This window comes from Ornithodoros turicata, chromosome 2 (genome assembly GCF_037126465.1).
Source record: "Ornithodoros turicata isolate Travis chromosome 2, ASM3712646v1, whole genome shotgun sequence".
Taxonomy (NCBI): Eukaryota; Metazoa; Arthropoda; class Arachnida; order Ixodida; family Argasidae; genus Ornithodoros; species Ornithodoros turicata.
The window spans coordinates 102,636,850-102,766,294 of record NC_088202.1 but is presented as its reverse complement, the minus strand read 5'-3'; the positions used below and the strand labels follow the sequence as shown (position 1 = coordinate 102,766,294).

The 129,445-nt window shown below is 47.3% G+C and overlaps 2 protein-coding genes and 2 long non-coding RNA genes across 8 annotated transcripts in view; 2 read left to right on the top strand and 2 right to left on the bottom strand.

Annotated features, from left to right (window-relative positions):
- Positions 1-7,254: 7,254 nt before the first annotated feature.
- LOC135385867 (uncharacterized) lies at positions 7,255-10,172 on the top strand. The gene is made up of 2 exons (XR_010420526.1): positions 7,255-8,992; positions 9,887-10,172. It is a non-coding gene; the product is annotated as an uncharacterized LOC135385867 (long non-coding RNA).
- Positions 10,173-15,513: 5,341 nt separating this feature from the next.
- On the bottom strand, positions 15,514-107,818 carry LOC135385866 (beta-mannosidase-like). Of its 5 annotated transcripts, XM_064615437.1 has the most exons (19): positions 107,775-107,818; positions 107,490-107,617; positions 97,826-97,972; positions 92,135-92,283; positions 85,015-85,220; positions 66,602-66,672; positions 64,739-64,929; positions 63,684-63,831; positions 63,395-63,537; positions 63,140-63,316; positions 62,982-63,064; positions 61,164-61,286; positions 47,067-47,245; positions 46,768-46,950; positions 44,657-44,754; positions 23,024-23,168; positions 19,569-19,783; positions 17,694-17,885; positions 15,514-15,907 (listed from the first exon to the last, which is right to left on the bottom strand). In XM_064615437.1, the coding sequence occupies exons 1-19, from the start codon at positions 107,780-107,782 to the stop codon at positions 15,626-15,628; spliced, it is 2,868 nt and encodes a 955-aa protein (XP_064471507.1). In that variant the 5' UTR covers positions 107,783-107,818; the 3' UTR covers positions 15,514-15,625. The 5 variants fall into 5 exon arrangements, with proteins under 5 accessions (XP_064471507.1, XP_064471505.1, XP_064471506.1 ...); XM_064615435.1 differs by having other exon boundaries at positions 107,490-107,806; XM_064615436.1 differs by having other exon boundaries at positions 64,739-64,926; positions 107,490-107,806.
- A 2,843-nt stretch (positions 107,819-110,661) lies between these two features.
- On the bottom strand, positions 110,662-116,259 carry LOC135385865 (proteoglycan 4-like). Its single transcript, XM_064615434.1, has 4 exons — positions 116,061-116,259; positions 114,528-114,634; positions 114,340-114,429; positions 110,662-112,213 (listed from the first exon to the last, which is right to left on the bottom strand). The coding sequence occupies exons 1-4, from the start codon at positions 116,125-116,127 to the stop codon at positions 110,918-110,920; spliced, it is 1,560 nt and encodes a 519-aa protein (XP_064471504.1). The 5' UTR covers positions 116,128-116,259; the 3' UTR covers positions 110,662-110,917.
- Positions 116,260-129,050: 12,791 nt separating this feature from the next.
- The window catches only part of LOC135383910 (uncharacterized), a 3,532-nt gene continuing 3,137 nt past the window's right edge, over positions 129,051-129,445 (top strand). The window contains exon 1 of the long non-coding RNA XR_010420144.1: positions 129,051-129,205. This is a non-coding gene — a long non-coding RNA (uncharacterized LOC135383910). The remainder of the gene's footprint in view (positions 129,206-129,445) is intronic.

The window sequence follows — 129,445 nt, the reverse complement described above, 5'->3', positions numbered from 1 at the left end:
TGCGTTGTAATGTTTTAGCAGCTCTGCGTTTAACCTTGTGGTTCAACGGTACCGCTACATTATTCCTACCATAGGTGGGCATTTTGGTGAAACCTCACTCGCCCTCACCCTCACGGCCCTCACGGGCTCATGCCCTCACTCGCCCTCACCCTCACGGCCCTCATGGGCACATGCCCTTACTCGCCCTCACCCTCACGGCTCTCACGGGCACATGCCCTCACTCGCCCTCACCCTTACGGCCCTCACAGACACATGCCCTCAATCGCCCTCACCCTCACCGCCCTCACGAGCACAGGCCCTCACTCGCCCTCACCCTCACGGCACTCACAAACGCAAGCCCTGAGGGTCTTACCCTCATAAGGTCTCCTGTGAGTGCACTCATGAGGTTGTGCCCCTCATGAGACCTCCTGTGAGTGCACTCATGAGGTCTGAGGGGCGCCAAGTCTCTGTGAGTGAAGTCACTGGTGAGGCCTGAGGTGTGTGAGGTCAGTATGAGGGCATTCAGAAATGAGGTCAAATGACGCATACTAGACGTGCGCAAATTAAATTATGAAGGCATTGATCATATGGTTCCAGCGACACAACCATCGGCTGTGTACTTTAAAGGGCTGGTGTGCACGTATTTAGCAATTTCGTCTACGTCGCGCTGGGAACACAGCAAAGCGTCCTGAGCTGACTGATTACTTCATGATATGGTTCCAGCGACCCAACTACTGGCAGGGTGCACTTTGAAGGGCTGGTCTGCACGTTTTTATAAATTTAGTCTATGTCGCGCTGGGAACACAGCAAAGCGTCCTGAGCTGACTAATTACTTGGTGATATGGTTCCAGTGACCGAACTACCGGCAGGGTGCACTTTGAAGGGCTGGTGTGCCTGTTTTTAGCAATTTCGTCTACGTCGTACTGGGAACACAGCAAAGCGTCCTGAGCTGACTGATTACTTGGCGATATGGTTCCAGCGACCCATCTACAGGCAGGGTGCACTTTAAAGGGCTGGTGTGCACGTTTTTACAAATTTAGTCTGTGTCGCACTGGGAACACAGCAAAGCGTCCTGAGCTGACTGATCACTTGGTGATATGGTTCCAGTGACCGAACTACCGGCAGGGTGCACTTTGAAGGCGCTGGCGTGCCCGTTTTTAGCAATTTCGCGTACATCGCGCTGGGAACAGAACAAAGTCTACAGAGCTGATTGATTACTTCGTCATACGGTCCCAGCGACCCATATACAGGTAGGGTGCAGTTTAAAAAGCTGGTGTGCCCGTTTTTAGCAATTTCGTCTACTTCGCGCTGAGAACACAGCAAAGCCTGCTGAGCTGACTGATTACTTCGTGATATGGTTTTAGCGACCCAACTACTGAGAGCGTGCACTTTAAAGGACTGGTGTGCCGGTTTTTAGCAATTTCGTCTATGTCGCGCTGGGAACACAACAAAGCCCAGGACAATTGGCTGTGTTCCCAGCGCGACGTAGACGAAATTGCTAAAAACGTGCACATCAGCCCTTTAAAGTGCACCCTGCCGGTAGTTCGGCCGCTGGGACCATATCACGAAGTACTCAGTCACCTCAGGAGGCTTTGCTGTGTTCCCATCGCGACATAGACGAAATTGGTAAAAACATGCACACCAACCCTTTAAAGTGCACCCTGCCTGTAGTTGGGACACTGGACCCATATCACCAAGTCACCGGTCAAATCAGGACGCTTTGCTGTGTTCCCAGCGCGATATAGACGAAATTGCTAAAAACGTGCACACGAGCCCTTTAAAGTGCGCCCTGCCTGAAGTTGGGTCGCTGGAACCATATCACCAAGTAATTAGTCAGCTCAGGACGCGTGGCTGTGTTCCCAGTGCGACGTAGACGAAATTGCTAAAAACGGGCACACCAGCCCTTTAAAGTGCACCCTGCCAGTAGCTGGGTCTCTGGAACCATATCATGAAGTAATCAGTCAGCTCAGGAGGCTTTGTTGTGTTCTCTGCGCGACGTAGATGAAATTGCTAAAAACGTGCACACAAGCTCTTTAAAGTGCAACATGCCTGGAGTTGGGTCGCTGGAACCATATCGCCAAGTCGTCAGTCAACTCAGGACACGTGGCTGTGTTCCCAGCTCGACGTGAACGAAATTGCTAAAAACGTGCACACCAGCCCTTTAAAGTGCACCCTGCCGGTATAATTGGGTGGCTGGAACCACGTCACCAAGTAATCAGTCAGCCAAGACGCTTTGCTGCGTTCCCAGCGCGACATATACGAAACTGCTAAAAACGGGCAGACCAGCCCTTTAAAGTGCACACTGCGTGTAGGTGGGTCGATGGAACCATATCACCAAGTAATCAGTCAGCTCAGGACGCTTTGCACTGTTCCCAGCGCGGCATAGACGAAATCGCTAAAAACGGGCACACAAGCCCTTTAAAGTGCACACTGCGTGTAGTGGTCGCTGGAACCACGTCACCAAGTAATGAGTCAGCCAAGACGCTTTGCACGGTTTCCAGCGCGACATATACGAAACTGCTAAAAACGGGCAGAGCAGCCCTTTAAAGTGCACACTGCGTGTACATGGGTCGATGGAACCATATCACCAACTAATCCGTCAGCTCAGGACGCTTGGCTGTGTTTCCAGCGCGATGTAGACGAAATTCCTAAAAGCGGGCACATCAGCCCTTTAAAGTGCACACTGCGTGTAGTTGGGTCGCTGGAACCATATCACCAACTAATCCATCAGTTCAGGACGCTTGGCTGTGTTCCCAGCGCGACGTAGACGAAATTGCTTAAAACGGGAACACCAGCCCTTTAAAGTGCACCCTGCCGGTAGCTGGATCGCTGGAACCATATCACTAGTGCCTTCATAATTTGCCCACGTCTCGTAAGCGTCATTTGACCTCATTTCTGAATGCACTCACACTGACCTCACACCCCTCGGGCCTCACCAGTGACTTCACTCACACAGACCTGGCGCCCCTCAGACCTCATGAGTGCACTCACAGGAGGTCTCATGAGGGGCAAAACCTCATGAGTGCACTCACAGAAGACTTCGTGAGGGTAAGACCTCATGAGTGCACTCACAGGAGACCTCATGAGGGTAAGAACCTCATGAGTGCACTCACGGATGGCCTGATCGCGGGCTTGCCCTCATTCACCCTCACCTCAAAGGCGTGAGGTGAGGGTGAGGGGCACTCATGAGGGCCCCCATGAGTGAGTTCGCCCAGCTATGATTCCTACACACAAGCCACATACGGAGGCACAGCAGCTAGGGTTCGGAGTCCCGAGCTGTTTTTGCAATCCCGGGATTTTGAAATATGGATCCCGGGACGGGATCGGGATTTTTTTCGCAAGTATCCGCAGGATGTCGTATAGGCCTGCATTCGCCTGCACAACTATTCATCACCACTGATCTCGATTGTAAAAGGCTGGATCACGGATAGGGAGCGCGAGCGTGCGGCAACCGGCCGCCATCTTACTGTACCCAAAACACTCGCCGCAGCCATCATGGCAAGTTCTTGCAATTACGGTCGTACCAACCGTAACGGCAAGGATACAGGGCCTAAATTTCTACAGGTGAGTCATTGTTTATCAAGGAATAAATAGGCGTCCATTCTGTACATTCATTTTACAATTATGAAGTGTTTTTTTGCCTAAAATCAGCACTGGATGCATGTCGTTTGACCGTTCTTGCGAGGTTCAATCGAACACACTTGCATTTTACCCGGCGGCAAATACAGTTCGAGTGCATAATATGCTAGAGAGAACATGTTACACTACACTGGAAGTGTTGTCATCAGTATATGTGCGAGCACTCGAGCACTTTTCTGCATGCATTGCTAGCACGATACACGGTGTTCTCTACCGAAGAAAGTGCACAGTAATTTCTTTGAATCACCTTCGCGCACAAGTTCAGTATTACGTCGTAATGAGACCAACAGAGTCACCCATTTCATGTATTGGTATTGCTTTGTGCCTTGGTTTGATTTGTGACAAAGAATCCTACGTAACGGTGGTGTGGTGTGACTATGATACCGCCTTTGTGTCTGAGCTATGTTGTCAGCTTGTTGTCATATAATTTGTAGCCTGTCGTGTTATTTGTAGCAGTGTTTAAGGCAAAAGTGGTCTCAATACAGGTTTCCTCATGGGGGCTACCCTGAGAATCGTCTGTGCAGTGTGATACGATTCAGTTTACAGATAAGTATCCTGTTCCTCATCCACGCGTTCCTACTTCACGGGGAGGAACCACCTCAGTGCACGCACTGTGGTGAGCCTCTCTCAATTTTGCACATTCTCTTTACATGTTTGTAAGGGGAAAAATTCTCTTTAGATGTTCACATCACTTCAGAGAGTTTTATATACACATTAGGCCCCTTCACCCAGCATTATTGCTTGGTGATGAAGCTAGAATTCTTTTTAGAAGAGTTTTTAAACTTTTAAAATTTTAAAAGACATCGGGATTGTAAATCCTGTTTTAAACTGATCTTTGAAACATTTATGCAATGCTTTTATTAAACAACATATTTATTTTTAACTAGTTTCATCCTAACCAACGTTCTGACGTATTATGACCTTTGTTGTCAATGCACTATAAAACTGGAATCATCATCATCAATACAGGTTCCTTCGCAGCTGCCTCGACATACTCAAGAAATGAGTGCAGAACCTGCGCAGTGCCCATGTGGGCATATGCTTTTACTTTTTCGAGGTGCTGTGGTAATCGATGTTTGTGCAAACATCGATTACCACAGCACCTCCAAAAAGTAAAAGCATATGTGTAACATGAGATTTTTTACGTTCACATAATCCCCTCCACACTCTAACAAAGCAGCCATTCACTCCGGCCGTAGAAGCCCGTACGGACCCTTTCTTCCCTCCGGGCTGTTGACCCACAATTCGCATGAACCTTTAAACACGTCACACCTAACCCTTTAAATACCATGCCAATGATGAGGACGGTGCCCAGAAGAAGAACAGTCTCTGTTCGAAATATCGGCGGCTTCTGTCCTGAGGCAACTCCCTTCCTACATCTCTACCGGTTCGCTGGATTTCTACCTATCTATGAGATTTTTAAAGGTATTCATAGTATGTAATACCTTGTATTAATTGTTGTAGATCTAACCCACCTCTACAGTATACACTCTCAGTAATTAAAACTTGTCGGGGAACTGTGATTATTGTTTCAGTTAATAGGCATGTACATATACATTATATAGGCATAGCATATATGCTATAAGAAGAAAATTATTTCTTGAGAATGCACTTCTCTGGCTACTGATGTTGTTTACATCTACTGTTGATCGCATTCATGCCGCTCTAGGTTTATCTTCGGCCCCTTGGAACTCTCTGTAGTTGCCTTAGCTGCAGGAGGAGTGCCCTCCAGCGTGAACCGTTGTTGTTTGACACAGTCTGAGGGATTTCAATTCAGGAAATTTGCAGTGGTAGGGCCTGCCAGAGTGAAACCTACTGAATATTTTATGGTGTCAAAGTGGCGGTTCCTTCAGGATAGGAATATCTTAGATGGGAGCAAAAAGCTTGAAATTAACAAAGAGTTGTTTGCATTAAGCACTTTGTAATACACCGAACACATAGGCAGCAAAACAAACATTTAAAATTCAGCATGTATGAGAAAATAAAAGGAGGACCGTTGCCATTCATTGCTCATTCCAACCTAAAATTGGGTGCAACAAATTTAAATAATGTACCTGTACATTGTCATTTCTGAAATATATATTGTCATTGCAAGAAGGTCAAAACGTATTGTTTTGTGACCACCCAGCACATTCACTGTATCTTGAAACGCATATGTGCAAGAAATAAATGTTGAACGTGAAAAATGTATATTCTCTTTATTCATTGAGCGTAACATCACTTATCTTATTTGCAAAAGCATATCGTGTTGCATCTTTGTCACGCAGAATGAACAACCAAGAAAGCCACCTTCCACTAAACATCACGTTTGATATGATTCAGTTGGTATCATTTCACAGACAGTGTATAGCATGGCCATAATCGCAACTGTTTCAAGCTCCAAATCACCCTGTTGCACTTCGCAGACTGTACATGTGTAGTGCACGAGAGCCTTCGCACATTAAAATGTAAGATGGGTGTCACAGTTGATGCAAAGTGCCTCCTATGAGAGAGTTTGACGCTGAAGGAAAGTGTCATAGAAGATCTTCAGAAATCGTGTCTGGTTTCACGACAGTGCTACGACGCTCCCTTTTAGATGACGATGATAATGATCGGGGTTTCAGATGTCGAGCTGCATTTCTTGCAACGTGCTCCACATAACAAACATGACAAAGTCAGCAGTGGATGGCAGGCCCCTGTCCCTACGCAGCGTTGCTCACTCTGCAGTTCTCATAATCAGAACAAATGAAGGAAGAAAGAAACAAAAAAGTGCTGTACTTCAAGAGGAGATAAATCTTGTTCTCAAGGAGGTGTTACCACTTTCTAAGTAACCTGATTAAGCTTACATCAATACCTAGATTAACTGGGCAAACGAGCGTGATCCAATTGCGTGAAGTAATTATTTGGGCTACTTCGGTGTGTCCATATTTGCGAGGGATTACGTCGAGGACACCACTGTCGTTCACTAAAAGACTCTTTCTGCAGCGATGCTTGATATAGATTACATTAAACGCATACGCCTATCTAAAACAACGGCCGTGATTCTACGGGACGATTTCTTTCTACAGTGCGAGTATATCTTTTCCGGGATCGTTCTTTCGGGAACAATGTTTGTCCAGAACGCAGCATGGGAGATTATACATGGTTGTTGTTAAACTCACATCGCTTCTTATTGAAATATTGGCTGTGAAACGTGCTGTAGCATAAGCCTCAGCTCTTCACTGCAGTGACGGTCTAAGTTTCGGAATACAAAACACAACGTAATTAATAAAGGGACGGTCTCGTACCCCCTGCCCCTTTAATAAAGTGTACCATTCGATTGCCCTTTGTTGAAAACGGAATACTGCTAATTTACCCGACAAAACACGCCACAGTTATTAAATAACCGAATTAAATTGATAAAGATTGCAGAGCACGTCGCGATCTGTGTTGGCAACAATAAGAACGGCCACGTCGCCCTGCGGGTAAGTCCGTGATAGGATACAGAAATCGTCTGCTTTTGCACGTGCTAGTGCATTGGCGTGAGCAGACGACTTCCAGAAGTTACTGGGCACCGCGGCAACTCTCGTACATTTTCTTTCAGTTCTCAGGTGAAAAACGCGCATTCTAAGTAGTGGCAAGCATGGTGGTTCAGAACAACTATGTTAATCCTGTTAATCCCCAGAAACAAGTTAAAAGTCGCAATGCAACCCCATCCACAATCACAAATCTGAAGTCGCTGGCCATCGGCGCGCGTGGTCGCAGTACAGCTCCCACCAAAAATATATTACGCGCGCTTCCATTACACTCCCCGTTGTACACTGATCATGCTTCGAAATGAAGTGTCGCTGACGACGTACATGGAGGAGAACGTGTTTATTTAAAAACCGCATTAAATACTCGCGGAAAGAAAACACGTGACTTAGCTTCCACGTATCCGATTGTGCGCCACATTGTGGGAGACCCCACAGTCAATGCTCGGGCTACATTCTCCGCTCGCGGAGGTATATGCCTGAGTGTCCCCATTTCGAGAGCAAAGGGGATTACTCAAACCAAGGTGCTTCTGCAAGCTACAATTACCATGACAACGACGACGCACCCGCAGGCCGACGTCATACGTGACGTATGCATGAGAGAGGCGCAGCTTTCGTCGTCTGCTCTTACGGCACGTTTCGACAAATTCCTCGAAAACGGCTTGGTTATTCCGAATGAAACTTTGACGGTTGTATGTGTACAGTACTCGTGAAACTAGTTTTGGCTAAGTTTCGGAATCGCCCCGGCTGTATGAGACCGTCCCTCTAAGAATCGAACCGCAGGACACCCGTGAAGCACTGTTACGATACATCAGTGTACTGGCCCCTTACAAAATTGTGTGATGACAAACAACGATCAACGCTTGGAGCGCAATAAATACTCACAATCTCTGTGGCCTCCCATTGTTTTCTATGGGCACACATAGCGCTATAGGGCCCACCAACATGGCGGCCCGAATGCGTGCGTCTCCCCCACGAGCCCCTCTCCTGTGCACGATCCAGCCTTTATACGCTCTGCAAGTAACCGAGCGTTCTGCGCATATCTCCTCTCCCGGTTACTCCACTCGGGAAGCCCCACTGGCTACGGCGGCGACCTCCTCTTCCCTCTCACTGCCTCCTCTCATGCGCAGAGACTCACTTGCACAGCGTATACGAGGGGTAACCGGGACTTTCTGTCTCCTGAGTGTATAAATGGCTCACGTTACTTCTTTTTCGTCATTTTCACACGCGACAGGCCTCCGCGTTAACCACGTGGTGGTCCAAAGTTTGTGCAAAACAGAAGACACGCGCTGGACAAGATGGCCGACAACGAGGTGAGCGTGCACATCGAACAGCGAATTGTCATGAAGATTCTTGTGAATGAAGGCGTAAAGTCATCTGAAATTCACAGAAGACTTCAGGCTCAGTATGGCCACGATACACTTAGCCGCAGCAAAGCGTTTGAGTAGTGTAAACGGTTCCGAGACGGCCGTACATCAGTGCAGGGCGATCCCGTCCGGGGCGGCTCAGAGCCCAGTGTCAGAGTTCCTGAGAACATCTAACCTGTGGAGCGCCTGATCCTCAAGGACCGACGGATAACATGTCTCGAACTGGTTCGAAAGACGGACCTTCTGTGGGAACGTTGAACACTATCATTCATGAACATCTCCAGCTTCGGAAAGCCGGGCCTCATCACCAAAGGAGTCCTCCTCCTACAGGACAATGCACGACACGCACCTTACAAGAACTTGGCTGGGAGTTGCTGCCACATCCCCCTTACAGTCTAGACCTAGCCCCAAGTCATTTCCATCTCTTCGGTCCACTGAAGGCTTTCCTTGGGGGCCGCCACTTCAGCTGCGACGACGAGGTCAAGAATGCGGTCCGATCATGGCTGCTACGCGCCGGTAAGGATTTCTACGCTGCTGGCATCCAAGCCCTCGTGAAACGCTGAGACAAGTGCATTAGTGCAGCTGAAGATTCCGTTGAAAAATAAACTAATTTCTCACCTGTAAGTTCATTTTACTATTGCGAAAAATGAAAAGTCCCAGTTTGACTTGAAGGCCCCTTGTACATAGAGATCAGTGTTCATCACAAACTGCGATACTGTGCGCGTTTCCTGTCATGCCCACGGAACATTGTAGTGGAAGAAAATACAAAAAAAAAGGAACAAAAAAAATGTTCACTGGGCAGAAACTGCGTATTATATTGGGCATTCGCACCGTGCTGGAATTGAAATGCGTCTCTTCTTGTCGTCCTGCTACTGATTACCTTGTGGCTGCGTCCCAGGATATTTTCCGCGGTTACCGGTGCACTTGAAGATATGACGCTGAGCAATTGTAATTACGCGGCCGCTAAAATCAATGCCGTTTTTCGCATCTCCCGCAGGTGAGTTTTGGGGAATGTCGCTTATGTGAATACATGGCATGGTGCATTTTGCTATTGTCCCCTTTTATTCATCCACAGTAACCGTTGTGTTCTGGTCTGGGACAGCCGAGTCTAATTTTCCCAGAAAGGCTGTCTCCATTTTCTCTTTTCACTTTCAAATATACGTCTTCGTGAGGATCAAAACAACACAAAGAGAGATTCTGGAATGTTTTGTGTAGCCTTGTGGATTGGAAGACTCCTACTGATTTCGTAGGAGATTTAATGCTACCTAAGGGCTGTTGAGGACTTGCGTGGTTCACATGAGTCAGCAGGTAACGTTTTTGTCATGTATCATGGACGAGAAGGTTGGTTCGATTTCGGATTGCAAATGATATTTTTCGGGGAAGGGACTTCTAAGAAGGCGGCCGTTGCAGGGCACACTGTCGCATTGCAATGGATCCCGGGACATGTCGGCATCACCGGCAATGAAGAAGCAGACAGAGCCGCCTTGAGCACCTATCAGCACCCAACTTTTCCCCCGATAATGATGTCTTCGGGCAACCGAAGACACCTCCTTTCGTCACTCACTGGCCCCAAGATGGCAACACGGCTGAGTGGCAACACGACATGGCATACTCCCTTCTCTCGGATGTAGACCCCACGCTTTCCCCTCTTCCTTCGTTTCTTTTTTGCAATAAACCTATATCCCCCCCCCCCCCGCTTTCTCTTGTACTTTCTCTGCGATTACCGCGCCCCTTTGCTGCGCTGTTTCACCACATGAGGCTCAACGTTGCCTTTACACCTGCCTTTCAACACAATCTCGGCTACACCTCGTCTTCTCTCTACCCCACTTGTGCAGATATGGCTCTGCACTTGTGGAGTGCACAGCGACCTCTGCCACGTCGTCCTGGCTTGTTTCTGGGCAACGTATTAACAAGCGGCCGTTCATCCCCGAAGATCCTGCGCTGCCCACCACATGCAAGGCCTTCGTCTTCTTGCGGAGTACTTGTGCTCCACCGGTCTGGTGACGGCTCTCTGAAAGCCCCTATCACCATACCCTCATCCTTTCCCAACGTGCAGGGCAGTGTACTGCCTCAGCGGCGGTGAATCGCCCACCCCATCATCATCATCCAATGTATATGTGTGTGTGTGTTAACAGTTACACAGGAAACACTTAACAGTAAACGAGGAACACAAAGCTCGTTCACAAGTACCGGCGATCACTCTAGTGCGCAGCAAGCCATTAAATATATCAATCAGGACCAGCAACGGCAGCACAGCACAAACTATTGTTAGTGATGTATAACGGAGGCACTAGGGGCTGTATTAAAAGTACTGCGCATAATCAGCGTAGTTTTTGTTGCTGGAGGTAACAGCTGCTTGTGCACGGCCTCCTGTCAGCTTTGGATCGGAAAGTGACTTGTGTCCAGCTGCCAATGTTGACATCACTAACTTTGACGATAGTAGCGGATTTCAAAATTCCACTCCATACCGATCATTAACGTTTTATCGGCGGCGGGTTTATTACTTTAATTACTTCGCTCACAGGTTGCTCCGAACGTTCTTTTCGCTTAATTTGTGCGATTTCGACTTGAAAACTAGGCAACAGCATCTAGCAAAAACAATTTTTGGGTTGTTTCTCGAAAGGCTCATTCACAGCTGCTCCGCACTAGACCGGCTTTAAACTACTCTCACTCCTAGTTTAAATCAGTCCTATGCAAATACATGGGAGTAGGACCATCGCTAGACCGCCGGATTTACGTCGTGTGAACGGTGAACGAAATGAGACATTGAGGGCAAATATTGATTGAAGTGCGACAATATCCGCCTTACGAACGCTTCTAGTAGCTTTACAAGACAAAACTTACCTGTATTTCACCGAAAAGTTACCGCGAAGCGTAGATTAGGCCTATGCACTGTGCACACAAACTCCATGGAGGCCGCCATGGGCTTCACGGCAGCCGGGTTAGAACAGCAGGGTGGTTGTTCGTGATTGGTGGACGAAGGTCTCACATGATCAACTTAAACCAGACGTCACTAAACCAGTGGTTAACTGGGACAGGTGAATACGGGCACTGTGGTTCAACGGCACCTGTTCCGCTCCCTGTCCTTAGCTACCTCGCGTTCTGAACTGCGCATTTCAGGGGACTATTGCGTACGCCTCAGAGCGCAGCCTCCAGTCGTGACCCGGATAAGTCCAGACCCGGCCCTGGATTTGCCCCTTACCCTTTTCGAGCTCGACTCTGCACTACGGGACTCTCCTCAGCATACCTTCCCTGGAGCAGAACATATCACGTATAAGGTCGTTTGGAATCTTCCCCTGTGGGGGCGATCATCTCTCTAACGGATTTTCAACGAGAGCTGGAGCTAAGGGGAAGTTCATAAGAAGTGGAAGACAGCGATGGTGGTCCCTTTAATGAGTTCATCCGCCGCATCACATCGATTCTTTCCGCCAAATAGATCTTATAATCTGTGCGGAGAAGACCTTGGAACGCATAGTATTCAATCGCCTGAGCTGGTACCTTGAGAGCACGGTTTTTTTTCCCCGAGGTGATGGCGGGATTTCGCCCAGGCCGGTAGGCGATGGACATCGTCATAGCCCTAATCAGTAAGACGCAACAGGCAAGGGCCAAAGATTTTTTTACTGACAGCCGCTGTCTTCCTCGACCTCATCAAGAAAGTGTACGACAGTTTCTTCTCCATAGCGCAATCATGTCGGCGCTTTCAGAAGCTGAAGTCGGGGGCTGCCCCTTTTTGGCTGACCGCTCCTTGTTTGTGCGCACCGCTGACGGCGATACTGCGACGTTCAGCGTGCATCGTGGTGTTCCACAAGGGAGCGTCTTCAATCCCCTCACATTCAATATCGTTGTGGCTTCTCTTCCTGCGCAGCTTCCTAATCGCACTCACATTACAATACAGGGTGTCCACGCTAAGTGTGAACAGATTTTTTAAAAATATATATAACACTTTTTCCAAGATGAAATCAATTGCAATATAGCATATGCTAAAGGGCACTCCCTAGAAGGGCATTAGCAAAGTCCAAAGGCAATGTCTTAATTAATTTTCATTAATTAACTTTTTAATTATAAAAGCTACAAAGTTGTCCCAATGAGAACATCTGTTCCTTTCGGTCACCTGATATCGTAGCCGTTTTCAGAACAAAAATCCGTTCGATAGATCGCCCGCAAAAAATTCGTGAAGGAACGCCATTTTTTTCTTTATTTTGTTCATTGCGCTTCTTAGAAGACGCGTCTTTCTTTCACCCCCAATGTGAGAGGGAGAAAGAGCACACTATCGCCTCTCGCGTCCTGGAAAAAGATTAAAAGGAAACAGAAAATGCAACCCAAGATAAGGCCAGTTCCGGTAGAGTCACCCGATACATTTGTTTTTGTTTTGTTTCCGCAAGTTAAAGCTCATCTTCGACGCATGAGGCGGCACTGTGCTCCTTCCCCCTCTCCCGTTGGGTATGAAGGAAATACCGTAACCTGGGCACCGCGGCAACTCTCGTACATTTTCTTTCAGTTCTCAGGTGAAAAACGCGCATTCTAAGTAGTGGCAAGCATGGTGGTTCAGAACAACTATGTTAATCCTGTTAATCCCCAGAAACAAGTTAACCTTAAACAAGTTAAGGCGGAGACAGGCGATGTCTCCGCCTGCCATTGCGGCATTCTCAGTGAGATAATTCCATAAGTACCCGTTTTCATTGATGGCTCAACCCTGACCTTTGCCACGACCTGTCGATACCTGGGTATTACAATTGACCGTGGCCTGAAGTGGTCCTATCATGTGAAGCTGCTTGTTACCAAGGCGTAAATGTACTCAGGCGTATTGCTGGTGCATCCTTGCCCATCATGCTCTGACCTCTATCGTGTCCATCAAGTCCTGGTGTTTGGTACATTGCGGTATAGCTTACGCATTCTACATGCTCTCAGTCGAACCCAAGAACAGGATCCACAATACCAGGCCCGTAGTCCGTTGGGAGTCGCCAGGACAACGGAGACGTACTCTGTCTTGGCAGAGGCGCAAAAGCAGTCTGTTCACATTATGCGGGACGGGGATACCCTCGCGCTTGTACACGCTACGTTACACGGCACCCGCTCCACTATGTCGCATTGATAAGGACTGCACGGCGTCTGCTTTTGGCAGTGCCATTGCCCGTCTGAAAGCGAGCATTCCTTCTCCCGCGTCTACGCCATCCTATGCACCGGCGACGTGGACTCTTCAAAGACCCTGTATTTATTCTATCATCCCTGGTCTTCAATGAAAGAAAGACGTCCCCACAGTCGCGGCCCACCAGCTCACACTGGAGCATTTCGCCTCATGACACCAACTAAGTCGCCATGTATACACTGATGGAGTGGCACATGATCGTTCGAGCGCGGCTTTCTACATCAAGGATGAAGACCTGGGGCATGCTTTCAAATTCCCATATACAATGTCCTCGACAGAAGCCTAACTGCTCGGTATCCAGGTAGCATTGGAGCATATTGTCGGATCAGGGCACGAAACGTGGGTCATTCTTACCGACAGCATGGCATCATTAGATATATTGTCGTCATCTCGAAATTCAATCAGAAATTCATCGAGAGAAATTCAAACAAATCTTAGCCACCGGTCACTACATCATGTTCCAGTGGGTCCCTGGCCACATAGGCCTGTATGGAAACACCCGAGCAGACGCAGTAGCAAGACGCGCTGGGTCTGATGACACTTCGGCCCTGGCGCGTCTGCCGCTTACAGCCTCTACATGCCGTCTACATATTTGCCGTCGCTGTGCCACATGTGCCCCGCAGTTCCGTGCAGAAACTACGGCTTATAACGCATTCCTACCGTCTATCGACCCATTGATGGAGTTTGTCGTCGCTTGCCACGGCAGTCAAAGAAGAATCCCTTCTCCACCGGCTACGGCTCAATTTTGCCCGTACACCCTCGCCTCTCTTGAAAATGGGTCGGTTAAATTCCCTAAACTGCACTGTCTATGGCGTGGAAGCTGACATCCTGTAGTAATACATGTCGGCCTAGATGCGAGTCAAGACTTGTTCTTTTGGGTCTAGAATTAGTACATTAGTACTCTATCGGTTTCAATTGAATGCCATCTGTGCAGGGATTTTCACAGTCACCGAGACCTGTAATAGTACCCGAAATACGTGCCAGAAGAATAAAAGAGAGCCTAAAAAGTCTGCGGATATGGGTGTCTCGCGCCGCAGTCGATTGCGTCACCGTAATGTACCTGGATCCGGTGCCGGTAGTACGCGCAGAGCGGAAGCAGTTATCATTGCTGATCTCTGAAATAAGCTTCCAAATTTGGATTCGCAAGTGTCGGCTGTCCTTCGGTGTCCCAGATGTCTATTTTCCAGGCAGTGAGAGCCCGGCTGCGTGCACATATTGTCCGTGAGCAGTCATTGTTCGGGTCTGTGGAGTGGTGTCGCCGCTGGCTTACCTCAACTCGACTCTTTGATCATGATCAAGGTGAGTGGCATATAAAGTTCTAGTAAGATTAGGTAAGACTGTATACTGCCCCCGTAGCGACCCCGTAGCAGAGTTTCAGGATTGTTCGCATGGTATGGACACGTACAAAAAGCAATCTCCCCCTGGGAGCGTTGTTATCTGATATGTAAGATAGAGTCGATGCAAAAGGGCTACTTCCATAGGTAGTTCTCGTACTTGATCACAATACACACAGAGGGACACCTAACGGAAAGGCGTTGCGTGACGTGACACATGGCAAAGGAGAATCTCCTTTTACGAAGCGGTCCTTTTGGAAAGCTGAGATGGGCGACCTCCCTTTCCTCTGCAAAGGCGTATGGTGTAGCCTCGGACGAAGGGCGATAGGACGACAACACTCTCGATTGCGTGTTTTCATTTTCCAAGTAAGCAGTTACAGTACGTATTTTGAATTCAGGGACCATATTGTTACGTTTACGTACGTGTAGGCTGGTTCTCATGGAGATATCTAGCGCGACATCCTTCGGTTCAGTTTTCAAACGGAACACCAAAGGAATTCGCTCTTGCACCGGCAAGAGCGAATATTTTAACACATTGGAATCTTCTGATATCCTCATTTGTTACACCATGAATATATTTATAGACACATGGGTGAAAAAATTATATCTGTTCAATTTCAGTCTGATGATGCCAACACAACAGCATTTCCACAGAGCACTATAACAATATCATTGCTTCCCGCGCTCTCCGTGTGATGCGCTGGCTGTGGCAGTGTCAGGAAGGGAGACTGCCGTTATCACAGCCCTGAGGTAGTCCGACGTGATACGTTCTTGTGTAAAGAAGTGCAGGCCCATTGTTGGTTCCAACATCACGAATCCGTTGTCCGAGAAGTAGCCAGTGACGCTGTGCGCATCCAGCCAGACAAACAAGGCAATATAATTTGTGGCTAGGGTTAAACTGAAGCTGTTCAAGCCGTTACTCCAGGCGAACGGGCCGCTTACGTTGGTTATCTGAAGAGGAGAAAAGGAATTATCTCTGCACGAGCCGACATTTATGGCGTATTCCAAATACCAAAAAAGCAATCTAACTGTAGAACTAGACGGAAAGATAATGTAAAAGGCGCATATGGCTAATTGCCTTTAAAAATGACAGAACAAAAAGTATATTACTAGTGGTAGATTATTCTGGACGACAGAAAAACAAACATATCTATATCCCCTAACAATAATCGTTCCATGTTTTCTTCCATAACACGGCACCGCTGCACCTCTGCTCATGCAGCGAGTTCTGTGGGCCGTTGTCTCCAGTGGGTCACATCACGGGTCCTCAGATGAGCCTTCGCGCATACAGATCATGCTTGTGTGGAGGACTGTGCATTTTATACTTCCATAACATTTCCAGGTGTCCGCTACTAGGACCCTGGATATGTTCCCGTCAGCGCCCGTTCTGTTCCGCGTGGTATGTAGTCAGAGAGGTCGGGCCCCTACAGCGTCCAGGAAAACGTCTCCACAGCATAAAAACAACGGGTTGTTAACAGTTGCGACATCCCCTTCCCAATAGGCCTTCGTCGGGACTCTATACCTCCCATTATGGGTGGGTGGGTGGATGGGGTGATGTAGGGGGAAGGTGCTGTCAACCTGCTCTGTAGTGGCGGCTCGGTGCACCCAGGGGAGGGAGAAGAGGGGAGAGTGAAAGAGGGAGGTGAGAGATGATTGTCGCACAGGAGAGGGAGGGGTGTGCTAACCCTCTTGCTGTGGGATTGTGTGGTCCAAGAAAACTACCCCCCACAGAAAACATCCGAGCATTCCTCAGTAGTTGGTCATTGGGATGCTCCTCTCTGTACCGCGGTAACCACCAGGATTATTGGAAAAGTTACCCCATCCAGCGTCCCATTATGCCACAGAGGTCGACACTTTATTGGCGGCATGGTGCTGGTGAAAGGGCTCGATAACTATAGTTATAACTATAGGCATGGATAACTATAGTTATGCTTTGACCATACACGAATCGCAGAGCGCAGTCTCTGAAGCATATTTCCGGTGAGAGGTGTGTGTTTAACATAAATGTCAGGGACACATTTATTCTCTCAGTACAGCAGTGCTGCCAGCTAGACGTTTTACCTAGATATTGTGTCAGTGAGAGCTGCTGAACATAGTCTACAACGTTTGGTGAAAATCGGAAGTGTGCGTGTGGGGGATGACGTTCAATAACTAAAAAAAAAAAGAGAAAAAAAGAGTGAAGTTAAGACAGTCTTTACGGACGAAACGAAGGCCAGCAACGCATCCCGTGCTCTCCGACGAATGTGTGTGTAGGACTTTGCGGGTACAGGATGTCTTCCAATGTGATACAGGGGATTGGGAGAGCGCAAGTGTGGAACCCAGTAAAATGTCTTGCCTAGACTGTTCGACGCGTTTCTACTTCTTTTTTGGTGCACTTCGGACATGCGAGAGTGTCCATGGACATGTCCTTGAGACATGTAAATGCTAGATCTACACTCACTATAACACGTGTTCCCAGAAGTGGTGTGCTTTGAAGAAGCCTGTCTCTTTTCGTAGATACTTTTCTTTGTAAGTAGGTGATTATTATTATGACTATTATTACTTATTAGCTATTTCTTTTGAATATGATGAATCGCGGCTCTTACATTGTCCCACACCAAATGACTAACCACACGACATTGCCTGGGCTGTGGTATTTCTCTTTGATAAAGGTCAGTATACTAATGCCTGGTATACGGGTAACCTGATTACCTACCTGATTTAGACAGTATAGCATAAACGTACGCTGTACACTTACTGTAAGTGTGGCATTCCTGAATCCTTGGATATCCTTGGGATCCTCGGGAAGAAGATAATTTGCAGGTCCGAGAGGTCGTTCCATTTTGTCTGTGAGTGTAAACCAGACGAAGCACGTCGCAGAGGTACAGGACGTCATGTTCATAAAGTCAGGTAACCCTGATTCGTACGCTCGGACTGAGCTTTCCCGAGGCTGCAGAAAAGTGAGCAAATTATAATGACCTTTTTTTTTAATTAGCATATAAGTCCTTCAATGCAGACCAACTCCGTTGTGTTTGCGATATGTGGCGTCAGCGCGGGACCTAATTTGTACGTTCAATGACTCTCTAGATAGCACGTCTCCATATATGGATGTATTGACTGCACACATTATTAGGAGAGTTCCACCGATTGGTAAGGCGGTACGCATCAAAGCCTAGGAGAGGTCGACACGCCTGAGAAGCAGTGATTTATCCAGAATCCCAAGCATGTAGGGGTGTTGGAAAAAATTGGGTGGGGGGAGTCATTATTATAGTTACATCATTACAGCTTAATATATCATTACCGACATGTGTCTAAAGCTGAAATTGCAAGGCACCCCCTGTAGGGGGTACACAGGTGAAAAAATTAGAGGGGTGTTAGGGGGGTGTAGGGGGGACTGGATAAATCACTGCTGAAAAGCTTGCTCCCTCAATTTCATCTTTGTGCTGTCAATATTATGTAATAATATCGATAAATACTGGTCCCTACCGTGCTCACGACTCTTATCTTTCCATGAACTGGAGGCGTTTATGAAAACCCAGAAATTCGCACTTTTTCGGGACTTAATTTTAACAATAAAAATAACTGACAATCTTCGTGCGATTGACAGATATGACGTTGAAGTTGCACGCGGAGATTTCCAAATGTCACCCCTGCAACGTTTCACATTGCAATGCACGTCAATTATATGGATCGTCGGCGTGATTAAAAAAAATATCAGGTCATAATGTACGTGTTTAATAGTCGTGGTGATGTCTGTCGCCGAGTGCGACGGCTGATCTCTCTAGCGACCGATTCCCCGTACGTAATCACACGCCGGGGACAGTCTGGTATACGGCTGATGCTGCAAACACAGAATACAGCTTTTTTTTTCTCTCGCTCCGGTGACTACGACAAAGTTACAGTAGCCGACACGTGGTACAATCTGCCGCTTTCTCCGCATCGACCTGCATTGAGAATGAGGATCTCTCCAGCACCCTTGTGCACAGACAGTCACCCGTATAAGGACTCGCGTAGGAGAATACCACCATACCCAAAGGTTGAAGCATGAGGGACCGTGGTTGAAGTGACTGATCACTTGCCTCCCGGGAGCGACGACGACTGTAAGGGGACAGTGCGAAGGTTTTGACCCATTCTGAGATAAGGGTTGTTGTCGACTCTACGGTACGTGTACATGCCAAATGAAAAATTCTGTCCGGTAGATAAACGACTAAATCGAACGGCATGTTCGGATGCAGTTTCGGTTTCACGGTGACGTATGGTGACGTCACAGCACCTTGGTGGACGTCACGAAGGTGTAATACCGAGATAAAGGTGGTAGCGGAATGTTTTGCGATGTGGTAAAACGTAATTCGTAAGTTCCATCTCGAATCGCTTGGCAGGTCAGAAACCGTAAGTTAGTAGTATCGAAAGTGCTTGCTCTAGAATTCAATTCTAAATATCTGGCTATGATTTCAAATGTCTTTTTCATGTTTTTTTTTGTTTTGCACAGTGACTCTGAGTATTATAAGAAAGCATATTTCAAAAACTCCCATATTCGCTTGTAGGGATATACTTGCATAGGACACATTCGTCGGATGTAGAACGCAAAATAAAACAAAAAAGTAATGACAATAAAAAAGAGCCACGTACGTACCACATCCAAAACAACGTTGAACCTGTGGACGGGAGTAAAGTTCCCCCAGGAGTATGAATCAATGTGAAGCACAGCATTTGGAAAATCTTCGCGAAGATCATTAACGACGTAAGCCTGCAGTTCCTTAGTCGAGGAGGTGATAAATGGTACCACAATCAGCGGACTGAAGAACAGGCGAGCGAAATAATGGAGCATCTTCCATTTGCCTCCGTATTCTGCGTAAAACCAAGACAAAAACCTTTTAAATTTCTAGGGCTGAGGTCTAGATCCGTGAAGTCATTCTCAAGCAGCTCTGTTTCCGCGGTTGATATTTGAATGGTATACGTATAAGAACAGTACTATAGATAATGAACACTTCGTGTGTGCATGGGAAATGAACACAAAGTTCTATAACGGTAGATGTAGAACGACGTGTTTCAAGTTTCAATCCACGAAATGGTGCATGCAATGCGTAAAATCTCAGGCGCGGGACTGGGTTACTGTGTTTTCGGGCGTTGGACAACGCGTCAAAAGGACCCAAAAGGTACAAGCCGCAGATGCGCAGTAGTCCAGAGAAATGAAGACCGACATACAGACGTGAAGTTTCCTGCCAGCATCGACGTTGCGTCAACAGTCATTTGCTCAACATGGCTCGGGGATAATGGTACGCCTGATAGGCGAACACACATAATACTTGCAGTCATTAGGCTTTAAAGGGGCTGTGAACTCTACCAAGCTAGCTCGCCGACTGTGTCGGCTCCAAACGGCGATTTTAACTTCTTGGCTGTGACACCTTTTGTATAAATGAATCCGATAGGTCCGTATCTTCACCACATATTATAGCACGCTCCTAGCCAACCATTATCCCGAATGACAATGATGTCATCCCGGATGACATCCCGGATTGTCATTCGAGATGATGGTTGGCTAGAAGCCTGCTATGTGATTAAGTTCATTGTTATCGTTCATCCTGCCTATGCCTCACTTTGAACTCGTCAACTCTCTCCCCCCCCCTTTTTTGGCTATAGTCATGACGATGCCCACTTGAGTGCGGCCAACAATGGCAAGCTACTTCGACCCCCCCCCCCCCTCATTGTTATGAGACGGAGCCCTTTCACCAGCACCACCATCATTGTTAAGAGTATAGAACAGAACGCTATGTGTATCTCCGCGTTGGCGTCTGATTGGGTGCTACAGTTCTTCAAATGACGTAACAATGGATAGAGGTATCAGGATGGCGGATGGCATGAGAACGATTATCTGGATTACCAGATTATCTGGATGACATATACTCGCCTGTATCCGAAAAAATGTGCATTTTTCTATTAACGCTGCACACGTTATGAAGGAGAAGTATTGAACAATAAATAGAATTACGAAACGTAGAAGAACAATATTACACATATTACACCCCTAACTAAGTACCTGCAGATAGGAGTTCTTACCTCCTTTAAGCCAGCAAGCCATCAGTGACAAGCTCAATAAGAGGGCACACATTTTGCTTGCACTGATTAGGCTTCGGCTTGTTTTATCAGTAGCACGTAAAAACATGCGCAGAGATGGATGAACAGATGTTCTGGAAGCGATACACGTTAAAAACAAATGAGCCCAAGACAGAAATAGTTGGGAAAGTAGGAAGTATTTATAGTATTCACAGACGAATAAAATGCATACCAAATGTATACCATATCAAAATATTTTAATTGCGAACTATTCAATTCACGCTATCGCAGGCAATTTAGCTTCAACCTTTTGCATATGCATGCAGGATGTTAAAGTGTCACAGGCATCAACAAAAATGTATACCTCCTCCCCCCCTGAGTTTAACCCAACCATACAGATTCGTATCAAACATGTTCACTTTCAAATCAGACGCGCAATTGCTGAGCTGCACTCAGTTCTCCGACAAGAAGCGAAGCGAGAAGAGCATGGCCCTTGTCCCTCCAGTTTCTCTTTCGATGCGAAGCTCCTTCTAAAACTAGAAGGAAACAGGAAGAGGCGGGCCACCTTCCTTCCGTCGCTTCTTGACGGATAACTGAGCGCGGCAAAGGAATCACGCTTTCCAAGCGACCAATATCGAACTAAGAGTCAAAACGCAGGCTAACTGGTGATACATGATGAAAATGATTAAACCCCGAGAAAAGAAATACACAGACGATTGAGAATGTGTTTCTTGGAGTTGGAGTTGGAATTAGAAAAGAAAAATAGAAATATGTTTGTGTGTGTCTGTGTGTATTCCTTGTCTCAGGGTTTAATCATTTTCATCGATTTCGGACATTTTTTCCAGCTGTTACAATTGTGCTAGGCAGCTTATTTTTGGGCAAATCAGCGATGCGTTTCCTTATTATGACGACAAAAAGTTACTTCTCTTCACTAATTTATTTCAATAAAAATTGGTAAAATTACTTACGCCGCAAATGTAGCACTAGGTAAACACCGTTGGTCACACAATTTTCGAGTGTATTTATAGTATATTTTTGATGGACTTTTTTGACAACAGATAACACACATACATTGGATGATGATGAGGTGGGCGATTCACCGCCGTTGAAGCGGTACACAGCCCTACTGCGCATTGGGAAGGGATGAGGGATGATGATGGGGGAGCATTTTCAGAGAGCCGTCACCAGACCGGTGGAGTGGAAGTGCTCTGCAAGAAGACGAAGGCCTTGCACCTGGTGGGCAGCCTTTGACCACGTTCCGAGGATCTTCGCGAGGTTGAACGGCCGCTTGTCAATACGTTGCATAGAAACTTCCATCAGCGCATGCTCGTGGTGATATTATCCACAAGCCAGGATGACATGGCAGAGGTCGCCGTGCACTCCACAAGTGGGGTAGAGGGAAGACGAGGTGTAGCCGAGACGGTGTTGAAAGGCAGGTGTAAAGGCAACGTTGAGCCTCATGCGGTGAAAGAGCGCAGTAAAGGGGCGCGGTAATCGCGGAGAAAGTACAAGAGAAAGCGTGGGGTCTCCATCCGAGAGAAGAGAGTGAGCTATGTCGTGTTCCACTGAGCCCGCACCTTGGGCGAAAGAGTGTCGAAAGGAGGTGTCTTCGGTCGCCCGAAGACATTATTATCGAGGAAAAAGCAGAAACAACAGATAAATTAGTGATGATGAATGGAAAAATTCGCTACATCAGGTGCGGCCCACTACCCCAAGGCATAATGGACGGAATAAGATGTGTCCTGACGACGAGACGATGAACGACGATGAATCGGGGTTGACAGTCGGTGGACTTTTGTGACACATTAGGTGAACCACCATGGGGGGGGATTGTTCATTTAGCAAAGGTCTAGGCGCTGCAAAGAAGTCACAAACTGGACGAACGTGAACGACACAGCTCACAAAGAAGGACCTTGCATGCCTGTAATAGGGTGACATGACCCTTAGGCTGTACCACACTGCTTAGTGGGTAGAGGTAGGAGTTTTCGAAAATTTCAATTACAGATTTTGAACAATCACACATGAGCGACTTACCAATAGAAGCCCATGACGGTGCTTGCCAGATTGAGTTGAGTTGCCAGAACAGCGCACCCATGTTGTAACCTTGATCACCATATAAGATACTACGTAGATGTCGGAAATACTCCACTCCGGTTTTGATGCCTTGTGCTTGCATGACCTGTGGGGGAAATCGTTTTCGACTGATGTGGAGAAAAACAAAAACGCTGCAACATTAAGGCAGTAAAATTGTCGCCGGTTTACCCTGGTGCACTCTCGCCCATTTTGCGCACACATTTGGACGCGATGTTAGTAGTACGGAATAAAGACTAATAAGAACCACCTCTTTCTAATCCAATTCCAATCCTATTCTAATCCAATTCTAAGGCAAAATCCAGTTCTAATCCAACACAATCTAATTCTAATCCAACACAAGCCAATTCCAAAGCCATCTGATTGGTCGCCTTTAGCTCCGCCCACTTCATGTTGATTGGCCCAGGCTAAGCCTACTGATCGCTGATTGGTCGACTGTAGCTCTGCCCCTTCACGCTGATTGGTCTATGCCAAGCCTACTTATCGCTGATTGGTTGATTGTAGCTCCACCCCTTTATGCTAATGAGGTGGCTTGGCTCCGCCCCTTCACGCTGATCGCTGATTGGCCGCCTTTAGCTCTGCCTCTTTATGCTAATGAGCTGGCTTGGCTCCGCTCCTTAACAGTGATTGGCCCACGCCAAGCCCACTGATCGATGGTTGACCGTAGCTCCGCCCCTTTATGCTAATCAGCTGGCTTGGCTCAATGGGTCGCGCCTTTGTATGCTAATCAGCGGCCCCCTTCACGCGGATTGGTGCATTCGAAACCCACTAATCGATGATTGGCTGGCCTAGCTCTGCGTCTTTATGCTAATGAGCTGGCACTGCTTCACCTGCCTCATGATGATTGGTGCATGCTAAGCCTTTGGCTCTGAATGGCCAATTCTAAGCCTACAGATCGCAGATTGGCTCTGCAGACTTTCTACACTTATAAGCCATCTGACTGGTTGATCCTCATTGGCCCACCGACGGCGGCGCACTCGGCAGCGATCCCGCTGCGGATCTATCTCAGATGTCCAAACTTACTTCGTTAGAGCACCACCAGATGGCGCGACTCAGGTGCATCAATTCCACGTGGTTCCACTTCGAGGCGCCACACGAGCGAGAGAACGTCGTCGAGATGTGTTGCCACATATCGCACTGCTATTTCACCACAAACAAGTTGCGGGACATCATACGCGAAATCTTGGACGAGTACCTGTCGGCTTACGGGGAGCAATCACTGCGCGAGCTTCAGGAACTATGTCAGGAAGAAATAAGATTCCTGGAGACGATCATCAATCGCGCTAGGAGCTATGGTGAAAATAAAGACGCATCACACCTCGCTACACAGTCTGCTCAAGTTATTCCACGATGCGCATGCAGTTCCAGCACCCCGCTCGAATTCTCATCTCCTGCGCGTCCATGTGTGGCAAGACAGCGCTCACGCAGAATATAATGAGACACCTCGAGTTATTTAGTATTGCACGGCAGAAGGTACTCTACATACGAAAGTATGCAGCTGGATGGAAAAATGATTTCGACGACGTGGAGTTTATGGACAGAATACCCACAGATTGGGATGAACAATATCCCACTCTCATAGTTATTGACGATCAAATTACAGAAAAGAGGGTTCTATCCGAGGTAGAGTCGCTGTTTGTGCATGGTGGTCGCCATACGAAGGTGTCTGTGATCCTGATCACACAAGCCTTGTTCTATCACAATGCCGCTTTTCAAACGATATCCCTGAACTCCAGTTATATCGTATTGTTCCGGAACGCTCGGTCCGTGCAACAGATCAAAACCTTCGGACGTCAAGTATTCGGGAAACAGGGGCTCTCCTATTTCGTCGACGCATATAACCAGGCGACGGAGAAGGCGCAGGGTTATTTAGTTGTGGATCTTCACTCACAAACACCTCCGTCCCGTAGCCTGCGATCGGATATTTTACCTCACGAGCGGCAGTTCCTGTTTGCGCCCGCGAAATGACCGACCTTAGAAAACATCTCACGCTCCTCAAAGTGTTGGCTACCAGCAAACCGGCACACAGTGCAGAGTTACTTAAAGAGCTCAGCTGCGACAACATTCGAATCCCTTCGAAAATCTGTCTGAACATTCTACGCGGAAATGTCCCACTTTCGACGGAATTTCATAAAAACTTGAAGAAATACAAAAAAACATCCGCTTCCTCGCTTACAAGTCACTTCATAAGCGCCCCCAGCAGTTGAAGAAATATATTAGGGGACAACGAGGTGGTCCCATTCCCATACCTCCACTGCTCCTCTCAGGGCTCTCAAGTCTCGTGGCGGGAGTCGCCGGGCGAGCGATATTCAAAGCCATCGGTCATGGCTCACAGAATAGAAACAGGTGAAGTCCTGAAATCCAACTATTCGGACGACGTAAAAGTGGGCAAAATACTGGAAGCTCTCTATTACTTGCTCAAGCACGCTCACTATCATCGTCCTCCTCCTCTGGAACCCGTCCATTCGGCACCCAAACCGGAACCCGATCAATTCGATTTTAATCTTCTACCCTCCAGCATTGATAAAGCACGCGCGAAATCTGTGCTAAAAGAATTGAAGAAAGGTTTCACCTGGCAGGCGGATAATGTGCTAGTATATAGGGAATCAACCACTCAAACATTTTGGCCCTTGTGAGCTACTTAGCAGGGGCGTATCTAGGATTTTCCCGAGGGAGGGGGGTCCGCTATGGACAAGTGCCAAGTGCTGGGATTGGTCCATTGAACCCTATGTTCAAATCTGGAATTGAGGGGGAGTCCGGACCCCTGGACCCCCTAGATCCGCGCCTGCTACTTAGCACGTCGTAGAGTGCTCATCAAGAAACCCAGTTGGTACAAAAAAGTATCGAAAATTATAAGCGCTCTGAAAATGCACCAAATTGCTCGCTGGAGCAAATATGGGGCCCTATAGAGAGATCACGGAGAAAGGGTTAGGTGGAGTGGATCGGTACCGGCTTTATCACAAGCTCACAAGCAGAGAAGCCATGGAACAGCTGAAAAAAGAAGATGCTTACACCCTTCACAAGCCAGTGAAGAAAAAATTTAAGTGGCGCTCCATCATCACAACTTACGTGAGGGATTTATATCAGACGGACCTTCTGGATATGGGTAAATATCAGAAATTTAACAAGGGCGACAAGTACATGTTAATGGTCATGGATATGCTATCGAGGTACCTGTACATGGTCCCCATTCGCACAAAGCCCGCAAGACGTAAAGAAAGCTTTCTAACGAGTTTTCCATCATGGAATTTCGAAGAATCTCCTCACCGATCGTGGAAGCAAATTTTGGGGTCCCCCATTCGTCAGTACTTTCAGTCGCTACTGATCACTATACAACACAAAGTGGAACGAAGGCAGGCTCCTGTGAACGCGTACAGAGAACCATTAGAGAAAGAATAGCCAGACATTTCACTAGTACGGGGGAAGTTTAATTATATCAACGCGCTGCCGAAGATAGTGGCTGACTATAACGACTTGGTACATTCCGTCACGGGCAAAAAGCCGAAAAACGTGAATGACGGGAATGAAGTAGCTATGTTCACAAATTGAATCGTAAGACGACCCCGCGCGAGAGCAAGTATAAAGTAGGGGACCAGGCGAGGCTCGCGTTAGATCGCGGCGTGTTCGCCAAAGGCTACGATCAAAGGTGGACGGCCGAAGTGTTCGAGGTGTCGCGAACGAGAAACACCGATCACCCGCAGCGTACATGAAAGATTCGACGGGAAAAGAAATACTGGGATCATTCTACGAGCAGGAATTGCAGCCCGTTCACCATCTTTCCTCGTACGATAAGCGACTCATATTCGGTGATTAGAAAGGAGAAAATTAACGGGGTATTGCACTACTTGGTTCGTTGGCTCGGGTACGCCAATGATCACGATTCTTGGGTGCCCGCCAGCGATGTCAGAAAATGAATTTTCCGTGTATCTGCTCTCGAACGCCAGCATGGACCTGCACCCATCCAACACGCTGAACGACTTCACGATCGCGTTAGATAAGGCGCTACACCTGGATGTACGTTGTTGGTCTAGAGGGATTTTCCTTTCCCAACAGCTTCCTGAACGTGAACCAAGCGCTGGATAACCTGATAACGCTATCAATGGAGAACAGGCAAACAAAACAGCTCACGTTCGAAGATACGGACACACTATTGAATAAAATATTCCCCGAATATGGGATAGAGTGAACGTACGTGGAAGATGACTACGTATTTAAGCTACCATCGCGCGTGCGCTCGGTGAAATTAATCGACAGACCGCTGCATCTTGCTTTTGGAATCGCCGACATCGAAGGAGGTCATTTGGAGGGCGGCAGAGTACACACGGTCCCAAACGTACTACCGCTTGCGGAGGAAGGAGCCGTTATTATGCGAGTTCGTCGCGTGATACTGATCAATAACGAACTGATCGCTAATTACCGACACATTCAACGAATTCTTCAGAGTGACGAACGATAGAGAATCAAGGGTGGAATACAAAGACAACACTTACTCGCTCTCTCTCCCGGTGATTTTCAACTTGTCTACCGGGTTTCTGGACCTCATTCAGGTGAGCACATCCACGTTGAAGGATCCCAAAAGCGCATCACGTGTAATCCCATAGTGAAGACGCACTGCATTCACGTAAACACTCGAGAGACAGAAACGGCGCATTTCACTTCCACCAAATTACTACGAAACACCCGAAGCTCTCGTGAGCGCCGTCAACGAGCGTCTGCAACCCGAGGCTTCCCCCGTGTGCGATGCATGGGCGAGGATGTGTTCCTTGCGAGCTTGTGAGCTTGCGAGCTTGTGAGCTTGCGAGAAAACGTGTCGCTTACATTATCCAATTACTTTGCGTACCTACTGGGTTTCGGCGTGAAAACCGTATTTACCGAAAATGATACGGGTGTCGACGAAGTAAGCATAGATCTTCCCATTAACTGTATTATGATATACATGGATCTCGTCACGCCCTCCGTAGTGGGAAACGGACGTCATCCGATGCTGAAATTAATTCCATTCATTTACGATAGAACGAAAGAGCAACTGAGTTTCAGCTTTCTTCCCGTTCAGTACTTTAAGTTAGTGCAGCACGAAATTTCCTAAATCACCGTCTCTATACGCGACGACACGGGTCGCAAGCTACCGCTACAAAATCGTGGTAGATCGATGCTGACGCTGCACTTTAAGCATGTACACTAAAGTGGTACCAATCTACGGATTCGGCGTTCCGACGGTATACATGTCGCACGTGTACCGGAGGGGAGGCAATTTCTGTTCTCATCTAGGGCGTTTCGCTATGCCACTCTTCAAACGCGTGTCGCCTTCTATAAAAAAGACGGCTGTCGCCGTAGCTAAACGCGTGGCCAAAAATCTGTCGGAGGGAGACTCTTTCCGAAGAGCGCTTAAAAGATCGGCGAAAGATATAGGTCAAGAAATTCTCCGAGATCTCGGAGGGGCCGGACGAAGAAAGAGGAGAAAACCGGACGTCTTCGACAGCATAAATCACGCCGGTTGCTCGGCAACAATTTAGTTGCGAGATGGACACGATAAACGTCGTACATCCCGACACTCCTCTGTTGGATAAATCGGAAACACAATTATTTTCCGTGCCGGGAACGCAATGGCATATACTGAAGGGGGAATACGAGGTATCCTACCTGGTCACTGACATATCGGAAAACAATATTCGCGCTTGTGGACCGGCCGAACAATACAACCTCACACGGGGCGGCAAGACCATCGACCTTGTGTCCAAGATCAACTCGGACATTTTCCTGCAACCTAAGCTACTCATATCGGGAGTGGAAATTAGGCTTGTTTTTTATCAACGCTCCGACGAATTCCGAACTATGAAGACCGATCAGGAGCAGCACACGCATAAAGTGGAAATCATGAGTGCCGCCTTGTACATAAAGAAAATCACTGTGTCTCCCAGCCTATTCGTCGGGCACGAAACGGAATTGCTGCAGCGCAAGGCTCTCTACACACTGGCCGGAAGAGAATTGCGTATTCGTTCGCTACCAGTCTGCAACCTTGATGCATGCCTGGAAGATTTATTTTCAGAGAAGATACCATCTAAGGTGGTGGTTGCATTCCTGCCCACCCTAGCCTATCAGGGAGCATTCAATCGCGACCCGTATCGATTAGTGAACTGCGACATTGAGTCCGCGACACTAACTGTGAACTGGACGCAGCGAATAGACACGTTCGACTTCAACAATAACCTGAATCACCGAAGTTACTTCAACCTCTTGGAGCAACTGTTCGAGAAGCACGTCTCCTACGAACATTGATACGGGCAGCACAGCGTGGTGATGGCAATGATTTAATGGACAGAATGAGAATGGCCGTGCGTGACACGCGCCCGTCCCTGCCGACACCGTCGTAACATTGCCCGCCTCCCCGAGGCGTGACCTCTAGGACACGACAGATAAAGAATGCCATGCTGCCGCGGGCACAATAGGTGATGTAGTCGACAAAGAGCGAGGTGACGGTGTGGTCGATGATGGGAATGGCTCGATTCGGTGACGTTCGAAAGATGGACGGGTGGGCGACGATGGGACGATGGTGGAATGACGCTGTGCTGCCTCAACAGGGTCGGGGCCGAGGGTATCCTCTACTGAGCGCTGTCGTCGCGTCGTCGTTGGGCGTCTTCGGGGTTGGGGGCATCTTCAGGGCTTATTCATTGTCGTCACCGGTCGTCGTCCTCTCTTGTGGTCCTGGGGTCGGGGCTGGGGCGTTGTTGGCCAGAACAACAGAGCTTCGAAGAAGGATAGCCCGCACGTCCACCAAATGATACGAACAGCACAGCGTGGTGATGGCAATGGTTTAATGGACAGAATGAGAATGGCCGTGCATGACACGCGCCCGTTTCTGCCGACACCGTCGTCATAACAATATGACCACTACGTTGGAAACAAGTTCCTTCTGTACAACGACCTGAATCCGTTGACGAATATAATGATGTCTGTTTTCAAAGCCTGTATTCTCCAATGTGTGGTGTGTATTGTTGTATCGTGGCGATATTGTTGGCCAAAGGGAAATCACTGAAGAGCATTGTATCCCTGGTTTCCAATAATCTCACCGCTAATGACCTAAAATCAATAAAGATGCTAGAAAAGTTGTTTGTTGCTTAAAAAAGCGTAGTGTCCTTTATTCTGTATAGCTCCCCACAAAGTATACTCGCTTAGTCAATGAATACGTGTTATAAGCTCCCTATCATTATGATATATATCTCACTTATGATTATGATATAGCTCCCTATCATATCATTCTATCAATATAGCTTCCTATCATACCAGCCTATCTATATAGCTTCCTAATCCATCACAACAACACAACATTTTTTGTCTTAAAATCATAAATACATATATTTTTATTTTACTGATGATTACATATGGGATGCGGGCTTTCGCTAGCCTCGGTGGGATGCGTCACTTTTTTTTCGCGTGAGTAAAGATGATGTCGGGCGACGCGACTCTTTTACCATCCCTGAATCTCTCATTCTTCTCTAGTTTCAGACCTGGTAATTCATGCATTTCTTGCAAATCTTCATCTGTGAGTCGCTTAAAACGACTGGGTAGGTACACCTTTACGCGTTTAGCGTTTTCCATCCGGAGTTCCACGTACACGGCCTCCCTGTACATAGTGTCCGCCTTGCGTAAGTCCAACACGTCGAGCTTTTCGTTCTTCGGAACAATACTCATTTTGTGAATGTCCCCATCACCAGATTTCTTTAGTTTATCCAGCTTCTCGAAAACTGATGTCATATCTCGCTTACTTCTCAGTGCAAACTTCTACAAACACCGAATGAACTGAAAATGAGAACAACTGTTACCTAACTTGCCTCATCTTGAAGACAATAGTAAGACAGACCTTTCTCGTTGTGGGCTTCACCCGGAGTCGACCGACGGATGAACAAGTAGCTTCACGGAACTCAAATGAGTTGTATATATCGCAACTTTTATATAAAGCACCCCTGGAGGGGGCTATTTCTAGGCGCAAGAGTGGTGCGATTTTGCTTACACAGTTACATAGGAACAGCTCGTGATATATGGCGAGCGCGCATGTTAGCTGCGAAGGATTTGGATAACCCCATTTGGAACTTGTTGGAAACCAAGGTGCATAAGTGAACCCTTTGTTTTTGGTTACAGAAAGCTTGTTTCGGCATGCGGAAATGAGAGGGCTATGATGTAATACAGGTGGTCCGCTTTGACGTGGGCTCATAGAGATTTTATTTTCTCGAATTAGACTTGTCTCATCCGGCAGAACAGTTTACGTTTTCAATACGCGAGGCCTCGGTACATGCAGCGTGGCTGCTGAAGCTCCATGACCTCATTTCTTGACAAACATGATTTACAACCTCCAAACCATAGGAGTACGCCGAAGCATGTGAGCTCTGATATAAAACAGATGGTCGCAACGTGTTGGGACATGCACCCTGGCCGCTGAAGCTCCATGACCTCATTTCTCGGAACACATGATTTACGACCTCCAAACCATGGGAGTACACGAGTTTTGATATAAAACAGATGGCCCCAACACGTTGGGACATGCACCCTGGCTGCTGAAGCTCCATGACCTCATTTCTCGGAACACATGATTTACGACCTTCAAACCATGGGAGTACGTGAGTTTTGATATAAAACAGATGGCCCCAACGTGTTGGGACGTGCAGCGTGGTTGCTGAAGCTCCATGACCTAATTTCTCGGAAAACATGATTTACGACCTCCAAACAATGGGTATGCAGAAGCAAGCGAGTTTTGATGTAAAACAGATGGCCCCAACGTGTTGGGACATGCAGCGTGGCTGCTGGTTTATAAGCCGTGGGTGCGCCTCAGGGGGAACAGTCTGCTTCAACTTGCTTGAAAAGTAAGTTATTCTTCTCACTTGTTGCACGTTTCTTACGGTTCCTTTTATTTTCAGCGTCCAGGTGTATATTCTGCTTTTTTGGCCCTCACGATATCGAGGATGAATTGGAAGACGATTCTCGGGACGGCGCACCTGCTACACTATGATGCGATCGCACCCCGACGTGGATATATCCTTCCTGCCCTTCTTCCAGACCGACAGTGCATTTAGAGGTATCGTCAAAAAATTTGTTCTATTGGCATCTGTTCACGATCAGGGAGTAGAGGATTTGCGACAGTATTTAATGACTCATTTTCACGATATGGCTGCTGTATTGAGACCGCAGAGAATATCCTTTAGGTTTTGCATTTGTTCCGATGTTTTAATGATAAAGGAAACTCTGGGGGAGATAATCGCGCACATCGACCACTTTACGGCGTTTGCTCGTGAAGTTCACAGCGACGAACCCATCGCAAATACTTTGATGGACATGATTCAAGAGTCCAACGGGCGCGTCAAAAATTATCTGTGGGAAGGAAGCACCTTCGTGTCTACTGACGTCCAAAACGTTCGAATGTGTATTTCCGCTGTGAAAACAAAAAGAATTGGATGCAATGGGGTACTTCACGCTCATTTGGCTAATCGCCAGAACGTCCTAACGAATGTCCCTTTACCACCGCGTAAGGATGGCGAGTGTTTTAAATACAATACGCTCGCCCTCCTGCACCCGCAGGAAGGAAATAGATGGAGAAAATATGAAAACTACGCAGTGGAGTACTGTTGGTCTAGCCGCTTTTCCGTTTCCTACTCTGATCTGGATGAATTTGAAGACAAATACAAGATATCTGTGTACGTGTACGAGTACAGATCCCGACAAAAGTTTACGGAACACCAGAGCGACGTATTTCTTGATCTCAGCGACACCCTAGCGGCGAACGGGAGTGGACACACTTACTGAGAGGTGCGTCGCATACCCGGTCACCTGTTTGTAAGTCTACCTGCTCGTGTTTGCAGCAACCGTGTCGCTCAGATGACTATACACCACTCCAGTGTTCCGTAAACTTTTGTTGGGACCTGTACGTTGATCGGGGGTGCACGTGTCGCGACCCCCAAAACTGGACTGCGAAAAGAAAGTTCACTTATTAGCTATAGACCAGCATTTTTTTGGAATCAAGTCTCTCGAGCGGCTGTTGCCAAAAAGAAATTACCGTTTCATATGCGAGCATTTCACGCGCTCTTTTAAGGAGGAAAAGAGCGTGACGAAACGTCGCCGCCTGTGCGCGGACGTGAACGAAATCATATTGGAATTTTGCGAACCGGGCAAAAACTTCGTAGAATTTACTAAAATACAGTACAAGCAGCAGTACAACTACGTCGTCGCGTTGGACACGGAGAGCGTACTCGCGCCTAGTGGTGTTGGCATGCAGCGTCACGTCACCTCTGGCTTCTGTGCTGTGCTCGTGGGCACCCACGACTCGAAGGTGATGTGCATCAGGACGCACCACGGTGAGACGCACCAAGAATCCGCGAGGCAGTGCGTGAAAGCTTTGATGGAGATGCAGGACGAGATTATCGTCCTGAACGCCTGCCCCGCCGCTATCGTGCTGAATGATGAGCAACAGGCCCAGCACAGAGCTGCCACCCACTGCGCCACTGTAAACGGGAGTTCGCACAAGATCTACCCCGCGTCCGACATCACGACCATTGCAAGTGATGTACTGCCGGCGAGACAAATTACATCGCGACGCTGTGCAACCCCTGTAACGTGGCGTGCATGACGAGAGGGAAACTGCCCATCATGGTGCACAATCTGGCCTACGATTTGGCCGGAGCGCTGCGGGAATTTCACTTTCTCGGGTAGAAGCGAACTCCCTTCATCGTGGCCAGTTCTATGGAAAAAATTCGATCGTTCGAAATTGGCACCTTCCTATTCAGAGATACCACGCAGTACCTAAATTCGTCACTGGGAGAGCTCGTGGAAACCGTCAAATCCATGCGGGGCACAGAGGCGTTCCAATGCCTGAAGCAGGTATTTGGAGACGACTACGAAATTTTGCTTTGTAAAGGTGTATTCCCGTACAGCCGCGTTAGCTCTTTCGCGGTGCACGACGTATTGGCTCTGCCGGCAAAATCCGCCTTCCGAAACGATCTCACGGGGGAGGATATAAGCGACGAAGACTACCAGTACGTGCTGCACGTATTTGAACGCTTTGAATGCTCGAATCTGAGGGATTATAACGCATTGTACCTGAAAACGGATGCCCTATTACATGCTGACGTAATGCAGCACTTCCGACGCCTGTGCTACGACGCACACGGATTGGAATTGCTTTATTGCATTTCTCTGGCATCCTATTCGTGGCAATGCGCTCTAAATTACACGCAGGCAAGATTGGAACTGATCATGGACGAGAACATCTACAGAACCATCGAATCGGGTGTTAGAGGCGGGCTGTGTCAGGCAAGCAGGCGTCATTTGCGAGCTAATAACCCTCTGTGAAGTGGCTATGATCCTGATAAAAGAGGAGGTGTACCATATCATACATAGATTGCAACAATCTTTACAGATTCAATATGATAAAGAACCTCCCCGTCGGCGATTCCGAATGGGTCGAGGATTTTAGCTCCGTGGATTTTATGCATCACCCCACGAATTCGGACGTGGGGTACGTGTACGTGTGCGACTTAGAGTATCAAAAATCTATCCACGCGCTGATGCGGTACTTCCCCCTAGCTCCCGAGGAGGCGGTCGTCCCGAAAGAATGGCTTTCGCCATTCCAGCGAGGGCTCCTCGAAGAGTTGATGTATCAGCCGGCCAACAGCAAAAAGCTGCTGCTCACGTGCCAGGACAAGGTCGAGTACGTCGTTCATTACGCGCTGCTCGCGCTCTATTGTAGATTGGGCATGAGGGTGACGAAAATTCATCGAATTCTAAAATTTCGTCATGTACCATTCTTATGTCTCTACATCGAAGACAATGTTACCAGACGCTTTTCCTCGGGCACGACATTCGAAAAAAATTTCTATAAAATTTCAAATAGTGCGGTCTTTGGGAGAACGCTGCTAAATCAATTTAATATGCGGGACATTTGAGTAGCCTTCGATGAGGAGATGGCGAGTCGCCTCGGGAGTCGGGCAGAATGCGTGAGAATGGAAATTTTGTCCCCCCGATTGCGTCATGTACGAAATGTGAAAAGAAAATTGCGATGTGATTTCCCCCTGGAGATTGGCTTTACCATTTTAGACTGAGTAAATTAACCATGTACTCGTTCTACTATGAAACCCTGCTGAGTAAGCTCACTTGTCCGGTGATTACCTGCTACTTTGACACCGAATCTCTGATCCTCGGCCTATTCTGCAAGGACTACGAAGATCAGTTACGTGCGATCGCTGACGACCATTTAGACTTGTCTTCCTTCGATCGGGATCATCCGCTGTACAGCGAGAGAAATCGCGGTAGGCTTGGCGCGTTCAAAAGTGAAACTGGTAGCATACCCATAGAGGAAGTAATATGCTTGAAAGCCAAAATGTATTCCATCAAATTAGCCATGGGAAAACAGATAGCAAGAGCTAAAGGGGTCAAAAAGAACATTGTGCGCAAACAGCTCCTCCATGATACTGTCACGAAGCGAAATGGGTCGTCGAGTCGTCGAATAAACAGCGAACGGTTTATTAGACTACTTGGTAGCAAAACACAAGAGTGATAGCTCTCTGAACACAAGCTTGGAGCGCACAAGCATTTAAGCGTCGCGCCGAAAAGTCTAGAAACAGCACGTGCGTTTGCCAGAGAGCAGGCGATGTGCCTGGAAGCTTCTTGCTTCTTCTTCAACATGCGCTGGGATGAGATGTACCGTTTCATGCCTGCCCTGGAAGTTTCGCCATGATGATTCGTGGCATTGCCCCCTCCGTAGACGGGGCATCGTCTCCATGCCGTTTCTTCTCCTTTTTTTCTTGTTGTTTCCTTCCAGCCAGTCTTCCGCACTACCTGCTGTAGTACGGCTTGAGTCGAACGACGTGAACTATTTCAGTCCTCGGGGGTCGTCGAGAGGGAACGCTGCCCTCAGGTACCACTTCATAATCCAGGTCTCCAATGCGTCGAAGAACTTTGTAGGGACCGAAGTACCGCTTCAGTAGCTTCTCGCTCAGGGCTCGTCGTCGAATCGGCGTCCAAACCCATACCAAGTCGCCTGGACTGAAGCGTACGTCTCGTCGGCGCAAATTGTATCTTCTTTCATCGACGCGTTGTTGTTGACCAATCCGTAGTCTGGCCAGCTGGCGGGCTTCTTCTGCTCGCTGTGTGAAGTCCAGAGCGTCGTTTTCCACATCACTGGGTTCGTGGGGCAGCATCGCGTCTAGCATAGTCGATGCGTCATGGCCGTGTGCAAGTCGGAACGGTGTGAATCCCGTTGTTTCCTGGACAGCCGTGTTATTGGCGAACGTGACGTAAGGCAGTATTTCGTCCCATGTCTTGTGCTCGACGTCGACGTACATCGAAATCATGTCGGCAAGGGTTTTGTTTAGGCGTTCGGTGAGCCCGTTCGTCTGCGGATGGTACGCCGTTGTCCTCCGGTGAGCGGTGTGGCTGAGTCGAAGGATTTCTTGTGTTAGCCTGCTTGTGAATGCCGTTCCCCTATCAGTGATTAAGGCGGTCGGAGCTCCGTGCCCTAGTACGATGTTCTCGATGAAGACCTTCGCCACTTCTGTTGCTGTTCCCTGTGGAAGTGCCTTAGTCTCAGCATAGCGTGTCAGGTAGTCGGTGGCGACGATTATCCAACGATTTCCGGAAGACGGACGTGGGAAGGGCCTGAGTAGATCCATCCCAATCTGCTCGAACGGCGCCGACGACGGTGCGATTGGCTGAAGGTACCCAGAAGGTCGTACCGGCGGCGTTTTTCGTCGTTGGCATTCCCGGCACGTCCTTACGTAGTGGTGTACGGTCTTGGCCAGTTTTGGCCAGTAGTACTTTTCCCTTATACGGGCCAGTGTCCGGCTGTATCCCAAATGACCTGATGACGGTTCGTCGTGGCAGGATTCAAGAATCTCGGTGCGCATGTCCCCAGGCACAACGAGAAGCCATGTAGCGCCTTGTGGTGCGTGGTTTTCTTTGTAGAGAACACCATTACGTAGGGAAAAACTTGGGAGTGATCTTCTGAACATAGGAGGAACATTGTCGGCGCGGCCCTGCAGATAGTCGACGAGTGTCTTCAATTCAGGGTCGTTATACTGCTTGGTAGACATGGTAGTCGCGCTCATTAGACCGAGGAAGGCGTCGTCGTCCTCGAGGCTGTTGTCCTGTCGCTGGAGTGGTGCTCGGGACAGGCAGTCGGCGTCGTTGTGTTTTCTTCCTGACTTGTAAGTGACGGTTACGTCATACTCCTGTAATCGGAGGCTCCATCTCGCTAGGCGTCCTGAGGGGTCCCTTAAAGGGACTATAAAATTTCCCGAACCCCCATACTTTTTTTCGATGGAAACTGTTCTTCCCGCAGAGAAACTAATATGCCACAAATTTTTCCGGAGGAAATCGCTCCACTCTGCGAGGAGCGCGCGCTGGAAATGTCTCTTCCGCGTTCCTCCTCTCCCGCGCATATTTCCCTGCCGATGGTGTAACTGTACGGACCGCTCTTCGGTTTCCTGTTACGTCACTGGTGTTGCACAATGGCAAGTAATGCCGCGAGCTCGCGCTGTGGCTGCCGATGAACGCATACGCGGGATACTACGGCGCATGCTCCTGGCGGGATTCCTCGGCTCGGCAACACGTCACGATGACGTGTTGCTGAGCCGGCCGTGGTCGCATCAAGTTACCCGTTGTGTCTCCGCTCGGCAGCTCGTCACGGCGCGGCGCCAGCTGTCCTCCCTTCGCCGCTCCGTTTAAATTCGCTCCCGAGAAATCCGCTCGCGCGACGAAAGTAAAATTTCGGTTCTAGACTCAGAAAAATGTCTTCTTTCGAACGCAACGAAGAAAAAAATCGTTTCATAGTCCCTTTAAACCAGCCAGCCAGCACAAAGAATGGTGGTCTGTTACCACCTTGAACGGCCGTCCGTACACCCAGCAAACCAGATACATCCAGCAAATATCCGTAAGATATCTCGCCCGGGACGTTTGGATATCCAGTGGAGTTTGCCACAGATCCGTTTTACATCCATGCGATATCCCAGCGACTAGCATTTCTGCCATGTTTGTAGATCCACTGAAAGTCCCTGCGACGTCTGTGACGGATATTTGGATATATACGGGAGATTACGAATATCGTACATATTTTGCTTTTAACAATTTTGTGCATCAGATATTTAGTGTTTGTAGAGTGCGTAGAGACCACTGCAACTGTGTTCCAGCAAGTAATATTTATTGTGTGTTTTAACCCATTTGATACTATTGGGAACGAAAACATTACCTAAGCCTAACATCACAGTACAGCAACACCGTGGGACACGCCAGCATAAGTGCCGAACCCTGCCCACCTCACATGGACCACTTGGGAAAACCCGCAGAAACCTCTATGTGCGAGCTGGTTGGAACATATACTGAAATACAAATCGTTACACACACGTTCGTTAGGGGTAGCCTGGCGTAAAGCATTTGTAACGGTGACGAGGATGTATCTTCGCAATTCCTGTGTTCCTGCATCAACCCACAGTATACCCAACAACATTTCTGACATCCCTTCCTATCAACTACTGTGTTTTTAATTCAAGTTACCATCTCTATAAGGACAAACAAATATTTCCTGGATCTCCCATAGACATCCCTAGGATCTGCAGGCTGCTTGTCATGGGGCATTCAAACATCCAGAGCGCGATATCCTTCCAACATACCAGGGACATCTGTTGTTTACTGGAGTAAGCCCAAAACGCAATGAAATTGTGCGATATCCCATAGATATCCTATGGATGTTGAGATATGCAGGACGTTCGCGACCTTGTAGGGATGTCCCATGGATATTAATGGTTTGCTGGGCAGGTAGGGGCGCAACTTTGTGATGGCCCATATGAGTGCAAGGCACTCTTTTTCGGTCGTCGAATAGTTCTTCTCTGCCTTGGTTAGCGTTCTGCTTGCGTAAGCGATGACACGTTCGACGCCGTCGTGAAGCTGAACGAGCACGGCTCCTAGACCATCGTTGCTTGCGTCGGTGTGTATTTCTGTTTCGGCGTTTGGATCGAAGTGGGCAAGCACGGGTGCGGACTGTAGACGCGTCTTCAATTCATCAAACGCCTGTTGCTGGGCTTCACTCCAGATAAACATGGATCCGTCCTTCGTGAGGGCATTTAGGGGTGACGCAATTCTTGAAAAGTTTGGAATGAACCGTCGGTAGTAGGCGCAAAGGCCATGAAAGCTTCGAACGTCTTTCACGTTAGAAGGAACACGGTAATTTGCGATGGCCGCCGTCGTCTCGGGGTCGGGGCGTACGCCGTCGCTGCTCACGAGATGGCCGAGAAATCTGAGTTCCTCGTAGCCGAATCGACACTTCTGAGGCTTCAACGTCAGCCCTGCAGTTCTGACAGCCTCGAGGACTTGCTTTAGCCATTCAACATGTTCTTCGAATGTTCTTGCGAAGACGACAACATCGTTGAGGTACACCAGGCAGGTTTGCCACTTCAACCCGGCGAGAACTGTATCCATAACACGCTGGAACGTCGCTGGTGCTGTGCAAAGGCCGAAAGGCATAACCTTGAATTCGTAAAGTCCATCCGGAGTGACGAAGGCAGTCTTCTCACGGTCCCGTTCGTCGACTTCAATTTGCCAGTACCCCGTCTTGAGATCCATGGAAGAGAAAAATTTTGCGTTTTGAAGGCGATCGAGCGTGTCGTCGATGCGCGGTAACGGGTAGACGTCCTTCTTCGTTATCTCATTGAGTTTCCGGTAGTCGACGCAGAACCTGAGTGTTCCGTCCTTCTTCTTCACTAGTACCACCGGCGATGCCTACGGACTGGTCGACGGCTGGATAATGTCATCTATTAGCATCTCTTCTACTTGCGTTCGGATCGTTTCTCGCTCTTTGCAGGAGACCCGGTACGGCATGCGGTGAATTGGACGGGCCTTTTCGTCGACGATGATGCGGTGCTTCGCAATGGGCGTTTGTCTTACTTTCGACGATGCAGCGAAGCAATCACTGAAATCGTTGAGCATCTGGAGAAGGGTTTGCTTTTGAGTTGTATTGAGTTGAGGGTTTACGTCGAAATCTTCGGCCTCGTGCTCCGTGGTGACCGCGATGCGAGCAGTGTCCATCAGGCAAACATCCGTGGTGGAGTATTGGTCTACGATGACGGCTATCTTCGTGCCGTTCGCCAGGTGTTGTGGCTCCGGGCGAAAATTTGTGACCAGGGGTTCGAATATTCCGTTTCTTACGGGCACAATTCCTCTTGCTATCCCAATTCCTCGTTCGAGGAGAAGTTGCGTGTTGCCTTCAGCCAACAAACAGCAAGTCGGTGCTCTCTTGCACGTAGCGGTCACAAGGACTGACGACAAGGGAGGCAGGTTGACGTGCTGAGTCGTCACGGTGGTTACGTCCGTGTTTGCGCGTTTCTCCGGGGTTATTCGTGCCCACCACTTGTCTTCTGCTGTTTCCGGCGCTTTAAAAGAGATAACTCCATTTGTGAAGTCAATTATCGCTTTGTTTTGGACTAGAAAGTCCATTCCGAGTATTACATCCCGTGGGCAGTTCGGCAAGACGGCAAAGCTGACGACGTACTGGATGTCACGCACTTGTATGACTGCCGTGCACCGGCCGGTCGGTGTTACGACGTGTCCACCAGGAGTGCCGATGTTAGTCTCATCCCACTTCGTTTGCACCTTTTGAAGCTTCTTAGCCAACCTACTACTTATAACAGAGTCGTCGGCTCCGGTATCGATTAACGCAATCATCTCATGGCCGTCGATGAGTATTTTCAGGTTATTGGTAATTTTTCGAGTTTTTGGTGCTGCGTTGCGGTTCGTCGAGTTGGAGGAATTGTAACTTGTCGTCGGTCCGCAGCTTCACCTCCCGGAGCTGCAGTCTTCAGTTTTCCCGGTAAGGGCTGCGCCACACAGGTCGTCTTGCCGGTGACGGTGAACGTGCTCTTCCGGGCGACCTGCTGCGGAGGGGGACGCTCGGGGACAGGTCGCGTCGCGAGCCAGCAGAAGCATTCTGCTGCCGTAGATAGTCTTCAATTGCGGCGGTGCGACTACCGCGCTGAGGGCGGGGGTCGTCGGGTGAAAAACCAGGAAGGCCAAGTCGTCGGTAGGATAGACGTGGCTGGCCTCTCTGCAGTGGTAGCAGAGCGGTCTGAAGTCGGAAGTCCGCCAAACGTCCGTTTTGCGAAACGGCTGAGAGTGTGGCGGGACGCTCGGAGTAGGTTGGACAGGCCGAGGAGGCGTCCAACGGTTTCTGTAGTACGACGGACGAGTAGGTGGCACCTGTCTCACAGCGGCGGCGTAGGTTGGTCTCGGTACTTCGGCGTCGGGGTTGGCGGTTGACGATGTCTGGATTGCCTGTTGAACCTCGTCCTTGATGATCGCACCGATCGAAGACAAAAGGGTCTTGAGCCTTCTCAGGACAGAGGAGAGCTCGTACTTCTTCGCGTACCACCTCTCCAATCAGCTGTCTCAGCAATCCGACGTCGAGGCCAGCCGTCGTGGAGAAAGCTTCGTAGCCCTGGTGTCGTTCGTTGACGGAAGTGTGAGAGAGCAGGGTCCTCTCAATGCGGACGGCTTCGTCCAGAAAAGCGTCGGTCGTGGCAGGTGGATCCCGGGACAGGGCGCGAAAAATTTCTTCTTTTACGCCCCTCATGAGTCGCTGAACCTTCTTCTCCTCGGATGCTTTGGGGTCAGCTCGCCGGAAGAGCCGCAACACATCTTCGACGAAGCCTATAACGCTTTCGTTTGGCAGCTAGATCCGTCTCTGGAGCAGATGTTCAGCGCGTTCAGCTCGTTGTTGAAAAGCGAACGCCTCGCGGAGTTTGCTTTTGAAGACGTCCCAGGACGTGAGCGCAGTCTCCCGGTTCTCGAACCATGTCTTCGCGGTGCCTTCCAGGGAGAAATAGACGTTGACGAGCTTCTGGTCGTCACTCCAGTTGTTGAACTTGGCGATCCGCTCATAGTGGTCGACCCAATCGTCCACGTCGTCGTAATACTCCTCGCTGAATGTCTTTGGCGACCGTGCAGGGGCTATGCGCGTGGCAACAGGTTGCGCCACTTGGGGTCTCCGCAGTCATCTTCTTCTTGCATTTAGGGGGTTCTAATGGACCGAATTCTGCAGGCAGACCAAGCTGTCTTCTGCTTTGTCGCAGTTGGTCTTCCAGGCCGTTGGACAAGGAATGTCCCGCACCTCCACCAGAAATGTCACGAAGCGAAATGGGTCATCGAGTCGTCGAATAAACAGCGAACGGTTTATTAGACTACCTGGTAGCAAAACACAAGAGTGATAGCTCTCTGAACACAACTGAGTCCAAAGAATGAATGCTCCAGCTTGGAGCGCACAAGCATTTAAGCGTCGGGCCGAAAAGTCTAGAAACAGCACGTGCGTTTGCCAGAGAGCAGGCGATGTGCCTGGAAGCTTCTTGCTTCTTCTTCAGCATGCGCCGGGATGAGATGTACCGTTTCATGCCTGCCCTGGAAGTTTCGCGATGATGATTCGTGGCAATACGTACCACGATACCCTATTCAAGCACACTAGCGTATTGCACGAACAGGTGTAAATAGTAGGAAAGAAACAGTGCATGTACACCATCAGAAATGTGAAAAGAAGTCTGATGGCGTACGACGACAAACGATAACTCTGCAATGACGTGGACTCCTACCCATACGGAAGCTGCGAATATGGTAAGCTTGAGTGGATGACGTAGATGGCTGGATTTCACCTGGTGTTCTTTCCACCCTCAGATAATGCAGAGGATGAGAAGGAGTAGTGTCATTTGTACTGTGTCACTGGAAGGATGTGGTACCCCGTTCTCTTCTCGCTCGTCTCGTGCGCGCTGGCGCTGGACGCAGGCAACTGTACGGCCAGCATCAAGCTGGAGAAGGATAAGCACACCTATGCGCTCGAATGCCCGGGCGACATCTTGGCCATCAGAGAGTGGCACGTGGTACCTATGCGGTCCGGCAATAACCTGGACAGGAACGCTACTGGATCACTGCGCACGTGCCTTAAATCGCTGGATGTGAGCAACAGCTACGAAGATATCCAGTGCACGTGGAAGTGTCAACTCATGGAGAACGAAATTTTTCTTAGCCACTGTCCCGGAGACGTCTACATGATCCGTCACTTCCGAGGAACCACGCCCAGCATCAAAGAAATCAATCTCTCCAGGACTGCCATGCTTTTTCTCAAACATGTACCCAATAAACGTTGAAATGCATTTTTTCCTGTCTGTCTGAGATAGAGCCACAGTGGGGTCGCTGCCGAGCGCGCCGCCGTCGGTGGGCCAATGAGGATTGACCAATCAATCAGATGGCTTATAAGTGTAGAAAGTGTGCAGAGCCAATCTGCGATCTGTAGGCTAAGCATTGACCAATCAGAGCCACGGGCTTAGCATGCACCAATCATCGTCAGGCGGGTGGAGCAGTGCCAGCTCATTAATATAAGGGCGCAGAGCTAAGACAGACATTCATCGATCAGTGGGTTTGGAATGGACCAATCAGCGCAAAGGGGACCACTCATTAGCATACAAAGACACGGTCTGTTGAGCCAAGCCAGCTCATTAACATAAAGGGGCGAAACTACAGTCACCATCGATCAGTGAGCTTGGCGTAGACCAATCAGCATGAAGGGGCGGAGCCAAGCCAGCTCATTAGCATAAAGGGGTGGAGCTACAGTCAACCAATCGGCGATCAGTAGGCTTGGCATAGACCAATCAGCGTGAAAGGGCGGAGCTACAGTCGACCAATCAGCGATCAGTATGCTTAGCATGGGCCAATCAACATGAAGTGGGCGGAGCTAAAGGCGACCAATCAGATGGCTTTGGAATTGGCTTGTGTTGGATTACAACTGGATTTTGGCTTAGAATAGGATTGAAATTGGATTTGAAAGAGGTGGTTCTTATTAGCCTTTATTCCGTACTACTGATGTTATATATTCTTGCTTTTGTTATCCTGTAAAAACTGCATACATCCTGAATACACTCAATTTCCTACCAGCATAGGCTTCAAAACGAATATGGCAACACTTTCTCGTAAAAGAATTTTTCGTGTTGAACGATTTTCCTTTGCTGAGCAAAATCCGCTGCTGATTTGAAAATTCTGCAAGAAGCACGTTTGTAGAAATATAAAACGTTCTCATAATAATTTGGGCAAGAGCTGACGTCCCTTGGCGAAAACAACAACAGCAACTTTATTCGATCATGATGATAGGGAGTTTCATCGCAAGGGGCAACACCCTACCTCCTGGCATTACATCCCTGGTAGCAATCATATTTGCAAATCGAATATCTAGGTTTTTAATATTTTTTAAAAATTTGTGGTATTCAAAATACAATTAGTCTAATATTCTTGGATATGGAAAACATTCTGCGAATGTTCTGCAGAGATAAGTTGGGTAGATACGGTGATAGGATTTGACACATTGGAATGGCTACTTCGCATGTTTGCGGGTTTTCTCAGTTACCCATCTATTGTAGCTGTAGTGAAGTGCGGTACCGCTGCGCTGTAGGCACAAGCATAATCGAAGTTAACTGTTTTGAAAATGGCATATTATTTCAATCTAAACATAAGCATTTCAGCGTTAACTAACTGCATGAAGCAGAAAACGAAACAAAGAGGAGACGCACCTACCTGGGACAAATACACTACGGTGTCGAAGTCTTTTGCTTTGTCCCCTGTCAGTGGCAGGTTAAATAGCTTCGTGACGAAATTCATAATGTTCCCATTACCTAAGACCAAGAGTTCAATTTATAATGATTGTATATTGCATTCGGAATAGGTTGAAAATGCTGGACAAGGACGGTTACCGAACACCATTCACACATTTAGGAGGGCTATGCGGCTTTTGCACCACTTTCCTCAATGGAGGTTTGCTGCAAGTGCCATTAGAGAGTTTTAGTACATCGTACGCCGTCGCCTTTGCGTACGTAGGGGATAGCTTGATGGTTCGGCGCACGCCCATCACAGAAAGAGCTTCGCGCAGTGCGCAGAACCACGAACGCTGTCAGTTACGTACGCTATCGCCTTTGCGTACGATGTACTAAAACTCTTAATTACCTTTTTTGAGTCACAAAACTGGGGACATGCAGTTGGAACGTGCGCATTTTCCGCAACTGTAGCAGGTCCATTCATTAGCAAGCTTTAGTACATCGCAAAAAATCTACGAAAACGATACGATATAGGAAGTTATGAAATCCAAGCTTAGAAATGTGACATCACTCGCTCGAAAGAAACAGGGCGATTGGCTTATCATGTTTTCGAAGCTGTCATTGTGGACACCTTTCGATGTACTAAAACTCGCTACTAGAGAGCTTTAGTGCACCATACGCGATCGCTTTTGCGTGCGCAAGGGATAGCGCGGTGGTTCTGCGCAGTCTCTCTATGTTTTGCGCGGGCGCAGAACCACCAGCGCTATCTCTTACGTACGCAAAAGCGATCGCGTACGATGCACCATCTTTAGGTATCTTCGATTTGGCTGCACTCGCTGAACTAGTTCAGGCGATGGAGCACTTCTGTATTCGTTTTTTTCAGTGTCGCTTGCGCCCTGTGCTCTCTCGTATTTGTTTTGTAACGGTCCAGCACTAGTTCTGCACGAGTTCACGGTCGACCTGCACTGGCTGGATAGGAGGCAAAGTAGGAGTGCACACGGAGCCGACGACGTCGGTGCGTCGGTGCCATGGATGTCTGTAACGCGCTGACGGTTCCTTCCTGCAGCAAGACGGTGTTCATGTGTGCGAGGCACCCGTCAATGATGTAGCGCGGTCCCCACGCTTAGGTAGCGATATTGCGGTCATATTTTGAGACCTAACGGAACGGATGATTCGAATTTTCGCCTGCATCGGAAGCGTATACACTTGTCTTTACGTGCGGCTTTGCGACTTTGTAGCGGCCAATAGTGTGTTTTTTCCCATAAAAATATACAGAGATGAAGGACCGAGTTTGAAAAACAAGAACACATGTTCGTAGTAGCTGTCCACAATGTTCTCGTAGCCAGGAACAGAACAGCGATCTTCCTTCCCTTTCGCGCAAGGAAGTAGAATGCATACGTCGTCCAACCCGTCGTTGCTGTCCGAACCCAGCAGCTCCAAAGCCGCTTAAAATTACAGAGCCATAACAGACAATTTCAATAACGAGTAAAGCGAACAATGCGTAAGACACACATACATTAAAGGAAGGCAAGCCTAAAGAACATGACTGTGGCCGCGGTGCGGATAGCAGACAACCGTCCGTGTTCGTGCAATGAGCGACGTTACGATGTAGCGATTTTCAGGCGATGCCAGCAACGCGATCCAGTCTGCACCTGCACTCGCGACTTCGTTTTGGAGGCGACCGCGCAGCGCTAGTGATGAACCTAGACTTCCACTGGCTCAGTCGGCTGACAGCGCTCTTGCACCACATCGGCACTCCCCTGAACTGGTGCCGTAGGTGCAGCTCAAATGGAAGAGACCTTTTGCTTTCACCGAATAGTTTGTTTGTTAACCTCGTGATGTACGAAATATCTGCTCCCTTTACGCTCACAAAGTGAAACGCGAAGAACTTTACACACTTCCATTTCTCAATTACAAGCTTTTTATACAAACAGCCCTCTAGACATTCCTATTTCGAGACAAACAAGACTCAAAGGACGAGTTAGTGAACAGGTTGAATTAAAGCAAATCTCGTTCAAGAGCAACTCATATCTGTCTGTCGGAACGCTGCGACTAGTAGAATTCATTTAACCCTTAAGACACGCCTCTACATACCTAGAATTATATGCTGGCGGAAGCCAATAAACTTTGTGAACGGGAACTCCAGGAAGGATTCTGCTGCAGCCGTGAGAAAGGTATCCCGCGATGGGAAAGACTGGATTCCAAATTCAGAGACTAAGCGGGCCTTGGGATATGTGTTTGAATCCCACGGGTTGTCGTCGTAGTTGTAGTAGTGAACTAGAACATAGAAGTAAATTCAAAATTTTCAAATTTAAAGGTAAATTTAGAAAACTGTCAATTGAAAACCTTGATTCACGTTGCCTGAGTTGTTGATAGTACAGTACGATACATGCCATCTCCGTATTTGTAGTCATTAGGATCTTTCGCAATCCAATTATCTTCCTCGGTTTGTTTTCCATTTGATGGGCTCGAAGGGAGGTAAGGACGTGTTCGATCTTCCTCCAGGACAATAGGCATAATTGTCTCGATGTACAAACGAACGTAGTCTCTTCTGTACGTGGCCGATCCGGACCTGAATCCAACGAAGAGCAAAACTGAATTAAAAATTCAAGGACGGTTACGAGTCCTGTAACACGAATTCCAGCGTCAGCTCAGGGGCGGATTTAAGGGTCTGTCATGGGGGTAGCGGTCTTAAGGAGATTTCGTGCTTTGCGGCACAGCATCATCCAGGAGATAGGGTTTTTACATAGGGAACACAGCCGTATGGGGGGGGGGGGGGGCGGTCGCCCACCCGAGCCCTCCCTAAATCCGCCCCTGCGTCAGCTGTGTAATTGCTCGCAGTGCTTTTGATGGAGTTAGCGTGTTGAACGTGCTTGCATGTTTTGCAGCGCGGGATGTTGCAGGGGCGAGTTCCAGTGTACCGGGTGTTCGTTTTGCTGATTTTGGCATTGACCAGGGAGTCTGCTAGGTTTTTTACGCGTCGGTATGTCACCTGTCTTAGATGGGTGAATATATTGCTAAGTCGGTTACTGCTTTGGAGGAGGGGCTAGTGTTTCCGTAGAATGGCTATGATGTTTGGAAGTGCGTTGGAATATCTTGTGATGAAGCTTATCTGGCACGCGTCAAGATCTTTTCGGTGTTCCAGAACCTCGTTTCGATCTAGTGTGAGTGCCTTGCGACGGAATTCGGTTAGGAGGGAGTCTGGGTAGTCCCTTTGGGCAAGTGTGTCGCAGAGAAACTGGTATGTTCGGTACAACAGACGTCTAATAAAAATAATAAGTCGTGGCTTTACATCGCAAGGCATCTGTATCAACATACGTCTGCGAGCAGGTGTTTTCTGCGATGAACAGGAATAAGTCAAACGTAAGCTCAGAACTCGCAAACGAACACCTCAACGAAGGCCTTAAGATTGCAATTGCGCAATCACTTTCACCCGACGTTACCGCAATAGTTAAGAACAAGAGGTGTCAAGTTTCCTCAGCACACAGCAAAAAAAAAAAAAAAAAAAAAGAAAAAGAAAAAAAGCGACCCTGTGACTCAGCAACGGGAATATATGCGTCTTATGTCCTCGTAAGTTCTGTGTTGCGTCATCTATTCAGGAACAGGCTACCCCTGTTGTGCGTTGTTTTGAACTGCGACCATCGACAGTGTGGTAGAGTGTGTACCTCCCGAACGGTGCAGTTTAGTGACTGATTTTTTTAATTTCGTGTTAGCGCCGCGAAGCAAGCAACTGTGGCTATGAGCGGCGTACAGGCGTGGACAGATGGAGAGAGAACAGCAGGAAGGAGTGGGGGACAGGGGGTTAGTGTGCGTCCTGTGCCGACTTCAGGCGGAACTGTGCCGACATTCGTCTGGAACGTATTCGGAAAACCCAGGGAAAACCTCAGACAGCACAGCCGGTGACAGGATTCGCACCCGTGTCAGTTTAGTGACTGATGCTGTATTTTTACTAGTTATTGTGTCTCAAGGCAAAGTGCATTCCGCGCTTTCTGCATGAAACTGATCATGATGCACTTACGGAATTGCCGCTTGCGATGATTTTCCGTTGTGAAGAACATGGTGTGACCGCAGTTCCCTTTTCGCTTTTGCACAGACGGACCGCTGTGGCGTCGCTCATGATCTCAGTTGTCTCGCGACGTAAACCCCCGATTATTATTTTTTCGCTTTTGCACAAGTTACTATAAATGCGACGTTAGCAATTTGTAGTTTGTCAGAATAGTAGCTATAGTTAAGTTGTTAACCGTAGGACTGCTTGCAGCCATAATGATAACAAAAACATGGATAACCCTATCGTAGATCTTGTAGCCCTCTGGCCTCATCACCATCATCATCCTTCGCTCTCGCGCTACCCGGCTCCAATAAACATTCATTTTCGTCCCGTCTCTGTGTTGGTGGTCCCTTGTTCAGCCGCTACAATCGGCCCCACAACTGGTGACCCGCATGTGGCGCCGGACATTCGTCATCGTCATCGCGGTGCGCTGCACGAGCGTGTCTGTTTGGTGCGAAGTCAGTTTTGCTAGGCACATCATTTGGCTCATCGGCTCTGGCCAAGTAAAAAAGTTTCCTTGGAGCTCTCGTTTCCTTTCTAAGTCTCATTTTTCGCGACACGGACGTCGTGGCGTACCATGCAGCAGTCCCGCCCTCTCCTGCTCCACCAGGCAATCCGGCGCCCCCGTACCTGATTCCCCAAGGTGCAGAGGATTCTCCTGCCTCCGCCTCTGTGCAGCACTACGCTGTCCGGCTTCCATCTTTCTGGACCCACAACCTCGCTGTCTGGTTCCTTTAAGTGGAATGCCAGTGAGGCGTGACAAGGCAAGGGTGGTCGGCAACATTGTTATTGTTGTTATTGTCCGCACCTCGAAGAACTGGGGCTCCGTCCATGGCGCGATGTTCTTTTTGAAGCATCTGGATCGCCCTATGTAACGTAGCTGGCGGAGCTGTTCATCGTCGTCATTGCGTGGGTATCGAGCCGGCTGCTACATGCCCTCCCTTCCCCACCCCACTAGAAACAGCGAGGAGGTGGGAGCCCAGGTGACGCGGCGGGTGTAGTTCCGTATCGGGACCACTCGTTTTTAAAAATTAGTGAAAGCGTCAGGCACGCACTAGGCGGTGCGGGCGTCGAGACTGTGCCTCGGGTTAGATCAGAAGGTCCTCAGTAAAGATGGCGGATCGTCTTCCAGAGACGGGCGATAAAATTCAATTTTTATACGTTTCACGCAATATGCGAGTGTCATTCCTGTTTAATTCCGTTACTACGAGGGGTATTCAAGTCAAACCGGGACTTTCCGAGCGCACAAATGGCTCGCACTACTTCTTTTTCGTCATTTTCACACGAGACAGGCCTCCACGTTCACCACGTGGTGGTCCAAAGTTTGTTCAAAACAGAAGACACGTGCTGGACAAGATGGCCGACAACGAGGTGAGCGCGCACATCGGACAGCGAATTGTCATGAAGTTTCTCTGAATGAAGGCGTAAAGTTATCTGAAATTCACAGAAGACTTCAGGCTCAGTATCGCCACGATACACTTAGCCGCAGCAAAGCGTTTGGATGGTGCAAACGGTTTCGAGACTGCCGTACATCAGTGCAGGACGATCCCGGCCGGGGCGGCTCAGAGCCCAGTGTCAGAGTTCCTGAGAACATCAAACTTGTGGAGCGCCTAATCCTCGAGGACCGACGGATAACATGTCTCAAACTGGGTCGAAAGACGGACCTTTCTGTGGGAACTTTGAATACTATCATTCATGAACACCTCCAGTTTCGGAATGTTAGTGCCCGTTGGGTCCAGAGGCAGCTCTCTGTGTTTGGCTGGCAGAGAAGACTGGAAATCTCCCAAGAGCTAAGGCACCGTTTCGACACTGAAGGACAGCCGTTCCTTGATGGGATCATCACGTGCGATGAAACGTGGGTGCACCATTTCACTCCTGAGTCTAAACGCGCATCAAAATTGTGGGAGCATCCGGGCTCGCCAGCTCCCAACAAGTTCCGAAGCACCCTGTCTGCGGGTAAGGTCATGGCCACGGTTTTCTGGGACAAGGCTGGTGTTGTTCATGTTGATTTTCTGCCCAGTGGTCCCACCATCAATAGTGCATATTACTGCCAGGTTCTCAGGGATGTGCATAAGGGGCTGAAGCAAAAGCGTCCGGGCCTCATCACCAAATGAGTGCTCCTCCTACAGGACAATGCACGGCCGCATACCGCGCATCTCACTACACACACCTTACAGGAACTTGGCTGGGAGTTGCTGCCACGTCCCCCTTACAGTCCAGACCTCGCCCCCAGCGATTTCCATCTCTCCGGGCCACTGAAGGCGTTCCTTGGGGGCCGCCACTTCAGCAGCGACGACAACAGCAACTTGGGAATGCAAGCCTCCCCCAGGATGGCTAACATTCCCTACACTTGACAAACAAACAAACAAACAACAGGTCAAGAATGCTGTCCGATCATGGCTGCTACGCGCCGGTAAGGACTTCTACGCCGCTGGCATCCAAGCCCTCGTGAAACGCTGGGAGAAGTGTATTAGTGCAGCTGGAGATTCCGTTGAAAAATAAAATAAATTTATCGCCTGTAAGTTCATTTTACTTTCGCGAAAAATGAAAAGTTACGGTTCGACTTGAACACCCCTCGTAATTAGCTCCTCTTTCACGTAAAAGTGTTTGTTTTTGTTTTTATTAGTTTTCTTTAAGAAAGCCAGTGGTCCCGATACGGAACTACATCCGACGCGCCTACTGGGAGTTGAGGGAGCGGTGAATGGCATGGGTGGAGCCCGGGCAGGGCGGCGTCGACAGCAGAGACAGAGGACTCCATGAAAGCCGGCTTGAGCCTGTCCGCGCTCACCGTGTCCACGCGGTCGTCAATAGAAATGCGGAACGTCTTCTCGGACCGGTCGAGGACAGGGTGTGGACAGGGGGTCGAGGACAGGGACAGAACAAGAAGGGGAGAGTGGCTTCTTGACGACGTCCGTGAGGAGGAAGACGTGGGTGGCGGCACTGAGGTGCTGGGGGACATGCGGATGCCGGCCTCAAGTGGAACGGGTGGGCACCGGGCGGGGGGCAGCAAAAGCACGGTGGAGGCGGTCAAGGAGCATTGACGGGGTCATGGTCTGCGTCTCGGGAAGACAAACAGCGCAGCCGTACACTAATTCAGAGGACATACAGCCGAGATTGGGCTTGAGGGCGGCCCGAATTCCCAATAGCACGAGGGGCAGCTTGTTCACCCAGTCTTCATGCGCAGCCAGGGCAGCTTCGAGGTCGCAGTGCAGCCTCTCGACCAGGCCATAGGACGCGGGGTGCTAGGAGGTCGTCCGATGCCGAGAGGTACCGAACAGTGCCGTAAAAGAAGCGAAGAGGCGACTCTCGAATTGCTGGCCTCGGTCGCTGGTGATCCGACACAGCACGTCGAAGCGGGACACCCACATGGTCAGGAAAGTGGAAGCTATTCTTTCGGCAGACATGTCTGCCATGGGCGCGGCTTCGTGCCATCTGGTGTACCGGACGACGGCAGTCATGAGGTAGCGGTACCCGGAAGGTAAGGGAGCGGGCCGACGATGTCCAGGTTGACTGCGTCAGAAGGCTGGAACGTGCCGATACATCTTCGAACGCTGGCAGGGGAGTAAACTTCAAACCTAGACGTAGACGTCGCGGTTCATGAACGGCAAGACGTAGCACTCTGCATAAGCCTCTAGGTAGCCTTGACGCCAAGATGCTCCAGATTGTGGAGCGAAGACAAGACGGCACGACGGGACACCAACGGGACGAAAGGCTGTTGACGAGCAATGGATGCGTCGCAACAGAGCGTCTGGGTGGAGCCAGGATTGGAAAATCTTCAAAACAGAGCGAGGTGGTCTGACGTGTGCGAAATTCTTTGAGGTTCTCGTCAAGGGCATGGGCCGAGGAAAGAGCCTCAGGGGTCACGGGGTCAGGGGTCAGACGCGGCTTAAGGCGTCGGCAGGGCAGTTCTGCGAGCCCTTGACATGTTGTATGTCCGCGCAGAATTCGGCCAGGAAGGCAAGGGGCCTAATCTCTCGGGCGGGGGGGGGGGGGATACAGGCTGCTCGGAAGGCGTAAGTCCGTCAAGATGGTGAATTTGCGACCTTCAAGAAAATGTTCTTCTGTGTAAAATTCCTCTGTGTAGGGTGGACAAGACTCGTTGCAACCATTTCAATGCTATTCTCTTGCGACAGAAGCATAGGCTCATGAGATAAGATTGCTTCATACGGCTTCATGCCATCTCCGAAATAGGCTGTTACGATTGGGACTGTTTCCTCGCAATGCCACCCAGACACGGTCAACGTAACCTGATCGGCTCGTGGGGAATCCTGCGACTTGAGTGCCCCGGGAGTGATGAACAGGATGAGGCCGGAGTTCACGGGAGAATCGCTCGAACGTGCTCAAGCGACGGGACATAAACTATGAATTGTATATTTGTTTTTTTCTTGTTCTTCTGTATATAAGCGAGATGCTGTAGGACCTCGCGCCTTTTGTTCGTCCACGCTATGTAGAATAAACGTTCTTCTACAATTGGACCGGGCCCTGCCTTCTCCTTTTCCTTGAGAGCTGACTCGCACGAGAATCGCAACAACTGAATGGCAGCGCTGGGATCTTCGTGCCTAGGCCTTCGTCACATGATGGTGAGTGCTTGATTTTGCCTTTGAAGTACACAGGACAGGTGTATAAGACTGGATACTTGATACATTTGCCGCCTCAGTGTTACGTGGCAGATTAGAAGGGCAATCACGACTCAGAGAGATGTTGGCGGACCTAAAGAGAGCCGAACTGCTTTCGCTAGCTACGGAATTAGGGCTTAATGTTGACCGGAAGTTACGGAAAGCTCAGGTGAAGGAGCTGATAGAGGCAGCTGCATTCGATGATGAAGAGATCGCCGAAGCATTGGAGGAAGTCAGAAATAGAAAAGCTGAGACTGCAAAAGAAAGACAGCTTGAGTTAAAGCGGCTAGAGGTCGAGGAACTGAGATTGCGTTCAAATGTCTCACAGGAACCCAGACCGAACGCAACGCTCGGGACCGACTTGAAAATGACAAAGCTCCTGCAGCCGTTTAAGATAGGCGACGACATAGGACTTTATCTGGTGAACTTCGAGCGAGTTTGCGAAAAACAGAAGTTCAATAAAGAGGTGTGGCCGCAGAAACTACTCACCCTCCTCCCAGGTGAAGCAGCTCAGGTAGTTGCCCGTTTAAGTGCTGGTGATGCGGATGACTACGAGATAGTCAAGACGAGTTTGCTTCGCAAGTACAGACTTTCTGTCGAGGAGTTCCGAAAAAGGTTTAAACAGGAACGAAAGGTACAAGGGCAGAGTTACGTCGACTTCGCGTACGTACTGAGAGCTAACATTTATGAGTGGATAAAGGGCTCAAAAATAAAGGAAGAGTACGACCGCTTATTTGAGTTTATCTGTCTCGATCAATTCTACCAGACACTTCCCGCAGATATTCGCGTTTGGGTGGAAGATAGGCCGGACGTAGATAGCGCGCGGAAAGCCGCAGAGCTTGCAGACGACTATGTGGCGCGTAGGGGAGAAAAGGTAGAAAGGGATAATTCCCAGTTTCCGAGAAGGCCGCTACCGAAATATCAGCTTCGTAGCACAAAGGGAAACGACCAGACGAGCAGTAAGCAACAGGTAGGACCTGCAAGTAATGCAGAAGGTAGCGAGAAACCGAAAGCGCCTAGGGAGAATGACCAAGAGGCGTCACGCGAGAAAGAGCGGAAAAAGAAGTTTGAGTCCAAAGGACCGATTATTTGCCATAAGTGCAAAGAAGAGGGGCATTACGCGAGAGGTTGTGGGACACGCGTTCCCATTTTCCGCTGCGTAGCAGATGATATTCGCAATGATGCGCTTCTGAAGCCGTACACAAAAACTTTGTTAGTGAACGGGGTAGAGTGCACTGTCCTAAGAGACTCCGCTGCCACTATGGATGTGGTGCACCCGAAGTACGTGAAAGACTCAGATTATCTTTCGGAATGCGCTTGGGTCAGGCAAGTAGCCGAAGAAAACAGCGTTTGTCTGCCCATGGCTCGGGTGATCGTTGAGGGACCGTTCGGAATCGTAGAAACAGAGGCTGCCGTTTCCAAAAATTTGCCGGAAACGTACCCGTATTTGTTTTCGAATAGATCCGAGGCATTGTTGCTGAAAAGGGGATGTAGGTTTGCCGATGCAGACGTTATAGCGCTCACTAGAGCGAAAGCGCGACTTCTTGCGGACGAGCTAACGTACGTCACAACACCGGAGAACAGCGGAAATGATCCGACTGATTCCACATGCGAACATGACAAAGACGTTGGTGAGGCAGCCGCCGAAAAGAATGACCCGCTCTTAGTTCAACCAGACGCAACTACTTTTGGCAAGTTGCTAGAAGTTGATCGAACGACGTTGGTAAGAGAACAAGAAAAAGATGCGAGCCTCAAAAATATAAATATTGAGCGACGTGAGGGAATCGCTGACAAAAACATTACTTTCTATAAGAAAGATGGCGTTCTCTACCGTAAATATCAGGACAAAAAAGGGAAGCAGTATGACCAGATCGTAGTTCCGTCGCCCTATCGGGGTGACATTCTGAAACTGTGTCACGACAATACCTTGGCAGGACACCTCGGTATCAATAGGACCAAGCAAAGGCTGTTGCAAGAATTTTACTGGCCTCGATGTTTCAAAGAGGTGGAATGCTTCGTAAAATCATGTAACACATGCCAGAGGACGGGAAAACCGAACGAAAAATGGAAAGCACCACTCGTGAAAGTTCCAATTATAACGGAACCCTTTCGCCGTGTTGTCATCGACCTTGTGGGACCACTTCCTACGACTAAGGCAGGTCACAAACATATTTTGACGATGCTGTGTCCGGCAAGTAAGTTTCCGGAGGCAGTGCCGCTAAAAGAGGCAACCTCAAGCGAAGTGGTGGACGCGCTCCTCTCCGTATTTTCGCGGATAGGATTTCCAGCGGAGATCCAGAGTGACCAAGGGAGCGTTTTCACAAGCACGTTAACCACGACCTTTCTCAGCAAATGTGGCATTAAGTTATGCCACAGCTCGGTGTACCATCCGCAGAGCAATAGCGTATAAAAATGGCATTCTGTTCTGAAACGAGTGCTCCGCGCTCTTTGCTTTGAACATAAAACGGAATGGGATCTATGCCTTCCCGCCGCGCTGTTCGCCTTGCGTACTGCTCCTCATGAGGCGACTGGTTTCGCCCCAGCAGAGTTGGTTTATGGGAGGAATTTGCGATCACCACTTCGTATGGTGCGCGAACTCTGGGAAGATCAAGGGGTGGACAAGACAGTCGTCGAATACGTGTTGAATCTGCTGAACCGTATGGGAGCTACTCAGGACATTGTGGAGCACCAGTTGAAAGAAGCACAAACGCGCGCAAAGAAGTACTATGATAGGAATGCCAGGCTTAGACGCTTTCGTGTGGGCGATCGGGTCATGATTTTGAGACCGTGCAGGCAAAACCGCTTACAGGTACAGTGGGAGGGCCCCGTTGAAGTCGTGACCGTACTTTCGGACACAAATTACGCTGTGAGAATGAACGGAAGGAGGAAAGAGCTAAGAGTGTACCACTGTAACTTAATGAAGCCCTATCGTGAGCGCCAAGCGATAGTGAGCATGGCATTAGGCAGCTCCGACGAAATTTGTGCTGAAATGCCACTTTCGATCGGTGAGATAAGTTCGACCACAGTGGACAGAGTAGTGAACGTAGCAGCTGACTCATCTCAGGTTAATGAGAAACAACTAAACGAGCTACGCGATTTGCTAAGTCGGTTTCAAGACGTCTTTTCAGACAAACCGGGAAGAACTTCTCTCGTTTCACACGATATTGAAGTAGAGTCTCAAGACGCTGTCAAATGTAAACCGTACCGTCTGTCTATGAATGAGAAAGATATACTGAAGAAGGAAATCGATAAGATGATCGAACTTGGTGTTATAGAGGAGGGTACCAGTGATTACACCTCTCCTATTATCCTAGTGAGAGCACCAGGCAAAGATCCTCGCCCATGCGTGGATTATCGGAAACTGAATGCGGTCACCAAAGATCTTATATATCCCATTCAGAATATTGAGGAGAGGATAGAAACAGTAAGTCGAGCGAAGTACATTTCGGCATTCGACTTGATCCGCGGGTACTGGCAGGTCCCCCTGACGGAAACGGCGAGCCGATACGCGGCGTTTGTGACACCCTTCGGCACGTATCTCCCTAAGGTTATGTCCTTCGGATTGAAAAACGCACCATTCTGCTTTTCTCGGCTAATGGATCATGTACTTCAGGGCTTGGACACTTTTGCACTGCCGTACCTGGATGACGTAGCTGTTTTTTCGAATAGTTGGGAAGACCATTTGGAACACCTAAAGACTGTACTTCAGAGATTTCGCGATGCCGGCCTCACCGTCAAGGCAGAAAAATGTCAACTTGCCCGTGGCAGTATAAGTTACTTAGGACATGTTGTGGGGCAGGGAGCGAGGCGTCCGGCCGACGCCAAAATAGCGGCAGTACGCGACTTTCCTCAGCCTCGCACAAAGAAAGACATAAGATCTTTCCTGGGCCTAACAGGTTATTACCAGAGATACATTAACAGATATTCCGAAATCGCGGCCCCGCTGACGGGTGCTCTCCGAAAGAGAGCCCCTGAGCGTGTAGAGTGGGACAAAGCCAAGGAAGACTCTTTTCGTGGCTTGAAAAATGCGCTCACTACTGAGCCTGTATTGCGTGCTCCGGATTATCATCGCGAGTTTCTAATCCAGTGCGATGCCAGTAACATGGGTTTAGGCGTTGTACTTTCCCAGGTAAATGATGAAGGGGAAGAACACCCAGTTCTCTTCCTGAGCAGGAAGCTGCACGTTAGGGAGGAGGCGTATAGCGCAACTGAAAAAGAATGCCTGTGTATGGTATGGGCCATACAGAAATTGTCTTGCTATATCAATGGGTCAAAATTCATAATTGAGACGGACCATTGCCCATTGACTTGGTTGAAGCAAATGTCCCCTAAAAACGGTAGGCTACTTCGCTGGAGCTTGTCATTGCAAGAACACCAATTCGAAGTACGCTACAAAAAGGGAAAAGATAACGGCAATGCCGATGGCCTCAGTAGAGCAGCTTAATGCCGTAAAGCTTGCTGTAACCTGAGCAAATGCAATGATGCAAAATGCAAAGTTTTCCGATAAGTGGGAACTATTTTAGGTAATCTAAATACACGCATATGAACGAAATTTAGTGAGTGTGGTTGGGTTTTCTTATGTCTGTTATTCCGTCATATGGGAAATGATTGCCTCACTACTTATTTCGCGAAGTTTAAATATGTACTTTTGACATGAAAGTAATAATGTCCTGTGTATGAATAAGGCTGGTCGGGCACTGACTAGAGTGTTGTCGTGAGGCTTGCTCAAGAAATCCGTAGTGCTGTATGCCATGTAAACACATCAGTTTGTCTCATCGTCTAAGGATCTTGAAAGGGAGCCTGCGTCTCTGAGCGAAACGACAAGACAGAAAGGAATGTTCTACCTCCATCTGAGCCATGAGCCTGGCCTGCTGCATACATCACGCCGTCGTCTTACTTCATCGGTGCAACGTGAGTTGCCACCTCATCGCAAGACTTCTGGGCGGGGGAGGAGCTGTTACGATTGGGACTGATTCCTAGCAATGCCACCCAGACACGGTCAACGTAACCTGATCGGCTCGTGGGGAATCCTGCGACTTGAGTGCCCCGGGAGTGATGAACAGGATGAGGCCGGAGTTCACGGGAGAATCGCTCGAACGTGCTCAAGCGACGGGACATAAACTATGAATTGTATATTTGTGTTTTTCTTGTTCTTCTGTATATAAGCGAGATGCTGTAGGACCTCGCGCCTTTTGTTCGTCCACGCTATGTAGAATAAACGTTCTTCTACAATTGGACCGGGCCCTGCCTTCTCCTTTTCCTTGAGAGCTGACTCGCACGAGAATCGCAACAAGGCCATGAAGCTCTTTTTTGTTTCAGGGAGGCATCTCAACTGTCGCATTGTATCAGCCCACCAGTTACATCGCTGTGCTCTGCAATTTTGATTACTGTAGGAAGTGATGTTCCTCCACGCAAGAAAGGATCATTGTGTTGTGTGTCTGCGTTGATTTTCTTGCTTTTGATGTGCACCTTTCCTGTGCAGCATGTACTTCGCTTGGGTCCAGGCTTTTAATTCAAGCTAGAGAACTCCATATCTTGTGGTACACAATTCTGGATTGAAAATAAATAAGATATACATTTGTTTATGCTGCTTACTTGATGTAGTAACAGTAGTAACCAAATCCACAAAGTGTTGTTCTTGTCTCCATACTACTGTTTCCACACACCGCTCTGTTCTTTACTGTAGAGATTTGCTCGAAGAACGTCCCACTGGTGTAGATGATGAATCATCTCATACTTATAGGAAAGTGCTAATTGCATCTGACATACTGTCTTCAGTTTAATTCAATGGAATTTCGCATAGTAAACTTTTCAAAGCTTATACGCAGCAGAGCCGCGCGCGATTTCTGCAAACGCGTTTGAAAGGCGCGCAAAGCACTCAGTGAATAAACAAACATGAAATTACAATTGACATTTACTTTTTATTTGCGTGGAAAAGTTCCCAAGTGACTTTTACTCCTGGACTGCACAGTATTGAGCAAGGCGACGTGTAGTGTGTTTCAGTGCGCTGCAGTTAAGCATCACACAACAGCATCAGAAGTGCTGTGTGTTGTGTCTGCTCTCCACGTCGAAGCGCTAATGTGCTCAGCTTTCCTCCTGAACCGCTCATTTTATCTCTTCAGTTTGGTTCAGAAAGAAAATGGTATGCAGTTGTAGAGTGAAGGAACCAGTGCTAAGTTGTGTCCCCACAATCGGGCACAGACGGGCCAAGAAAGAACAGACTCAAAAGATCGCTGATCTGACTGAAGATATCTGCGTTCCTTCCTCCACAGATATATGAAACCGGCGAGAGCGAGTAGTGTCACATCGCAACCATGGTAATGGAGGTTCCCTGACCATCAGCTCAGATCCGCTAAGGCTAGACACAGCGGCCCGTGCAGAGCTCTAATCACGAGTCCACTGGGCCTCTACACTGCGTAGGATCTGTCCGCTGTCACCTTCACAGACAGGCACTTCGAGTGGTGTAGCTTTGTAGCGTTACACTGGGGCGCATGTAAATGGCGACTCCGGTAGTGTGGTTCCTGTCGTTGAGGCGTACGCTGGTGAAAGGGCTCGCCGTTGTCGGCCTCACAGAGGTGGGCAACGTCACGACTGAAAACCCCCTGGGGAAATGTGCGTCCTGGGCCGACTTCTAAGGGAACTGTGCTGACATATGTCTGAAGGCGTCTGAGGAAACCCAGGGGTTCGAACCCGGGTACCTCCCAGTCTCGACGTGACATGGCCAGCACGCTAACCACTGAGCCACGGGAGGTGGTACTCAGGCGCGCGTCCGCGCAATGCGCGTCGGCGTGCTGCCCTCCTCTCCACACGCTCTCACACAATCCGGTATTTTCCACTTTGCTTTTGCTTTTGCGTCGCAGCTTTCGCTTTGTTTGCAGCGTTGCTTGCAACTTAGCTTTGTGCGGACCACGCTGGTCACGAACTTGCAGTAGGTCTGCACATAACAGCTGCCACTGTAAAATGTTTGAAAATACGAGACACGACTTGAGCCAACGCCACCCAGGCGCAGAAGACTCACTCCTTCGCCATATGGGCATATCAAAGCAGGGATGTCGTCTGCTTCCGCCAGTCGCTGCAGACACAGGCTTCCTCTGGCTGCCAGTGAAGCTGATTGCGGCTCGTCTCCATCGCTACGGCCGCTGAAAGCACCGTCGTGGTCGGCGGACTCTTAATGACTACGTCACGATTTTTAGCCTTGTTTATCTATGTAATGCTGCTGGGGCATGCAAGTCATTCCATCATCTCTCTGTTATTTCGCGTCACTTTCGTCATGCAGCGAAAAACCCCGTCCTCGCCCAACACATGAAGGCTTGAGGACAGCTCATTGGTTTAGGCTGATCTTACTCTCTCTCTACATTCTGCGTACTTTGTATGTCCCCTCGTCCCGAGTCACGTGCGTTACTTAGGCTTGATAAGCTGCCTTAGGCGAAATCCCTTAGGCGAGCTGGGCTGCCTACGTTCACTGTAGCACGATCGACAAAGAAGCTGCAAATTATCGGGTGCCTACTCGTAATTTTTCTGTAATTTCGCACCTCGAACGGTATCTCTACATAACGATTACATTAACCATGGCTACTGTCTAAACTGTGTTGATGACAATGCCATTAGGTTTTCTCAAAACAAGATATGATTGTTTCGGACCGTGATAAAGAAAAAGGAGGTGGACGTCGATGTGATATTTTTCCCCTGGTGCTGTACTCCGTGCTGCGTTAAAATTTGTATGTAAGCAAACGATACAAAACTCAACAAGTAAAGCGCATCATGTTAGAAGCTGCCCAGAATGCCATTGTTATTGAAGCCTGAAGCTATGTCGCCCATACAATTACCTTCTGGAATAGCTCAGTGAACGATGGCGCTTCATTAGCGTTACATTGGTTTCCCATCGATTCAGTGTGCCAATGTAGTCAGCTTTCAACCGACGCATCTTCTCTTGGTCTTCACCGATATTCCTGGGTGGAGCATGGCTCTACTTTAATATTTCCAAAATGCGTTATGCGATGAATGAAAAAACTGAATATTATTGATAAAGTTTAGCTTTTGGTCACGCGAAATATTCTGACAACAAATATTTCTTACATGTAGGGTTCATATATCCTACTAACTTTGAAATTATTTGAGTAATACATTTCAAGCCACACACACAAATAGCGGTTTTATGAGCGACGAAGCAGATAACGACAATGGAAGCGGTAGTTCAAATAAAAACCCAATACTTAATATGGATCAATACTGCTGTACTTTAGGCGCATTGAAGGAATTACAGATGCATCGTAAGCAGTGACAGGAAGTACTTGGAGCCCCAAGTACTCAAACAGTACTTTAAGTGCATTTCTGAGTGCTTGTACTTCACTTTAGGTACATTTCAAATTGTGTACTTTGTACTGCATTTAAGTTTATGTGAAACGAACGGAATGCAAAGACATGCACACATTATGACACTGTAAGTGGCGGCACGATGACTTTGCCTTGTCATTTCAGTTCTCCCAATGCATGGTTTGAGTGGGTTTTTAAATATTGTTCCATTGGCAATTAATAATCATTCGATATTACAATGTGCACGTATGATTGGATTACATAAGCTAACAGGTCGAAAGACACACATGCTTCGTATGATTCCTGATCTTGGGTCAGTCAGGGTATAATACCATTCTGCACAATCACAGCACGACTGTTTGCCCCCGTACATGTAACTGCAAATTATGCCATCTGATTCAATTCATATTCACGGGTAAGGGCTCACTTCACAACACTTGCCAAGAATGCTGGTAAAGTTTTGCTGAAAAAGCAAGTTACAGCTACCAAACAGTGAATACAAAGTGATACAACTTAAATTGGCAGTGTACTTGAAGTACTTCGCAAGTACTTTGTACTTTACTTGAAGTACTAATGAAACCAGGTACTTGGTACGTTACTTTAAGTACAATTTTGAGGTACTTTGCCAAGCACTGACCGTAAGTTACTGAGACGTATGCCCCTCTCCGTAACAGGGGTGTTACGGTCCCGTTTACTCCAGGTGCGGGTTGTGTGTATAATTTGCGAACTCTGCCAATGATTCTGGCTGTTACCGCGATGCATCCCACTGAAGGCTGCTGAGGGGCGCTCGCATATGTTTTGTGTGATGCGTCCGGATCACAGAACAAGCGCTATCTTACAATCTCACTCCCACTTGCCACCGTTGGCAAAGTTTGAGTATCCACACAAAAATTATAACTAAAGAAACGAAAGAAAAAACATTGCATCGCAATGTGATGCGTTCCTGTTGTCATGCTGAATATTAAAACTAGAATGAACTTTACTCATATTTTTCATTGGCTCTCCACGGGCTTGCAACATTGGGCCGACATTAGCAGTTCTATTGACGTATATCGCGCCGAGTTGCACGACCAATATTGGACCAATGTAACTTATATTAGTTCCCAATGTTGGACCGATATTGGTCCAATGATGGTGTGCTGTCTGGGGAGGGATACGTGCCACAGGTGACAAATGTGTAAGCTGTGACAGGTGAGAGGCTGTATATGCATGCAATACAAATATACAGTTCACGTATTTCTCAACGAATATCCTACAAGTTTGCATTTTCTCTACGTCCCCTTCGAAATGTAAAGAGAGATGAAGGCAGTGGAAAGGAATCTGATACGCACCACCAAGAACCCGCAACGGCTACTTCATTTTCATTGTTTCCAGCCCAGAGGAACACTGATGGGTGGTGCTGCAGCCTCCGCACCTATTAAAATGTGCTGTGTATAAAGTGATGTATTCGGAAGCATTGGAATAGTTTGCTAGAAGAGACATCTACTACCTGTTGACGAACTTCCGTTTTGACAGTCTCCAGAAAGCCGGGTTTGGTTGGATATAGAGCCACAGCAAACATGAAGTCTTGCCATATCAGAATCCCAAGTTCGTCCGCAGTTTGGTAGAAGAAGTCCGACTCATAAATTCCTCCTCCCCAAACACGCAGCATGTTCATGTTAGCCAACTGAGAAGAAATAAATGCAGAGATGATTGTGCGGGTATATGTTCGGCTGGCACATGTGTGTGCACCCAAATGGCTTACCTGAACAGACTGCAATAGGTTCGTCACATATTCTTCAGTTACACGTTCAGGGAATACGTCAGCCGGAATCCAGTTACTACCTTTCGCGTAGATGGGAACATCATTTATTTTGAAATAGAACTGAAGGCCACCGGTGCCATTCTCTGAAAGGTGGTTTTATAAGTACGGTGAGTTTTTGGTAAATTTCAAAACAATCGACGACGTTCAGCACAAAAACAAATAAATAAAAGAAAAATGAAAAAGAACCAACACCAACAGAAGTCGGACTTCTGTTGCTCAACAGACTTACTGACTGGAGTCTGCATGAGCTCTACCGTTCGGAAGCCTATTTTGAGCGCCTTTGTGAATTCTTCTCCTCTCGTTGCTACGATGACCTTTAGCGTATACAGGTTCTGTTCTCCATATCCGTTCGGCCACCATCTTTTTATATCCATACTCTGCACAAACACCAGCAATGTAGCTTGCGTCACAAAAAGAACTTTATTTTGGTGAATGTGATTGGGGTGTTCTTCACCCCATTGCTGGCGGTAATTTGTTTGATGAGCCCCACAGTGAGGATCAAAGTCCTACGTTGTTCAAAAAGGTTAGTAGCGCTTAGCTAGCGCAAGAGCGATGCGAAACAGTAAAGAACCGAGATTGTTACAAAGCCAAGATTGGTCGGCAGTATAGTTTCAATGGCTCAAATATTGAGACAAGGCTCACATAAAACCGAGGCACACCAAGGTGATTTATAACTCAAAAGTGAGATCGGGGTGGAATTTTACTTACTGTAGCCAGCAGTGAATTCAATGTGAAAATGTATTGCGTATCGTTGTTTTGCTCTGATCAAAGTCCCGACGTGCAAGATAAATGAGCATTGCACCATCTTTAAGGGTTCGAAGAAACTTGGCTTGCGGCGCCCCTTATGCTTTTTTGCCTAGAAACAAACCGAAATAACTGCCGGATACGCAACAGAGACTGAACAAGGTTTTCCGCTTTCTAATTAGTGCATTACTTCCCAACCATAGTAGTAGCTTCACGCAGGACTAAGTGGATCAAGCAGAAACAGCCACTCCTGTTAACGTGCACAAAAAGGAGTGTCGCTCTGTGATGTCACAGAATCACTGCTTATTACTGCGACTCACACACTATTAATCCGGAGTTTTTCGGAGGACAAGAGGTCCCTGTTTTCGTGAGAGAGAGAGAACCCTTTATCGTCTGTTCCCAGCACAGAGCAAAGGGTGAGAACGAGCGCACTGTTTCCCTTGTTGTTGTGGCAGCCGTGCTGAACTACGAAATATTTCCTTGCTCCGATTATTAAATGCGCATAAGCAGAAACCCGAACACGTTAGATCAGAATCTCACTTGAGGCACTGTGTAAGAAACGTTTATGGATGCTGCTCCGAGTTCATCTGGTTGAATGGTCACGGCGCTGCTTCCCAAGGGTGTGTCGTCCAATAGTAATCGAACATGACCCAAAAACGGTGAGGCTCGCTCGGTGGTCGCTGTCTCCACAAAAGCTGTCACATTAAGAGTCCACTGTGACGTGTCTTCTGCTGTGAAGTGAAGCGGAATGCTTGTTAAAGATAAGATGCAACCATGAATGTCAGACTTGTGCAGTTGCCTGTTTACGTGACTCATTTTTTTCACAGACTGAGAGAAGCAGAATATCAACGGTTGCCTTCGTGTCGCGTTCTCAAGACAGTAGGTCGTTAAATTCGAAGGTAGATATGAAGGACGATTCTTTATTCCACATGTATGGAGAAAAAGTCGACGAACTTCTGCACGGGATGGACGTCACACTTTTGTGAATCTATAGCTTTTCAAATGCTTGCAAAGCGCACACATTTGCCATAGCCTGTAAAGCCACTTGGAGTGGAGGGCGAGGAAATATTAAAGACAAATAGCATGAACAGCTGCGAAGACTTCCTGAAGCTGTCACACGTTGTCATTAGTAGAATTATTTCCCAGCTATAAAAACATTCGAAAAATATACACACTTATTTAAAATACTAATAATTTGTCCGCGTAAAAGCTCTGATACTATTTTAGCAATTTCGCCAGCGATTTTATAATTCATTTGTTGCATAAACGTCGTATGGTAGAAGATGAAGGAAATATTATACTTCTATGCACCGCGTACTAACGTTGTAGACAAATGTGCCCATCTGATCCAATAGGCTTTCACGAAGGAAAACATCAATTTGACTATTTCTGTTTGATGCAAAATGAACACTCACGCAAAATCTTCTGGGACTTTGCTCGGTAGTTCAGCGCTACATGCTCATCAACGTATTCAGGCAGGTTTTGCCACTTTTCTTTCTCCTGCGCTTTTATCGTGGCCCACTTTTTCTCTCTCATGTTTTATCAGCTCTGAATGGTACCGCACCGGACCACACTTTACTACTCGTACACATTACCCCCTCACCTTTCTTTTTCCTATCTTATTTGTCCTTAATCTATCTCATTCTTCTTTCACCTTTTGTTAGTTTATCATTTATTTCCTAATTCTTCTCTTTTTTCCTTTTTGCGGAATAGCAAGACTACTACCGTTTGGCTGACCTTTCCTCCTTTTTTCTTTGTTCTAATAAATATATCCCCCTCTCATACTCATGTCCTTCCTCCTGTTACAGCCTACTACTTACTCCTCCTCTCCTTGGTAGATGGACCGCGAGCATGGCCTTCTCTCGTGAACACGTTATACATTACACGAGACGAGTTTGGGAAGCGTATTTGATCTGCAGTGCATGTTATTTGTTTTAGAAGCGTCAATTAGCAGAGCGTACTTTGGACACACGAACCTCTGTCTTGTGGCCCCCGAAGGCATTCACTGCTCTACTCTGCTGATCGACGATGTTTTGGTAAACCTGAGAAGTACTTCATACAGAGAACCCTCACGTACAAAGCAGCTCACTTAGGGTTGACAACAACACTCAAAACAGTACACGCACGGCCAACAAAAATGTATTCTACGCATGAATCGACATTGACATGAGGCGTGGATGCCAAACCTGTAGTGTTTCCCCCATTATGTCCATTTTAACCAGAAGTCACTGTAGTACTAATTATGGTCAGCAAAACGGGTCTTTGTCTTAGAACACTACGTGCATTCGTGGAGGCCTTTACGTTGATCTTCAGGATTACGAGGTCGCAGTACTGATAAGTTGAAAATAAATTTAAAAGAAAGATGGAGGAATTGATGAGAAACGGACGAGTAAAAAAACTTACGTTGCGGTATCGTTACGACGGAGACGTCACGAATGATGGCACCACTGTAGGCTTCAATTGCAATGTGTTTCCTTAAAATGAGGGATACAGCGAATCATGAAAGACAGAATAAATGCGATGCATAACGAGGCACTAAAGGTTCGAATAAATAAAGAACTACCGCTCAGACAACTAAAAATACTGATACAGGAATGTGAAGGATCCTTGAAACTTATAGTCGTATTCAACTTAAGAAGGAACAGAAAACTAGTCCGTCAATTACATACACCGTTGGAGATAAAGACAAGCCAGGAGAAATACTACAGCGCCATCATGAGCCATCAGTAGGGGAGCGCACTCTTTGCAGCAGCATAGTGTCATGCGGCCACTACAGCCAATACGGAAGCAGAATGAGTATGATACATTACATTATCTGGTGCAAGGAGGGAAGGTGGCCTCTCTGTGTCCAGCCATCCTATGCGCGGAGCAGTAATATATTGAGAGCTGACGGACTAGGGTTGTTTTCAGTTGAACACGACTATAGTTAAGTGACGCCCAAGTACGAGGGCGTTCTGAAAAGTTCCCGGCACGACACGCTTCCTGAAAAACGAACGCGATCTCGTCATCGTGGACACAACTAAAGAGGTGACGACAAAGAAAAAGAACATTAAACTGATTGACTGGTAAAAGAAAAAAAGGAAGGTAAACTGTAGGTTTGCAACCGTGTTCACTTTTGCTTGTGCTATCAGAAGAACCATGCCTACCACAAGCGTGAAATTATCAAAAGTTCATGTTCGTGCAGAAGAAAGCTCCAATGGAAATTCATGACGATGATGATGATTCAAGCTTTTATGGCGCATCGACAACTAAGGTCATAATAAGCCAGAGTAATAATGAGGATGCGACAACTTAAAAGTGAACGCGATGTATAATAAAAAGAGGGTATGAATGTGTAAAACATCAGCCTAGAACTACAGATTATGAGGCCCATCGTACTCAACCGCGAGGAAGCAGGGGTCGAAACCGTAACTAAATCGTAACCGAAAACCGCAAAGAAAGTTATTTTTTTGCGGAACCGAACCCCAACCGAACCGTAAATATTTTTCCTCTCCCCTTGCACGAACCGGAACTGAATCGAAAAAATATAATGCGGTAACCCGATCGCCAAACGGCCAGAGGCCTATACCTTCCCACTCGACTGCCGCGCACCAGCTCCCTGCATCGCTCGGAATCTTGCCGAATTCATAGAGCGGACAAATTGATAAACAAAGAAGTGGTGAGTCAATGCATCTCTTACAGCCTCGCCTCCAAAATGTTCACGACGTCCATGTACATTTTTGTGACTGGAGGTGTAAGAAAAGATGTGCTACACGAAGCTACACTTTGCATTGTTGCCTCGATTGCTTCCTTTCATTCAGCGTCGCTGTGTAAAGGCAACGTAACTTTTAATTGGAGATGGGACGAATCCAGAATTTTCCGAATCCGAATTCAAGGAAAGTTCTACGAATCCACGAATCTTACGAATCTCGAATCTTTCGAATCCTTTCTTCAAAAAAGAGTTTAAAAGCCATGGAAAAACTCTTCCACTAAAAAGGGCTTTGAAGCAGAATTTGATATCTTTGTTTAATGAAAAACAAATTGACTAATAGCTCTCTTTCAGGAGAAAACATACCCATATACTTCTTCCTAAGTGTAACTTACTTAACATGTTGTTCATCGACTACAGGAAATACATAAACTCTCGACTCTGAATTCCTTCCATAAAACGAAGAAGGAATCAAAGCAAAACCGTGTTACCTTTAAACTGGTAATATCGGACCTTTATGTTGAGGTTTTATGTTGAGGTATGTAGGTTTATGTTGAGGCGCGCCCCGGGCGCCGCCGGTCACGCAGGCTTTCGGCGTGCTCCGGAACCACCAATTTTACAAAGAAACAAACGAACGTCATTGGTGGATCCGAAAGATTCAATTCGCCGTCGTGGGCACTGAGATTCGGATTCGCGAATCTCGAATCTGTGCCCAGGATTCGAGGATTCACGGATTCGATTGGCACATCTCTACTTTTAGTAGTTGACAGTGACATCCACAAGCAAAGCAAACCTCTAGCGACCACAGGAAATAGGTTGGCGTGTGGTCCAGAGCATGGAGGAAGGAAACACATGAGCGGCCTCTCGCCCTCTTTTCAATGAGGAGCAGCGTGCCGGCCTGCGCACGATCTACCACGTGACCACTTTCTTCTCTTTTTTTTCTTTAGAATTTGGCGATAGCTGTTTGCAATGGAGTCCAATGGTATGATGTACGCCACTTCCCAGCACTTTTCGGTACAGTAAAGGATGATCTGCTGTGACCTGCGTGGTTCTTTGTACCTATGAAGTGTAGAGGCGAAGGAGTAAAAGGAAGGAAGGAGGAGCAAGCCATCGCCGGCATCTGATATTACCTCTCACATGTGGTACACTGATTAGCACAGCACACGTAAATCGGTTCGAACCGATTAATATCGGTACTGATAACCTTGAACCAGAACTTGAACCGAACCCCCCAAAATAACGGTTCCGGGCACTGCGAATAAGTGGTCTGCCAACGTTAAGCACGGGGATTTTGACACCAAAGCCGTCGGAAAGTCAAAGAGACCGTGTCAACACTCGCAATTGTTGATTGCGTCCATGGCCCCATTTTTGCAGATCGGCTGTAACTACCGTAGGCATGTCAACAGAATGCATTGGGTTTGTAATTCGTGAAGAGTTGGGCAAGCGGAAGCAGTCAGCCAAGTGGGTGCGGAAATGTTTGCATGAGAAACAACGCCGAATGAATGCCTCAAAGCTGATGTTGCAGCATTTTGAGCATTCTAGTAACATTTTACAGTAGCAGCAGTTAACGGGAAGGTTCCAGGAGATCGCCGTGTCCTTGTGCCAACATCATACTCGCCTCTCCGCTCAAGAGTGGAGGAAAACAGAGCAGACAGGTGCGCGCGCAGGTGTGGAAAGGGCAAGCGGCGCTAGAGAGCGTTATCTGCTTGCAGGGCAGAGAAATCAAAAGGAAGCACATATTAGGTAGTTTTAACGCATCAAAAGCGTTCCACAGAAAAAAAAAAGACCAGCAATGTGATATCAGCCACTGCAAAGGAATCAGGTGCTTGGCGTACCTTGTTTAGGAAACTGTCGCCGTAAAGATGTTCCTTTCTGCTAAATCTGCCTAGTGAACAGGCGCCGTGATAATAGTGAGTTTTAGTACATCGTACGTTGTTGCCTTTGCGTATGTAAGAGATACGGGTTTAGGGATAGGGGTTTGATGGTTCAGTGCAATGCTCAAATCTCTGTTGATGTATTACGCGTGCGCAGGTTCAAGGCAACGCAAGTTCTGAAGGACCACTGATTTGAATGCATGGAACATCCGCTGTACATAGACCACTTTACTGTTGACAAACAGCAGGCGCAATCATACACTGCTTCTTTCCAACGATTGACACTTGTTCGTTCGATACGCTCGTGTGATTGAACAAGGTATCGCAGTATGTCTCATGGAGGAGGTGCTTGCGTACGATATTTTTTTCCCACTTTATCTCTTGCAATTAGCTTTTCTCCCGCTAGTTTGATGGAGTACATTTTAGCTTTCAAGCATATCACCTCTTCGAGAGGTACACTACCAGTTTCGCTTTTCAAAGCCCCAAGTCTTCCACGATTCTTTTCACTGTACAATGGATGATCCCGGTCAAAGGAAGACAAATCTAAGTGGTCGTCGGCGATCGCTCAGAAGTCATCTTCGTAGTTCTTGCAGAACAGGACGAGGATCAGAGAATCTGTGTCAAAGTAACAGGTAATCACTGGACATGTGAGCTTACTCAACAGGGTTTCGTAGTGGAATGAGCACATGGTTAATGTACTCGGTTCCAAAATCGTAAAGAAAATGTGGAGTGGGAAATCACATCGCACGTTTTGTACATGACGCAATCGGGGGACAAAATTTCCATCCTCACGCACTCCACCCGAATCCCGGGACGACTCGCCGTCTCCTCGTCGAAAACTACTCGAATATCCCGCGCGTTAAAGTTATTTAAAAGCGTGGTTCCGGAGACCACATTATTTGAGAGTGTATAGAATTTTTTTTCAAATGTCCTGCCCGAGGCACGGTGTCTGGCAACATTGTTCTCGATGTATGGACGTAGGAATGGTGCCTGGCGAAATTTTAGAATTCGGTGAATTTTCGTCACCTTCATACCCAATCTACAATAGAGTGCGAGCAGCGCGTAATGAAAGACGTATTCGACTTTATCCTTGCACATGAGCAGCAGCTTTTTCGCTGTTAGCTGGCTGGTACATTAATTCTTCGAGGAGCCCCCACTGAAATGACGAGAGCGAGCCCTTCGGGACGACCGTCTTCTAAGGAGCCAGGGAAAGCACCGCGTCAGCGCGTGGATATATTTTGGATACTCAAGTCATATACATACACGTACCCCACGTCTGAATCGGTGGGGTGACGATAAAATCCACCCCATGCTGAAATCCTGGACCCATTCGACGCCAACTGGGAGGTGTTTTATCATACTGAATCCATAAACACTGTTGCAATCTATATACAATATGTACACTTCCTCTCTATTGGGACCATAGCCCCTGCACAAAGGGTTGTTGCCCCGTAAATGACGTGCTTGCTGAAAGAGTGGCCGTAAATGACGTGTCTGCTCACCTGTCAGAGCGCGCCTCTAACACCCAATTCAATGGTTCTCTACATGTCCCCTTCGGTGATCAATTGCAATTTTGCCTACGTGTAATTTAGGGTGCCTTGCCACGAATAGTGCCAGAAAATAGTGCCACGAAAATCTATGACAAGTGTTGCATTGAGTCAGATTATGCACTATTTTAAAATGAACAATTTTAAAGTAATTTAAAAAGTAATAAGTGCAATATGTGTCATGGATTTTTGTATAAAACTCGGGTTGTAGAAAAAAATAACTAAGTAGAAAGAGAGCAGACAGAGAGAAATAATTTATTTGAAAATCAACGACGCCATCTTGAAGAAATCACTCCGGTACGGGCGACTGGATATTGTTGGGCACGACAGTTGCAGAGACAGGTGGAAAGCTAGTTGCAAGGCATGAGACCAGGTGGCGCCACCATCATGTCGATATGCGTGTAAGAGAGATAGAACCACAAAAGACTAGCGGCAGGTAAAAATGGCAACAAGAAAGGCACTGCTAAACAAGTCTAAACATGCGTGATCACATACAAAACACTGCTCATAGGGAGGGAAAAGGCTTAAGAGATCGCGGAGATAGGCATAGGGGCGCTTAGGCATAGCCGGAGTGTTTGGACAGATGCCGGTTTGCGTGGAACACTAAAAAGTACTAGCTGCAGGTAAAAATGCAGCAAGACACTGCTAATCTATCAACTGCACATCCTCACCCTACGTGAGCCAGCGCTCGACTGACAAAAGCGCCTCTCCGCGGCCGCTACATGTGCGCGCACGCTCCTAGCGCCCTCTGCGCCGACGCGCGCTCCTAGAGCCACTTGCGGCGACCACCAGTGAGGAGTGACACGTCTGTACCTGCAGAGGCTGAGAGAGAAGTGAATCCTTGCGATTTCTGCAGGCCTTGCTCATTGGACGTCATCCCATTGTCCCAAGGCTACAGTGCTTTTTTTTTTCACTAACGGCCAATGCAACTCCTATGCACAAAGTCCACCTGCAATTGTGCCACGGCATGATGTCGTCACTTCCTGTCCCAGGCATGCAGCTGCATGGTTCAAGAAGACGTACGGCTGCGCTCTGGACAGGAGACCTATTATTTATTGAATCATTATCCCAAGATTCTTTCCTTTATCCTACTTCAATGATTGCATAAAACACAGAAAAAGTATTGCACAAAACACTATGCACAAAAGCTGATCATAGCAAGTAACCATTTTTTATCCGAAAGCCTTACTAAATGAGACTTACCAAAATCAAGAAAGAATTGCGGCCAGCTCAATGGAAAAATTCATTCATTCGATATTGGCACCTTCCTCTTCAGAGATACCATGAAGTACCTAAATTCGTCGATGGGGGAGCTCGTGAAAACCGTCAAATGCATGGGGGGCGCAGAGGCGTTCTAATGCCTTAAGCAGATATTTGGAGACGACTATGAATTTTGCTTTGTAAAGGTGTATTCCGGTACAGCTACATTAGTTCTTTCGCAGTGTACGATGAATTGGCCCTACCAGAAAAAGCTGCCATTCGAAACGATCTAACAGAGGAATATATTGGTGATGAGGACTACCAGTACTCTCTGCATGTATTCGAACATTTTGGGTGCTCGAGTTTACAGGATTATAACGCACAGTACCTGAAAACGGATGCCCTATTACATGCAGACATAATGCAACACTTCCGACGCCTGTGCTACTGTGCAGTCGGATTGGAACTGCTTCATTGCGTTTCTCCGGCATCCTATTCGTGGCAATGTGTCCTAAATTACATGTGGGCAAAATCGCAATTGATCACCGAAGAGGACGTGTACAGAACCATTGAATTGGGTGTTAGAGGCAGGCTCTGTTAGGCGAGCAGACACATCATTTTTGGGCATTCTGTCAGCAGGCATGTCATTTACATAAGCCAGCATATCTTGTGCTCCAACCCAGGCTCGGCCCGGAACGGAGCACACAGCCAATAACAAGCCCGACCCGTCCCGCGTGCCGGGTCCGGACGGGGTCGGGTCGGGTGCCCGTGCAGGGCTCTAGTGCAGTGTCCTTTGCTTGTCTTTGCAAAATATGCACAGGAAGGACGCAAGCGCATGATGATATGAAGTAATAGACCTCCATTGTGTGGAATTAGCTGTGTGGCCCGGCCGAGCCTGACTCTCGGAAACATGTTTGTTGGCCCGGGCCGGGCCATGCCCGCAGAGGTGGCGTATTCTGACGGCCCGGGCCTGCCCTGTAGTGCCGGCGTATTTTGTCACGCACCCGCGGAGCACGCAGCCAATAACAAGGCCGGCCCGGTCCGCGGGCTGGGTCAGCATGTGCAAGGATAAAGTTCAGTACGTCTTTCATTACGTGTTGCTCGCACTCTATTATAGAATGGGTATGAAGGTGACGAAAATTTACCAAATTCTAAAATTATGCCAGGCACCATTCCTGCATCCATACATCGAGGACAATGTTGCCAGATGCGTTGCCTTAGGCACGACAGTTGAAAAAAGTTTCTATAAACTCTCAGGTAATGTGGTCTTTGGAAGAACGCTTTTGAAATAAGTTTAATACGCGGGATATTCGAGTACTTTCGACGAGGAGACGGCAAGTCGTCTCGGGGGTTGAGCGCAATGCGTGAGGATGGAAATTTTGTCCTCCGATTGTGTCATGTTCGAAATGCGCAAACAAAAAGTGCGATGTGATTTCCCACTCCAGATTGGCTTTACGATTTTGGAACTGAGTAAATAAACCATGTACTCATTCCACTACAAAACCCTGTTGACTACCCAGTAAACCAGATTTGTCTCAGAAACATCCACACGATATCCCACTTGGGATTTGGGGATATCCCAGGACTAGGCTGAGGACCCGCATTTCTTCCGCATTTGCTGATCCAGGGAAGGTTCCAGGAATGTCTCTCAGAGATATTTGGACATATAGAGGACATATACAGGACGTTATTATTATTTTGCTGCATTTTTATTCTTATTTAGTTTTTATTTATATTATTATTATTTTGCTTATTTTGCGATTCGCTACGACGACACGCCTTGCCTGTTAGATGAAACGGCGGTTGGAGAATGTCAATGGAAAATTCCTGTGGAAGAGGTAAAATATGTTTTTTTTTTGTTTATTGACTGTGGTGCGATACGTGATAAGTCATTACAGATATGATTAAAAAGGGTATGGCTAAGAGGGTATAAAATAAATATTATTAATGGAGGAATGCGTGAGATAAATATCACAACAAACAGGCTTTACTTTTCATGCGAATGGCACATCAGAATGTAAAAATTAGGCACAGTGAGAACAAATTGGGTGTGCATTATGTTGACTAAAGACGCAACGACTTTTGCATTCGTGATAAAGGTTGACAATATGTTGAAGGTACAATGCCACAAATCCATGCAAATATTTGCTGTGTAAATTCTCATTTGCTGTGGCTCGTGGAAAATCGACGTTGTTCTTCATGCTCACAATCCACCATTGACCAGGTCCACTTCAGACAGCGTTGATTCAGCGCTATCTGTTTACATACAACATTAGTCAACATTAGACAATGTAGATTCTACATTACACCAACAGTCGGTGTTGACTGGCAGCTTATTTTGCGAAAGCTTTTTATTTGTTACTGTTGGACATGTCTGAAGTGATAAGTTATTTATTTAAAGAAAGTTTATAACATTTTGATTAAAAAAATGTAATTGTCACACATTCTGAGAATGCTGGAAATGGCTGCTATTGCCACAATAAATCTTTATTCTAACGTAAATAAACGTCATTGTAGTAGTATTCATAGTATATCCACAGAATATTCACTCGGGGATATTTGTGACGTCTCATGGTGGATATACAGCGGACGTAGTGAGGATACAGGTGACATCTGTGACATATGAGACCAATTCGGGAGGTCTGTGGGATATTGATGGTTTGCTGGGTAAGCTCACATGTGCAGTGATTACCTGCTACTTTGACACGGATTCTCTGATCCTCGGCCTGTTCTGCAAGAACTACGAAGATCAGTTATGAGCGATCGCCAATGACGACTTAGATCTGTCTTCCTTCGAGCAGGATCATCCACTGTACAGTTAAAAGAATCGTGGAAGACATGGGGCTTTCAAAAGCGAAACTGGTAGTGTACTTATCGAAGAAGTACCATATTTTCTGGTGTATCACGCGCACTTTATACAGTAAAAAAGTGTTCTGAAGAGGTCCTGCGCGTTATCTAACGGTGCGTGTGATACACGGAAATATTTTCCTGCAGAGTTCCTTTTCAGGTCGGTGACGTACAAATTGTATCCTCTTCCAGAGTGTGCTGTGGCTTTTCCCCATATCTCTCAGGGTCAGTTGACAAAACCGGCAAAAGCGCACAGAGCTTCATAAAAGGTTAATGATGCTGCTTAAGGATGCTATTCAGCAGTCAATAAGCTTGAATTCATTTCAGAAGAATGGCGTGATTGAGAAGGGACGCGAAACGGAAAGCAGAGAGGAGACTGAAGTGTACTATGGCAGCGACGCTGTTGCATCGGAGTTTAACGGATTTTACTAAATGTGTTTCAAATAGAGCGTATTCATATATGACACACCGCTTTGGTTTATTGTGTATACTGGTGGCAGTACAGAAGCTTGTAGAACCATTGCGGTGCGCGTTATACATCGAACGTTTTTCAAATTCGTCCCGTTTTTAGGGGTGCGCGTTATCCTCTGGAAAATACGGTAATATGCTTGAAAGCTAAAATGTACTCCATCAAACTAGCTGGAGAAAAGAAAATTGCAAGAGCTAAAGGGGTAAAAAAATATTGTATGCAAGCACCTTCTTCATGAGACACACTGCGATACCTTGTTCAATCACACAACCGTATCGAATGAACAAGTGTCAATCATTGAAAAGAAGCAGTGTATGTCCATCATCAGAAATGTGAAGTCTGATGGCATTTGACGACAAGAGATACTTCTGCAATGACATCGGCTCCTATCCTTATGAAAGCTGAGAATATGGTGAGTTTAAAAGGGTGATATAAATAGTGAAGCTCATAATGTTCTTTCATCACTTCAGAAGATGTGCACAAAGAGAATTAATGCCGCTGGGCCATGGATGGAGAAGGACGAATGCCTGGGTGATCCACATAGTACCTATGTGAAGAACGCTATGGATGTTAGCAGAGATGTACAGTGTGCCTGGAAGTGCCCCTGAGAGAACTACAATATCTCAGAGACTGCCATGCTTTAGTCAATAAACATTTAAAACTATTTCCCGTGTTTGTGTGTCAACCATTGCGGAGAGCCACCCAGGTCTAATAAGAAGGCATCCCAGACCAATAAGCAATTTGGGGGAACTGTGAGCTGGCCCAGAAATGAGTGAGACTAATCAATGAGTGGTTGCCTATGATGCAGCTGGAATTATGAACCAATAAGCAGTTGAAAGCATGTGAGCGAGTAACCAGAGAGTGGAAATGACAAATGAGTCTATCGAGCATTTATGAGCGGCAGCCAATAGGCCAATCACTAGGTTTTAGAAGGTGGTGGTGGTGGTGCTCGTGAAAGGGCTTGCCGTTGTCGGCCTCACAAAGGTGGGCAACGTCATGACTGACGGCCTTGGGGAATGTGCATCCTGAGCTGATTTCTAAGGGAACTGTGCAGACATATATCTGAAAGTGTCTGAGGAAAACCCAGGAAAAACCCCAGACAGCACAGCCCGCATCGGGATTCGAAATCGGGTACCTCCGGGTACTAGGTTTTAGAAATGAATGGAAGTGACCACCCTGGACCAATAGACAGGTGAGTAATTTGGAAGCCTATGAGCAGACTTAGAATTGAATAGGATTTGGCCAGCGACAACACAAGTTATACACTTGACTCCGCCCCCACAGAAGAATCGCTCCGCGCGCGCTCGAATTTAGTGCCGCACGGCCAGGTGAAGACTGGGGGGAGAGAGAGCCTGCACTACATCGCGCAGCGGAGGCGTCGTGCAAAGGCTGGTAGCCAATCGCTTGAGCCTTCCACGGACGAGTTGTAGGGCTTAGAACAATTGTAGGACTTAAGTTGTCACTCACTATCATTTTGGTGTCTATGAGCCAGTCAGCTGATGTGGTGGCAATGAAGGGTAGCCAATCACATAGAAATTGGATGGATCACCATGAAGAGTGGAGCCTGGATCGATCAATGAGCGTGAAGTGGTGGAGTTGTGACCAACCAACCAGAAGACTTAGAAGTGGCTTGACCTGGATTAGATTAGGCTGGTGGTGGATTAGAAATTCCTTAAACTGGATTAGAAAAAGGATGTCGTTGTGCGTAATGAGACTATACTACTGGCTGTGTGCACGGAGGCTTTACGGCATGCCCACTTTGCATGAAGACGATCACTCCAGTCACTCCAATTGATTGCTGTTTTGCCCACACCAAGTAAACAATCTGCTGACTGCAGCGGCACCGCTACAGTGTGGCGTCAGGCGCGCAAACTGGTAGTGCCCGAATTAACGGACTATATTTTGTTTCCAAACCTGAAAAAAAAAAGTTAGAAAAGAAAGAGGTTCGCTGGAGGTGATAGGAGCAGCCGTAGCATATTTCGGAGAGCAGACGTTGGATTTCTTTTTTCATGGGTTAAAGAAGATTCAGTTGAATCGTAATATAAGGTTTATGAGTTTCAAGCCACGTTTTTCCTTGTCGGGCCGAGATTTTCTCTGTACCTTCTTATACACTCCACGCCCCTCGGTTCCAGAAAAACAATAACAACAATAAATGATGGACAAGTGGTGATATTACAAGTTTCCCCGTAGTAGCCACAGGACCACACCCCACTTCACAGACGTTAACAACAACAACTTTATTGAGAGATGATGAATGGGGAGTTTCATCGCCACGGGCGATCGTCTACCCCATTGCTGGTGGTGATGCCGCTGCACAGAGGTTAATATGAGAGGCAAAGGCTAAAAAAAAGGGAAAAGTCATCTTCGAGAATCAGGGATGAGACATCATACAATCATTGTGGGGTTCGTTTCAAAATCGCACACCGTTATCCAAAAAGGTACACATTAACTCCAGAAGAGGAGTAAACGGCTTGTGCCATAGCGAACACCTCCAGAGGAGTTTCTTTACCACTTTTTGAAGGAGTAAGTATGTACTCCTTCTCTGCTGTAGTAGATATACTCCTTCGATGGAGTTCTGTAGCCCACATGATATACCAAATGAGAAGTGAAATACGATCCCGAACGAGAGGCTTTCAGTTTGGCACCGCAGAAGAACGAATGTAAACTGTTACACATATTTATTAGCCACAGAGGCACGAAACAGGTACAAAGAGTGAAATGCTACATGCATCCAAATTCGAATCCAAACCAGCTTGGCCATTAGTATCGAAGTGTCCAGTATCGACCACCACACACTGCAAAAAGAAATGCAAATTGGAAAAGTCACGGTACCTACAGAAACACTGCAAGTTCTGACACATTAATACCATGACCCCTCTGTGGACAATTTTGTTGAAATCGTGTCTTTTCCAGCGTTCGAACGTTCAGCGGCAAATTTGCACGATAAGACTGCAAAAAAAAAAAAGGAACGAAAAAGAAGAAGAAGATAAAATAAAATAATGACGTACGTCGTAAGCGACTCACCACAATGTAAGGACCTGTAAAGCAACATGACCTCACCTGTGTTTCAATCACAGTGACAAACCTCATTACCAGTCAACCTGGTATGCAACCTGAAAATGATAAAGAATTCGCTGAATTGATTCCATCGAACAAAGGTTATGAGTATGAAACGGTTTTGTTAAGCCTTACCGTATTCAAGAACATCTATCACGGTCGTGGGTGGACCTACTGCCAAATGCATTCAATCTGAAGAACCCTTCCGCAAAGTATCAATTCCTTGATAACTAATAAAATAAAGTTCAAAATAAGTGTTGTAATCTTGTTGTTGTTCCATGATAACTGTGAGTTTCACACATAACGATCTTAACGTCTCAGCACCAGTGAAAACTTGAGAACGACCGAACACAAACCTTCGTCCGCCACATTCCAGACCAGGCGCCAACAGCTCCCCATAGAGCCCATAGTTTGAGATAATTCAGGCAACACTGGGCATGCGACCAATAAAAATGCGTCATGATGCCTAGCAGCCAGCCAATCAGGAGCCTCTCCGTTTGGCTCGCCTTTCGGCCGGTCCTGGCTACCATCGACTTCTATTGGTTTTCATGCCTCGCGCACGTTATTCCAAAATAACAAAGACACATTTTTGACAGGCGAAATAGACATTTATTTGATGCAATGTATTGACTCAAAAGTTTGAGTCATATATTCACCGTGCGTACAGGACGTTTCGTTCGTTGAATAGACTGCAACCAAACCAAGTTCGAACTTGAAAAACACATATACACAGTCTACTTGTGGAAGCGAGCGAGACCCACGAGTGCGTGGGATTCCACAATAGTTCACCATACTCAGGCGTCAGCCCACCATAGCATTTCAGTTCCGAACCGGCTAGACTGTTCGTGGGATGATACATGTATCGGGAAACAGTACATGGACAGAGTCACTATAACTCACAAAACAAACCTGCGAATACGCTTGCTCTTTGCGCGTTGTGGTCAACCGACATGGGCGAGACGCCGAGACGCTGCGACCCTCCTTGTAGGTGCCCGCCTGCCCGCGAAAAGAGTGAGCTGTCAGCTATTTCCAAACTTTGTCAACCAATCCCGGAACGCGCAACCACCCTCGGCCAATGGGCATCCGTCATGCATGACGCAGTAATACCACGTGACTATGACGTGAAATATTTTTCTACTGCTGCGAATGCGGGGAGCTATTGAGACCTGCTCCAGACCAGTGCACTCCTCTATTACTCAATGCCTGTCCATTTGCAGATGCGCAGAGTCGCTTCCCTTTCCCGCGGAGGGCACGTAGAGGGCGCCACTTCCCTATACCCCTTGTCGTCTGCTATGCGCTCTTGTCTGATTTCGAGAAGCGCGGTTTCGAACGTTTCGAAAAATGCGGTACTGCGTACTGCCTTCTGCCATTTTTTTACTTCTGGGACCAAGAAAAAGGAGCAAGGGGTATCGTTTCATGAGGTGCCTGCGGATCTCGCGTTACGAAAGAAGTGGTAGAAAGTGATAGCGAGGAAAGATTGGGAGCCGAACACTACTTCCAACTGTTTCGTCGTGTGCAGCAAGCACTTCCTTGCGAGTGATTACAAAGAAAACATCAAAACATGAACATGTGCGGCAGGTGACGTCAGCGCGCGTCAGACCTGGGTGTAGGGTAGTGGCGCCGTCAAACGAGAGAACGTGAACTAATACACGTGCGCAGTACGGCACCTCTGACCAAATCACTGATCCCGATTGTAAAAGGCTGGATCGCGGATAGGGAGCGCGAGCGTGAGGAAACCGGCCGCCATCTTACTGTACCCACAACAGTCGCCGCAGCGATCGTGGCAACTTCTTGCAATTACGGTCGTACCAACCGTACTGGCAAAGTTACAGGGCCTAAATTTATACAGGTGAGTAATTCTTTATCAAGGAATAAATAGGCGTCCATTCTGTATATTTAGTTGACCATTATGAAGTGTTTTTTTGCACAAAACGAGCACTGGATGCAGGTTGCTTGATCGCTCTTCCGAGGTTCAATCGAGCACACTTGCATGTTACCTTGTGGCAAATACAGTTTGAGTGCATAATGTGCTTGAAAGAACATGTTATAGTACACTGGTAGTGTTGTCATCAATATATGTGCGAGCACTCGAGCGCTTTTTTTGCATGCATTGCTAGCATGGTACACGGTGTTCTCTGCGGAAGCAAGTGCCACATTCACTTCTTTGAGTTACCTTCGCGCACAAGTTCGGTATTACGTCATTTTATTTTTGATTCTGCATCGCCGGAAACTTGCACATTGTTTTTCTTCACGTTCTACGATATTACGTCATAATTAGACCAAGATTGTCACCTTTTTTCATGTATTGGTATTGTTTTGTGCCTTGGTTTGATTTGTGACACAGAATGCTACGTGACGGTGGTGTGGCGCGACTTGGATAACGCCTTGTGTCTCAGCTGTATCGTCAGCTTGTTAGATAATAATAATTTGTGCGTGCCGTGCTATTTGTAGCAGTTTTTAAGGCAAAAGTGGTCTCTCGTCAATACAGGTTTCGTCATGTGGACTACCCAGTGAATAATCTGTGCAGTGTGATATGACTGGGAGTACAGATAAGTATCAAGTTCCTCATCCACTGGTTTCTACTTTACAGGAAGGAACCACCTCAGTGCACGCACTGTGGTCAGCCTCTCTCAAATTTGCACATTTTCTTACATGTTCACATCAGAAACACACCTTAGGCTCCTTCACCCAGCAATATAATAATTATAATTCTTTTTAGAAGAGTTCCCCATATTCTTATTAGAATAGTTTTTAATCTTCTCAATTTTTAGAAGATACAGGGATTGTAAGCCATGTTTTAAACTGATGTTTTAACATTTGTCCAATGCATTTATTAAACAACATTCATTTTTAACTGGTTGCACCCAAACCAATGTTCTGATGTATTATTGCCTTTGTTGTCGATGCACCATAAAAATTGGAATAATCATCAATACAGGTTACTTCACAGCTGCTTCGACATACTCAAGAAATGGGTGCAGAACCTGCGTAATGCCCACAAACTTTGACTACCACAGCACCTCCAGAAAGTAAAGGCATATGTGTCACATGTGATTTTGAAAGACATTCACAGTATATAATACCTTGTATGAACTGTTGTAGATCTAAGCAGCCTCTACAGTACACTCTCAGAAATTAAAACATGTCAGGAAACTGTGATAATTGTTTCAGTTGATAGGCATGCACATATATGCTATAAGAAGAAATTTATTTATTGAGGATGCATTTCTCTGGTACTGATGTTGTTTACATCTACTGTTGATCACATTAAATTTAAAATTCAGCATATATGAGAAAATATCAGGAGGGAAGTTGCTATCCTTTGCTCATTCCAACCTAAAATTGAGTGCTACAAATTTAGAGAGTGTACCTGTCCATTGTCATCCCTAAAATATATACTGTCATTGTAGGAAGGTCAGAAAACAATAAATGTAGTCTTTTGCGACCTCCCTGCACGTTCATTGTATCCTGAAACGCATAAGTGCAAGAAATAAATGTTGATCTTGAAATATGTATACTCTCTTTACTCATCATCAGTGATCTTCTTTACAAAAGCATATCGTGTTAGACTTTTTTGTTTACGCTTCACAGACAGGATACACGAGGTCCAAAATGACAAAAGCACAACTGTCTCAAGCTCCAAATCGTTCTGTTGCAATTTGCAGACCATACGTGTGTAGTGCAAGAGGGCCCTTGCACATCAAAGGGTAAGATGGGAGTCACAGTTAATGAAAGTGGTTCCTATGAGAGACTTCGATGCTGAAGAAAATTGTGCAAACTGCGGAAAGTGCCATAGAAGATCTCCAGAAAGCGTGTCTGGTCTCACAACGGTGCCCCTTTTAGATGACGATGATACTGATTGGTGTTTCAGATGTGGAGCTGCATTTTCTGTAACGTGCTCCACATAACAAGCATGACAAAGCCAGTGCTGGATAGCAGGCCCCCGTCCCTAAGCAGCTTTGCTCACGCTGCAATTGTATTCAGCAAAAGCATGTGAGTACTCGAGATGGACATTCAGTTTGGCACAACCGCGCCTGCAAATACGCAGAACAAATGAAGGAAGCAACAAACAAACATAGAAGGGCTGTACTTCAAAGAGAGATAAGTCCTGTGTCTCAAGGAGGTGTTACCACTTTCTAAGTAACTTAATTGATTAAGCTTACATCACTACCTGATTAACTGTCCTAACGAGTGTGATCTAATTGCGTGAAGTAATTATTTGCGCTGCTTCGGTGTGTCCATATTTGCGAGGCAAAGCACCGCTGTCGTTTACTAAAAGGCTCTTTCTAAGGCGATGCTTGATATAAATCATACTAAACGCATACACGGCTAAAACAACGGCTGTGATTCTACAGAACGATCTCTTTCTGCCATGCGAGTATATCTTTTCCCGGACCGTTCTTTATTGAACAATTTTTGTTCAGAACGCGGTACGGGATATTATATACATGGTTGTTGTTAACCTCAAGCCGTTTCTTATTGAAATATTGGCTGGGAAACGTACTGTAGTACAATCCCCAGCGCTGCACTGCTGTGACGGTCTAGTTTCGGAATGCAAAACATAACGTAATTAAGAATCGAACGGCAGGACACCTTTGAAACACTGTTAGGATACATCATTATACTGGCACCTTACAAAATTGTGTGATGACAAGCAACGATCAACGCCTGCAGCGCTATAAATACTCACAATCTCCGTTGCCTCCCATTGTTTTCTATGGGCGCACACTGCGCTTTAGGGCCTCCCAACATGGCGGCCCGAATGCACGCCTCTCCCCCGCGAGCCCCTCTCCCATGCGCCATCCAGCCTTTATAGATAGAGATCAGTGGACCAAATGGAGAGGCACTGAGTAATAGAGGAGGCGCTGTCCAGACCGACGTGAAAGGTCGCGTAAGGGTGCAAGAGTGCGGCAGAATCAAACATGTTCACAAATAATTTGCTGGCGTTGGTGACGACTGGCGACCAACGAGAGACAGATTTCACCTGTTTTATATCATTAGGGAAATGTATATTTGAGATTTAATGTGTTTAAATGTTGAAAAATATTGGGAACTATGTGTCCTACATGCGCGGATGAAAGTGCACGGCGGCGGAGCGGTCGAGGAGATAAGGTGTAAGAAGGAGTAAGATGTACGCGTTACCGCTTCCTCGCGAAGTTCGTACACCTCTTATACGCCTTCCTCTCAAACGAAGAGGTAGATGACCATCCTTTCTCCTTTTGTGAGGTGTAAATCTGACGTGAAAAGAGTAGAAATGAGAAATCTACCTTTTCCACTCCATTAGAACACATTTTCGAATTACAGTGTAGTAGCAAACTTTTGCACCTGTGTCTGTACTTTTTCGCAACTTTCTGTGACGTAATGATGATGATGATGATAATGATGACGACGACAGGAGAAATCAAGTGGAGATGTGAGCCCGCTCACTGCGGGACAATCGAGATCTGGTAGAGAAAAATGTGTGTGTGGACAGTGTGTGTGAGTGTCTGTCACTCATTGTTCTTATTGTAGTTAGTCGTTTTTGTTTTTCTAAGTGATCTGGAAAGGCCGGCTCTCGTAATGAGTGATTCTCACTCCATTTTTTTCTTCTCAATTCAACTCAACTCAGAGAAGAAAGAAAGAGAGAGAGAGAGAAAAAAATCTAAAAATACGGGAGCTCTGCTATGCTCATAACGAAGGTGATGAGTGAGAGCTGTGCACCCCGGTCATGAACCATTGGCAATTCGCTCAGCATTTTCACGACGTCAGAAGGTCGGCTATCAAGATGGTCCCGGTATCTCTGAAGTTGTAAACGGGCATAGTGAAACCGCGCACATTCCAGAAGAATATGTTCCGAATCTTCACACACATAACATGTTGAACACAACGACGAAGGTTGAGCAATATATTGAGCAGAAATGCGTTGGACTGTGAGAGCCGTAGCTTTGCCTCAACGGCGGTGAATCGCCCATCTCATCATCATCTAATGTATATGTGTGCGTGTGTGTGTGTACCTTTGCGGCATTATTCTTGCGTTCCGATTGTGGTGCTACTCTAGCCCTCATTGTACTTCATGAGTGAGTGTAGTGAGTTAGTTACCCCAAAACAATTTATCTCCTATTGCTAGATGTGTAATAAGAATAGCACACACTCACCAAATTCCTTGGGAGGGAAACGATGGTCCCCAATCCCAACTGAAAGAACACTGCATTTTCCTAATGTGGTTGATGTGGCAATTTCCTTTCTGACTGCTGGGTGGACATGTTGGGTAGACCGGATATTCCTTCGCCTGTATCTCGTACTGGCGCAAGGCGTAAGCAACGGGTGACTCACATGCTACTTGTATCCGATTCCCCGTTTCCTGCATGTTGTGAATCGAATGTCAAAAATGCGTGTTTACTCCATTTAATCGGACAACGCCGTAGTAGCCAAAGCACGAAACAAATCCAATGCAGTAGCCGAAAAGCAAAACTGTCTGCTGGAGCCTTTTTATGAACTATCATTCTTTAACCGAAGTATTTAATCGGAGATCTCTCTAAGAAAAATCGCTGACACGAGAAATATTTCCGTGAACCAATTCATATTGCCGTAAACCTCTGTCGCGTTCCGAACCTCCACGAAAGATAGATATGTACCCTTATATTTCTGAAATGGACCCAAATTCGAGGCCTTCTGTATAATGGCATGCACGAGTGTGTAGCAGCAGACAGAAATGGACGACGAGCGCCGCCATGGACGTTTCGTCGCGACGCGTATCTCGCGCATGATTTTCTATCGGGCGCGCGTATCATGGTCATTCTTTCAGTTGTGGCCTGGCTGCCACATTAAACACTTGTTGTCATTCAGCCTTGCCTGCTGGTCCTTCTGTACCCTACAGTTTGGTGACCCGAACGTGATTTGAACACACAACCTTCTGATTGGTCGCGCCCAGTCGCACACGATGTCGTGCACCATATACGGACCACCGGAGCACCTGCTTTCGCCCGGGCACGTCAACTAGCTCCGGAGAAGCTCAAGATTGCAAAAGCGGAATTTGAGCATATGCTTTCCATCGGTGTAGCCAGACATTCCTCTAGCAATTGGTCCTCCGCTTTGCACATGGTGCCCAAAAAGACAGCGACTGGCGCCCCTGCAGTGATTACCGTGCACTGAACCTTGTTAGTGTGCCTGACCGTTACCCGCTCCCGCGGTTGCAAGACTTCACGGTCAACCTCCACGGCACTACCACCTACAGTAAAATCGACCTCATGAAAGCATATCACCAGATCCCCGTCGCCCCTGAAGACATAAAGAAAACGGCAATTACGACTCCGTTTGGGCTGTACGAGTTTCCGCGGATGCCATTTGGTCTCCGCCACGCGGCCCAAACGTTTCAACGTTTTATAAACAACATTATCAGGGGCCTCGTCTTCGTCTTCGCATACATTGACGACTTGCTTGTGGCCAGCTCGTCTCCAGAAGAGCACGAACATCATCTCCACCTGCTCTTCTCACGCCTTGCCGCTCACGGCATTGTTGTCAATGTACAAAAGTGCGAATTCGGAGTGTCATCCACAGAGTTCCTTGGGGACAACGTCTCCCCGGAGGGCACAACACCGCTTCCCTCCAAGGTCCAGGCTGTCTCCAACTTTCCGCAGCCCCAGTCCATCCGGCAACTTCGACGCTTCCTCGGCCTCATCAATTTCTATAGGCGTTTCATTCCGCACTGCGCGGAAACCCTTCGCCCCCTTGAAGCCATTCTCTCTCAGTCGAGCCGAGCTGCAAAGAAGTTGCTGTGGAATTCTGACGCCGAATCGAGTTTCCTCAAGATCAAGGCCGATCTCGCCGCTTGCTCTCTGCTTTGCCGTCCCCGGCACGGCGCGCCGACTACACTCATGGTTGACGCCTCTGGTATAGCCGTCGGCGCGGTGCTGCAGCAGCAGATTGGCACAGCATGGCGCCCCATAGCTTTTTTCTCGAAGGCCCTCAAACCTACCGAGCAGCGCTACAGCACTTTTGGCCGCGAGTTGCTGGCCGCATACCTCGCGGTCAGGGATTTCCGTTTCTTCCTGGAAGGTCGCGCTTTCTCCATCTTAACCGACCGCAAGCCCTTGACCTACGCTTTCCACTCTGCCAGCCGCCGGTATTCCCCAAGGGAGATTCGACAGCTCGCCTATCTTGCTGAAATGTGCACAGATATCAGGCACGTACCGTGAGAAGGAAACGCTCCTGTCGACGCCTTAAGTCGCATTGCCGCACTTTCTACCACCACGCAGCGCTTTTCGCACGAAGCCCTCGCTTCTGCCCAACTCCATGATGAAGAGCTGAAGTGTTTGCGCACCGAACACCGCCCCCCTCAAGCTGCAAGACTTCCCCGTTCCCGGCACTTCCGTTACCATCTGTTGCGACACGTCGACTCCTCAACCTAGGCCTCTCGTTCCTGTCACGTGTCACCGGGCCGTCTTCTCTTCTCTCCATGACTTGCGCACCGTGGCATCGGGGCAATTCTAAAGCTTGTCGCGGACCGCTTCGTGTGGCCTTCAATCAACCGAGACATCCGCGCCTGGGTTCGCTCCTGTCACCGCTGCCAGCGTGCGAAGGTCCACCGCCACACCTCCGCCCGCCTCGGGAAGTTCCAGCATCCTGACGCGCGTTTCGACAACGTGCATCTTGATATAGTCGGCCCTCTCCCATCATCTGATGGCTGCCGCTATATCCTAACCGCTGTCGACCGCTTCACACGTTGGCCCGAGGCCACTCCGATGGCAGACGCCACCGCTGAGACCGTCGCCAACACCTTCGTCGCGTCGTGGGTCTCTCGGTTCGGCGTGCCGTCCCTAGTCACAACGTACCGGAGCCCACAATTCGAGAGCCGTTTATTCAATGGCCTCACCGACCTCCTCGGAACAACTCGCGTCCGAACCGCATCATATCACCCTGCATTTAACGGCCTCGTAGAGCGCCTTCATCGCCACTTGAAGGCCGCCCTCGTCGCCCACGAAGGACACACTGGGTACACCACCTGCCTTTGGTGCTCCTCGGCATCGGCGCAGCCGTCAAGACCGACATCGAGTGCGGTGCGGCTGACCTTGTGTACGGCTGTGCTCTGCGTCTTCCAGCCGACTTCTTCGTGCCGCCCTCTCCCGAACCGTCCCCATCCCTTTACCTGGACCGCCTTCATCGTTTTTTTGACACACTCCGACCCGTTGCCATCCGCGCTTCCTCCACACGCCGTGCTCACGTCCCCCAAGACCTGTCATCCGCAACGCGCGTCTTCCTGCGCACGAACGCTGTGCGGAAGTCGCTCACGCCGTCCTACTCCGGTCCTCATCCCGTCTTCGGCCGCTAGGGCAAGAATTTACGCATTTCTATCAACGGCCGAGAAGACGTGATTGCCGTCGTCAGGTTAAAGCCGGCCTAGATGACCTTGCCACCGTCGACTCCTACACCACCGATTCCTCAGACTGGAACCGTTTCCCTCCAACGCTTGGTATCCCGGCATCAACCAACCCTTCCCCTTTTTGCCCGAAGCCCATCGAGAGACACGTCACGTGGGCCGACAGCACTAGCGGGGGGGGGGGGGAGGCATGTAACAACGGATGAAAATGGACGACGAGCGCCGCCGTGGACATCACGTCACGACATGTAACTCGCGCATGATTTTCTATCGGGCGCGCGTATCATAGTCATTCTTTCAGTTGTGGCCTGGCTGCCACATTAAGAACTTGTTGTCATTCAGCCTTGCCTGCTGGTCCTTGTGTACCCTACAAGTGTATTTATGGTAGCCATAATGCATAACAATGGCTACAAACATTCGCAAGAACGAAGTGGAAAACCAATATCAATGAAACGTAGAGCTTGTATTACACTTAATGCATCTGGGGTGTTCAAGTCAAACTGGGACTTTCTGTCTCCTGAGTGCACAAATGGCTCGCGCTACTTCTTTTTCGTCATTTTCACACGCGACAGGCCTCCGCGTTCACCACGTGGTGGTCCAAAGTTTGTGCAAAACAGAAGACACGTGCTGGACAAGATGGCCGACAATGAGGTGACACACATCGAACAGCGAATTGTCATGAAGTTTCTCGTGAATGAAGGCGTAAAGTCATCTGAAATTCACAGAAGACTTCATGCTCAGTATGGCCACAATACACTTAGCTGCAGCAAAGCGTTTGAGTGGCGCAAACGGTTCCGAGACGGCCGACACATCAGTGCGGGACGGTCCCGGCCGCAGTGGCGTATCTAGAGCTACCTGCGCCCATGGCAACATGGTGAACATGATGTCCTTGGGGATGCGTTTTCGTGTGGTCCGCACTAGGTTTCACACTACAACCTCCCTAATGGCGGGTGCCTTAGATCATTTATGAATGTGCCAGGTTGAGTGCCCGACCTGGCACATTCACACCCGACCACATGATGGCGCCCCTGTTCACCTGGCGCCCATGGCACCTGTCCACACCTGCCACACCCTAGTTACGCCACTGCCCGACCGAGGCGGCTCAGAGCCCAGTGTCAGAGTTCCTGAGAACATCCAACTTGTGGAGCGCCTGATCCTCAAGTACCGACAGATAACATGTCTCGAACTGGCTCGAAAGACGGATTTTTGTGTGGGAACGTTGAACACTATCATTCATGAACACCTCCAGTTTCGGAAAGTTAGTGCCCGTTGGGTCCCGAGGCAGCTCTCCGTGTTTGACCGGCAGAGAAGACTGGAAATCTCCCAAGAGCTAACTTACCGTTTCGACACGGAAAGACTGCCGTTCCTTGATCGGATTATCACGTGCGATGAAACGTGGGTGCACCATTTCACTCCTGAGTCTAAACGCGCATCAAAACAGTGGAAGCATCAGGGCTCGCCAGCTCCCAAGAAGTTCCGAAGCACCCCGTCTGCGGGTAAGGTCATGGCCACGGTTTTCTGGGACAAGGCTGACGTTGTTCAGGTTGATTTTCTGTCCAGTGGTACCACCACCAATAGTGCATATTACTGCCAGGTTCTCAGGGATGTGCATAAGGCGCCGAAGCAAAAGCGGCCCGATCCATATCACCAAAGGAGTCCTCCTCCTACAGGACAATGCACGCCCGTATACCCGTATACCGCGCATCTCACGACACGCACCTTACAGGAACTTGGCTGGGAGTTGCTGCCACATCCCCCTTACCGTCCAGGCCTCGCCCCCAGCGATTTCCATCTCTTCGGGCCACTGAAGGCGTTCCTTGGGGGCCTCCACTTCAGCTGCGACGACGAGGTCAAGAATGCGGTCCGATCATGGCTGCTACGCGCCGGTAAGAATTTCTACGCTGCTGGCAACCAAGCCCTCGTGAAACGTTGAGACAAGTGCATTAGTGCCAGCTGGAGATTACGTTGAAATATAAAACTAATTTCTCGCCTGCAAGTTCGTTTTACTTTTGCGAAAAATGAAAAGTCCCAGTTTGACTTGAACACCCCTCGTATATGCAACTTTTCGCAACTTTGAGTATTTCGCCTGGGGGATGTATACTTCATTTAATCGCAGAAACGCAACGGTTGCTACACGCTAAACCCGCGTCTTGGAAGCTCGCATTTGGTCGCGACGAGTGAAGATTCAGATAACTGATCGATGAAGTGATAGTGATAAAAAGTATCCGAAGGTCTAGTGCGTGGACCCATAGCAGATAGGGTTGGGAAGAGAAGTGTAATTCAGTTGATTCGAAATCTCTTAATCCGAACTTACTGGTAATTCGAACTGACGCTCGGGTCCCGGCAAAGCCATGTGTATTTCAAAGGGGGAAAATGCCCGGTAATTCGAACATATGAACATGTGCACCGCTTTATTCGAACAAGATTGCAGGGCCGCGCACGACTGAGGAAAGCGTCAAAAAGGGGACATTTTAGCGCTTGCTTGCAACTTTGCCATTTTTTGAGAAAATAACTACGTCACTCACAGCAACATGAAGTTGCCTACTTCTTGTGCACGTGCTAGGAGACGCATAGAAAATGTTTCCACTTTGCGCAACGCACGCTTGCGGTTGGGGGCAGCCTTATGCATCTTACGGCGCAACAGACACGGACAAGAGGGAGACACACACTCGCGCCTTCACAGTCGCGACTGGCGTCAGGCCGGAGGCTAGTGGGATTTTTTATCCCCCTCTGTCTCGACAACGGCTAGAGTTTGGGCATTGGAAACAGTTCTTTTTTCACCGTTTGGCGTTAACTAACAAATATATTTTTCGCCGGAAGATCGAAGACGTCGAGGTACACGGCGTGGCCGAATTTTCGAAGAATTACCCTATACTTTTTTGCGCACTGCCAAACTTGCATGAAATACGATAGCACAGCAGACGAAGGACGCCAACGACGTTTCGGATAAAAAGAACAACAACAACAAAAAAAGAAAAAAAAACTTTTCGGAGGATTAGGAGATCGGCAGCGCTCTACGGAACGATAAAGGGATGTCAAATCAAAGATCAGCAACGTGATGTCAGCCACTTCAAATAAATCAGGCGTATTATGTTTTCAGAAAGGTTATTATAAAGACCTGCCGATCTGCTAAAACTTTCGACTTATTCCTAATGCCATGAGCGTTAAGGTACGTGTGTGACTGTACACCATCACTCGGACGGACGATTCCTCTTCGTCTGGGTAGTGTTCAATTCCGGCGTTGCACGAATGCTCCGCAGCATGTCGCCTACGCTGTAACGTCGCGGCATCCGTGGTGTCGGACGACATTGACGACATTACACAAAACGCGCCATGCAGATACTAGGAAGTTTCAGCAGAACGCATGCGCTCTACGAAAACGATACAAGAAAGGTTCATAGAATACAGGAAAATCGATTCAATAAAGGAAGCCGTCAAGCCAAAGATCAACAAGATGTCAGCCACTTGAAAGGAATCAGATGTTTGGCTTATCATGTTTTAGGAACCACTATTGTAAAGATATTCCAATCTAATAAATTCCCCTGCCCGCCGAAATGTTCCTTCTCGGCCGAGGCGCCCGATAAAGAAATAAACGAGGGGGAGATTGCGCATCGAGACAGTAAAAGGGCCCATCTCCACTGACGCGACGGCTTCACTGAGGCCCAAAAGTGCGTTAAAGGTATGCTATCGCATGTAATGCGCCTATCGAGAATGGGTTCATACATTCTGTAACATCAAGACACTCTATAGATGGTCCACAAACTTTAACGTGCCTTGTACTATGGAGGTATGAACTTTGTGGAACCTTGACGCAGATAGCGCAATCGTAAACCATAAAATTTGTCAAGAATTGGGATCATAGTTGTTATTATTATTAATGTCAAGAATAGGCACATTACCCTGATTATGCCTTTGAGCTCGAACACGTATCGAACAAACATATTGACTGTGCTTCCCAAAAAGTTGTCGTTGACGGAGACATTACAAGCTGTGTCGATGCCATGGGCTACAAGGACCATCCTGGATTTTAGCAGCATCTTAGCAGGGACTGTTTGGAAGGAAACAGGCGTGTAACAATCAACAAATGCATCTGCTCAGTCGCTGCATGCATAAAAAATATGGAAATGCAGTCGTAAAACACAGCGTTCGAGAATCCACGTATCTCCTACAAAATATGCAGGAGAGCATAGAAGGGTAACAAGACTCCGGGCATTTGCCAGATATTCTCACAGCTTTTTTTCTGATATCCTGCATGACAGCGACACATCACAGACAAAGTGAAAATGCTTAATACTGTGCTTGCGATCTGCGATGCTTGTCGACCGTGCATTGCTATCTGTGCCAAAGTATTTCTGACATAAAGCACGTAAAGAAGACCAAAAACGTTGTCCTTCTCAACGTATCGTTCATTCTACGAAGAGCAATTGTCAAGTCAGTGTAACGCAGATAAAATCATTTTGCGATGTACCATCTTACGAACGGAAAGCGCTCAAAAATATGCGTGTATGTGTATATTCAGGGTGGTCCACCAACCATGATAGAAATTCACAGTAAATACCGGTGGCAACGAAGAGACATGCGGTCAAGGGATTTTTTTTTCGCCGGGAACATTGGCCACATATTGGTACCATTTTTATTCCATTTCAATTGATGGAAATTTAATGTCTTGAGCTGCACTGCAAAATTACGTGATGGACATTGCAAGTTAACTTTTGTTTTGTGCTTACCATAGAAACTGTTTTAAGCGTTATTACATTATATATATCCCAGCAAGCCATATACGTCCCAGGCTTGTCCTCGCGATATCACAAATTCGATGTTAGGATATCCATGGGAGCTTCACAGAGAGCCCGTTTACGTAGAACGTACATCCATGCGACTGCCAGATTCCTACTGATTTCACATCCCAGAACTGTCGCATAGACATCTATTTTGGATATTTTGATGTTCCGGGGATATTTTAAAATTTATGCTATATCTGTGTTGAATCAATTTGGAATTGATAGTGATTGACTGCCATAGCAAATGAATGCTGCACATACTAATTAAGCAAAAAGGCACCTATTTTTGGCAGCACACCCCACATGGGGAGGGGTGCCCAGCAACCTTTCGGCCACAATCCAAGACCAATGCAGACCGCGCGTTAATAAATATGCTTTCGCCTTCTACCATATGAGACGCGGGCTCCCTTTTTGCCCCCCCACCGCGTACGCGGACCTCAAGAAATACTAGAGCGATAGACACTTTTCCAAGTCGCATTGTGGACGTACAGGTAACGTCACATAGATGCGGCGGACATATGCGACGTGAGCGACCTTTGTGGGACGTACCTGGAATATTTCTGGTTTACTGGGATGTATTTTGTACCGAGAAAATATCAAAGCCCCTGAACTTTCTTTCAATCATACGTTTGAATGTGCAGTCTGCTCGTAGTAAGTGTGATGAACTGACCATGTTTTTTTCAACGTTTTAATTTTGCATTCGACATTATCATGCTTTCCGAAATTTGGTATCAGGACGAAGTAGATACGTTTTTGTTTCCATGTTATCAACATTTTTACTTTGATCGCCAATGTAAACGCGTCGGCGGCATATCTATTCAAGTTATTGATCGAATGCTATGCGAATTAATGCCTGAGTTTTCATTCATTTGTAATGACGCAGAATTGCTGAGCAAAAAATGTGGTACCCATGTCTACATCGTATTATATAGACCACCCTCTGGTGATATCAGTGCATTTCTGGCAATTCTCGAGAAACATTTTCAATTTATCTTAGACATTGCAACATGTATACCATACACCTTGGTGGAGATTTTAGATTAATTTTCTTGATTCTTTGAAACCATCCCGTGAGCTAGTGAATTTGATTGATTCATATGAATGTGACATGAATTAGACAAAACTTTGCTCCATTTCTTCACTTATTGATAACTAGCACACCAAGTGATAATGTAAAAGCAGGCGTTATCAGCTGTAGTCTGAGTGATCACTTATCAGTATTTATGTTTTCCAAGGTAAAATACCACCGAACTAATTTCACGTCACATTCTAGATTCTTCCTCTTGCTTAGCGAAGCAGCGCTTGCTAATTTCAAAGATGCTGTTTGTTTGCATCCCGCAAACTGAAAGTCAGTGCTGGCTTGTAAGGATGTGAAGGAGGCATACAATGACTTTCTGAGTAAGATCAAACGGCGGTATGATACCTATTTTCCTGTGAAACTTAGCAAATTTCGACACAATGCACGTAAGCCCTGGGTCACGCCACAATTACTATGCATGATTCGGTAAAAAAGCAGAATGTACAGGTGATTGATACGCACCAGAGATATTGAAGCATTAAAGAAATTTAAGCGTCGTCGTAATCCTACAGTTGGAAATACAAAACTGCCGGTACTAATGCCGAAAATGTATGGAAGACCTTGAAAAATATTATTCGTCCCAGTATTCCTAGATTCAATAGTATGATCGTTGATGGAGAGCCGATCGGTTACAAGCAGTGGCGTAGCCAGATCTCAAAGGTAGGGGGGGCTCGATACGAAAACTCCCCCCCCCCCCCCGCTGATCCTGTGTCGACAACACACACATACTTGTGCACACTGCAAACTGAGGATTAAAAAAGGGAACGAAAATAGTTGATTTAGACGTTCACAGTACGATTAAGGCTGTCATGACCAATGAAGTGATGTCATGAGATTGGAAGCATTTTGAAAAGCTCATACTTTGAAACCCATTCAAGAGTGCTTCTTAGATAGACGCCATGAACTGCAAGAACTTTCGCGATAGTCACACTGGTCCCCCCCCCCCCCCCCCCATATATTATGTTCTCGGATTTGCACGATTTGTGTGGGTCTGTCCGTGGCAGGTAGGGGGGGCTTGGGCCCCCCCTAGCCCCCCCGTGGCTACGCCACTGGTTACAAGTGTTTGTGTGACCGCTTTATGATTACCTCGCAAACCTGCAGGGTCAGCGTTATCCCTGTATGTCCACTTGTAGTCCAACAAATTGAGTTAAATCACGAACGTGGTAGCTGACTCTCTTTTTATGTGTTTTGCCACAGAAGAAAAGGTTTGCGCTTCTTTTCTAAGACTTCTGGGGGAAGGAAACGACAACGAGAGAGGAGGCTGGAGCGCGAGCCTGTTTGTTCGGGCAGCACCAGGAAGCCGAAGTGGGAGATCGGCGGGACTGCGGAGGACTGCTGATCACTGTGGACTACACAGGGTTGTACGGCTTGTTGGGCAAGTAAACTTCTTCCCTGATTCATGCTTCTCTTCCTTCGGGCCATTGGCAAAGGCTTGGGAACCCATATGTGGGAGGTTTTCCCATAACTGGCGCCAGAAGGCGCTGTAAGTTCCCATGAGCTCTTGCGTGCCACAGGTAGCGCTTGCTTAGGTTTCTTCGTTTTCGGTTTTTATGACTTTTCAAATTCGGGTTTTTTTTTTAGGTGCGCCGGAAATGTCTGACACACGGTTCTGGAAGCAGTGTTTACCTCCCCCACAGACCAAACAATATTAAGGCACGGGATTGTGATGACTTTCAAATTAAACCGATTAAGCGTGTCACTGGATTTCTTGCCTCCCTTTTACCTCATATCTATACGTTATATTTTACCACTGGCGTATTTCTAGTATAAAAATTGCAAAGGTAACTCTCCTAAGCAAAGGCGGTCACCGCAGTGTGTTTGGAAATTACAGGCCAGTATCCCCGCTCCCTGTTTTTTCCAAAGGGCTCGAGAGCATTGTTCACAAAAGAGTAGCAGTCTTTTATTCTAAACATCAGGTTATCAGTGACGTGCAATTTGGATTTCAAAAGCTACGATCAACAGAAACAGCACTTCTTTGTCACAAAGAAGAGATGATTAATAATCTCTCCTTTCTGACAAATCCAAATTATAAATATATTTGTTGTTGTTGTTGACCTTCTCGATCATTCAGTGCTCTTGGGCAAATTGGGAATGTGTGTTGTGTTGGAAACGCCATACGAGGGGGAAAGGGTTAGAAAACTGATTTCCTTCCCTGCCTGTCAAAACGTCGGATGACCTCGTTTTTGATAAGATAGCTCTGACTCCCGCACTCACCGCGGGTGGTTGTTCTGCGGGTTGGGATTGTAACCTTGTTCCCCTTGTAGGGCGTGTCAATGTAACCTCATGTCGTCACACTTTGGCGCTCAAACTAGGGTAGACGAAAAGAGAGGCCGAACCAAGGACTCATTTCCGCGGATTTTCGGCGAATTTATTTCAGCGACTGTCGTCGCATTACATGTCTTATCAGGTGCTATAGTGAGTAAAATGACCAAGAGGAACCCATTTCCGCAAAGAAAATGTTAGGTTGACTTGGAAAATTTCGGAGCTCACTTCAAGAAATTAAATTTCGATCAACTGAAATGAAATAAAAACGGTACCAATATGTGCCAAATGTTCCTGGCAGAAAAACAGAGACCCGTTGACCGCATGTTTCTCCGTTGCCTACGTTTCTATGGCCCGGTTTCACCAACGTTGGTTAACTTTGAACCGAGATCAAGCCTTGCTAAAACTCAACTCAAGTCAACGCTCAATTATTTTGTGCAAACGCTAGCTGGTGACGTGATGACTGTTTCAGTAATAATAACTGCATTTTGTGAAGCACAGTTAGGCGTTAAATTCAAGTTAAGGGACCGTTGATCTCGGTTCAATTGTTAATCGGCGTTGGTGAAACCTGGCCTATGCTACGTTGCTATGAATTTCTATGATGGTTGGTGGACCAACCTGTAGATGCACTTATGCGCAGTTTGAGGCAGGGAAGGGTAACGGTAATGGTAACGGAAACAGAAACGGTATACTACCGAAATTGGAGATGGTAACAACAACGGAAACGCATACCACGGTCCTCCAAACCTCCAACCGGAAAAAAGAAACGGAAACGAATGTATCGTCCGGTATTGAATTCGGGTAATTGCTATTCCTGTTGTGCGATGACATTTGAGTGACTTTTCATTTTTTGCTTTTGTATTTTGATGATTTTGATTTTTGCAGCTCTGTAGCAACCGTTCCATTACCCGAAACAGTAACGGAAACGAACCGGAAACGAAATTGAAAGGCCGGTAATCAGAAACGGATAACGGAAACGAAAATATAGCAGTAACGAAAAGGGAAACGGTAACCACCAAAATACGTCCGTTATCCTTCCCTGGTTTGAGGTGGGGGTGAGGGTAGTTTTGTGGTAGCTTCGTAGTCTTCTTTTCTGTTTTGGGTGGGGGAAGAGTGAAGGGGGGTTCAGTCTGGATGTAGCAGAATTCGCCGGTTCAAGTGTTCCATTTCGTCCTTGTTTTCGCAACCCAATCCAGGGGGCTTAATGGCTTCATCGTCGTTACGGTCGTTACGAGCCCACGACTGGCGGGAAATCCAAAAAGATGGGCACGTGACACATTGCGGGTGACGTATACCGCGCCCTTCACGTATCGCGCGTAGAGCGCTGTGCACGTGTTTTATCACGTGCCCTTCTAGACGTGTGCCCCGCCCCTCGTTAGCTCGTAACGCGTACAAGTGATTAAGCCCCCTGTCCAGTTCTACATTATGCAGAAACAGCGAAATGACGATGCTTTGAAATGCCCACTAACCGTCAAATTCTCTAGAGAAAGTCCAGTTCTCATCGCCGACCCAACGGTACTCAATGTCGTTGAAGCCATTGTATGGTTCTCCTATGATGTGATTCCGATGAAGGTCCGTGTATATGCCACCAGGAACTTGGGATGATATATTGTGATCTGAAAAATCAAGGCTATAAATAGAAGGGTAAACATCCGGAAATGCACATTTGGGGAGCAGGTTTAACGCCGAGAGAGAGAGAGAGAGAGAGAGAAACGAAAGAACAAAATGCATTCATATACAGGCGACGTACTCGCCGGAGGATTGTAGGACTTTCGACAATTACCTTCTGGAAATTTGCCGCCATTTAGGAAGGCTTTCGGCAATTTTTAATTCAGAGAAATTTATTTTCCTCGATCGAGCTTTGAAAATTGCCAAGCCAACGTCACTTTTTTTACAGAAATATGAAGTCCTCCTCGTGTAACCGTTGACCCAACAAAAACCATGCACAGTATAGCAACAGAAATAGTCTGCTTGATTGTGGCAAAAATGCGCGCGCGCGTGAAAGGTGCGACGATAGGAGGAAGTGTCCCTGCTTCCTGTTTTACCTTTCTTTCCCACGCTTTGACCTTAGTGCTGGTGATGACCGTCTTCTCACAAAGAACTCAAGAGATAGGTCCCTGTTTCATTCACATTTGCCAGTCACACACACAATAAAAGAAAATACAGGATGATTACGACTCGTGTAACGCAAAATTCAGCGTCAGCTGTGCGTGTGGTGAAATGGGGCCGGATGAAAGTGTGTAGACAAATTTATTCAAGCGTAATGACTAATGAGTATTGATTTGTGGTCGCTGAAACGGTTGGCGAGGTGAGTGGTGTCCTGAACGAGGGGGCTGTTTTGGAACACCAAGTCTATGCATGAGCCATGTCTAGTTGTGGGTTGGCTGATGACGATGCACAGCATAAGGGCCAGTTGTTCGGACATACCGCTTAGGAAAGTCGTGTTCATGGCCAGTGAAACGTCCACATTGAAGTCTCCGACGACGAGAAGTTTGTGCGTGCGGTGTCACGACTGTGTCGCTACCGTCAGCCACGTGTTACTTGCTCATCGGCACCGTCACCGTCGGTCACGGGTGAACGTCATCCGGCTCGTGCACGAAAGCGAACAAAACTGAGGAGCACGAGACCTTGCGGTTCTCTTTTCTGTTTTTGGGCCCTCTTCCTGTCTGCCTTTCATTCGACCTTTCATTAAAATCCGGTTCTGGACCTTACTGCCTCTTCAATTTGGGGGAAAGAATGCATCAACTGGTGGCAGCGGTGCACGACGGACCTCATGTGCTTCGAGTATATAAAGGTGAGTACTAGCTTTGCCGATTATTTGTGACCAGGATTTGGCGTAGTGTTCTAAGTCTGGTTAGTTAACCCTACTATCGAGGAGTCCTCGCTCGTATTCCTCATAGTATTGTTTGTAGGCAAAGGTGCTCAAGTATGAAGCTAGACTCATTCAAGAAAGATGACTTGTTAGAAATATGTGAGGATTTAGATATTGATACTTCGATATTGAAGCGAAAGCCTCACATTATTCAAGCCATATTGAGTGCGGATATCGACGATGATGAAGTCGAAGAAACCTGGCAGATGATAAGGGACAGAATGGCGAGGAAAGAGCGCGAGTATGCTCAGCAAAAATAATTATTAGATATTCAGCTTAAATTGCAAGTCGCGCGCAACGAAGATGATAAAATTGCTGAGAATAGCTTTCCTCATCCCAAGCAGCAGAATGTACTGAAAGTGGAGTGCAATAGGGGTGGACGGATAGGTGGAAGGCCTTGAACATACTCGTGAAACTGAAGAACACTGCTAAGACACATACCGTCCACCACAGTTGCACTCGACTTTCAGTACATTGTGCTGCTTGGGAAGTAATACAGGTGGAGTCATTTAAAATGACGATTTTTTTGCAGCCCTACAAGTTGGGAGAGGACATAGGTATGTAGCTAGAAAACTTTGAACGTACTTGCGAAAGGCAAAATTTTGTTAAGACTTCTTGGCCACAAAGGCTCCTTACTCTTTTGCCTTGTGAAACAGCAGATGTCTTAGCGCGGTTGACAAAGGATGAGTCTGAAGATTACGATAAAGTATAAAGTAGCCTTTTGAGAAAGTATCGTCTATCTGCTGAGGTTTTCCGCCAAAAATTCAGATCGGATGTCAAGAAACCTAATCAACCTTACGTAGTCTGCGCGTATAATTTAAAGTCTAATTTGGTAGAATTGGTGACGGAGGTAAAGGCTTATTGCAACCATGATAAAGTCATACAGTATATTTGCCTAGAGCAGTTCTTTGATCGCATCCCAGACGATATGCGATTGTGGATTCAGGACAAGCCAGACGTTGACACCATAGAAAAGGCGTCAGAATTGGCTATTGATTATGTATCCTGGAGGGGCAACAAACCTGCATCCACGAGCTCGAGAACACGCAAACCTTTCGGACTTTATCGGCTACGTTTGCTACTAACAAACCGGAAAAGGACGTCCCACTTGCAACCTCTCGTGAAAGGAACCAAAAAGGTGCACAGAGTATCACAATGAAAGAAAAGACTTCAGAATAATACGAGCGTTTTCGAAGCTTTCAGATTTCAGATTTCTGTCATGAAACAGGTCACATCGCGACTGTTTGTGATAAAGAACCGAAAACATCTCTCCTCCGTAAAAGACGACGAGGAAAACCTTAAGCTAGGACCTTACCTCTGTGTCTTAACGGTAAACGGTACACCGTGTAACGCACTACGAGATAGCGGTGCCACCATATTATACAGATTATACCAGATTATACAGGCGAATCAACGTGGATCAGGCAAATTGTGCAGGAAAACAGTGTATGTCTTCCTGTAGCTAAGGTAACCTTAAGGGATCGTTGGTGAAATCACAACCGAAGCTGCTGTATCTAAATGTATTCCTCAACATTATCCCTATCTCTTTTCGAACAAGTCTGCAAATCTATTAGCAGAACAAGGGAAAGAATGCAGTGCACCACAGGTCAACGCTCTCACACCTTCGAAAGCGCGTGAATTGGCGAATAGGCTTCGATACGATTACCACACAGAGCAAAACCTAGAGACCCGTTGCGGATCCTAACGAAGAATCTTTCCCAGATGTTGGTCAAAACAGAATTGAGCAGGATCTTGAATGCGCAGAAAACTTCATAGCGGGCTCTTTTTGCCTCCCGTATCAAATAGTTTCGACAGCTTACGACGGCTTGACAGACAAACTCTAAAGCTGGAGAAACAAAGTGACCCTACGCTAGAGAGACTTTTCAAGCTTGCCCATGGTGTCTCTAGGAAAAATGCGACGTTTTCCAAAAAGTCGCATCTCTTGTATCGATATTACAACGTCCGCAAAGGCAGAACCCTAGATCAGCTAGTAATACCACAAAAGTACAGACAAGATATTGAACACCTCAGTCATGCATGACTCCTTCAGGAGTACTACTGGCCAGGATGCTTTAAAGATGTGGAAAACTTCGTTCGGTCATGTGATTCATGCCAAAGGGTAGGGAAATCTACCGATCAGTGGAAAGCACCACTTAACCTAGTCCCTATAATCACAGAACCCTTCAAGTGCTTAGTAATCGACATGGTGGGTCCTTTACCACAAACTAAGTCAGGATACCGTTACATACTGTGCCCAGCAACGAAGTTTCGTGAAGCGGTGCCTCTCAAAGAAATAACTTCTTCCGAAATAGTCATAGTAATCTTACGGAGAGAGGCTAGAAGGAAAGCTGGGGAGGAGGATCGGAGGAGAGCAAAGCACTTGAACGGGGCTCTTCCCTCTCTCAATGTATGCGCTTGGAGGCAGCCATATTGAATCAGCCGAGGAAACGTCGTGTATTTCCAGCCTGTGAAAGCAGCCACAGTTCCAAAAACTGTTGCAACACTTGCTCGGTTGCTCCTCTGCTTCCGTCGGCTACATATTTTGTCAGTGTCCTCCCCTATCCAGGCTTGTAGTCAAGGCTAGTTGAGGCAGCGGCGGAGACTGCGTCCCCATGTTGCGTCCGTGTCGTGTCTGTTTCTTCGTGTGTGTGTGTGTATGTGTTTTCATATATCTTACGGTTTCATGGGTTCTGGCGGTGTGTTACTGTTCCAAAAACATTTTTGGCGTTATGCTTGCTGTATGCTTACTGGATTCCTTTGTTTGCATGCGCCGCGGCAACAGTAGCTGATTCAATATGGCGCTCCCCTGGCCCGTACGTCCCAGTTTCGGAGGTTTCCTTCTAGTATACTCCTGCTTGCCTGCTTGGCGTCTTTGCACGGATAGGTTACCCCAGCGAAATTCAAAGCGATCAAGCAAGCGTGTTCACTAGTGCACTGCCTTTCTACAACGCTGCGGGATTACCATCGTCCACAGCTCGGTATATCATCCATAAAGCAATGCAGTTGAACGTTGGCATTCAACACGCAAACGAGTTCTACGAGCTCTGTGTTATGAACATGGAAAAGACTCTGACATGTGTTTGCCGGCAGCAATGTTTGCTCTTAGAACAGGATTTAGTGACAGGATTTAGTCCTGCGGAACTAATCTATGGCAGACCACTAAGATCACCTCTGAAAATCATCAGAGAATAATGGGAAGACAGTGGGGACGATCCCACGTGGTAGAGTACGTTTTAGAATTGCTCAATCGTTTACAAGTAGCTAAAGAGCTAACACTGGAGAACACGAAAATTGCCCAACAAAAAGCTAAAACCTACTACGACAGGACAGCTAAGTCACGACTTTTCTTTCCGGGACAAAAAGTGATGATAGTACGACCGTGTTGTCAAAACAAACTGCAAGTTCAAGGTCCAGCACATGTAATAGAAAAACTTTCTGACACTAACTACGTGGTTCAGCTTGGCAAACGTAAATCATCTGCCAAAATCTACCACGCAAACTTGATGGAACCCTTCCCTTGAACGCGAGTCTATTGTTAACCTCACACTAAACGAACCTGAGGAAATCCCCGTTGACATCCCTTCTCTAGGAACTGGTAAAGTTCCCACAGTCCAAGAAATAATACATGATGTCGTCGAAGCCAGTGACTTGCAACCTAATCAAATGCAAGATCGGACTCATTTAATCGAGGAGTACCAGATATTTTCTGATAGACCCGGTAAAACGACCTTAGCTTGTCATGATGTAGAACTGACATCAGAGAAGGCAGTTAAGTCCAAGCCGTATAGAATGGCACCTAGACAGAAGGCCATACTAGAAAATGAAATTAAGAAACTGCTCTAATTAGTGGTAAGAGAACCCGGTGAAAGTGATTATGCATCGTCTCTAATTTTAGTTGAAGCTCCAGGCAAGGATCCTCGCCCTTGCATTGGCTATAGAAAGCTCAACGCAGTAACACTGGATCATATCTACCCTATTCTGAACATCGAAGACAGGAGTGAGACTGTTAGTGCAGCAAACCTTATTTCAACCTTAGATATGGTTCGAGGATATTGGCAAGTACGGCTCTCAGAACGAGCAAAAAGGTACGCAGCATTCACATCACCAATCGGTACTTTCAGACCGGTCATGCTCACATTCGGCCTGAAGAATGCTCCTTTTTGTTTTTCGAAGCTCATGGACACAGTTCTAAGGGGTCTCAAAAAACTTTGCAGTTCCCTACCTTGATGTTGCACTTTTTTCTTCCACTTGGGAAGACCATATTCAACACCTTAAAATAGTTTTTCAGCGTTTTAAGGAGGCAGGACTTATTATGAAAGCAAAGAAGTGCAAACTTGACGCTCCCATGCACGTAACATTCTCGGTCACATTGTTGGACATGGGTACCGCAGCCTGCTTCAAACAAAAGTTGCTGCGATTAAAGGTTTTCCTCGACAGACTACAAAGACACAAGTCAGGTATTTCTTAGTACTAACAGGTTACTATCAGAGGTACATCAGAAACTATGCAGACATCGCCAGTCCTTTAACCGATGCATTAAAAAACAATCAACCCAATCGTGTTGTATGGGATCCGACCAAAGAAAGTGCCTTCCAAAAGTTAAACAGCGCTATGTTCAAAACCACTTCTTCCTGCCCCAGACTTCGCACGTCCTTTCATCATTCAGTGTGATGCAAATGACCGAGGTATAGGTGCGGTGCTTTGCCAAAGGGACGAAGCTGAAAGACAACACCCCATCGTATACGTAAGTAGAAAATTAACCGTACGTGAACAAGCATACTGTGCAGTCGAAAAGGAATGTACCTGCATTGTCTGGGCCATTCAAAAACCCTGATGCTCTCAGCCAGCTCTCAGCAAAAGTTTTTGGAATGCTCTTATCTCCTTTTTCATTCTCCCATTCTTCCCTTCGTTTGCTATGGTGTATCAAAACTTACTCCGTTACTGCACATTGTTGTATATAAAAATGCAGTTCGTACTTTGGTTACTATTTTGGTTATCGTTCTTGATATTCTGATGTCATGCTTACTTCGCCTTCATGTGATTAAGGATATGACCAGCTTTTCTTATATACATGTCCTGGTTCAATTGAAAGGTAGGCAGCTGGGTCTCGCCTGAGCTGCTTTGGTGGTTTGTCTGCTTCAGTTTGCTCACGCAGGCTTCACAGTCCCAACTACATTTGGAGGCATCACGCATATATTTCTTTCTGGTCATCTCACAAACTATGTCATCGATTGGCCACTCCAAGCCGCCACCTTCATGCCCTTGTCCAAGCCACTCCATCCTAAGCGAAGTCAAGCCACTCCAGACTAACGGCAGCAAGCCGTCACACCTCATTGGCTTCCTCTTCATCGGCGTGGCAAGTTGTCACGACTGTTTCGCTGCCGTCGGCCCCGAGTTACTTGTTCATCGGCACCGTCATCGTCGGTCATGGGGGAACGTCATCTGGCTCGTGCACGAAAGCGAACAAAACTGTGGAGCACGCGAACAAGCGTTCTTTTCTGGTTGTGGGCCTTTCATTAAAATCCGGTACTGGACCTTACTGCCTCTTCAATTTGGGGGAAAGAATGCATCAGCGGCAAGGGGCGAGTACATACAGGATAAAGTCGCGGATGCGTTCCGGCGCGGCGCGAGGCAAGAAGTAGCACACAGCCACCACGAGCCCAGGACGCGTTACACGAGTCGTAACCGTCCTGTAATCTTCAGCCGTTCACGCTTCGCTGCAGCCTCAGCGGCACGAACCGGTTCATCCTCACGCCGACGCTTATTCCTGGCTTGCAGGGTGGGATCTCGTCGATGGGCATGGCTAGCACCAACCTGGTTTGCGCGAACCTCTGACTTCTGCCGTGCAAGGCGTTTGCGCTCCCTTACGTCATCAACATCCAGTACTCTCAACCAATTGTGGACGACGGGGAGCGCACACTCCACGGGATCACGTGGGTGCATGGTTCGGTTTGGACAACAAACGATGCTGTCTTATATCTGTCGCTGAAATCAATACAAACGCAAACGTATTCAGCAGCTCCAAAAAGGCCACCGACAGAGACATTGTCTGACGAAGAAACGCTCAGAGAAAAGCGTGCTCCGGTAACAATGCCGACAATCAACGGCCACATTACATTTCCTGTAGGCTTCTGTGTCAACGATTTGATACGATCTTAGCTCCAGGTCAAATTAAAACATATGTCATGACCATGTTTGAAAGCTTGTTTGCAAATTTTGCACAAGACCGCCCGCCAATCGGCAATATCCCCTGTACTTGATGTCACAGCCAGTTCGCCTCGTAGGCAGGTCGTAGCCAGTCGTAGCTGTCGCACGGTTCACCTCTGTAAGACCGGCTACGAAGCGACGGTGGCGTATGGTTAAGCACGGTCAGCATATTTTCGCTATTTTAACGATTTTCAACTTGATATTTCACAGGGTGAATGCTTGGAATGGTGAAACAAATTGAAAATGGTCGTAGGCTTATCAAATATCCTTTCATGGTCCTTTTAATGCCGGACTGAAAACTTCAGACCCGGTACACACGAATGTTTGGAGTGATTTAACGACAAATAAACCCAAAGAAATGCATTGCACAGAGCAATGATTGAATGTGCATGATACAGAAACGCAAGGGAAACTCAGGGACCTGAGCAGAGCTCACCAGGAAATAAATTTCGAACAAGAGTCGCAATCCCCATATCCCTCTTCTTAGAGCGCTTAGCTCAATCTTTGGGTCCTTGCAGAGCACTAACCAATCGGTGTTAGCAAATAATGAAGGGGAGTAGAAGTCTGAAGAAGGTAGAAGAGTGACGTGAAGTTGAGGTACACTGTAAAAAATTTCACCGTAAAAAGAACGGGCAAATGCAAGGAAAGTTGGCTGCCAAACATTGGCCGTTTTTTTTACGGTGGCCCCGTATAAGTTGTGCCCGTGAAAAATACTGCATTGGCCAGTAATTTTAACAGGCATATGCCGTGTGGCATTACTGTGCTGTGATCGTTAAAAAAACTGCATTGGCCAGTAATTTTAACTGGCATATGCCGTGTACCCTTATCCTGCTGTGCCCATCCCTGAAGCCCCTCCTTTTTTTACATATAGTCGTAGCAATGAGAGCTGTTTAAGTAATGACCATGCGTAACACATTGTGATGTTTGTCACATTGGGATTTATTTTTTATGTACATAGTGATGAAAATGCGCCAATCACCTCTGGCATCAAAACCCTGGAAAGAGAAAGGAAACTGTTACAGGGAGCAGGGCAATTGACATGCAGTCATACTCACCGTTTATTTTTTCAAAGGAATAACATTCGAATGAACCATGTGCACTCATCAGTCAGCTCTGGCATCAAAACATTGCAAAGAGAAAGGAAACTGTTACAGGGAGCAGGGAAATTGACATGCAGTTATACTCACCGTTTATTTTTTCAAAGGAAGAACATACGAAGGAACCATGTGCACTCATCAGTCAGCTCTGGCATCAAAACATTGCATAGAGAAAGGAAACTGTTACAGGGAGCAGGGCAATTGACATGCAATTATACTCACCGTTTATTTTTTCAAAGGAAGAACATACAAAGGAACCATGTGCACCCATCAGTCAGCTCTGGCATCAAAACATTGCAAAGAGAAAGGAAACTGTTACAGGGAGCAGGGCAATTGGCATGCAGTTATGCTCACCGTTTATTTTTTCAATGGAAGAACATAAGAAGGAACCATGTGCACCCATCAGTCAGCTCAACGATCGTCCACGCACGATGTTTGGCGGTTGTGAATGACGGCAATGACCCGTACTTGGCTTGGCTTTGCCTCCGCAGTGAAGGTTTTGGCCGGCGCATGATGATGGCGCCACCGTTTTACGTTGTTTTCGCAGTATTTGTGATTACGGTAACACGCCGTCGTCAGATACTATTAAACGCCCGTAGGAATCACAGTATTTTTTTACAGTGTATAAGTAGAAGGATAACTTTTATGTTTACACCTTGTTCCCTCGAAGTTTTGCCCTAATTTTTTTTTCTACAATATATGTTACATTTCAGTTCATTAACGTACAAGATCAGCAGGACGGCTTTGTAGCTTTTAACGACAGGTGTGCCCCACACGTCGTGTGTCAAGATATAATGCTTGGCTAAGATGTTTGCATTCTCAAAAATGAGCGTCCGTGTAGCTTTTGAGCCCCAGAAAATCGAAACAAAACAGAAAATAGACAGGATGAAATTGAAAATCGGACTCTGTGGCGGACCTGTACTCACATTTTAAGAGACAAATTTGAGTCCGACTTACGGTTGTTCCCGCTGTTATGTGCGGTCCACGTTCCATCCAAAGACAACTCCAGTGCACCCACAATATTGAGAGCGTAGAGAACAGAGAACAGAGCGCGAACGAACTTCAGCGGCATTTTTCGGTGATCTCTGCAGAGAGAACGTGGCATATATGCCTCGGCGTCAAAACCAGTTTGCAAGAACAATCACGTCGGATAGACAACTGAAGCTCCGGTGAGCGTTATGTTACTTCCAATTTACACAATCACACTAGCTCTGTGGACCACGGCTGAGGGAGCACACATACGCCTCCATAGTTCCCCGTCCTGGCGGCCCTAAAGATTTGTTCCACGTCATAACCACGTGGTATTACTGCGTCAGGCATCGTAGCTGATATACCCATTGTCCTTGGTGCGTTGCGAGCTCCGCGATTGGTTAACGAAGTTTCGAGTATCATTCTTTCGCGGGCAGCCTGCCGAGCGGGCACTTGCAAGCAGTAGAATCGTGGCGTCGAGTAGTCCTATAGCCGTGTGCGCCGCTGTAACTTTGCCCTGCGGCGGCGTCATGCCCATTTTACCACCGAAGGAAAGAAGCATCAACGGCGCGAAGAAACGCAAGTAAAAATAGCACAGAACCAAACCTACCGACATCGGCATCAACGGAAGCAAATTTTTACTTCGCGACAGGGACGCAATGCACGTTTTCGCGTCCGAAAACAGGTGCGAAGTAGAGCTACGAGACTGTCCTCGTTACCACGTCTAACAAATCCTGAAGCACACACGTGCGTTAAAATATACATCCTCGCATTTTGATATGCAAATGAGCTGAAACCGAAACCGCGGTGACTGGAAACTCAGGGAGCACAGCGTCCATTCCACGTCACAGAGCCACGTGATTTGGAACTGTGGAGATGATTGGAGTAGGTGCCAATCTGCTGGCCAGATAATCTGCTATCCGGCCCAGATAAGCCTCCGTCGGAGTGGATGGTGCGCTCTTGAGGCGCGCTTTTTCGGTTTCGGCTCATTTGCAGAGCAAACCAAAAGTGCTCGTAATTTGAAGCACAGAAACATTTCGAAATCGCTGACAGCAGGAATAGCTTTCGACAACGACGGTTTTTAATCCTGCCATCTCAGTTTTTCCTAAACCTCGTTAATTAAGAAGTTCATTATCGGATTTTAGTTAGTCATCGAACTGATGCGACCGGCTACGAAAGATGTCCGCCAGGCCAGGTATGTGAGACGCCCAAACGGCATATCTGGGGCCCTCATAGATTTTTAATAAAAATCTGTGGCACCTGAAAAGACACCCTGTATACGATTTCTTCCAGAATGGTCATTCACTTGTCCCAGTTCATTCACTCGGCTACTCACCATATTTATCGAAAGGCCGAAAGGTGCAGTTTTGAGTCAGAGCTGGTGATAGGGAACTTGTTTTAGGAGTGACCTAGGTTGAAGCCGTTGTTGGAAATGGGATGTCATCGGATAGCTCATAATGTTTCATTTATTGCCATTGTGTACAATAAACACATAGACAACGACAAAGACAATAACACAGTGGTTCATATGTCTACATTTTCTTTTTGTTTTCCCCCTAAGTTATCGAAAGTACGTTATGAACGCGAAGTTCGATTAAATGATTTATTTGCTGTGTTAATTCACAACAAGTTTCTCCTACTTAATTTGTAGAGCTACCTTTTTTTATCGCAGTTAGAATAACAGTTTTCGTATCTTGAGTTCCCTATTTTTCGGTCTTTCGAGAATTCAGTTTCGATAATTCTTGGCCTTCTTTTTTTGACCTTCTGGTTTTCAGCCCTCCTGATAATTCTGCCTTATGAGTTTATCGGCCTTATGATTGCCACCACAGCGGAGACTCCTTCGCAGGCGCCAGCCGAGCTACAGTGAGGAGTCGAGTTTCGCCACCTGAGTGGCATTGTCTATACGCGTCTCTCACCCATGTTCTCTTGAAGTTGCAGTCTACATCCGGCATCCCAGGCATACCTTTGCCTGTCTCTTCACGACCAGTTACTAGGGGCGCCAGTAGGTGGGGGCCGAGGGGGAGTCGCCCTCCTGAGGTTTCGCTCCGGGGACCCCGTCCCCCCTGAACCTTCGCTCTGAGGGTCCCGACATCCCATTTTTCTGGCCTTACGTGTGCCTGGCTTTCACCATCAGAGCGTTAGCTGCAGAGGGAGTGCTAAACCCGACTTCCGGTTGTCCACTTACTGTCTATACTTGACTTCCGGTTCGACACTTTCAATTGCATATGAAATCCATTTAATTATCATTTAATTAGCCTCAATAACTTTCAATCACTATTTAATTGCCGAAAGTAACCGCAGGTTACCTTCGTGATGTAATCTTGATGTAATCTTGATATAATCTTGAATTTCATTTAATTCAATTTAATTACGTTTGCTTGCTTTAACTACTCTCAATTTCCCCTTAACTGACGTTAATTACCTTTAATTAGCTCCGGTAACCTGCGGTTACCTTCGGTAATCTTTAATTTAATTTAATCTTTCTCTTAATTACATATACCTTACATTCATTACCTTTGAACTCAATTTTCTTGCTTTAATTACCTTTCATTACTCTTATCTCTTACTCTTAATTACTTTCAACTGCTTCAATTCCATATCATTTACCTTCATTTACATTTACGCTCTCAGCTCCCCTTTACATGGCCACCTATACCTCTTCCCCGGTGAGGCTTCATCTCATACAGACGCTTTTTCCATTTTGACACTCCTAATGCTAACGCATTAATAAAGCTACGACGGGTCAGAACTGCTGTCATGATCCGTGTACCTTTATCTTATTTATCCATTCTATTCCAAAGATCAGTTTTTACCAATTTTTAGGGGTCACCACGTTATCTCTAGAAATGTGTGGCAATGGTTAATGACTTAGTATTGAGTTAATGTATAGAATACCCTACGCAGGAGACTTTTCGAAAGGAAGCCCACTAAGCTGTCTCGAACCAAATCATGTTTGTCTGACGTCATCGATTTAATGTGCAATGTCCCTGTTGCCTCGCCCCAGTTTCTTTTCATGTATTGGTAGTGGAGAGACCTGGCTTTTGTTTGGACAGAAAGCAACTATAGCTATGTTCACCCGAAGAAAAGCAACACCGGTTCTGTAGAAGCGCTTTATATTTACTTATATGTCACCGCAACAATAACACATACTAAGCGTAAGTGTTAAATGAAGGAATATGTTTATCACTGTTTTCCAGGGGATAAATACAACGGCAAAAAGATTTGCCTGCAATGCCCGGTCAGATATGATGACGAGCGGCTTGTGATTACGGCGTAGTTGGCTAACCCTACATGGCTTCATTTGCGTGATGAGGGCTTCATTGTGCAGTTGCACTGTGATAACTGGCACGTCAATGTGGATCTGACGTTCCTACTGTACCAGATACTGTTACCGACTGCAGTTAACTTTCTTTGTTTTATTTCGTTGTACCTTCAGACTCTGCTGGCGTTGATGAGGCCGCGACCTCTGCAGTCGCTGCATTTCGAGATTGCTTATCTTCGTTACGCTTGGCTGTGCTTTCTGATTGCTCGTCAGTTGTGGTTCCAAGCTCTTCTTCGTGATTTTCCTTTGTTGTCACTTCCGGCGGCAACTTTGCCTGAACAGCTGTTGTGACTTCAGGTACTTCCTCGTGGTTTGATGTTACGTCAGGCTGCTGGGTCGTCACCTCGGATTCTACAGCTGTTTTGGCCTCATGTTCTTCTTCGTGAGCTCGCATAGTTGTTGGTTCTGGATACTGTGTCGTGGTCTCGGGTTCTGCATCTGATGCGACCTCAGATTCGTCGTCTTGCCATCGCCTTGTTGTTAATTCTGGTTGCTTGGTCATGGCTTCTGTTCCTCCAACGGTTGTGACTTGAGGTGTTTCCCCGTTTGTTTGCTTTGTTGTTTGTTCTGGCTGCCCGGCTTTGGCTTCGGATTCTGCAGGTGTTGTGTCCTCAGGGGTCTCTTCGTGTCTTTCTCTTGTGGTTGGTTCCGCCTGCTTGGTCGTGACTACGGCTTCTACAGCTGTTGTGGCTTCAGGTTCTTCCTCCTTTGTTTGCTCTGTTGTTAGTGCTGGATGCTCAGTTTTGGCTTCGGGTTCTGCAGGTGTTGTGGCCTCTGGGGTCTCTTCCTGTGTTCCCCTTGTTTTCGGTTGCGGTTGCTTGGTTGTGGCTTCAAGTTCTGCTGGTCTTGTGGCCTCAGGTTCTTCGTGTTTTGGACTCGTTGTTAATTCCGGCTGATTTGTCGTAGCCTCAGGTGTTGCAGGTGCTGTGGCCTCAGGTTCTTGGTGGCTTTGTTCTGTCGCTACCTCCGGCTGCTTTGTTGTAGCTTCGGATACTTCATGCCTTTGCTTTGTTGTTACTTCCGTCTTCTTAGTTGTGGCCTCGGGTTCTGCAGTTGTCGTGGGCTGAGGTTCGGTTTCGTACCTTTGCTTTGTCGTTAGCTGAGACGGCTTAGTCGTAGCCTTAGGATGTGCTGCCGTTGTTGGCTCAGGCTGTTTCTCTGGTTCGGTAGGCCCTGTTTCCTCAGGTAAGACCGTCTCCTTTCGCGACACAGTTGTAGCCACGGTCTGCACCGTCTGATCACGCTTAGTCGTTGTCTCAGGTCCCTGAGTTGGCACACGTGGTGCCAGCGACGTCACTTCTGATGTGATTTCGGGTTCCTGAGTGGGTTCTTCTGGGAGACTGAACACGCACTCTCCGTCGTAACAAAAACCAGCTACGCGATAAGACATCTGCAAAGTGGTCAATAAGTCATAAATATCGAGCGTTACAGTAACGCCGCAGCGGCGAACCACGTTGTCTATAACAGACAAGTAATGCAACTTGCACCAAAAACTCACGTAAAATTTGGAGTTGAAAGGTATAATCACCATGTTTAAGCGTAGTTCCTAGGGCTAAAAATATTCCAAGATGAGAACGCATGTTGTATAACTGGAGAACACTTCCCTCTTCTGCCCCACCAGAAGAGGGAAGTGTATCGTACAGTGGTTATAGATTGAACATTAAACGCGTGGAACTATTTAGTAGGGAAAACTAGCACAAGCTTGCTCCTCCTGTGATTACCATTCGCGTACGTTATTATTGCTGATGTATCTTTCGTTTTCTCGATTTTTTTTTGTCACGATATGACGACATAGTGCACTCGTGTCTTGGATGCCACATTCATCGCGGTTGTGTGTTTGGCCTAGACTGACTGCGTGCTTTGATACTAAAAATATGGCATGCTATGAATAAAGTTATGTGCTGTGTTTGTCGCCCAGTGAAATTTCCCACTTCGCTACTCCCGGCTAACTTACAAGTCGTGACGTACTCGTATGTCCGTCATGTACAGATTTTGCTTAACAGAAAGTGACATGATCAGCGCACAGTTTAAAATGAGCTGCATTACACGCTCCTAACTAGCCATCATTCCGAGTCAGATCGTTCTGTCCCTTGATTTGTTGAAAGTGGGAGGCTACGTACAGCTTGGGACAAAAGTTTACGGAACACGGCACCTGCGTATTTCTTCATCGGAGCGCTTCCCTGCTAGCTGTCACGAAGCTATCGAATAGAAAACGGGTGGCGGGCTATTCGATCCATCTCTCAGTATGTATGTCCACTCGTTTTTGCAGCTAGGTTGTCGCTCCATTGGAGAAATGTGACACCCCGGTGTTCCGTAAACTTTTGTCCCAAGCTGTACGCGTGTGCATTTTATTTTGCTACCACACCACCGCCTAGATTTTTGAAACCCAGGCACTCGAAAGGCAATAACAAAAGAAAGAGAAGTTATTATACATACACACACACAAATGGGATGATGATGTGGTGAGTCATTCTCCGCCGTTATGGCGGTGTACTGCCCACTGCGCTTGCGGAAGGGATGAGAAAGTGGTGATGATGGAAAGGTGTCCTATTAGAGTTCGTCCATTAATCCAGTTATGGAGAGGAACTCAGCAACAGCTCGTAGGCCTTGCATCAGATGTTAGGGGTCTGACCATGGCCCGAGAATTCTGGCTAAGTCGAACTGGCGTTGATGGACGCGTTGGAGAGCAGTTCCCATGAGGGCGCGCTCGCGCTCGTACTGTCCGCAGATCAGGATTACGTGATGGAGGTCACCGCGCACACCACACGTGAAACAGAGGCTGGACGCGCCGGCACCGATGAGGTGTTTGAGAGCCGGTGTAACAGCCACATTAAGCCTCATGCGGTGGAATACTGTGGTAAAGGAACGTGGCATTCGGCGGGGGAGAGTAAGGGACAATGTGGGGTCAACGGAGTAAAGCAGAGAGTGGGTGGTGATGTCACGTTGCCATTGAGAATGCATCATGGGGCCAGTGAAGCTTGAGACGAGGTAACGGCGATCCCCTCGAGTTATTACAGTTATTATAGATTCGGCTGTCTCCTATGAATAGATGTATTCCTCCTAGCAGTCGAGTCTGCGACGCAACTGTAACGCACAAGGGTATGTGGAAATACGACACACACACACATAAATGGGATGATGCGGATGGATGCGGATGAATGGGATGATGAGGTGGGTCATTCTCCGCCGTTATGGCGGTACACTGCCCCATCGCGCTGGTGGAAGGGATGAGAAAGTGATGATGATGGAAAGGTGTCCTATTAGAGTTCGTCCATTAGTCCAGTGCTGGAGAGGAACTCAGCAACAGCTCGTAGGCCTTGCATCAGATGTGAGGGGTCCGTGGTGGAGATACGAGATGAGCACATTGGACACGAACCTCCGTTAAATAGCGCTTGTACCGCACCACCGCACCTAACTATTTCTTCAATTGTTTGATATCTTGTACATGTACACTACTTTTTTCCACGCTTAAAAAAAAGAAAAGAGAAAATATGCAGCGAAAAACGAAAGTCTTACAAAACACGGTGTTCCGTCGTCCTCGTTCTCGTACCGAAAACCACGTCCTCGGCAGGCGTACATGCACCAAAGCACTCTGCCAGCAACTTCCTAAGAGCAACAAAGACAAACCATTAATCCGAATTAGACTGAACTGAAAGTCATCGTAATTATTGTCGTTCAGCAGGGGAAAAAGTGCATATACTTACAACGCGGTATCGTGATCTCCTCAAGCACTTTCCTTCCGAGGGGTACCACCATCCGCGGCCTGGCAAGTGGTGTTGCCAACCTCCTGGCCACCATGCTTCTCCGTATGCTGTTTGTACAGATAAAGACAGTACGTGTCATACTCGCATCTAAACATGTGTTAATCGAACCCTATGGAAGGGAAAATGATGTCGCATTCGGCTGGATTGTTGAGAAATGAACGACGGCCGACTAGAGCGCAAAGGTGCGGTATTGGCAGATGAGCGCACAACTGACGGCAATTCGTTGCGAAATTTTGATGTGCTTTGGGTAGTACGATTTCGTGCAGACAACGAGCGTCCTTCGGCAGTGCACCGGTTGTCAATATGACTGGTAAATAGAAACCCAGCGCTTAGCAAGCCGGATAGCAAGCCGACACCCTGTCTGGCTGACCTTTCCCTCGTTCCTCCTCTTTGTTATCATTAAACATATCCCCCCCAGCGCTTGCTTGCCATTTCTCCACGAAGTAATGATGCCATTTCTGAAAGCGTGGTCTCGATTCCAGCGATCACAAAACATCAGCGTCATGGACAGTCATCGAAAATCTACGGATCGTGAGTACGATCCCGACGGAGGATGATAGCAAAGTGGGGAAGGTAAACATTACTTGCAGCACTGTGTGTGGAGGTGTCTGGCGAACGTTAAAGAATCTCTGGTGGACGAAATGATCCGCAGTGCTACTCTGCGACACGTGCAGTATGTCGCCACATAAATGCAGGCGGACTCACCTTACGTGTAAGTCTACTCCCAATTATTTTTAACACTGAAAAGCTCCAAGATCCTGACACCAGGTCAGTTACAGAAATTCGAATAATAGAAATCTGGCGTAGTTGATATGTACTAATCATGATGAGGTCAGCGCAGAGTGGACTTGGAACGAAGGACGTCGGCACAGTTCACCACGAATTCGGCCCCAGGTGCACGATACTCCGTGAGCAACGTGCCGCCATGTCGGCAGGCAGACTAACTGACCGGCAATAAAACGCCACCAAGAAAAGGAAGGAAACATAAAACTGAGAACGGCCTTCATTACTGCAACTCGTTCACTTTGATAGTTCCGCATTACTTTACTTCCTCAGTGCTACTTTACATTCCAGTCAACATGTCCTTATTGTCATCGTGCCGTCTGGATATGATGTCCCTCTGAGATGATTTCAATACGAGTACTGGAACTCAGTTTGCTTGATATTCCTCTATCTACTCACTACCTTTTCGTTATCGCGGCGAGGTGTGCAGAAACCCAAGATGTCGATGTCGATGGCGTACCCAGCGCTGAACATGCAAAGTTATGTCACAAGATTTCACTTGAGAGCAAGCGATGGGCCGTGGCCATGGCATCTAGTCAATCTAGATTTGCTACTCTTTCGCAGCGTCTGTGCAACAGATTCGGTGTAATTTGCAATGTGTCAAAACTATTGATAAAACAAGATGCATAACTAAGACTTAACGTAATATCTCTCTTTTTTACTACTGAAATCATGTCAACGCAGACTTACCATGTCCGTGGTCCACCAAGGCCAAAGTAATACCAAGCAGTAACAGGGCTACCAGGGATATCTTCATATCGTTATGTAGCGTCCAATGTCTAGCGCGTACAGCCAAGCAATGGTAGTCGTTGACACTCCTATGTGTAAACCGTACGCGGTCCGTGAACGTCTCTGTTCTTTATTGCACGAACGCTTTATATCCCACACAAAGAGCCGGTACCGGAGAAGTTCGTGTTCCTTATCATTGCTTTCATAGAATGCCTTATGTAAGCAACTGGCATAAATGACTTTACGAGGTACGTCAAGTCGGAAATGCTCTTTTCTTTCTTTTAGTCTATGACTGGCCCTGTTTGCTGTAGTTCGTAGATGAAGCTGTAAAAGGACCGGAACAGAGATTATTCTCGCGATTGCTGCTAGTAGCGGCAAGTATATGTCACTATGCGTCTAGCTATGCATCATCGAACGGAATGAGACAGCATAGAATAAAGCGAGAGTTCTGCAACAACTCCGGGCCATTTACCGGCTATAGAGCAATTGTCGTTTCGAGTACCGCTTGACCCCATGCCATTTTCACGCCGCCTTCATCCGTGAGATTGACTGTAAACGCTGTGGTTGACGAGATGCTGATCACATCCGTGTTTCAACACGCTTGAAATCTCTGTAGTTTCATGTTTGTGTCAGAGAACCTCTACGTCTACTTTTCTCCTCTCATGCGAAGTGATGGACAGAGTACCTCAACATTGTGCTTGAAGTAAAGTACCAAGTGCCTGATATATCATGTATACTTTAAGTACACTAGAAAGTATAATACTGCAAACGTAGTTGAACTGAAGCACGAACAACAACGTATATATATTCTGATGATGAAGTGGGGAGGTTTTCCACTCTAGGAGTGGAACGCTGCCCCATAGCTAGGGAGTCTAATATGAGTGGTGACAATGATGATTGTTGACGATAAGAGATGACGGGAATGATCAGAGCGGCGATGGCGATGCTGAACGTGATCGTGATGGTGGGAATGTCCGAGAGCGCTGCTGGGGTCATAATGAGTCCTTTAGGCCTGTCGCCTCAAAAAAGTCAACCACATGACGTAAGGCCGCCCTGGAGTGGGCCGCGGCGTCCCAAGGGCCGAGGATGGTCGTGAAGTTGAAGGGGCGGCAGACAAGGGTGGCAAGCTGTGACTGCAGTGTACGCCTTTCTTTGATATAGGTCCGGCAGCGGAGGAGTATCTGTTCTACGTTGGCAAGTACACCACACTCGTTTCACATAGGGCTAGCCTCACAGCCTAGCTGGTAGCGATAGAACGGAGTGAAGGCCACAAAGCACGAAGTACTACGTAAAGGTATCGGGTATCTGTTAAATACCATGATTCCATTTCACTCCCTATCTTTTCAAATATCAGAGGTCCCCCGAGGTTCAACATTACAGGTCCTCTTTTCTTTTTAGTTCACATAAATGATCTTACTCAATACACTGAACATTTTGAGGCGTATAATTGGGAGTAGAGTCACACGTAAGGTGAGTCAGCCTACACCCGGTGTTTCAGGATGGTCCGCTGGCTGAATGTTTCGTGAACAGGTGGTACTATCGAAAAGCTGTCTTTTTAGTCATCGTCCCCGAGACATCGGCCAAGGACTGGACAGCGAGAGGCTGCTTAGCATACGCTCATTAATTAAATAAAACTCCTCATTAAATATTAAATAAATAATTTTATAATAACATAAATTTTAATTGAAATGCTTTGGGAACCTCTGTTTTCCCGACCGGAACCTTCAGCGAAAAATGTGCGAGGAAAAAACCGGGGTCGATACTTAGTGATTTTTAGAGTAATTAATTGGTTTCGGATTTCATTCTCTTTGCGCGGAGCAACGTGCCAATGCGGTGTTTCGCTCAGCTATACGGCTGACAAGTATGCGTTCATCCACCTGGTTAACACACGGGGGTGAGGGAAGATAAGGAACAGCCAGAAGAGGCGATTCGGTGCATCACTCGTCATCATCGCGATGAAGCCAAGCTCTGTGGCGGTTCGTTATCTTCCGTTACCCCTATGTTCGAACAAGGCGCGTTGGTACGCTGCTCCGTGCAAGAAATATGTAAACCGAAACCAACTCATTACTATAAAAATCACAAGTATCGACGTGTTTTCTTCTTCTGGAACATTTTTCGCTGAAGGTTTCGCTCGGTAAAACAGAGAGTCCGATAGAGCGTCCGAAGTAAAAAGTTAGGACTTTTATTTGTTAATGAGCGTACGCGAATCATCCACTCACTGCTCAGTTCTGGACCGATGTCGATCTAATTTCGGTGTCTTAGGGACGCTCACTGAAAAGGAAACTTTTCGATAGCGCCACCTGTTTGCGAATTATTCAGCCAGATGACCTTCGTGAAACACCCGGTATACATGTGTGGGGGCATGCTGCACGTGCCGCAGGTTATAGGACTGCGGATAATTACGACCCTCTGGTGTTCTCTCCGACACACTGTGCAGGAAGCAATGTTTCGTCCTTGCTAGTCGTTTCCAAGATACAACGCGTGTCTTTATGCAGACGACACAAGTTTGCAATATTAGCACTATATTAGGGCACTGTTACAGTAGTAGCACTACTTAGCAATATAATTGGACTATCTTTCAAATTCAGTCTCCCCCCTTTTATTTTCTTCCAACATCAACGTCTCTCAAATCACGAACTGATTACCGATTAGATGATTGGTGCAACATTAATATATTCCACTGAAATGCGAAGAAGTAGCAGTTTGCTATGTGACCGCAATGTGACTGACAGTGTGTGTGGACAGTGTGTGTGAGTGACTCACTGAGTGTCTCTGCCACTCATTGTTCTTATTGAAGTTAGCCATTTTTGTTTTTGTAAGTGATCTGGAATAGCCAGTTCTCGTAATGAGCGCCCATTTCTCCATTTTTTTCCTCATCTCAACCCAACTCTATGCAGGGTTTTCTCAATTTTTTTCTAATTCATAATCAATCAATCCACTTGCCGCAACTCCTCCTACAGTCTTGTTTTCGAATGGTGCTCCATTGGAGATCTATGAAGAATTCAAATTGGGAGGGGGGGGGGGGGGTGCTTGGTCCACATTTCCACTTCACAGCCTGTGTCATATATATTAATCGGAAAATTCAGTGTTATTTCCCGTTATTTCCCTGTGTCTGTACACTGCTGAATTTGTACTACGCGTTCGTCCATTCCCATTTAGCGTTACTGTGCCTCCCGTGTAAAGACTTAAAATCACACGTACATACACTACCAACAACACAAAGCCGGGCTATTAGAATAATTTTAGATTGTCAAATCTTTAACAGATTTCACACGGAGACTTTCACATACTTGGTGTCCACCAAATATCGACCGGTCTATTGAATATCGCTTTCCGGATAAGATGTAATCTTAAATTACCGTGACAATAAACGTAAGTAATTCTTTGTGCGATCCGCCATACCAGGACACGAGCCGTTATTATAGCCGTTATATATTATATTTAGGTGTCATACCTCTTCTCATCTCATTTTTCGGAACTTTCTTTTCTTTCACTTTTTTAGATAATTTCCCTGTTGTTGACGTGCGATTGTATGTGTTTCTCACATTACAATGTGCGTGTGCTCTTTTCTCATTTTCAATTCAAGTCATGTATATTTTTTTTCTTCATGTACAGACTCTTTTTGTGTGTGTGTGACCGCGTAGGTCGTGTCCAATAAAACATTATTATTATTATATTAAACGTTCCGAGGGCAAAACGAAATTGTGGGAAATTGTAATTTTTGTTTTGTAGTATCTGTACATGGAACAGACTGTCACAAATTGAAGGAATACAGAACAGAAGACACATCCCACCATTCAAGAGGTAAACAAAATACCTCTTGCGTTGTACACTCCAAAATTGTATACACCTTCTTGGGTGTAATTGGATGATACCATAACTGATTAGTTTTTTGGTGTAAATCAACACCTTAAGATGGAAGTACGCCCTCCAGGAGAGGTGCTAATTTGACACCATCTGGGGTGTAACCAAGTGGTACCGTAACTGATTCATTTTCGGTGTAAATCAACACCCTTAAACAATACCGTAACGTGTGCAGCTTTGTTTCTATAGAGAGTGTATTATGCATACCAACCAAAGTAAATGCATAACATGAAAATGTAATGCATTGTGGACAAATTCTCCCGACAGCAATTCCGTACTGGTGCCATATTGGACCAATATACGGTCTGGTATGCAGATAAGGATGTACACGCTTAAAATTAGCGATAAATTTGGAACATCACATAAATGACATAACTAACTAAAAGCTCGCTTAGAAAGGTATTTCCTTTCTAAGAAAAAAGATACTATGTACATTGCTGGTCTTGCGCGCGTCTGCTAGTTTGATAGCCCTGCTCGCCTTCCAGTCAAAACGAAGGGTGAGGTGTCTATGTTTAATTTGATTATATGTACACACACACACACACACACACAAAAAAAAACACGGAAGAAAGGAATCCCTTGGAGTATCAACTCACCATCAAGATAACGTCTGTGTTTCTTACTGATTTTGGTATGAGGGAAAATTTAGACTCAGCGTACACGGCATTCATATTCCATGACAATGTTAAACAGTTTCCTCAGTTACACCCTTTTCACACCAGTAGAAAATTAGTAGTAAATTACGAAGATTCCGGAATCTCAAATCCCTTCCTAGGATTCGAGGATTCGGTTGACCCATCCCTAATAAATATTTCCACTTTAGTGCCCCTTTAGGAGCTAGTCACACCATGTGAAACAGAATGATTTTTGATTGGCAATGGGGGGAACGAATCAGGTCTTAGGGGGCACATACACGCGACACACCCGCACTGTCTCATCGAGCTGTTTATCGGACTGTGTGTGTATATCTTTGCGTTCCCAACTTTTACTATTCAACAACATAAATGCTTTAGATCGCAATAACATGTAAACATTTCAATCTCGTTAATAATGTTTTAATATCTATTCGGGACACAAATATAGTTATTGACCTTTTTCGAGTCTGTAGTCTCATGCAGTATGGTACTTGAGTGCTTGGCGGGAAAGTGGGTACAAAGTGCGGTACAAAGCGCACAATTTTAAAAGTATTTAAAATAAAGTACAAATTCTCAGAAATGTAGTTAAAGTAGCACTTGGTACTTCAAGTACTTTCCATCACTGCACAGGTCCTTGCCTCCTGGTTGTTATTGTGTTTCGATGCGTTCTTCTATAACCAACACGCTCTCTAGACTTATCGCTATTCCCCGTAACTGCGGTCGCCGTCCTCCGGTAGTATAGCATGTGGAGATATCTCTTATCTAGTGCAGACAGACAATATATCTTTTATGTGGGAAGTAAAGCATACTGCACGTGGAAACGCCCCAAAGATACGGAAACCATTGTTTATGAGTCGGGCTAAGGTTGATTGGCACAGTCTCAATCGGGCGGAAAGAGCCCCCGCTTGCCTCTGTAGATACCAGGAGAAGTCAGTTAGCTCTAAGCCCAAGGTATGACGCAATACAGTGACGATATTACAGTGCTGCGGCAGGAATAACGAGTCTGGTTTTTTTTTTTGGCACACGTTAGTCTTTCTGTAGAAGTTGTGCACCACAGGATACGGTAGGCCATCGTGCAACTCCGTTATGTCAGAAAATCGTCAGTGTAAGGATCCCTGGGGCACGTTTAGGGAGAACAAATCACAATAGGTCACTTTCACGTGAGATATGGCGGGGTGGTTGGCAGATATAGTCGGGTGACCTCGGACATAGTTGGTAGCGCACGTTTGGAACGAGGCGGCCCGGCGGAAACGCACAAATGTGGGGCTCATTTTGCATATTCATCCATTCACGACCTCGTGCACTGTCCATGATGAACTTAAATGGCACGTTAAAGCCAGGGGCTCGATGCTCAAGTTTTCGGCATTCCATACCGAGGTAATAGGTAGGTTTGCACGTAAGGTATGTCAGCCTATTTGTGTGGCGACACGCTGCAGGTGCCGCAGGGTAGGACCCGCGGTGGCCCATCGCAACGTTGGTATGCGATCCCGATCTACCGAAACGTTTATCATGTGGCGCCTCGTGACGCTTGGAGCACGCCAACTTAAAAAATAAAATACAAAACAAAATAAAAAAAAAAACGGTATGTTCGGTTCAGCATCGGGCCCCTGTTCTTCGCTGTTACCTCGTCGATTTCACTCTTGTTCCGGAGTGCCTCAAACTGAAGATTCTTGCATCATCACAATTACACCAGCAAGCTTGCACAACAAAACAACAACAAGATGAATGACGATGGGATGAGGTGATTCACCGCCAACAATTGCGGTACCATACCTCAGTGCATGTGGGTTAATATGTGAGTGGGATGATGATGACAAAGATGAGGTACACACATTCGCACACACACATGACACACGCAAATGAGATATCACACACGCGAGTGCGTCGTCACTGATGGGGATAGTAGTTCATCCGGTCGGCAACCGGAGATGCAGTAAAGTTTCTCCTTTCCGTAGAGGGGTTCGGTGATGTGTTGCGAGTACGGTAGCCGCTTGCAGGAGACGTCCGACGAGAGGGATAACTCAACAGCAACAATATTTAATACAAATATATACAAGGCATATACATATCAAGGCAAATGCTTACTGATTGAGAACTCGGGGGACATGAGGCGACAAGGTCCCAGACCTTCCGGTGGTGAAAGTCCCCGCTCGAGCTGTCGCAAATTAGCGGGTGTCCGCTTATAAAGACCACAATTGGCCGCTGCCCACCAACATGGTAGCGCCAATCAAAACATTCAAAAGAAAGCGAAACCAACTGTCTAATTGGTTACATTAACTAGGTTGGACACGTGAAATCCTCCGCCCCCACTTGGACTAAATCTGTTAATCCCGTCCGCCATCTTGGACATGTCGTAGTGTCCACAGTGCTTTCGGCTCAAGGGATTGCCTCTATAGGGCCACAAAAGCGAGCTGACCAAATGGGTCACGAGTGGCGGAGTTCCAAGAAGAGCAGCTGTCGCGCGCGAGCACAAAGAGTTATTCAACTGGTCGTTCAGTCTGGCGACGATGGAGGCGAAAATAAAAATGTTTTCGTAGTTACAGGTTTAACCTTTACACCTCCCTGCTTAGATTCGTTGTGGGGCACAGTTGAACCACAAGGAATAAACTACAGACGGGTTAAACACACTAGCATAGAAATAATCACCCGTGTACAAATTCATCACACCAAAGGTTCGTGTGACACTACTGAACATGCAATACAACGTGACAGTGCTTGCAACGACAAGCTCTGAAAATGGTACGTGTTGCTGTTGAAACGCATTATGTCAGTCAGTACATTGAACAGACACTAAAATTATGGCGGAAAAACACAAAGGTTCCTTAGAACAAAGTGGTGAGAGCGAGTGACTCTCGAGGTTCACACATACATTGCAACGCACCTGCTCTAGCCTAATTCCTACTCAAACCGCAACCGCGATAAAGCGTCCGCATTCCCGTGCGCGCTTCCCTTGCGGTGAACAATATTCACATTATAACGCTGGAGTGCAAGAGCCCAGCGCGCGAGCTTCGAACCCTGTGGTGTCGTACAGGTCAGGTATGAAAGAGGATTGTGGTCGGACACCACAGTTACTTGTGCCCCGAACACCCAATGATCGAATTTCTTGAGCGCCCAGATGACCGCGAACGCCTCTCGTTCAATCGCCGCCCACCGAGCCTGCGTGTCCGAAAATCGGTGGCTTGCGAACGATATGGGCACTTCTTTGCCATTGCGGTCCTTTTGGGCTAGGCATGCTCCAGCCGCCAACGCTGACGCGTCCGTAAATACCCAATACGGTTTTTCGGGGTCAGGAGTTGTCAGTGCTACTGCGTCTTTTAAACTCGATTTGAGGGCCTGAAAGGAGGCTTCGGCTTCGTTATCCCACGGGATCGTGTTCGGGACCCTTTTCCCGGTCAGCCGCGTTAGAGGGGTCGCTATCTTTGCATAATCCTTAACATAGTCGCGGTAATAGCCGCATAACCCAAGTACGCTCCTGAGCTCCTTTTTTGAAGTTGGACGCTTCAGCTCAGATATGGTTTTGATCTTTTCTGGATCGGGTGCGTGACTTCCTGATCCCACAATGTGCCCTAGATAGCGGATAGAACTTCGCGCTATCTGACACTTAGATAAATTCGCCGTTAACTTCGTGGCTTTTAACGTGGTTAGTACCGCCTCCAAATGGTGCAGGTGATCCTCCCATGTTTCCGAGTACACGGCTATGTCATCAAGGTAAGCACAGGCATGCTCCTGGTGCTTCGCAAGGATGGCGTTTACAGTCCGCTGGAACGTCGCTGCTGCGTTTTTGAGACCAAACGGCATCACCCGCCACGCAAATTGACCGAAATGCGTAACAAACGCGGTCTTTTCTTGGCTGTTTACCTCAAGGGGAATTTGCCAGTATCCCCGGCGTAGATCTAGCAAAGTGATGAACCGCGCCCTTCCTACGCGAAAAACTAGCTCCTGTTGAAGTTCCATTGGGTACGCGTCATCTATTGTGTCGGCGTTAAGCGCCCTATAGTCCACGCAGAGACGGACTCCACCGTCTTTCTTAGTAACACAGACGACGGGGTGGGAGTACTCAGTGACGATAGGATACACCAGCCCTTGTTCGAGCAATTCATTGACTTGTTGTTCTACTTCTTTCCGAAGCAATTGAGGTGTGCGGTAAGGATGAGACCGTTTCGGGACGTACCCCTCACGCAACTTTATAACATGCGCACCTACATCTGCAACTTTGGGGACGTCCACGAACACTGTCGCGAATGACTGAAATAGTCGCCTGACCTGATTGGCTTCACTTTCCCCCAAATGCGAAGTTGCCTCGGCTGGCAAGACAGACTGCCCTTTGTCCCTTTTTGTCGGCGCGGGTTCCACATCCCCAAATTCCTCCTCTCCTTGGAAAATGACTCCTACGTGATTCACCCTGGCCTTGTAGGCCCTTAAATTGTTGGCATGAATCGTGCGCGTTTTTCCGTCGTCCGTTAGTACATCATACGAGTGCTGTCGTCGTTTCCCTATTACTTGGTAGGGGCCCTTCCACTTTGCCTGATGCTTTGCTGATCGGCTGGTATCGAAAACAATAACCTGGTCGCCAGGTTGGAATTGTTTTTGCTTTGTTTTGCGATTGTGCTGCTCCACGTACCGCGCTTGCCGCTTTTCGGTAACTAGCCCTGCAGTTTCTGCCGCCGCCTTGAACATTTCTCTCAGATGTTCGAGATATTTGGTGGGCGCCTCTCGGAGCTGAACTGGGGGTCCTACCTGTCCTTCCCAGGTATTCTTTAGAATTGCTAGCGGGCCTGTTGGTTGTCTACCGTAGAGAAGTTGAAACGGTGACACACCCGTGGTGTCGTGCGGGACTTCTCTGTACGCCCATAAGAGAAAAGGGATGTACCTATCCCAGTTTCTGGGGTCGTCCCGTACCACGTGAAATAGCATGCGGCGGAACACACGGTTCCACCGCTCGACCGCCCCGTTACTTTCGTGGTGTTCTGCCGTCGAGAAGCGTGGGGAACACCCGATCCTTCTGAGGAACTCCTGGGTTAAGTGCGACGTGAAGTTGCTGCCCTGATCGCAACAGATAGTTTCCGGGATTCCCGTCCGCGAGAAGATTTCGAGCAGCGCGTCACACGTTTTCTTTGCGGTCGGGGACGTAAGGCAAATCACTTCGGGCCAACGAGTATGAAGGTCGGTGACACAAAGTGCGTATTTGTGCCCGCGTGCCGACGCGATCTCGAACGGGCCTACCACATCAACGTTCACTGCTTGAAATGGGTAGTCTGGTCGCGTGAGTGGCGCGATAGGTACCCTGTCTTTTGCATTCCTGTCCGCGTTAACCTGACATCCGTGGCATGTTGCACAGTGCTCTCGAACGTCCTTTTCAATCCCCGGCCAATAGAAAGTTGCCTTAATGCGATTTAGCGTTTTTCGCATTCCAAGATGGCCTCCCCACGGCGTATCGTGCGCGAGCTGGAGGACTTGTCGCCGTTTACCATCGGGTAAAACGAGCTGTTTTACTTTTTGCCCCGCTACTGTATCCGTGTGATAAAGGATACCGTCGTCAATGAACATACCGTGAGCGCCTGCTTTACCCTGTTCCCACGCGTCCACGAGGCTCGTGTCCTCACGCTGGGCTGATCTGAATACGCTTCTCTCTCCGGCCTCAGCGTCGGTCCCTCCCGCCGTGCTTTTTACCGCGTTCACCACCGCGATGTGTTCGGCGCCGCCGCAGTCCGCGTCCTCTTGCAGGAATAACCCCGCTAAACCCGCGTCTAGCTCGTCTGTGTATTCCGCTTCCACGGCAGCCGCCGCGTTTAGCGCGTCCGGTTCCTCGACACTCCGAATGGCATCCCACGCTTCTAGTGATAGGAGGCAATCTACATCTCCGGCTAGCTTTTCGGTAAAAGCGCACTCTACTGGGACGACTTTGTTAACTTCTACCTGGTCGCTGCTTGTGCCTATCAGCCTGACGGGTAGTACGCCCAATTCCGCGGCTACCTTGTCTCCGAAGGCGGATTCGAGCCACAGCGGGCTTAGTGCATCACCTCTGCGCTCGGGAAAAAGATCTGCGCGAACGACGGTCACGTCCGCCCCACTGTCTATCAGTGCGCGAAATTTTTGTGTCCCACATTGCAATTGAACCTCGCGAATGGGGAGAGTCAGCTGCTCTTTATCTCCCGTAGCCGCTGGGCTGACGCGCGCCACCAACGTAGTATTCTCTACCTGTGCGTCATCAGATGCATTTTGGACTTCGTCGTCCCTAGCTATCACAACACGGTTCACGCGTCTTTGTGCAGAATCCTTATTGTCTGCTGTTTTAGGAGCTGTGTGGTCACCGTCTGGTGACCTCTTTTTGGGACAATTTCTTGCAAAATGTTTCCCTCCACATACGTAGCAGGAAAACCCGTTCTTTGTCTCTTGACGGTCTTTCCCGTTCCCTTTTTGTTGGGAGTTCTTATCATCTTTCCCTCTGTCTTTGTGGCTATCTTTACGGCGGTCGGAAGCTCCCTTGTCTCTGTGGCCTAGAACTGCGCTTCCCCTGCCCTTAGCATCCTCGAATTTCTCCACTGCTTTTACAATGTCGCTTTCGGAGGGTTTGACGTCGGTGATCTGGAGCGTTACAAATTGTCGAGCCTCCTCTGTCAGCGAGTCTACGAACCTGTCAGCGATGATCAACGTTATCAAGTCGTCGTAACTTTTGACCTCGCGTGCTTTAGCATATGCGGCGATATAACTGCGTAGCCTGGCCCAGTAGTTCGACCATGTTTCGTCCCTCCCTTTGACTGCTTCTGAAAAGCGCTTCCTATATTCGCCCGGGGACAAACGGAGTGCTGCTAGCACGGCCTCCTTTACCGTTTGGTAGTCGTCTAGCTCGTCGGTGGTTAGCTTTGAGTACAAGTGACCTACCCTGCTTGCGATAAGCGGTAATATGAGGTGACTTTGAACCTCCTCGGGTACTTTGTAGAATTTGAAAACACCTTCTACTCCCTCAAACCACATGGGCACTTCGCGGTCGGCTGGTAGCGGAAGCAAAACGCTCTTAAGCCTTTTTGAAAAGTAGGCCAGATTTTCTTCGCGCGTTCGTGTAGTCGACGCTTCACTGTATGGCGAGCGGTCATCTCGAAATCGCTCAAGTTCTATTCTCCGTGATCGTTCTTTTTCCAGTTCGATCTGGAGCCGCAAGATTTCGACGCTAACGGTTTCGGTAGCGCCTGCGCCAGAAGCAGTGTTACTTCTGTTTTCGTCTGCCATTTCTGTGTCGAATTTTGCCTTCTTTTGCTTCGCCCTCAAGCGAGTAAGCATTAACTATTGTTCGACACCCTAGTTTTTCCGCTCGGCTCTGTTCGCTCGACCAAACCAGTCGGTATCATGTGAACCCACTGACACTATCGGACACTAGAAAGATCGTCCTGCCACACCGGAACTCTGAGATACACAATAACTAAACCCTACGCGGTAGCTATCTACTCGTGAACCTCAAGAGCAACCAATTCTCACCTACCTCGTGAAATTGTTTCGAAGCTCTTCCGTGGATGACGTTTTCTTTCACCCTGTGCCGACACTTCAGTGTCCGTTGTTTCTCACTTTCGTCGCCGTCGTCGAAGCTGTGCTGGCTCCCCTGACGCGGTCACGTTCACACACTGCACACCCGGTCCTCGTTGACTAGTTGTGGCTCTCCGTTGATGACCTGGACTTGTCCGCTCAGTTTCCTGGACAGTCCGCTGCTTTTGCTGCCTTGCTTGACTTCGATGCGTACCTTGATTCTTGCTGTTCTCCTGGAGGTATTCACTCGTCCGTCGAGATGCTTCAGCTCTCCGTAGATGGACACATCCTGTCGTGCTGCGCCAGTAAAGTTTCTCCTTTCCGTAGAGGGGTTCGGTGATGTGTTGCGAGTACGGTAGCCGCTTGCAGGAGACGTCCGACGAGAGGGATAACTCAACAGCAACAATATTTAATACAAATATATACAAGGCATATACATATCAAGGCAAATGCTTACTGATTGAGAACTCGGGGGACATGAGGCGACAAGGTCCCAGACCTTCCGGTGGTGAAAGTCCCCGCTCGAGCTGTCGCAAATTAGCGGGTGTCCGCTTATAAAGACCACAATTGGCCGCTGCCCACCAACATGGTAGCGCCAATCAAAACATTCAAAAGAAAGCGAAACCAACTGTCTAATTGGTTACATTAACTAGGTTGGACACGTGAAATCCTCCGCCCCCACTTGGACTAAATCTGTTAATCCCGTCCGCCATCTTGGACATGTCGTAGTGTCCACAGTGCTTTCGGCTCAAGGGATTGCCTCTATAGGGCCACAAAAGCGAGCTGACCAAATGGGTCACGAGTGGCGGAGTTCCAAGAAGAGCAGCTGTCGCGCGCGAGCACAAAGAGTTATTCAACTGGTCGTTCAGTCTGGCGACGATGGAGGCGAAAATAAAAATGTTTTCGTAGTTACAGGTTTAACCTTTACAGATGCAGTGCTGCGAAGATCACATCTCCGTATTCATGACAAAAGCTCTGAGGTCAGAAGAGTTCAAGCAGGCTAGTATAGACATCAAGAACAGACAGAATGAGTGCAGGCATTGACGGTGCTGCACAGGGTTAGAACAAGGACCCAAGATTGCAGCAAGGGTGAGCGGCTTGGCTATAGCTTGCACGCTATTACTATGTTTTGCTGTTCTGCATAAAAACACTGTTACACAGTGCGAGTGGCTCTGTAGTACAACGATTGAGTCCAGATAGAGATTTTCAAATAGCGCGAATTCTTGCAGGTCATCAATATTTTATTGTGGCTGTACAATTGTTTTGTAACATGCATGATTCTGTGTAGAATACCCAAGAGGGTAGCACGACTGGACATTTTTTTGCTAT

What these genes read in the sequence shown, in the direction of transcription:
- LOC135385866 (XM_064615435.1), bottom strand. Translation starts at nt 107,637, where the DNA reads ATGCCACGTTCTCTCTGCAGAGATCACCGAAAAATGCCGCTGAAGTTC. An exon ending in TTTCTCTAGAGAATTTGACG is followed by an intron (nt 92,284 to 97,825) that starts GTTAGTGGGCAT and finishes CCTTCCAAACAG; the next exon opens with TCCCTGCTAAGATGCTGCTA. An exon ending in CCGCCAGCATATAATTCTAG is followed by an intron (nt 44,755 to 46,767) that starts GTATGTAGAGGC and finishes TCTTGGTCTTAG; the next exon opens with GTAATGGGAACATTATGAAT.
- LOC135385865 (XM_064615434.1), bottom strand. Translation starts at nt 116,127, where the DNA reads ATGAAGATATCCCTGGTAGCCCTGTTACTGCTTGGTATTACTTTGGCC. An exon ending in GGAGATCACGATACCGCGTT is followed by an intron (nt 114,430 to 114,527) that starts GTAAGTATATGC and finishes TGTTGCTCTTAG; the next exon opens with GAAGTTGCTGGCAGAGTGCT. An exon ending in ACGACGGAACACCGTGTTTT is followed by an intron (nt 112,214 to 114,339) that starts GTAAGACTTTCG and finishes ACCACTTTGCAG; the next exon opens with ATGTCTTATCGCGTAGCTGG.